This window comes from Ursus americanus, chromosome 5, assembly GCF_024610735.1.
Source record: "Ursus americanus isolate L20-20 chromosome 5, mUrsAme1.1.p, whole genome shotgun sequence".
NCBI lineage: Eukaryota > Metazoa > Chordata > Mammalia > Carnivora > Ursidae > Ursus > Ursus americanus.
Window position 1 is genome coordinate 20,626,626 of NC_142131.1, and position 144,179 is coordinate 20,770,804.

Consider the following 144,179-nt stretch of genomic DNA (forward strand, 5'->3'; position numbering starts at 1 on the left):
GAGAAAGTCTTAAGCAGACTTCACGCTGAGCTGGGCTTGATCTCAAGACCCTGGGAGCACGACCTGAGCCAAAACTAAGAGTCTGAGGTTCAACAGAATGCACCACCCAGGCGCCCCAATAAAAAATATTTTCATTCCCAGTCATGGTATGTGTTCTTTGTGCTATATCATGGTACATGTTGGAAGAACTATGGAAAGACAGAGACTTTGGAATTGGACAGACTGGGATTTATAAATCATAAATGTGCTGCTTGGCAACTTAGTGACTATGGACACATAATTTAACTTCTCACAGGTTCAGTTGTTTCTTCTCTAAAATAAAAAATAGGAACAACCACCCTTCAATGTTGAGAATCAAATTACTTTATGGATATATGTGGTTCTTTGATTTTAGTTCTTTCATCTCTAAAATGGGAATGCCAGTCTCTACAATCTTAAAATGTTATGAAGGCCCACTTACATAATGCATTTGAAAGTATGTTTTTTAAAAGTCTGCTAAGTATTGGGTGCCTGGGTGGCTCAGCCAATTGAGTGACAGACTCAATTTCAGGTCAGTTCATGATCTCAAGGTTGTAAGATTGAGCCTTGCATTGGGCTGCACACTGGTTATGGAGCCTGCTTGAGGAGTCTCTCTCCCTCTCCCGGAACCCACCACCTACTCCCCCCCCCAAAAAAAAAAAATCTTAATCCTGACTCTTAAGCCACTGGACTGACCCAGGACTTTTTATCCCAGGAGTACTTGAATAAACTTTTTTTTAAATCAAAATAAAAAAATAAAATCTGCTAAGTATTATAAAATTTTTAATTTTTATCACTAAAATTTTATTAAAATTATTTAATATATCATTAATATCATTAAAATCCTTAAAATTAAAACAATTTAAACATAATTTCTTTCTTTTAAAAAAATTTTTTTTTTTATATTATGTTAGTCACCATACAGTACATCCCTGGTTTCTGATGTAAAGTTCGATGATTCATTAGTTGCGTATAACACCCAGTGCACCATGCAATACATGCCCTCCTTACTACCCATCACCAGTCTATCCCATTCCCCCACCCCTCTCCCCTCTGAAGCCCTCAGTTTGTTTCTCAGAGTCCATAATCTCTCATGCTTCATTCCGCCTTCTGATTACCCCCCCTTTCTTTATCCCTTTCTTCCCCTACCGATCTTCCTAGTTCCCATGTTCCACAGATGAGAGAAATCATATGACAATTGTCTTTCTCTGCTTGACTTCTTTCACTTAGCATTATCTCCTCCAGTGCCGTCCATGTTGCAGCAAATGTAGAGAACTCGTTCTTTCTGATAGCTGGTAATATTCCATTGTATATATGGACCACAACGTCTTAATCAGGCATCTGTTGAAGGGCATCTCGGTTCCTTCCATGATTTAGCTATTGTGGACAATGCTGCTATGAACATTGGGGTGCATATGGCCCTTCTCTTCACTACGTCTGTACCTTTGGGGTAAACACCCAGTAGTGTAATGGCTGGGTCATAGGGTAGCTCAATTTTTAACTTTTTAAGGGACCTCCACACTGTTTTCCAGAGTGGCTGTACCAACTTGCATTCCCACCAACAATGTAGAAGGGATCCCCTTTCTCCATATCCTCTCCAGCAATTGTTGTTTCTTGCCTTGTCAATTTTTGCCATTCTAACTGGCATAAGGTGGTATCTTAGTGTGGTTTTGATTTGAATTTCCCTGATGGCTAATGATTTTGAACATTTTTTCATGTGTCTGTTAGCCATTTGTATGTCTTCATTGGAAAAGTGTCTGTTCTTATCTTCTGCCCATTTTATGATTTGTTTATTTGTTTCTCATGTATTGAGTTTGAGAAGTTCTTTGTAGACCTTGGATACCAGTCTTTTATCTGTAGCATCATTTGCAATTATATTCTCCCATTCCGTGGGCTGCCTCTTAGTTTTTTTGACTGTTTCCTTGGCTGTGCAGAAGCTTTTTATCTTGATGAAGTCCCACAAGTTCATTTTATCTTTTGTTTCTCTTGCCTTTGGAGATGTGTCATGAAAAAGGTTGATTTGGCTGATGTCGTAGAGGTTGCTGCCTATGTTCTCCTCTAGGATTTTGATGGATTCCTGTCTCACATCGAGGTCTTTCATCCATTTGGAGTTTATCTTTGTGTATGGTGTGAGAGAGTGGTCAAGTTTCATTCTTTTGCATGTAGCTGTCCAATTTTCCCAGCACCATTTATTGAAGAGACTGTCTTTTTTCCACCAGATGTTTTTTCCTGCCTTATCAAAGATTAGTTGCCCAAAGAGCCGAGGGTCCATTTCTGGGTTCTCTATTCTGTTCCATTGGTCTATGTGTCTGTTTTTGTGCCAGTACCATGCTGTCTTTGTGATCACAGCTTTGTAGGACAGCTCGAAATCCGGCATTGTGATGCCCCCAACTTTGTTTTTCCTTTTCAACAGTTCCTTGGCGATTCGGGGCCTTTGCTGGTTCCGTACAAATTTAAGGACTATTTGTTCCAGCTCTTTGAAAAATGTCATCGGTATTTTGATCAGGATAGCATTGAAAGTGTAGATTGCTCTGGGTAGCATGGACATTTTAACTATGTTAATTCTTCCGATCCATGAGCATGGAATATTTTTCCATCTTTTTGTGTCTTCCTCAATGTCTTTCAAGAGTGATTTATAGTTTCTAGAATATAGATCCTTTACGTCTCTGGTTAAGTTAATTCCAAGGTAACGTATGGTTTTTGGTGCTATTGTAAATGGGATGGATTCCCTAATTTCTCTTTCTTCAGTCTCATTATTCGTGTATAGAAATGCAACTGGGGGCGCCTGGGTGGCACAGCGGTTAAGCGTCTGCCTTTGGCTCAGGGCGTGATCCCGGCGTTCCAGGATCGAGCCCCGCATCAGGCTCCTCTGCTATGAGCCTGCTTCTTCGTCTCCCACTCGCCCTGCTTGTGTTCCCTCTCTTGCTGGCTGTCTCTCTCTGTTGAATAAATAAATAAAATCTTAAAAAAAAAAAAAAAGAAATGCAACTGATTTCTGAGCATTGATTTTGTATCCCACCACATTACTGAATTGCTCTGTAACTTCTACTAGTTTGGGAGTGGATTCTTTTGGGTTTTCCATATAGAGTATCACATCATCTGCGAAGAGAGACATTTTGACTACTGTGTTGAATAATAGTGGCAAGAGTGGGCATCCTTGTCGTGTTCCTGATCTTAAGGGAAAGGCCTCCAGCTTTTCCCCATTGAGAGTGATATTTGCTGTAGGATTTTCATAGATGGTTTTTATGAGATTGAGGAATGTACCCTCTGTCCCTACACTCTGAAGGGTTTTAATCAGGAAAGGACGCTGCATTTTGTCAAATGCTTTTTCTGCATCTATTGAGAGAATCATATGATTTCTGAATTTTTCTTTCTGGATAAAGTCTAAGACCCCGATCGATTTGCGGATGTTGAACCACCCTTGCATCCCAGGGATGAATCCCACTTGGTCATGATTGATAATCCTTTTAATGTACTGTTGGAATCTATTAACCAGGATCTTGTTGAGGATTTTGGCGTCCATATTCATTAGGGAAATCAGTCTGTAATTCTCCTTTTTGATGAGGTCTTTGCCTGGTTTGGGGATCAAGGTAATATTGGCCTCATAGAATGAGTTTGGTAGCTTTCCTTCTGTTTCTATTTTTTGAAATAGCTTTAGGGGAATAGGTATTATTTCTTCTTTGAATGTTTGGTAGAATACCCCAGGAAAACCATCCGGGCCTGGAGTTTTGTTATTTGGAAGGTTGTTTATCACTGACTCAATCTCTTCATAATTAATTGTCCTGTTTAAAAAATCAATTTCTTCCTGTTTCAGTCTTGGTAGGTTATAGGTTTCCAGGAAGGCCTCCATCTCTACCAGATTGCTTAATTTATTGGCATAAAGCTGTTGATAAAAGTTTCTAATAATCCTTCCAATTTCATTGGTGTTGGTTGTGACCTCTCCTTTTTCATTCATATTTTTATTAATTTGGGTCCTTTCTCTATTCTTTTGGATAAGTCTTGCCAGCGGTCTGTCAATTTTATTGATTCTCTCAAAGAACCAGCTTCTAGTTCTGTTGATCTGCTCTACTGTATTCCTGGTTTCTAATTCATTGATTTCTGCTCTAATCTTGGTCAACTGCTTCCTCGTGCATGGATTAGGCCTGTCCCTGTTGCTGTTCCAGCTTCTTGAGGTGAGAATATAAAAACTGCATTTTAGATTTTTCTATTCTTTTGAATGAGGCTTGGATGGCTATGTATTTCCTCCTTAGGACTGCCTTTACTGTATCCCATAGGTTTTGGACCATTGTGTTTTCATTCTCGTTGGTCTCCATAAATTCTTTAAATTGATTTTTGATTTCCTGGTTTATCGAATCATTCCTGAGCAGGAAGGTTCTTAGTCTCCAAGTGTTTGAGTTTCTTCTAAATTTTTCCTTGTGGTTGAGTTCCAATTTCAAAACGTTGTGGTCTGAGAATATGCAGGGAATAATTTCAGTCTTTTGGTATTGGTTGAGACCTGTTTTGTGTCCCGGAACATGGTCTATTCTAGAGAATGTTCTATGGACATTAGAATAGAATGAGTATTCTTTGGTTCTGGGGTGTAGTGTTCTATATATATCTATGAGGTCGAACTCATCACGTATGGCATTCAAAGCCCTTGTTTCTTTGTCGATATTTTGCATGGGTGTTCTGTCTATTTCTGATAGTGGAGTGTTGAGGTCCCCTACTATTAACGTATTTTTATGTATATGTCTCTTTTTTCTGGTTAAGAGTTGGCTTGTGTATCTTGCTGCTCCCCTGTTGGGGGCATATATATTTATAATTGTCATATCCACTTGTTGGATACATCCTTTAAGAATAATATAGTGCTCTTCTGTGTCTCTAACTATAATCTTTAGTTTAAAATCCAATCTGTCAGATATGAGAATTGCTACCCCAGCTTTCTTTTGAGGTCCATTGGCGTGAAAGGTGGTATTCCATCCCTTTACTTTCAGTCTGAATGTATCTTTAGGTTCAAAATGAGTCTCTTGTAGACAGCAAATGGATGGGTCATGTCTTTTTATCCAATCTGCAACCCTGTGGTATTTTATGGGAGCATTTAGGCCATTTACATTGAGACTGATTTTAATGATGCCATGTTGCCAGTAAAGTCTTTGTTTCTATAGATTGTGACTTTCTGTTCTGTATCACTCTTGGGGCCTTTTTACTTTTATAGAACCCCCCCCCCTTAATATCTCCTGTAGGGTTGGTTTCGTGGTTACGAAATTGGTCAATGAGTGGCGATTCTGGAAGGTGTTTATTTCTCCATCAATTCTGAATGACAGCCTTGCTGGATAAAGGATCCTTGGCTGCATGTTTTTCTCTGAAAGAGCTTTAAAAATGCGCCCCCCCCCAACCGTTTCTCTCATTCCAGGTCTGTGTAGACAGGTCTGACGTAATTCTGATACCTTTGCCTTGGTACGTGAGAAATTTCTTTGCCCTGGCCGCTTTTAATACTGTATCCTTGGATCTAATATTTGCGAAATGCACTATGACGTGACGTGGTGTAGGTTTGTCCTGGTTGAGCTTGGGAGGGGTCCTCTCTGCCTCTTGGACACGAATGTTTGTTCCCCTTGCTAGATTAGGGAAGTTTTCAGCTACAATTTGTTCAAATATCTCATCTAGACCTCTGTTTTTCTCCACCCCCTCGGGGATGCTGATGATTCTGACATTGGAATGTTTCATTGAGTCAGTAATTTCCTGTAACCTACATTCCTGAGTGTGGATTTTTTTGAGTCCAGATTCTATTTTAGCTTTTTATTCTACGAACCCATCCTCCAATTCGCTGATATGTTCTTCTGCCTCATTCACCCTGGCGGTCAGAGCCTCTAGTTTTGACGCATTTGGCTCATAAATTTTTTAATTTCTGCCAGATTCACTCTCATTTCCGCCCTTAGAGATTCTATATTCTCATTAACATTTTCATTAATACTTTTTTCAAGTCTACACATCATCTTGCCCATTGTTACTCTGAATTCCATTTCTGATAATTTGGTTATATCCATATCCATTAGTTCTGTGGCAGAGGCCACAGACTCATTGTCTTTTCTTTGCTGGGGCGGATTTCTCCTTCTCGTCATTCTGATGAGGAGAAGATGTGGGGTTGTCCAGAGCCCAAATTATTGACCGGGACCCAGGCCGTGCGCCCTTGTTTTATAGGGATCTCAGGGACGTGGGCTTCTTGATTTTTCAGCCTGCCTTCTGGGGAAGGGGCCTGGCGTGCCGATACTCATGCAACTCTGTTTGGGTAGAGTCTCTGTGTCCCCTGCGAGGGGGGATGGGGATGGGCACACTGTGAGCCAGTATTTCCAGGCTTTTGTTCTCTGGCGGCTTTCCCTGGCAGTTTGCTGTGCCTCTTCTGAGAGTCAGAGCAGCAGTGGCCGAATCTCAGCCTCTGTCTCAGAACAGAGGGATCGCGGACCATTCTCCACTGATGTTCTGGCCACTTTAACTCTGTTTCTGTTGGTGCTGCTCAACCCTGCAGCGTCCCAGGATGTGCGCCCCACACCTGGCGTCCCAGCCCTCACTTCCATGGCCGGCGCGTCTCTGTCCTTTGTGTTTCTAACACCGCCAGCGGCCAGCCACCCCCGCGCGCTCTCGGAGCTCCCGGTCTCAGTCTGGTTCCACTGAGTGCACCGGAGTGCCGTTTCAGTCTGGTGGGGCACGTTCCCCGGCTCACAGTCTCAGTCTGCTCCCTCGCGGGTGCCCTCCGCGAGTCCGCCCGCTCCCTCGTGCAGGTGGCTACCGCTTCCCGGCGCCCGAAGGTGGCGGCTCCCTCCCCCTTCCGTTTATCTTCCGATTTCTGTGTGTGGTTTCATGGCTCCCTGCTTCGTACCTCAATGCTCAGCGCTGGAGATGTTCATTTGTAGAGATCCAGATGTATCTTCCTGCGTCTCAGGCTGATTCCGTGGATGTTCAGTCTGGTCTGGTACCTATCCAACTTGATTCAGGGGACTGCCTGAAAAAGGGGTCCCCTACTACTCTGCCATCTTAACTCCCATAATTTATTTCTGATGAATAATAATTTCTACTATAAAGTATTTGCTTAACTTCCAAACTTAATCAAATCATGAAGTTGTGGAATATTATAAATCATGACTCAATATGTAAAACTTATTTGTGAATATTTAAAGTTCTAACAAACCAAACATATCTATCTATAATGATTAATATTACAATTTTATTTTTATTTTAAAAATGTTTTGTTACAAGTTTCCTTTAATCAGCTCTACTCTATGTTAAACCTGTGATTTAATTGGTAAAATTCTATTTTACATTATTTTTTAGGTTCTCACCACTTTTTGAAATCATAATAGTATAAAATGTTTTCCTGTAATTAAATGGACAAATTAGAAATATTGATTTATTCCTGTGGATGAAGCCCCACAGGTAATTTCTGAATTGTAAGGTCCTTGCCTTAATGAAGCCTACGTATGAAGTAAGACAAAAGACAGACAAGACTAACATTGTCATTAAAATATCCATAGAGGAATTAGTATTCGAGTGAGACATTAATGGTACAGAGGATGGGAAAGGGTTGGGTAGTGGGCTGTATAAAGAAGGAGAGCTGGGAATGGCCTGGCATGTTCAGAGACTCAGGCCTTATGAGTTTTAGTCAGGCAATGGTGATGAGGAGAAATATGAAATAAGTCCCTTGTGGGAGTAATTGTTTCCCAGGCTTAGGAGGCAGGGAATAGACATTTAGCGTTTTTAGCAAAAGAGTTACCAACTAAAAGTGAAGTTCTGGGGGATTAACTTGTCAGTGGCTTCTAAAGCTGAATAGAGTGGGGAGAGAGACAGAAAAACTTCTGAGAGGAATATCAATAATTTGGGTATGACTTGAGTATAATGACAGTCAATGGATAAAAGGTTAAGAAGTGACTTACTACAAAAAAAAAAAAATTAAAAACTGTACTTGTTGGTTGGTCCAAATGGAATATAGGTAAGTCAGAAAGGGAAGGAAGTTTGGATTTTCTTTTTGGGGGGGTTGGATGGGGTAGGGGGCATTATAGATGGTATGGTCCACTCAGGTATAGAAATGTTGTGTTTAATCTGATGGGGCATCCAATTAGACTAGTCTTGTAACAGACTAGGGCTGGAGTCTTAAAAGTAGACTAGTTCTGTGAAGGAGAAAATATGGGCTGGTACAGCTAACCCTGGTTTCTGATACAGAGCTCAGGGAAGTAGACTCAGTATGCCATAAATTTTTTCTTCCTATTGTAGTCCCATTGCATTGAAAGCTTTTCTCTATGAGCCCCTTTCGTTCAGATTATCAGGTAAACTTTCTAGTTATGAAAGTCATTTCTAGTTATTTCAACCTTCACATGTCAACCAACACACTTATATTCTGTTAAGCCGAACACCAAGAAAAGTTGTCGGTTTTCACATTTACTGTAATGGAATGTTCTTTGCAGTGCTTTAGCTATGGCCACTTAAATGTCAACATTGTTAACAATACTGTCTCTAAATTAGATATCTGCGGCAAAGCTCTTTTAGTTGGAAGACTTTGCGTGTTGTAATGCTTCCTATATTTGAGTGTATTATTAATAAGAGGTAGCTAGCTTCCAAAGTATATGTGCTTCTGGCCTCAGAAAGATATTTCCATTATTTTCATCATCTGGGTTTAAATTCAGCTTTGTATTTAAAAACCTAATGATTAATCAGGAGACTTAGCGAACACATCCAAAAAGAATTTTAGGATTTTAGCATTTAAAATGTCTTTCCCCACACTGAAATGCAAGCTGGTGTAGCCACTCTGGAATACAGTAGGGAGGTTCCTCCAAAAATTGAAAATAGAGCTACCCTAAGACCATTGCACCACTAGGTATTTACCCCAAAGATACAAATGTAGTGATCCGAAGGGGCACCTGCACCCCAGTGTTTATAGCAGCAATGTCCACAATAGCCAAACTATGGAAAGAGCCCAGATGTCCATCGACAGATGAATGGATAAAGAAGATGTGTTGTATATATATACACAATGGAATATTACTCAGTCATCAAGAAAAAAAGAAATCTTGCCATTTGCAATAACATGGACGGAACTAGAGGGTATTATGCTAAGCGAAATAAGTCAATCAGAGAAAGACAATTATCATATGATCTCACTGGTATGTGGAATTTAAGAAACAAAACAGAGGATCATATGTGGAATTTAAGAAACAAAACAGAGGATCATAAAATTAGACGAAATCAGAGAGGGACACAAACCATAAGAGACTCTTAATCATAGGAAACAAACTGAGGGTTGCTGGAAGGGAGAGGGGTGGGGTGATGGGGTAACTGGGTGATAGACATTAAGGAGGGCACGTGATGTAATGAGCACCGTGTATTACATAAGACTGATAAATCTGAACTCTACCTCTGAAACTAATAATACACTATATGTTAATTAATTGAATTTAAATTTTAAAAAATAAAATGTCTTTCCCCAATCTTGGAATTGATTTTAAAGATTTATTTATTTTAGAGGGAGAGAGAGAGAGAGAGCAGGAGTGGGAGGGGCAGTGGGACAGGAAGAGAATCTCAAGCAGACTCCACGCTGAGTGTGGAGCCCCATATGGGGACTTCATGTGGGGCTCCATCTCATGACCCCAAGATCACGACCTGAGCTGAAACCAAGAGTTGGAGCCTTAACCAACTCTGCCACCCAGTCACCCTGATCTTGGAATTGATTTTAATAAAAAAACAACTTGAGACAATTGTCTATATTAAAAATATTCAGCTATTTCCAGCTGTTTTGTCAATTTAGTAGGGATCAGGATTTTTCCTTCTCCCACAAAAACAGAGCTCTGGGTTTGTGGCTTTCCCTCTCTATGATCCTGTTGTATCTCTTTCTTACGGTATCTACTTTAGAAAGTTATATGTGAAGATTTGGGAGCCATGTGTCTGTGTGATGGAAGATAATTGAGAATATGGGCTCCTGCCTTCAGCTTGACACAAGTCACTCACAGTTGAGCTCCCACGGTCATCTCGTTAGTCTTCTTCATTTCCTCTCAGTGCTTCCTCCAGGTAGATTCTCAGATCACTGCAGAGCATACTTCCTATGGGTTGGAGTGGTCCCCTTTCAGATGTCCAAAACCTACCTGAAAATAGGCAGTTCTTCTGAGCCTAACTTTTGAAATTCTTACAAAACACAACAAAAAACCCTCTACCTTTCTGTGTCATCAAGTTAGAAGAAAGGTCCAAGGGAAATTTATATGCGCCCTCAGAGTCATGTGATTCTTTACAATAATGATTGTTTAAAGTTATATACCTTCTCCAATAGCAGGAAGTTCACATTTATAGTTTCTTTTTTTTTTTTTTAAAGATTTTATTTATTTATTCGACAGAGATAGAGACAGCCAGCGAGAGAGGGAACACAAGCAGGGGGAGTGGGAGAGGAAGAAGCAGGCTCATAGCGGAGGAGCCTGATGTGGGGCTCGATCCCATAACGCCGGATCACACCCTGAGCCGAAGGCAGACGCTTAACCGCTGTGCCACCCAGGCGCCCCACATTTATAGTTTCTGGTATTATTGTTATCTCAATAGCAATGTTATAATAAAAATTTGCACATCTAAAACCTAATACATTTCAATTGCCCACAGGCATTAAGTCAGAATAGGATTTCTTACCAACACTCATACAAACATGTACACCAAGTAGCAACTAATCCAAGTTTCAGGAACTCAGCAAGGATTGATTTCCCAAATAAAACTAATCAGCGGTTGCTGATTTTCTTTCTTTTTACATACTTGGACTGACTTAAGATACATAATTGAAATAGAATCTCTAGTTATTTAAAGTTTACATATAACAAAAAATCCCATGTCTCTATCTCTAGCGCATTGTACTATCTACATATCTATTTCTTCATATCTATACGTATATTTATTTGCAGCTACATCTATATCTGTAATATATCTATATATAACAATACATATAGATATATGTGTGTTGTATCCACACATATTTAATTTATTAGCGCTGACTTTATCCTTCCAGTCTTCCCAATGTTCAGGCAGCAACATATTTTAAGGATTAATTATAGTTTTCTTAATATGAAAACTGAAAATTCAACTGAAATTTAGAATTAGAGTTACATCTAGAGTTGTCATTGATGCCTGTTTTCTAATTATGGTAAAATGTAAATTGCAAGATAATGACTGAATATTTCATTCTGTCATGTTTTACGTTGCCTCAAGAGTATGTGTACCGAGTTGGTATTAGAATGTTGATAAATAAGTGCCAAGAATTAGCCAATAGCTTGTCCAGCTGCTAATCTAAATCATCTGCTCAGTTGCAAAATGCTCCTTCCTGGAGGGGAAGACGCACCGGTAGCCAGGTCAGGAGAAATTTCTGCAGCAGCAGTCACCGCCAGACCCAGGCAGCAGGAGGACACTCTGCAGAGAGGGCTTCACTCTTCCATTAGAATTGCTTTGGAGCTCATCCAAAAATGAATACAATTGATCAATATTTCCCTAAACAATTAGTTTTAACAATAATATTGTATGAAGTTTTCAATCTAAAAATGACATATAGAGTAGGTACCTGCATTCTTATTCTCCTCGAACATTCTCACTTGCTGCTAGCCTCAGCAATGAAGAAACAGGAATTGATCAGTACCTCACTCTATATGGAGGCAGTCAGCTCCCAAAAGAAGTTGCTAAATTCAGTCCCAAATTAAATTTATAGAACGATTTTTCTAAAGTACACGCTTGATCACTTGAGATTGCACCCATGTGAGATCACTATCATGATTTAAGTCCTTTACTTTCACTTTAACTTGAACCTCTGCAGGAATTTTTGCTAGCCCCAAAAGGTTTGTGGCTTTTCAGCACAGTGCTGTAGAATGTCTCCTTCTCCACCTATAATAATTACTGTTATTTCCAAGCCATTGTAAATTGAGCACAGCATCATTTATTCGAGAAAGCTCTCCTGGCTTGTGTCACTTTAGCCCATTGTTCTGTCAGGTAAGACTAATCCTATAGCTTTTTAACTTCAAGCCTAAAAGAGGAAAGCAGCACAGCCCTCCATAGCCAAGACACAAATGAATACAGTTCATCTAACTCAAAGGCTACCCATGTTGCCTTTAGTATAATCCAAGTCACGAACACTACGTCGTGTTCCTGGGCTTCCCTTCTATTTAAAGTAACTTCTAATTTCACACACTAACACTGTGGCAAAATCCAGCCTGTGACGGGACCCTCTGACAGAATAGTGGAAAAGTTGTAATTATTGCTTAGTTAGGTGCCTACTCCATTAGATGGACATGAGTCACTTTGGTCCTTTTCTTCCTTTCATTCTTTCTTTCTTTTTTGTCACAAGGCTCCTGTCCTTTAGATTCCTTTTCTCTGTGTAAAGGGCAAAGTCTCTCTAGACTGTTCCCACAGTGCCCTCAGTCCAATAGGTTGCAAAGGTACTAACACCAAAAAAAAAAAAAAAAAAAAAAAAAGAAAAAAAGAAAAAAAGAAAAGAAAAGAAAAGAAAATGTGGTACCCTTGGGAAAATCCATTTCTTCTGAGGTTGTCCCTGTTCCAATGAATGAAGACTTCTTTGAGGTTACAAATATGTTTAGCAACATCTCCATACAAATGATTACAGGTTGTTTCCTTCAGAGTCCAAGGAGAGAGCCCTCCTATCCTGGATATGCATGAGGTGATGAATACACTCTTTTGGAACAAGGAAGCTTTATTTAAAAGACTCTTTGTATTCTGCTGAGTACCCTAATGAGCTATCCAGGGTGGTGCATCAGTGTGGGAGCAATCAGAGAAGGCCCCTACTCTCTGTTCATTAGCCCTGCTCTCCTTTGTTGTTGACTCACAGTACTCATCATTTCCCTGATTGAATAGGAGGAAAAAAGTGACTTTTGTTTTGTGGTCCAAACCACCAAAACCATTTATAGATGGCAAACATGGGACCTAGGAACCTGATCTCTTGCCTCTATGCCTATGAGAGAATCTCTCCTGGTAGGGATTTTGCTACTTCGAGAAGAGATACAGAAAATAACGATCTGAAAAGCTTGAGGGACATGCGTGTTTGTTAAGTTCGTCATGCTTAATGATCCTCACGCCACTGGTGAAACTCTTTAGACCCAGTTGGTCAGAATGGATCTATACAAATAATGTGAATTCTTAAGACAATGATCTAGATAACTTGGGCCCCAGTGATTATTTCAAGAGTAACCGTTCAGAGTTTGCATTGCTAGATAACGCCTCAGTTCTTCATTTCAGGTAACATTTGTAGATCTGACCTTCATGGGAATGTTTTCTTATCCTAATGGTCATGGCCTGAAATTCACACTGCAGTTTGTTTATTTGAGACATAATTTATAATCATACATCTATACATTTACAATATTTCAGTAACATAGAGCCTGTGGAGAAAAAAAATCCACAATTAAATCAATTTCTAGATAAAGGTATTGAAATTGAAATGTTTCTTGCTTAACATATGTAGCTATTTAATGTAAGGTGTGAGTTTTTCTTCCACATGATTTATGTTGATTATTGCCTGGAGTCTCCATTTGCCTTTTTGTGTGTAAAAATAACCTAAACTATACACTGGGACCATACTCCGAAACAGTGCTACATTCTACAGAGATCCAAGAAGTATGTGTCTTAGGCCACATAAGTACAGGTAGTGTATTTTTGTAGTGTGTCATTTGTCCCAAAATATCATGGAACACCTCATGGTCGATCTGATCACAAGAAAAAGAAGGAAGTGTGTCATACTGTTTCATTCAGCTGGTAGCTGTGGGTGTAGGCAATTCCAGGCAGAGAGTATCCTCAGTCCTTGAACATAATTTTACTCTTGGAACTGAGAAGCTCAGAGACTTTGTATGACACTCGATCATCCCTTCATTTTTTTTGCTCACCCTGCCTATATGATACTTTTTCTTGTAAGTGACAGGCTGGAAAACTTGTGGCAGAGAGTATAAACGAAAAAAAAGTTGTGTATAGGTAAACCCCAAAACTCAGACCACAATTCTCATACTTCTTGAAAAAGAAAACTACAGTTCTTATCTCGAAATTAGTCAGTCAGTGTAAATTGCAGGATGTTTTAGAATACGCACCTACAACCTGTACTTTCTGAGGTCAGAAGACAAAAGCATGTGTCCTCCAGCCCATTAGCAGCCCCTCGAATTTTGGTGCTCCATTCTGTTTACTTTTAATTGAAATCTCAGTTATAATGAACCCATCATGAGTGAGGGTAGAATGCCACTACCTGAACGCAGAGCAATTTGCCTGGAGTTCATACACAGGAGGATATTTTGAGAGATCAAATATTACAGGCAGCTGACACCTTCTGTAGTAGTCCTTAGTAACTGTGTGTCCCCTGTATAAAATTTGAGTTGGAGATTTACATCGCTGTACTTAAAAAGGCAGCTCCCTGAGCAAAGAAAAACAGTGTGCAGTGATGGAAGCAATACCAAAATAGGCCAGGAAAGTCAACTCCTGTTGTGTATTCCTGTGCTTGTGACCAAGGTGCTAATTACACTAAAGACAAGAATTAACAGGGAGAAAAATAGAAGATTCAGAGCTCTGAGTGACACCTAATTGTATTTACACAGATAAAGAGAGACTAGAGGGAAGAAGAAAAGAAACAATGGGGGGAAAGTTCTCCATTTAGTCTTCATAATTAGTTAAGAAACATTTAAATTAATAACACAATCTGAGTAATGCCACTTATGTGGCATATATCACATTTTAAATTAATTCTTGAAATAGTTACTCATGTCCTACTTTATTTCAATTTTGATAAATTAGCTTACAGTCACTTTTTGATGGGTGTCCCATAAAGTAAAAATTAGTATCTCATCTGCTATTAACTACTCTTCTTGTAGCAAAATAATGTTAATATATGTAACAGAGAAGATTTAAAATAGGTATTGAAAGTTGATCCTATTAATTTATAGGTTTAACAATGGCATCCGAGAGGAAGAAAGGGGGAATAAGTTTTATTAGCTTCGTTGCATAGACCTGGAGTAGAAAAACCCCTTGATTGTCCATGTTTGACATAAAAGTGGTTGCTTGGCGTTCATTATTCTTCATTGATATAATTGTCATCTCTGGTATTTTGGAGTTCAGAGAAAAGGTCTGAGATTATAGGACTGCCTTTAAATGGCTAGCTTTTGTACTAGAATTATATAAAAATTTGCAATCTGCTGATTACGCTATTAGGGAGCTGCAGCCTCATTGACCTGATGTCATAGTTACCTTTGGAATCCTTAATGTCTCAAGGCAGACTATTACATGATCAAGGGTTGTACTTCTAAAAATTCTCTAATTTGATTTTGTCTGGATATCTCTGTGCGTGAGTGTGTGCATGTGTGTGCGTGCCTTTAATTTTGAGCAACTAGAAAAAAAAAAAACTTTTGTATGACCCGCCTTTAAAAGCCGTGATCTCTCAGTCTAGTGAATCCAGCTACTTTTTCGTGTTTGTTTTTTATTTTGTACGCTTTCCATCAAAAGTCGCCACTAAACCAAGCATAGATAACAGTCATAGAGGACCAGCTATAAGCTAAATAGTGGTCATATGTAAAGCTTTGACAAATGATCTAGGCGCAATAAAGTGACCTGAAGAAGTAGCTGGAAAAATCATCAGTTTTATTTCTAAGTTTTCTAATTTTTGTCCCTAAGGGAAAGTATTACAACTCGAGTATAAAAGCACATTTTTGTTAAATTGATGAAAAGTAAATCAGAAATATTGCTTTTGATTTACAACTCTGTCATCAATGCATGAGCGTTCATGAGTACATTCTTTTAAAAATATTTCTCTAAGGACTGGTTAATTATCTTTTACTTTAACCTCCCCCTGCCCCCCATTTTTGCATTAATTTATCCATCCTAACAATACCAGTATGTTTTAATCATATATATTTAACCTACTCAGCCTTTTGTGAAGGACATATTTATGTCTCAGAAAACCGAAATGATTCCACTTTGTTCTGACAGAACAACTTCCATTTCATTCCAGTGCCTCTTTTTAGGTGATATTCTTAGCAAGGGATTTTATTTACTAAATGACATTTCTGCTAACCTGGAAAGGAAGATATCCATTCTTCAAATACTGTCATTACCAAGCTTTAAAAAGACTTGATTGTACCATGTTAGGGAAACAGTGTCAGATTTTCCATCAAACTTTCTCCCCCTGTAATAACGGAGCATAAAAATGAACTTCGAGTGATGAAATGACTACAAAGCAAATTAATGCAATCAAGTCTTTAGTAACAACTCTGTCCATATCTGTTAAATATTTTCAAACTATTCTAAAAAAACACACCCAGAAGGCAAACTAACAGTGAATAGAAACAAAATGGTCAGCAGCGTGTGTCGCATGTTATTTGAATGGAAAGTAATTTATCGCGTCTGAAATAAAAGCTGTTTATTCTTGTGTTTCACTGTCTGTAACAATCTTTACCATTTATCTGTGAAAAAGTGAGAAACTGTACCGTTATTAGCATATGAATACTTGACACATCAAATTGGCTGTACAATAACAGAAGGACATTTGCTATTGGTGTATGCACACAGACAAAGCAGCCATTTTGAAAAAAAATGAAATGGTGTGGGTGGTTTAACCCTTTCCTTATCTTAGGTTTCCCACTCCTGATTTTGACCGGAACAGTTAGGCGTTTAGAATCAGAATATTTTTATGACAAAAAAAGTAATCAGGGTCCATTATGCTTACGATAATTATATTGATGCATTCGCTCTACTAGAAAAAAATAGCAGCAGAATGACAATAAAGGAGTTTGAGAAAGAGAGAGAGAGGTGTGTGTGTGTGTATGTGTGTACAAGCACGCGCAGGGTGGGGGAGGGGAGTGGAGTCTGGCAGTGTATAGCGGGTACAGAAATGAAACAATGCCTACGTACAGTTTTATTTCATGGCAACAACATAGTGGTCCTTGGGTCAGATGTGTGAAACTATTTCTCAAAGAAGCTGCATACATAATTGAGGCCCTCCGAAGGGTTCCCAGTTGAAGTTGCCAGGCTACATTCATTTCAAAAGCAGAGCCATTTGTTATCAAATTTAAATTAACTCTCTGCACACTGAACTTGAATTTTAGAGCCCTGCTTACTTACAATTCTTAAAATAGTTGTGAAAGGAGAAAACATGTATCTGGGAAATAGAAATAAGATAGTCCCCACAAGGAACTGCCCTGGTTCTCGTGGAGGCCTGCAGTGTAACAGTCTTTTACAGATTAAATTGAGAAAGATCTATTTGGCGTGACAAGAAACAAACCTGTATTTTCCCATTTAATTTCTGTAGATCCAGATTTATTGCAAAATCTTTTTGTTTGCACATCTGTATTTCAGCTAGGTGTTTACCTTCGTTAGGGTACTAACTCCATTCCCTCCTCCCCCCCCCCAGGTTAATTATTCTTCCCCATGAGACATAGAGTAAGATAATTTATAAAATTGTACAATATTCTGACTCTTTTAATCTAATATGTCAGCTTCCATTCTTCGTTGTAGTGGAATACAGTTTTTTTTTTTTTCCTAATCTGCATGGCTTTATGTGTATTTTCAACAAAGTTTACAAAACTCAGTAGTTAAGTTTTTGGTAACTTTTCAAATTGTTGATACATTCATTCAAACAAAAAACTAAAGAAGCCCAGTGGAATGTGTAAAATGTCCTGCTTTGGGATCTTTCTGCAACTACATAGAGGAGAAACTTTCCCAAAAAAACAATGTGTGCATGGTTTTTCACAAGATGCACACAGACATAGCAGCACATTCTGTGTCTGGTGAAAGTGTTTAAAGTTTAAGCTATCTCGATTATCAGAATTTATTTCCATCACATATAAGCTGGAAAAATTAAAATGGGACAGATTTTTATTCCTGCTAAGTTTAATACACAGAACTAAGCAGTCCATTCCGAACAATCCATGTATTTTTCCTTCTCTTTTGAAATACAAACGTAAAGATTTTAATCGCCATTCCTTCATCCTTATAAGACACTGACTTGCTATAATCAAGCACCCTGTTCTCATTGTTGTAATGAAATTTTAACTTTTAGTCTGAATGCATAGTAAACTTTGCTTCAAGGAAAGAGCAAATGAACAAAAAATAAATCAAAAAAACACAAAAATGAAATGGCATTAAAGGCTCTGATGTTAAATGTAATCTTCCAAACACCTGCTGTAAGACCCCCATAAATGTAAAGAACATTTATTATTCTCCTCCATAAATAATTAGTGCTTGTGAAGTACTATTATAACCACAGAAAACAGAAACTGATCATTCTAATGACAATTTCTATTAATGATATAAGAATAATTGATATGCAACATGAACATCGAGAAAATTATGCAATTTTAAATTCCTCTAAAAATTACTGAATAAACATATACAAAAAGTGGATATTAGTCTAACTTCTTTCCTTCCACTAATATGTGTTATTTTAAAACCACAAACCATTTGCTCAAAGTTCTCTGCAGCCAGCAATGCTACAAGGTTAGTATGTCCTACCAAGTGCTCTTTGAGAATCTTGTTTACTTACTGGTGGTAGTGATGTTCCATACTTGTGTATCCATGACAACACAGCAACATAGCCGAACAGTACTAGATTTTTTCTTTTTTTCTTTCCTTTTTTTTTTTGCAACTGCAAAATGAGATTAAAAGTAAGAGAGAAGCTAAGTCTTAATTAAATAGCAAAAGCTTTTCAAAAATAAAAATATAAACTTTACGGGAACACATAAGGGTTGGTTGTGTTGACACATTTATATTACTTCAAAGCTTTATCTCAGTCTACCCACTGACTGTAATAGTGCCAAATGGTAGAAAAATCAGAATAGATAAAACTTGGCAAATTCTCTTAAAATTTTTCATAATACAGGTAATGTGATTTGCCTGTGTCAAGATTGAATAATTAAAAATATCAGTTTTATATCTGGACTCATATTAGTCTTTTGTCCTTTTTGAATGCTTCAAATTATTTTTCTTATGTAAAATTCTTTTAAGTGAAACTGTTCTCTCTCCAGGAAACTACCAATGTATTTGTTTATTAACATTTAGAAACTATTTACTACCAACAGTTTGCACCATCCATATATTAGGTTTTTGTTAGACTCTTTTAATTAATATGCAGAACAGAAACTTTTGAAAAACAAAGTATACATTTTCTTTTCTTCATCTTGTTTTTGTTTTTGCTTGTTGAAGGGGTAAGTTTTTATTATTTTGCAAAATTATCTTAAAATTTAAAATTATTTCAGTGAATCTGAAGTGCTATGTAAATAACCGCTCTCCTTTGATGGCTAGAATTAGTCATTGGGTCTAATAAGATTATATTGTATATGAGGTTCTATTTTGGACTTTTTCAAAATATGCTAACTTTTTCTAAGCCCAAAATCAAAATTTAAATTCAAGTGGTTATTAATGTTGTTTCATTTGATACTTTTAACATGCATCAAAGAAATAAACTTGGAGATGACTAGATATCAAAATATCTCAAGTCTAAAGGCTCATCTGTTTGGTACCCTCATTATTTTGACACTCTGCTTCTTTGGAAATTACCCAGTAGTAGAAAAACTACTGTGATATGACTGGAAATTTTCTCATTAACATTCACTACAAAAGAAATTAAGTCTTAAAAGCACAATGAAAAATTGTTCTCTTTCCCTTCCCCTTTCTCTTCTTTCTCTCACTTGCTTTCTCCCCGTCTTTTACTTCTTTCTCAATCTGTTTCCTGTTTGTTTCTCTTTTCTGAGTCTCTTAAGCTAAGCCAATCAACTCACATGCACCATGCTCTGGAGAAACTGTGGCACACATATGGCGGTGAGCTGGTTTGGTAAACATATGTCTTCACGGGCATTGGATGTCTTGCCAGGAATGAGATATTCCATTTTGGGGAATGAGGGTGGGAAATGCTTAACCACCTACAGATGTTTTGCAGCAAAAGCTAAAGAATTGCAGTCAAAGAGCTGCAAAATGTGTAATTTGGAATTTTTCCAGGTTTCTTTTTTTAATAAGAAAAAAGTTAACAGCTTTCCTATTCATCTCTTTTGAGAAAATTTACAGTCGTTTCCCAGTTCTGCCCCATTCTGAAGTAAGGACAAAAGACTGAAACTGAAGCTGTCCATCTGCTCCATAACAGTAATGTTATAATGGGTGCTGTCCATTTTTATGCTATTGCTCATGTGTGCCTAGGGGACTGGAACTATTTAATTCACTGATTTCACAGCTCTGTTGTGTGTCACAAAAGGTTAAAAAAAATCCAACACACTTTTTAGCACCCTGTTTACAAGGACTCCCTGTAAATCTAACTGAAGTAACAGATTCCCACCCTGCCCCCCATGCTAGCCCCCCCTATTTTTCCTTCTAATTTAGTGCATTCAGATAACAGGTAATAGATGGAACTCACGCCATTAACTTGCCCTTTACAAAAAGTGGATATTGCAAATCTGCTGTGAATGTTACTTTCAAATGCTCACAAATTCCAGAAGTAGATTTGAAAAGAAAGATGTTTGCCTTTAAGATTTTAGGATTAAACAACTCTGTTTTCCCAGAAGTCCAAGAATTAATGCTCTAGATTAGCAGAGAGTTAATGAAAACCTGCAGAGGAAGACTGACGACTTCTATTCCTCTCCACTGGGCAGGAGGCTGAGCAGTCCCACACACAGCTGGTGTGTGCTGGTGTTTTGCCAAGGCCATAATGAATCCTGTACACTCCGGGGCATTTTCCAGGAGAGACAGAGGTGGCCAGGCAATACCCACTTGGGTCCCTTCTGTGGTCTTCCCAGAGCAGTGGATTTGGGTGTTAAAACTGACACTTAGACTTCTATTACCAAAGAGAGAACATGGACATGAAGTCAAGGATGTCTCTACATATTCCCACCAAAGAGAACCTCAAAGAGAATGCTTCAGAATATCACCTCCTTCCTGCAGCCCATTCATGAGAATACGCTTCTCTAATATTTTTGATTTAAATATTAGCCATAAATAATGTACTATCTAGGTGCAGTTGTCACTTTCATTTTTATACCATTAACCCAACTCACTTTCAACTATAGTAACTATGAAGGTACCTATCTAGATTCTTTTGAAAACTAGTTTGTGAATGAACAAGTATAAAGGGCAATTGGGTTCTCCTCACACGCCATTTGAAAATATGTAGGCAAAAATCAAATTTCTTCATTTCCTTTGTCAGTAACGATAGCAAAGATTCATTTTGTGTTCATAGGTTACATGAAACTATTGGATGCTGCAGGCACCTGAAAATTATAAATTAGAAATGCTCTCTGACCTTAGAGAAATTCTGTAAAATCGTATGCAAATTCAATTTGTTCATTCCTTCATTCATGTATATATTCATCCAAACATATTTTGAGAACCCACTGTGTGTTAAGCGCCGATTTTGAGAGGTGTTAATAGGCATATCTCGATAGATGGATTCTGTTGTTAAATAGGTTTAGGAAATAGTGCCTACTATATTTCCTTTCTTTGAGCTGTAATAGGCATCTTCATGTACCAGGAAGGCCTATTCCACTCCATTGGATCCGAGAAATCCTGTATTTTATTCATATTTTCCCATAATTATTGGAACCTTTGTTCCAGACGAGCCCTCTTTCCAAAACAAAACAAAACAAAACAAAACAAAACAAAACAAAACAAAACAAAACAAAACAAAAGTAATAACACCTGAAGTCCTAGAGAGAGGAAGTTTGGCAATTGTCAGTGTGACATAGACAAAAGAACGGCAGTTAGGACCATTGTTGCATTCAATTCTAACAGTAATTCTAGTAGACTTGTTAACCAGACTAATGTTAATGGGAAAGCGAGGGTATTATGCTTCTGGAACATGGATTCCTTAAAGAATCAAAGTTCTGGATTGCCAAGTTAGAAGCTGAGAATTCTAGAACTACTGGGCACATTGTGGGAGAGAACAGTGTCAATGACTAAACTGATTTTTACATATAAATAATTCACCAACTGATTCAGCAAGGTAGGCGATGTTGGAATTGTCTCTTGAAAAAATTATTAACGATGTTTTGTGCTGAGACACATTCTTTCAACAACATATTAAATCCCTCTTAAAAATGAAGAGATGTGGTAAATTTTTACAACCTGATGTTTGGGTAATGAATAAAAAAATAAATCCTAAATAGGTCTAGTCAATATGGCTAGATGAGGGCTAATAGTACACTTCCAGTCTTTTATTTTTAAATTTGAAAGTTTTGTTTTTACTCTATAACAGCTAATGTTACAATGCAATTCGTCTCCTTTGTGGATGGCTACTTTTTCTGGACCCCACAAATAAGTGCTCAGGATAAGTGACAGTTTGGGCTGTCAGTTCAATTTATGACGCTATGCTGAAAGGAAATTAAAATATGTATTTAATAGAACGTGACAGTAACAATGATATTCTACAGATCTATGCCACTTATGAAGAAAGAGAGATCCAACTAGAGAAGTTTATGAATCTCAAAAAAAAAAAGATCTCATCATAGAACTATTACTATTATCTTTCTGATATTCTACTGAAAGTGAGACACATTCACCAATTTTCCAAAGGCAATTTCTTTTACTTCAAATAAATCTTCCTTATAGGCAATATAAATAGAATTAAACTAGTTTATAATGTTTCCATTTGTTTTCCTGCAGAATAAACTCATTACAGTTAGTCTATTAGAAAATGATATTAAAGGATTTAATTGCCTGTGCATATTAAATATGCTTAAAATTTATGAAAATAAACATTTTGAAACTGAATAAATATTCTGCAATAATATAAATGTGAATGTGGATTTAATACAAATCCATAAGGTGGTATGGATACACAGCACTATAATATACAGTATGTACCTCAAGGAAGCATATGGAAATTCTAGAGTATAGAATCTAAACCAAACAAAGGCAAAAATCCATTCTGGGTAAGACATGTGGCATTGCTACTAGATTATAAATGGCAATTTAGTTTCTTTCTTTATTTATTTGCAATTTAGTTTCCTTAGATAATATCTTTGTATAAAATATCACATTTATGATAATGAGAGGAAATTTACAACAATAGGAATGGTGTTCCTTTGGCCTGTACACTCATCCCCAAGAGAGAATGCATATTTGAACATGTGTCCTCACACTTTAGCATAACATGCCTGACTGACGGCTGTCAATTATTATAAGTTTCTGTGAAATGAAGAATCAAGTTAATAATTTAACACTAGTTAGGAATATAAACAAAACTAATGATTAAGTAAACTTAATCAAGTCCCAAAGTCCTGGAGTTGTTGAGAAATCTATCCTTGCCTTAGTTCTGGCTTCTCAAAAGCTTCTGGGAGGACCCTTTAAGTTTCAGATTTGATGGCCGGGCAAACAGTAAGAAGGAACACCTGAAACCACTTCCGAAGTCAGGTAAGGACTTTTATACAAACCTTGTGTTTATTCTCACACAACGTCCATGCAGGACTGTTTAATACATTTGTGAGAACGGATCAAAATTGCCAGAATGAAATGGGTTCAATTCAGAAAAATAAATCCAGGCTTACTTAACTTTGCAAGGTAATTTTTTTCCAAACAGGTTTCTTCAGTTTGAGTGGGAAAATGAGTGACTAATTGAATTTGAATTTTCTGTGTGCTGTGTACCAGAGGATAAAAAGTTGAAGAAACCTTGAAAAATATATTCTTGGGAAAATTTGGACTACAAATAAAAATAGATAATCTTTTTTCTAGAAAAACATTAAACCACAGAGACATAACTTTGAAGATGTGTTTTTTTTTAAAAGCCAATAAGTTATTTCCCTTTTCGGTTATCCTTTTTTCTTTCTTTTTTTTTTTTTTTAAGATTTTATTTATTATTTATTTGACAGGACAGAGACAGCCAGCGAGAGAGGGAACACAAGCAGGGGGAGTGGGAGAGGAAGAAGCAGGCTCATAGCGGAGGAGCCTGATGTGGGGCTCGATCCCATAACGCCGGGATCACGCCCTGAGCCGAAGGCAGACGCTTAACTGCTGTGCCACCCAGGCGCCCCATCCTTTTTTCTTTTTTTTAAGATTTATTTATTTGAGGTGGCAGAGGGGCAAAGGGAGGAGAGTCTTAAGCAGACTCCGGGCTGGGTGCAAAGCCGAATGTGGGGCTGGATCCCATGACCCTGAGATCACAATCTGAGTTGAAACCAAGAGTCAGCCACTTAACCAACTGGGCCACCCAGGTGCCGCCCCCTTCAGTTATTCTAAAAAACAAAACCAAACGAATTTCATAAAGTAAAATGAGCCAGCTCTTGTCATTCCTGTCTTCTTCTAAACTCCAGTCTAACTTAGAAGGCAGAAATTTCTACATAAGAGGTGCTGGGTCTCGTGTTTCTTTAATTACATATTGCCGGATTCGTTTTGTACCTCTTTATCCTGTTTTTCCTATGTCATTTCCCTGAGTAGAACACCTCAATTCTGCTTGAGGCTACTTCCCTAGAACTGCAGCAAAGATGGTGCCACACGCTCCCCCGCGCTCCTTTCACTGCAGAGGTTTAGTCATAGAACTTCTCGCGCAGGCATGCTCTCTGAAGTAAGAAATAGCTCCTTGCTCCTTTCTGATTTTCTAATAATTCGTATGACACATGGAACATAACAGATGCTCAGTAAATATTTTTTGAATAAATCAATGAGATTTAACAAAGCTCATGGAGTACTTCATTTCAGCCTGGATGTGAGGCTTCAAGGGCCTGTGCTTTAGGGCCCTGTGGTCCACTTGAAATTTCTGTGATGATGAAAAGGCTCTATATCTGCGTGGGGAGTAATATGATAACCACATGTGGCTATTAAATGTTTGAAATGTAACTAGTGTAACTGAGGAATTAAATAATCAATTTCACTAAATTTTTATTAATTCAGTTTTTAATTTAAACAACCACACGGGGCTAGTGGCTAGATAACTTTAAAGGGTCCTCCTTTTATTATCCTTCAGCCACACCTTTCCCCGTGCCAGAGGACATGACCATATATAGCCCACGTTCTCCCTTAGAGACCATGCTTCAGATACTCAGAACGCCGAAGCCCCCATCCAAACAGCCTGTGCTCACTTCCAGTGCTATGTAGCCTAATTCCGTGGTCTTCTTTCCCCAGGGGAAACCTTGCTGCTGGTGTACACACCCTATACTGAAGAAGTTTCCAGAGGATGGCAGTTTGCTGCGAGGGGCAGTTGGGTGGAAGCAGTGTGACTGGGGCTTAAACATGCAGCTGAACTGTGCCAGACGTATGCATGAGGCTCCTTGCTGTGTGGGAGAACAGGACAGGAAGCTGGGGATGGGGCTGAAAAGGTGCAGCTCTCCCTAAGCTGCCATGTTCCAGCATGCATATTTAGCAGTTTAATGATTTTATTTCAAAACGTAAGCAATAAATAAATCAATTCTCAGTTCATCATAGGCAGCACGATCCAATGACCATTCATTTATTAAGACACCAAATATTTATTGAGCACCTTCTGTGTCCCAGGAACTCTTGTTCTGAACACCAGAGATACAACAGTGAAAAAACCAAAGCTTTTGCCTTTGTGAAAATTAATAAAAGGAAACTTCATTTAGAAGGGAGTCAGGAGGCAGGCAGGGGGAACTCTCATCACCTACCACTCTTCCACAATTGCAGACCCAACTGGAAGAGAGGGGACCTTGCCTGTGGATACTACTTCACTATTCCAGCAGGAAGAAGGAAGATTTCTGCCTCCCCTGGCAACCGCCCAGCCAATGAGAGACAGTTACAGCTCAGCCAATGAGAAGCCACTATACTTACCTGCTGACTTCCCCCTTTCTCCTATAAAAGAGAGTTCTGTCCCCATCTTTGTTCTCTTGCCTTGCGTATGGTTTTGTTGTAGTTTACGGTTCTCTGCTAGTCTTGTATAAACCTATCTTTTGCTGGTAAAGTAACTGGCGGTTTTATTTTTAAGTTTAACGGTAGTTGGTGATCAGAGGTGAGATGCAGAGAAGACCCCCAACGGATTCCGGGGCAGGTGCTGGTACCCACGTCGCTGACTGGGCTCACTGCTTTCTTGCTGGCCGTGGGGTTTGAGGGTAAGTTTTCTGGAATTTGAGCTCCACGTTTTGTGTCTGAGCTCTCCAGGCTTTATTCAATATATGTTTTAAGACTTTTATAAATCTCAGAGAGTACTTGTTTGGCCTTCGGTCTGATTCCTTTTCAGAGCTGGACTGCTCCTACTGGAACTATGCTGGCCTTTGGTCTGATTCCTTCTGGAACCAGGCTGTGCCTGCAGAAACTACTGTTTTGGAATTTTTCTCTTTGTTTTAGAGAAAAACCTCCAAGAAGTCAAAATGATTTGAAGGTGCCCCTTCCTACTGGGACTCTGGCCTATTTTATGTTTAAAAAGTATAGCCTCTCCACATGCACATTGATAACTAAGTGGACTGATTTAACCAAAAATAATTGAGAACTTCAGTGGCCATTATGGGGAATTTTCGATCTCTCCAAACTTGTTTTATACAAAATTAAATTAGAAAGCTGTTTCAAAACAAAAAACCTGAATGGCATGCCTGTTTTAAACGGTACTTTGAAGCTTCCAGATGTTTTTAGGATTCTAAATGTGCCTTTTTGCAAAATACTATTTCTAAATTCACTGAGGTAAACAACTGAAAGAAGTCACAATGGCTTCTGAGGCCTCCTATCCCTCTCCCCCATCTTATTTGCCTGCAGAACCCTGGCAGCCACCTTGTGCTCAGGCCCCACCTTTGGTGCCATCTTTTTCTATTTTCTCTGCATTTCCCCATCTCCTCTGTAGCCCTCCCCAGGCCCTCATTTCAATCCTTTTGTCAAGTTTCCCTTTTCCTCTGAAACTCCCTCTGTGCCCTTCTCTCCTGAACCTATTAAAATCTCCTTTAAAGTTAAGTGTTCTGAGGATCTTGATAAAACCCAAGTTTCTTATGTTCCCTGGACTAAAGCCAAATTGCAAGCCATCGTTAAAGAGTTTCCTAAAGTGGCTGAGGACCCCCATTAGTTTGCTAAAGAATTTAACATAGTTATTCAAACTTAACAACCTGCTTTCTGAAATGTGTATCAATTAGTCCACATGCTTATTGGTCAATTAGTCCACATGCTTGTTGGTGAGGACCAGGCCAAACATTGGATGAAATTAGCCCAATGGGAACATTCTGAAAGGGTTTAGAGAAACAGACCCCTAACTTGTTTTTTTAAAAGATTTATTTATCTGAGAGAGAGTGTGACCATGGGTGCATGCGTGGGGGGAGGGGCAGAGGGAGAGAATCTTAAGCAGAATCAGCTGGAGGCAGCACCCTAGGCACGGCTCGACCTCACAGCCCATGAGGTCAGGCCCATGAGGTCAGGATCTAAGTCGGAACCAAGAATCGGATGCTTAACCAACTGAGCCACCCAGGCAGCCACAGACCTGTAACTTTTGGCAAGAGGCTAGAAACCACCTTGGAAATCTCCACCAAGCCTCACAGTAGCTTTTCTTAAGCCTGTTGATTGGAACAAAATTCAGGCTTGCACACAAAAGCCTGATGAGTCTGCTCATGATTATTACAACCAACTTCAAATTGTCTTTAAAAAAAAAATTCTGGTCATTCTTTAATGTTGAATCCACCTGGGTAGCTTTTAATTCCGTGTTTATTAATGGACTGAACCAGGAATTTTTTTTTTTTTTTTTTTTTTTTGTGAAAAAGACGAGGATGGGGAAAAAAATAAAAAGACCAGGATGCTATGTAAAACTGCCCATTGCAGACTTAGTTGATATGGAAAACCAGCTTGCTAGCATCCTAGATGACTCAGCTAAAAGACTGCTAAGGTTCTCAGTTTTCAACTCCAGCAAGTGAAGGCCCCCAAACAAAACCAAAACCCTTCTGGTTTGGGATATTCAGCAAAGAAGGCATTAAAAAAAAGAAAAAAAAATTCTTAAAAATTTAAGTACCTCAGGCACCATCAACCCTCTAGCCAGTTTTTCCGATGTCCTAATTCCCCATGACAGGGCTCTGAGGAACAACAGGGGCTCTTCTCAATTCTCCCTCTTAATCAGCTTGGAGAAACCACTCTCCAGATTGGGAATTAATCTCTCTCTGTACTGACACTGGAGCTATACTCTGGGTGCTTAGCCCCACTCCTATAAAGCAGCCCCAAAGTGTGAAAACACTTCAAATAGTAGGGGTTTCTGATAAACCTCAATAGATTCCTGTCTCTGAACCTGTTTCCTTTTGTCTAGGCCCTTTGAGAGCTACTCACTGCTTTTCTCCTTAATTACTCCACCATTATTCATTTACTGGGCCAGGATTTCTTAGAAAAGTATCATGCCAGAATTTCTTACAAAAGGGGGAAATATATCTAGAATTTGACAACAGTCATCAAAATAGCCAACCAGGGGAATTAAATGACTATTTGACATCTTTTATTCATTCTGTCTCTGATGGCACTATAGTGGAGTCTGGGGACACTGATTATTTGAGCCTATTGATCAGCTACCATCCTCTCCATAGGCAAAATCCTGAACTGATAATGGCAGAATCCTCAGTGCCCCTCCCATCAAGATTCGGATCTGTCAACACTCTTCCCATAATTAATGCCCTATAAGTAAAGAAGCCCTTCGGTTTGTAATAGAAGATTAAAAGGCTCAGGGTCTCATCCTGCACTAGTCTCTGTCACACCCCTATTTTACCTGTGAGGACGCCCAATGGCTGAGGACGAAGGTTTTCAGGACCTCTGGCAATGAATAGCACAGTTATCCTTTGGCACCCTGTTATTCCTAACCCCCATGTGCAACATCCATTCCCACTGAAAGCAAATTTTTGACTATAATTGATCTACGTAGTGTATTTTTAGTGTTCCAGTTAATCAGGATAGCCAGTATCTTTTTGGTTTCACTTGGGAAGAGCAGAAATACTGGATAGTAAGTAATGCCTGGGGGTTTTATGGAGTCCTTACTTTTCACAAACTTTAGAACCTGATTTGGGTGATGGGAAGTTTTCTGTGGGTTCTACCTTGTTACAACATATAGATGATTTGCTTCTCTGCTCTTCTCAAACCTTTTCTCAAGAAGACAGCATCCACCTGTTAAAACTTCTGGCTTTAAAGGAACATAAAGTCTCCAAAGAAAATTTGCAGTTTGCTCAAGCTCATGTTAGATACTTAGGGCATCTAATCTTGAAATAAGGGCTGTATCTGGACCCACATGAAACCCCTCATGACTCCTTAAAACTGACAGATTGCCTTTTGAGTCCCCATGACAGTTTATAGGAAACTCTTCTCACCAATGCACATTTTTCATGGTTTGCTGATGGTTCTTATTTAAAGGATGAATATAGCAAATATGGTGCTGGGTGTGCTGTTGCAACTTCCTTTAAAGTCACTGAGGCAGCACCAGTTTCCAGCACCAGCTCCTTCAGCTCAACAGGCTGAGTTACATGCTCTTACTCAGGCTTGTACTTAAGCCAGGAGAAAAAGCACAAACACATATGCTGATAGTTGGTATGCCTTTTGGGTAGCTCATGACTTTGGAATATTATGGAAACAACAAGGTGTTCTTATCTCCAACGAGAATAATTTTTAAAATGGCTCCAGTGTTCAAAATTTATGGTGCTCTACTTTTGCCAGCCACTTTGGCTATAATTAAGCTTTCTGGGCATTCCAGACTTGACTCCCTGGGGACCAAAGTAAACCACCTTGCTGATACTTCAGCCAAAAATACTTCTCACAAGAAGACCTATAGCCAAACCTCTGTCATGATCCAAAGGGATATTTTCCCAAGTTATAAGTTTTTGTAAAATTGACAAGAGATAGCCAATAATTGGCCCCAGGGAAGGAAAAACAACATGAAAATCTAATAATTCTTGGCTTGATTAAAAGAAAACACTGGTTTGGACCAAATAACAATCTGATCCTACCAGAAATCCTAAAATTCCTGCTACTTACAACTTTACATACATTAAACTGTTGGTCTCCTGACAAAATGCTAGCGTTCATGAACCAATATTGGTGAGAAAAAGTTAATTGGGCCTTAAATATGGTGATAACCACTGTTCCACCTGTCAAAAGTATAATCCAGGGAAACCTGTTTATACAAATGGACTCCATGCAGCTTCCCCATCTCATGGATATAAATATGTTTTAGTCATGATTTCTGTTTTCTCACTACACCAAGGCTTTCTCCTGTAGACAGGCCAACACTTCCGTTAGAAAAGATTACCCCTACCTAGGGAACCCTATGGAACTTCATAGTAATCAGGAAACCCAGTGTACTGGTCAGATGCTTCAACAAGTGTGTGCTGTTTGCCCAGTTTTTATGACACTTTCATTGTGTATACCATTCTCAATTGTCAAGTTTGTTGCACTCATTAATAGCACTATTAAGACTCAATTGGTAAAATGTGTAGAGACCCTCCAAATAGCTTGGCTGAAAGCATAGCCTTTGGTCCTTCTAAATCTCTACCCCCTAGGGAACTGAGACTGTCACCCTTTGAGATAGTCACAGGATGTCCAATGTACTTGGCTCCTCCTTCTTTTGATCCACAGTTAATAAAAGGAGATATACTGCAATATTGTAAAAGCCTAATTGCTCCTATTAAAAAATAACTGATTTGATAGAGCAGTCTTTTCCCATTGCCCTCTGAGGAGATGATGACCTTAAGCTTAAGGAGATTTCATCTATTGGAAAAGACATCTCCAGAAAGATTCTTCATCCTCTCTGGACAGGACTCATGAGGAACTGCTAACCAATCTTTGTGCCACCAAACTCCAGGGAACAGACTCTTGGATTCACTTGAGGCATCTAAAGAAAGTACCAAGCGCTGATTGGACCTTCATGCCATTTGGTGACCTGAAAGTAAAGATTTCCTGGAATCGAAGCAGATGACATGTGATGAGATGGCTTTCCTAAGATGTTCAGACCAGGTCTGTATGTCTTTTTTTCACTGTTGTTTCTTTTTTCTGTGGAAAAACCATGTCTTTGTCTGCATTTCCCAGGCCCTTGTGAAAAGGGGAGACCCCTTCTTTTGATTATGGCCTTTCAGAAACAGCCTCATTATGATCTTGGGACAAGGTAATTTTCACTTGCTTTTTCTGAAGGTTTAGAAGGTGGAGAATTCATAAAAGTCTTTTTTCATCTGAACTATTAACTGACTTTGGATTCTTCTCCACATTCATGGTCTCTGAATTTGCAACCTTATAGGCTATATGTATGATCAATAACATATTTGGTTCCAAACAGTTCTTTGAGATGATACTGTTTTAAAACATCTTGAGGTTTTACTATTCTGCAGAAAGTTCATAAGATATTGCTTCGTCTTTATATCTAAACTGTATCTTCCCAAAAGAACTCAGTTAATTCTTTAAGGGAGCTTTTGGCAGCATTCACTAGTCTGCTGTCATTGTTGCTTTAAGTGGATACTTAAGGAGACATACATGACTCTGAGTTTGCCTTTATAGGGAGAACCTTTCTCCCCTAAGTTGGAGTAAATGCCAATAAATATTTCAGTTGGCTACTTTCATCCCTAGAGCCCTGATTTAGAACCATGATACAACTTGGAATTGTTATGTTCCTTCTGTTTTGTATAATTATTTTAAGTTTTGTATTTTGTTGACTGTCGAGGTTTAAAAAAAAAAAAAAAAAGATGTACCCAGTAAAGTAATGCTGGCTCAGTGCTTTGAGATGATCTCCAACACTTAAGATCTTGGAAGATACAGACTTTAGGTTGGAGTACGTGAAAATTTCTCCCTCCTGACCTTCCTTGTTACTCAAACGTGGCCTTCATTGGTTTCCAACTGCTATGCACTCGCCTTCTGATGTAGGACATGATAACTACCAAAGGTCCTCCTTATTACTGAGGGACAAACCACTAAAATAAAGAAACTGGCTGTTGATTAGTGATGCTTTCAAAGAAAGATCATGATCCAAAGGGGGTTATGTGAAAATTAATAAAAGGAAACCTCACTTAGAATAGAGTCAGGAGGCAGGCAGGAGGTTTCTCATGCCCTTCCGTGCTTCAACAATTGCAGACCCAACAGGAAGAGAGGGGACCTTGCCTGTAGATACTACTTTACTATCCCAGCAGGAGGAAAGAAGATTTCTGCCTCCCCTGGTAACAACCCAGCCAATGAAAGACAGTTACAGCTCAGCCAATGAGAAGCCACTATAGTTAGAACTCCCAGTTCACTCCAATAGACTTTTTGCTTATAACAGCCTTTCCCAACTTCTCCTTTCCCCTATAAAAGAGTATTCTCTTTGGACTTTTCCTGTGGTTTTGCTGTAGTTCGTTTGTCCTGAATTGCAGTTCTCTGCTATTTTTGAATAAACCCATCTTTGCTGGCAAAATAACTGGTAGTTTTGTTTGCAAGGTTAACAGCCTTCATGGGGCTTATATTCTTTGAAGAAAAAAAGCAAATAAGCAAAATAAATGTGTGTGTGTGTGTGTGTGTCTAAGAAAATTAAGGCATCCTGAAAGGATAGAGAGTGACAGAGGTAGTCTTTTAAATAGGTTGTCCAAAGAACATCTTTCTGAAGAAATTACTTTTGAAGAAAGATATAAATGAAAGGAAGAAACAATAAAATATCTGGGGAAAGAGTTTTCCAAGCAAGGGATCAGCAAGTGCAAAGACCCTGAGGTGGGGGACATGCTGTCGTGTGCCAGCAGTAGCAAGGGGGTCAGTCTGCTTGGAGTGCAGTAAAGTCGATTAAAATGAAGTGGGGGGGGCAGCTGAAGTGCACATCACATAAGGTTGTACTGGCTGTACTAAGGACTTAGGATTTATTCTAGGTTTGATGGGAAGGCATTGGAAGATTGCAATCAGGGTTATTATGGTATTTGCATTAAAAAAAAAAACACTCTGGCTGCTTTTTGGAGAATTAGTGGTAGGGGTGCCAGAGTGGAAGCAGGGAGACCATTTTATTGGCTCCCACAGTAAGTCAGGTGGAAAATGCAGGGACTTTGATTTGGACTGTCAACAGTGATATCTCAGTGGCAATGCATAAGTTTAAAAGGACACAATGAACCTCTTTCAATCCTGTCAGTATGGCTTTGCAGCTGCATGTGTGACCTCATTTGGAAATAATGTCAAAAGTCTAAATTTGACATCTTTGTGACTGTGAGTCCAGAGTCGAAAAGACCTTCTACTTACCCCCTTGATGACCCTGGAACTGCCAATATTAGCCTCGTGGAAGTGGTTGTACCTCTGTCTACATACCAGGACAGTTTTGTGGATGTCAGTGGAGCCTGGACTCACTGCATTACAACACTCAGTGAGTCTACTCGCAGCACTTCTGTTTCCAGTGCAAAGGCCCTGTCAATCTTTCTTGGTGGTGACATGAATCTCTTTTCACAGACGTGGGTACAAATTGCCCTCAAGAACTTTTCATGCCTTCCTGAGCCATTGCTTTTTCCTCTGCCCAGGCTTTCAGATCAACTAGGAAGCTGTGGTCACACTTTGTGGAGGAAGGGGAGAATTAAACTACCCCAGCCCCATATTTTCCCCTTACAAAGTCTGTCTTCTCTAAACAGCCAGCTTGAAGTAGCTTAGAGAGAAGCTGAAAGACTTTTCCCTCAGTCTTTTCAGAATCTCCCATAAAAGACAAGTAAAACCTTAGAAAAAAAGAAAGGAAAAGAGCAGTTTTATATATACATTTCTATGCCTTTTCTAAAGGTTTTGTTATATTAATTTTTTGTATTTTTTTTTGAGTCACTTGCTGTGATGTGGAATTTTTTTCCCTTCCTACTTTCCTCCAAGGACATAATATTATTGCAGGCTTTCTACTAAAAGATAAAATTACTGCCACAAGTAGTGTGAAGTCACAGAGAGATCATATTCCAGATGGAATAGTTTCTGAACAAAGAGGATGCTTTTTAAAGATTCTACTAAATGTGACTTTTCAAGGGCCAGTGTAGGCAGTCTAGACGCTAAAATTACCCAGCCCATCTATGGATGGGAGGGGCTGTAGCTCTCTGGGAAGACCTCCAACTACACACAGGGCAGTCTGCTGACAGCTGGGAAGAGCTTACTCTGAGGGTCAAACTGCAGAAACATAGTTTCCTCTCCTGTCCTATCACCTCGATTCTGAGTGACTTTCATATATGAAATACGTGGAAAATAAAAAAGTATTCTATTTATCTTATAGTTTCAGTGTTTCAAAGTACTCTCACATTTATTGCAACAAAACATATGAAGGCATCTTGCAAATTGTAAAGCACTATGCAAATGGAAGTCGTTAGAATTGTTACTGCCTCATTTTTTCATAAAATCCTGGGAAAGACCGGTGTTAATACACCCCTATCATATGAGGAGGAAATTGGGATAAGATCCGAAGACGTTAGCTCCATGTCCTTTGAGTGAATGATTTGGGGATTACAGAGAGCCAGTTAAACATTCTTTGTATCAACTCTATTCTAACCTTAAACTGGATTTGATAATAGGTCTAATTATGAACAGAAGGATAAAGGAAGTGACATGATCCCATTTGCATTTGCACGGACACAGAGAATACATTGTAGAAAAAGCTGGTGGTAGGAGAACCAGTTCGTAGGTGGTTGTGGTAGAGCAAGTGAGAGAAATAAGTGGACCTGGGTGAGGTTGGTCTACACTGGGTTGTGGAGATACGGCGATATTGAAGAGACATTTTGAAGCTAGAACTCATAAGTTCTTGTGATGAATGTGGGGCCGGGCCGGGGGCGGGGGGAAGGCGGAGACTGAAAGGAAAAGTCTCTGGCCATGATTGTGATGTCATGTCCTAAGATGCAAAACAGAGGAAGCATGGGTTTAGGGAAGGAAGATAATAAGTTACATTTTGGACATGTTGGGTTTTAGGTGTCAGAGGGACACATAAGAGGAGTCAGTGAACAGTGGACATGGATACATGAGTCTGGCATACAGGTTAAACATATCTTAGCTAGAAATATAAATTTGGGAAGTGGCATATTGATGTTAAGTGGAGGTCATATTATTAAATTGTGTGAAGCAGGGGAGGATGTCTATCTTGTGAACCTGTTTTAATAATGCATGAAATGTTTTTGTGTGTTTCTATGTTCGTTCTTCTAAAGAGTGAGTGCATAGCTTTTTTTCACATTCATAAAGGCATCAGTAACAAGCAATCCAAAACAGTTGTGAAGAGGACCCGGGATCAAACACTGAAACACACATTTTGAAGAAAGAGTCTTCAAAGGATATTTTGAAGGAGTGGCCAAATAGGTGAGAGAAAAGCTAGAATCCTGTAAGTCAAGGGGTGACAGTGTTTCAAGAATATGGGTGCTGCAAATGATGTCAAATAGTGCAAAAAGTTCAAATAAAAGGAGGGTGGAAAGGGTACCTTCAAGGTACCTTGTCAAGAGCGATTTATAATGAACTGGTGGGAGTAGAAATCTTCGTGTTGGCGGGTAAATGATCTGCAAGCAAAACCTTGTCCTTAAGCCTACATAGAAACCCAAAGCAGCAGAATTTACATTGGGTCCTGAAACATAAACTTACAGATAATGTATTTTCATAACTACAAGTTAGCACTCAGATGACAGTCGAACTGAATTCAGTTCTATTGAGGGAATCATCTGGCTGGACAATGGCACTTTTCATTGCTTCTTACCTCCTTGGGGATCACAGTGGACCCCCCTTGTAACTTTAGAGAGTTTGCAATTTCCTGGCAAGAGTCTAGACTAAGTCATTCTGAAACTAGTTATTATAATTACTGACTAGATGGTTTGAGGAGATCATCCTGATAAACCAAAGACTTTGTTGTTTAAAGTTTTATTTTTCAAATGATTGCTTTGGCATCATAAAGGCAAAACATTGTTAGAGATAGCTTTTTAAAAAATAGAACGATTCAATAAAAGGATGAGGACTATGCTGAAAATGTGGTTTGTTTTCCTTGATAACACAAAGCTTTAAGAAGATGCTTTTCCTATGAATCCTATTATGGCAGAATTGAAAAGTCTTTCCTCTCTCCCCACACGTATTACCATTATAGTTCATGAAATACTTTGGTGTGCTTACTCTTTTATATGTCCACGTCCCTCTACTCTGTTGTAAGCCTCTTGGGAGCAGGGACTGTATCATATTCATCTTTATATCCCCAATCACTAGCAAATAATTAGGACTTAATAAATGCATTGACTGAATGAATGATTTTTTATTATCTACCCAAATATATCTATTAGCCTCATTTTGAATTTCCATTTATACAATAAGAATTGGAATTTTTCTGTTGTCTTATAGAGATGACTATTTTCCCCACAATGCATTTGGAATATTATTAATAAGACAATGGAAAAGAAAATGTCACAATTCATTTGAAATGCAAAGAGCAAATAAACAGCAGTTAAATAACAGACATTAAATGTTGCACATATGTCAAGTAATAACAAGAATGCTTTTTCCAGAATTTGAAACATTGATGAGTGAGATTGCTGTGGCATTAGAATTTTTTTAGGCTAAAAAGGAGCCTGATGCAAATTAATATTCTATGCATTAGAAGAAAGGAGAGTGCAGCGAATTGGTAGAATCAGTTCTACTGACAGAAGACTCCACAACTTCAAAGTTTGCTATTTGACACTTTTATAAGGAGCTTGGAAAGCATATGGCTGGGAGAGAGAACAAGGATAATTTTCTTTGGTTGCAGTGGTTACACTTTTCATTGCTTCTTACCTCCTTGGGGATCACAGTGGACCCTCTCAGGAAGGACTTACTACTATGCTAAAACAACACATAATTTGACAAAGAATAACACACATACATGCCATTGGGTAAATTCATTGAATTGGACATTTATTTGTCTAACTCAGTCTTCAGACATAATGAAAGGGGCAATGAGACTTTTCATAGTGATTTTGATATAATTAACAATGATATGTGGAAGAATGAAACCTCCGTTGCACTTTCTAAAAATTTTTAATATGGCAAGATGTATTTCATTTGATGTGTAACATTAAAACAAAATTTGGATAATACGCATCCCAAAATTCTCATGGAATTAAAAAATGTGGGATGATAGTCTTTAGCATGACTTTGTAGGATACCAAGTTATATATCCCTGCAATATTTAATAAGAGACTTCACTGAAAGTGTCAAGGAATGACAGTGGTTATTCCTTATTGATTATGTCACCATACATCTATTGGGTGCTATGTCCTGATACCACTCCTCTAAAAAAGCAATTTAAAGATATAAAATGTATTTTTTTTAAATAGAAAACCATGCAAATATTTATCTTCTTATTGGAATCCTGGGTGAACTTTTCTTTAATTTTTTTAAAATTATTTATTTATTTATTCGACAGAGATAGAGACAGCCAGCGAGAGAGAGGGAACACAAGCAGGGGGAGTGGGAGAGGAAGAAGCAGGCTCATAGCGGAGGAGCCTGATGTGGGGCTCGATCCCGTAAGGCCGGGATCACGCCCTGAGCTGAAGGTAGACGCTCAACCGCTGTGCCACCCAGGCGCGCCTGGGTGAACTTTTCTATCTATAACATCTGCCAGGAAATCTTACAAGAATAAGTTTGCTTGCGAAATTTCTGACCCTTGTTCTTGGATGATATACTGTGATGTCAATAATATTTGCAGCTACCATGTGAACAGCTTTTCCCACAGAGATTCTTAAGTCAGAATCTGTGAGGAGAAGTTCTTTTTCTTCTGATCATCTAAGTACATCAGAATGAAGCTGCTGTGATGAATTTTCCATCCTTAAAATAAATGTGCTTGGAAAAGAGCTACCTCAAGGGAATGGCTTTCTGCATATACTTTTACTTTTAGAGAAAAATGATTAGACTCCCTTCCCAATTCTCCCCACCCCAAAAACAGAGAAAATGAGATCATATTGAGTGCAATTTTAAAAACTGAAGATTTCACTGTATGGTTTTATTTGATCTCGTTTATCTTTCCATATTTATATATCTAGACCTGACCTCACCTGACCTCTAGACTCAAAAGACCAGCTGCCTGCTTGATATCTCCACTAGAAGTTAATAGGCATCTCAAACTTGGCATGTCCAAAACTTGGTGCTTGATTCCTGCCTCTTCCAACAATTTCCTTTCCCATAGCCATCTCTCTTAGCAAAATGTACCACTATCCCTCCACCCAGCAACCCAGGGAATAAACCTAGCAATCACCCCTCACTTCATAATTCCTTTACGTGCAGTCAGTTCTTCAGAATTGCTTCAAAACCTATTCTGAATAGGTTTCTCATCAGCACCTTCCACAGCTACCAACTCCGTCCAGACCACCATCATCTCTTTAGGAGACAAAGACCTCCTACAATTGATCTCCCTCCTTCCATATTTGCTTCTTTATAGTCTATACTCAGTAAATAATTTTTTGGAAATCTAAATTGGAGTGTACATTCACTGAATTAAATCCTCTCATGGCTTCCCACTGCCGCCTCCTTCCACAGTCTGCAAAGCACTATGTGATTTGGATCTTGCCCACTTCCCCGACCTTGGTTCATTCCGTTTGCTCTCTCATGATGTTCCCACAAGAGGGCCTGCCTGTGAACACAGCAAGCTCACACCTCCTTAAAGCAGTTGAGTCTAGTGTTCCAGATCTTCACATTTGTTTGGGTTTTTTTTTTTTTTTGAGGGGGTGCTCATTTAGAGGTCGACTCCAATGTGCCTCCTCACATGTCTTCCATGACCATGTGATCTAAATCTTAACCAGAAAACTTTCTATCTATTACCCTATTGGGTTTTTTCATAGCTCATCACAATCTGATAATTTCTTTTTTAGTTTATTGTTCAACTCTCCAAAGTAAAAAATATCCTCAACTACAATATCCATAGCAGCTGCAATAGTTTTGGTCCATAGTTAATGCTTGTTCATATTTGTTGAATGAATGAATGAATTAATGAAAGAATAAATGAAGCCCCAGAAGTTAGCAATCAATAACATTACTAATAGAAACAGCAGGCTGAGCTTTTGTGCAGTAATTATTAATGTATCAACTGCAAAGGGCCTAATAATCCAGATGATAGTATTTCAGTGGTCAAAATCATTGTACTAGTTCCGGGAACTAGATCCCTGAAGAATCATAATACATTAAAATCAAATTTTTTGAGGTTGTAGGTTGAGATAAACTCTTAAAAAAAAAAGCAAACCTGGAGATGGGTTAAGAGAGGCTGACAAGGGAGCAAATATATAGAGTGAATGGAGTGAGAGCTGTTCAAAGTTCTGGTAGTGAAGGATACCTTGAAGTGGAAATTCAAGTGAGAAGAGCAGCCCTTAAGAGACTCTTTACCTTGGCTGACCTGAATTGAATTGAGATCACAGTAAAGGTTTAGGGGTAAGCTTAAGAATTAACTTGTACAGTAATATCTTATAAATATAGCAAGCATTAGGAATAATTTTCTTTTTTAAAGGATCTCTCACTTTTTATTTTGATAGGTAACTTAAAGAAGCAAGAAAGAGAACAGTCGGGGAGTATGGGAAACAAAGTCTCCAAAAGCAATATACAAAATGTATAAATTTGCAAAAGAAAAGGTGAGATCCTGACAAGGTCCAAAAAGATATAAAACAGTAGATGGTGACCTGGACTCATAAGGGGTGATACCAAATTTAGAGTTAGAGACACACTCAAGCAATCCTAATTATCCATGGCAACATGGCAGGTGTTAACCCTGGGATGCTTCTCCTCATCACCCAGCAGTCAGAATTCAATGTGTGAATTTGGAATAGAAACTCATTTCGCTATCACACAACATAATTATGAGGTAAATTTTCTGGAAAAACAATGCATGTAATAGATTCCAAAGTCAAGTGGAAGTGATTTTTAAATCATTTGCTATTTTGGGTTATTCAAAATAACCAAACATTGATTTTATAGCTATATCATCACATAGTTGAAATGAATGAAAGAATAAATGAATTTATATACAGTGAAACATTAGATTGGGGGTGGTAATTGGCTGCAAATAGAAAAGTGGGGCAGTTCGATATGTAAGCTCTCATTTCTAGCATAACTTTATGTTTTAAAATTTACAAATGTTACCTATATAACACATATGCGTATATATAAAATCAAATGGATTTCATGCTAGAATGCCCCTGACAGATTATCTAGTCAATTCCTTCATCATTATAGGCAGAAATACTCAGTTTTACCATTAAACATGTACTCAAACATGTGATCAAAATTATTGTGTAAAGCGTGACTAAGGAACTTTAACCCAGAGAGGATGTTGGTTTCACTCAAGGTCACACTATTGGTTTCGGGTGGAACTGGCGTGGCTCTTGACTCCTAGGGTAATAGCCTCCTAAGAAGAGTACATTGCCATCTCCGTCATTGGGTAACTCAAACCAATTTAGTTAGAACAATTTAAATAGATTATTTCTCTATCAGGTGATTATTTTATTATTATTACCTTTTCATGGTCTCCTAAAAGCACCTGTTAGGAAAGAAAGCAAGAAGTTGGTCATTTTTCCTAATGTTCTACTTAAAATAATTTAATAAAAATCCTAATATTTGAAGGGAGTAGGCTTCAATTCCAGGCCTATCTTTATTCTTTGGCCCACATAACTATGGAGAACTTGTATCCCTAACAAAATTATACTGTAAGTTCAGCGTCCTTAAATTAAATACGTTTAAAATGTGCTGTAAGAATTTGTCACTTTTTCATATTTTTTTAACGAAAGTGTATGTCTTTATTTCTTTTAGGAACTCTGGGAATACAGAAGCGACTGTTGACACCTGATTTCTCTTTGGCAGATGACCAGATAGTATCAGCATTAACAACGTGCAGAAAATGCCAAACGCGGGGGAAATGACAACTGTGCCAGATGATTTAATATCGAGTAAAGATAAAGGTTAACAGAACTGATCTTTTCCTCTTAGTTTGCAAAATAAGTTAAAAATGCTTTTTGCCTTTGCAAAATACTTTACAAAGCATGGCTTTAAAATGAAAAGAGAGATTTTTATATATGTTCTGTAAAAGTGCTATTATACACCTGATAGTCACAAAGCAGTTATGCTCAGAATATGTTTAATAGTAAAAGGAGATATTTAAGCCCAACATTTGGGGAAAAAGTAAATAATGAGAATCAGATAACTTCTTCCACTAGCTTGAACAATCATAATCAAACCTGGGAATGTTTTAGATATGGGCTCCTAACCAGTCTTCTTCGCTCTTACTTCTCACCAAAGGGGCCTGGTGGCAGAAGAGGACAGATGAGCTTGAATGCAACATCATGCTTGTCAGCAAAGCAGACTGGCTATGGCTTCTACACTCATTTTATATTTTTATTCTCTTTAACGAGAATATCTTCAGAACTTTCTTTTAATTTCAAACATAAGAAATAGCCAATGTGATAACTTAAAAAAAATGCAGAAAGGCACAAAGGAAAAATGAAAATTTTAAAAATGAAAATCATCACCAATCTGACTACCCAGATATAATCCCTGTTAAGATCTGGGTATATCATGACCATTAAGTTATGCCGTATATTCTGTTTTTACTCTTCTTATCAATTATGTTATAGCCAATTTCTCATTTCTGTATTCTTTGACACCATCCCTTAAATGGCTGCATGCTATTCCGTTATATGAATATACTATAACTTAGTTAACCAGTCTCCAAAAATTAAAGATCTAGACTTTTATTTTTTGCTATTATTGATAATATTAGCACATTAATTTTTATTCTTTGGTATTCTAACTTTTTTCAAATAGGGATGCCATGTAAAGGAAGAATAAGGAAGTATCATCTATCCTATTTTTATGAATAAAAACAGTCATTGGAATAAAGGGTCATAGAAGTTATGAAAAGTATCTTTTGACAGTTTAGCATAGCTTGATATAATATTCAATTAATCATTAAATTTGGTCTGGTTTACTAAAAGGTATATATATTTTTTTAGACTCTGAGTTGTGGTTATACCATATAACCATAATATTAGGAAAATCAGTACATTTTTGCAAAGGTTTTTGTCAGGGATAGCTGTGAAGTTTGTACAGAATCTTCATTAGCAGTCTATTAAATACAGAAACACTGTGGTTGGGCTTTGAAGTAAAGTTAAATTGGCAAAAGTTATAAATCTATATGATCTCCTAATAACAAAAGGAACTAACAGGAACCATATCTTGAAGGCAATTCTTGTATCAAACCATGTATTTTTAAATGTGATATTGCATTGTTTATTAAAAAATGAAGCCTTTGGGAAATTTTGACCAGGGAAAGGAATAAAGACTGCTCACCTACAACACCTGTAAACGATGGCTTAACATAGTGATGTGGTAGAGCTGCATTTGAATGTGTATTTAAGGAATAAGGATAAAATCCAAGTAAATACATTTTCTGAGATATAGTGACACTGGTGAACTGACTTTAACCATGGAATAACTGAATTTGTTAACAAACAAGATTCTTTCTAATGAGTTTATTTTATGTAAAACCATGTCCTGAGCATTTCTTATCCCCCTAAAACGCAAGGCTTCTCACTTTACTATCCAATTTTCATGGACATTAAACTATATGAACTAAACACACACATACACACACACACGCAAAGAATTTCTGCAAATCTGTAACACCTTTCTTTACTACCTTGATGAGTTCCACTGAGGTCAGTTTATAAACTAAACATTATGAGTGGAGATGTTCCCATATTAGAGTTATGAAATAGGTTAATAATTTCATATTAGATGCTATTGCTCTTCCGGGCAGGTATATTTCATAGCCAATAACACAAAATCAAGAAACACATCCATACCAAGAACACATTTTGTTGCTATCTTTTAAGAAAGGAAATATTATTTCTTTTCCCTGGAATTAATTTCTTGACTCACAGCTGTAGTAACTTCCATTTTTCCTTCCCCAAACCTAATACAAATTCCACACATATTATGGATCAGAACGTAAACCTTTTGAAAAATCTATATAAACCAGCTGTTTACAAATTTTCTTTTTTTTTTGTCCTGTTGGATAGCTGCAAGTGTGTTTTTACATAGACCCAGACATGCTGAGAGAATTCTCTATAGCCACATCCAGCACACTGTGTCATACAATATTGTAAAAAGGTACATATTGTTTTCAGATCAGATTATTTAAAGCAGATGCACATTATGATAATCTGATAATACCCAAACAAATCTATACATTGTCACATCTTTGAACACTTTGTGCACATTATACAGATCCTACAAATACATTGTGCATTTTGAGATTAACATGACCAGTGGATAATGATGTCAGCAACACTGCAATATTAAAAATATGAAAAAATATTCCTGTTGCATTTGCTCTCAATACGGAGATACAGTGCTGGCATCAACTTAAAAATTCTGTATTCTTTGCTACCAGAATACATCTCCATAAACAACCACTGTTTAAGACACTAAAACATCAGATCAGCATATATATACATATATAAACATATATACATTAAGATAAAGTTATTAAACTCATTGATTTTGCAAAAAATTTTAAATAATAATAATTTCTTTGATTATACACATGAAAATGTTTTCCCCAGCCTGTTCCCAATCTATATGCTCTAATCACATAAGTGTGTAGAAGAGGAAAAGAGCTGCATGTGATGCACAGTAAAATATTAGCTATAAAATCTGAAACAATTCTTACACCTTGATAGTACTGTTGTTTAACACAAAAGTAAACATTCTTTTTTCTCTGTTCCCTGAAAACTATGAAACTACTAGCCTAGCCCTCTTAGTACATCTGTAGGAAGCAATATTGGTCATTTTTAACAAGTATTCCAAAACTATAATGATGTAATTGGAGGGATTTTTATATGAAAAAAAGTAAAGAACTTAATTTCTACAAAGTAACTTAGATAGATTACATAGATTTGAAAATGAATAAATGTGTAAATGACCATAGCAGTCATGTGGTTTATAACTATCAACATGGAGTCTGATAACCTGAATATGAGTTCTAGGTGGAGAAGAGAGTAAAGGGAATTCATGGATGTTGGCTGTCTATGCTCTGCTGTATCCTAGATGTTTGTATATCTCATGTCTGTTCATCCTCATGTCTCTGTAGGGCAGATATCATGTGTTCCATTTGACAGTTGTGAAGACAGAAGCTCGGTGGTTTCATGCAACTCATTCCTTCTTTTTTTTTTTTTAAGATTTTATTTATTTATTTGACAGAGAGAGAGAGAGACAGCCAGCAAGAGAGGGAACACAAGCAGGGGGAGTGGGAGAGGAAGAAGCAGGCTCCCAGCAGAAGAGCCTGATGTGGGGCTCGATCCCAGAACGCTGGATGTGGGGCTCGATCCCAGAACGCCAGGATCATTCCCTGAGCCGAAGTCAGACGCTTAACAACTGCGCCACCCAGGCGCCCCATGCAACTCATTCCTAATGACATTGCTAGGATGGGAAAGTGAATTTACAGGCAAGATCCATCCTTGGTCCATTACACCACTCATTCTCTGGCTCTAACCCTTGAAATTGAACTTTTTTGCATATTAGTTTCCTCATGTGTGGGAGATGAAAAGAAATACTGCATTACCTATCTCCCAAGGTGTTTTAAGAATCAAATGCAATGTGAAACAACTTTGAAAACTATGCGGAGTGCTCCAAACATAAGACTTAACAGAATAAACAGCTAGGTTTTATTGGCAATAAAAGCTACAACCTGCATTCCACCACAGTTCCTTCTTTTCTTCTCTTCCCATTTGTTCTTCTAGCCCCTCTCCCCTAATTCATTTCTTCCCCTACAAGTGAAAATCCTTTCTGGCAGTTTCAAGTTGCCCAGTAAGAGCGCTGAACTGAGACACTAGAATGTACTCTTTCTCTTCCCCTGTTTAGCCTTCATTTTCTTCTGGCTGTTGAGTTAAGGGCTGTTTTCAACTTCCAGAGGCCACCACAGCCTTTGGCTGTGGTCCCCTTTCTCCATCTTCAAAGCCATCAGCAGCACACTGAGTGCTTCCCATGTCACCTTTCTCTACTGCCACGTTTAGGGACTTGTGTGATAAGATTGGGTCCAGTATAATCTCCCCATCTCAAGCCTTAATCACATCTGCAAAATCTCTTTTGCTGTGTAAGGTAAAATAGTCACAATTTCCAGTTTTTAGAGCATGGGGGGAATCATTATTCGGCCTGTGACACAGCTCCTAATGATATTCTTTTTTTTTTTTTTTTTTTTTAAAGATTTTATTTATTTATTTGACAGAGAGAGAGACAGCCAGCGAGAGAGGAAACACAAGCAGGGGGAGTGGGAGAGGAAGAAGCAGGCTCATAGTGGAGGAGCCTGATGTGGGGCTCGATCCCGTAACGCCGGGATCACGCCCTGAGCCGAAGGCAGACGCTTAACCGCTGTGCCACCCAGGCGCCCCAGCTCCTAATGATATTCAAGCTAAAGAATCAGCTATTCCAAAGGCAAGCTCTGTTCCTGAACTTTTCAGCTATTGAGAGGAAAAATCCCATTTTTCTATCAATGTAGCTTGAGTTAGGTATTTTGTCACTTGCAGCTTAAAAAGCCCTAACTAATACATAATGTGACTGGAACTCAGGCTTTTTTATTGTGTGTATTTGTATCCTGAAAGCATACTCTTTGGGGAATGTTGATTTTTTTTTTCCAACTCCCTGTTTTTATAGAGGAAACCAAGACCCCAAAGAAGAAAACCAGTTTTCTCAAGGTCCCAAACCTGTTCATTTCAGAATCAACAACGAATCTCTAAATTCCAGGCTCTCACTATAATGCTTGTATATATGAGAATTTTTGCTTTTATCATGGATGTCTAGCTTCCCCTGCAATGGCCAGCCACCTCAACACCTCCTTCGGTAAAGATTTGCCCAGTCCCTCTCTGGGCCCCAACAGGCTATGTGGATTTTATTTCCAATTGCAGCTTCTGCTTTTCTGTCTAGCTAGAGAAAGTCAATTGACTACTTGACTGTTGCACTGATTATTTACTCATTCATTTGTTCTTTTTTTAAACAGAATTACTTAGTCGGCGCTAGTAAAATAAGTTGCCATCTCGTATTTGTTAGACATTAATTAAATCTCCACATATTTTTATGTCTTTTCTTTTTAAAGAAATGAGAGAGGGGCACCTGCGTGGTTCGGTCAGTCCTGCGTCCAACTCTTGCTTTCGGCTCAGGTTGTGATCTCAGGGTCATGAGATGGAGCCCCGCAGCAACAGGGAGTCTGCTTGAGCACCTCCTCCCTCTGCCTCTCACCCCACTCACACACTCTGTCTCTCTCAAAATAAATACATCTTAAAAAGAAAGAAATGTTAGAAATCTTTAATAACAATATTGTCATCTTCCCGTGCAAGTGTCTGTTAACTGTTTTAGTTCCTGATGGCCTGGGCCAAGGTGACCTTGTTCAGTTCCTAGTCGGGAAGTGTATCTGTTTTCCTGGCAAGGATATAAGAATGCACAATGGAAAAGAATTTCTAATTTCTGAGACTGAGAACAGCTTATTCTCACAGCCACTCATGACTTGCTCAAGAGGTGTCTGTGATGTTTGATTCTGTTGCCAGATATCAGGAATGGATTTAAAAAATGAAATAATAATACATTAGCATTAAATAAACTTAGGACATTACAGAGTTAAATTCTATATTAAATATTACACCAACAAATTGCAAACAAATTGTTTATTTTTTGAAAGGACAGAAGCAAATATGTGCTACCTGGTGTTTTTCTCTCTTCCTAACTTCTTCTTTGCTCCTCATACTGCCAACCTAAGTGTGTCCTGACACAGGGTTCCCTCCCAGCCTGGCAAACTCAGAATCCCAAAGCTGCCTTATCATGCTCTCCAGTGACCATCGACGGTAAGGTTTGTGGGGACCAGATGGTTCCACGATGAATGGAGAAGGAAGGGTTGCTCCCTTCAGGTCTCTCCAACAAATTGCTGTGCTTTCCATACCCAGGCCAGAACTCACTGTCAGAATATTTATTTTTTTCCTTGTCTAGCCAGTGCTCCTGCCTCATTTCCAAAAAAACAGGTTTTTTTCTTCACATGGAGATGTCATGTACAAGTTATTGCTGATTTCTGAGACTTTGCTTTTCCCACTGCTGCTAAATTTTAAAAAAAGGTATGTGTTGTTTTATTTCCATCCATTTTCAATTTTAGTAGATATAAAATTGTGTCTGTCTATCTATCTATCTATCTATCTATCTATCTATCTATCTATCTACCTACCTACCTATCTACCTACCTACCTACCTACCTCCTCATGGTTAATAAGAGATGAAGTCCACAGTCAAACTGCTTAAGTTTGAATTCTTGCCCCCTTGCTTGCTAACTGTGTGATTCTAAGCAGGTTATTCAGCTTCCGTATTCCTCGGTTATGTCAGCTGTAAAATGAAAATAATAATGCCTTCGAAGCACCTGAGTTGTTGTGAGGCTGACCTAAGATAATACACACAGGGTGCTTGGACCAGCATCTAATTTGCAGTAGTGCTTAAGAGGTGTTGGTTATTTGTTGTTGTTGTTGTTATTTAAGAAGTAAGTTCTGTGTCTACTGTGAACCAAGGAAGCAGATAAACTCTAGGTAGAAGCAAAGAGAATAATAAAAGAGGAAAAAGTAAATATATGTAGGTTACCAGGAAGAAAACAAAAGAAAGAAGCTTAAGACCACTAATTTTTTCCTCTAAACCACAAGAGGCTGTGGCACGTCCTTCCAATAAGCCCCCATCTTTGGGCTTTCCCATACAAGAGGATTAGATTCTGTAGCTGGAGAATGCTAATTTGAGGAATTCTCTGGTTAAGAGGGCTTCTGAGGACTAATTTGGTTGCCTCATTACTATACTTAACATTATTTCTATGGAAAGTACATTCCAGATTACAAACTAACCAAACTATGAAAGGACTTTGAAAATGAGACCCATGAGTAAATTAGGAGAGCCAATAGAGTACATTTTTGTTTGAGGAGGAGAAAGGAGTGTAGGTGCCACTTGGATGGTTATGGTCTTGTCACCATCATGCTAGATGTTTTCTGCTTTTTATACAAAAAAGAAATCAACATGAATTTTTAAATTTTGATTTAATTTCAAACAAGGGTAGAAGTAATGTCTTCACTAAACATTTATAGATGAAATCTTTCATTATATTTGTCTTTTTTATAGAATAATAACTTCAAAAGAGAATTTTTAAAGTATATAATGAATTTGGCATTATAACGAAATTCAGGAAATAGTTCCAATTTTAAAGACACAAGAAAAGGAGGGAAATCAAGATGATGATTATCAATCATTGCAGAATAATCTGAGGAAATAATTATTTCGAAAGTACAGTTGTAGCTGACAAAAAGTGCTCTATGTTGTAAATTGTTGTTCTTTATTTTTTCAGATTTTACTTTTAGAAAAATTATAATTTAACTTTTGGTTAACATATCTTTATATGTACGTGATAGAAAAATAGTATACTTAACAAAGAAAGACTTAATTGATACACCAAAAGTCAATCTGTTTTAATTATTTATAATTCTATACAAATAATAATAAAACACTATGGGATATTGGGGTAGAATATCTTTTTAAGCCAGTAGTTCATGAGGAGTCTCAATCAATCAATCTTTTTAAATACTATTGAAATATGTTTATTAATCATATGCCATTGAGTAGATGCAGATGGCATGGGATAGAGTGTGTTTCTGGAACAGGAACACTGAATCAACAAACAGCAAGGCAATCATAGCAGAATCCCGTTGCAATCTAAAATACAATCCCTGTGTTACTCTAACAAGGGTTCTTCCACTGTAGTAGCCAGCCCCCAAGATGGCCTTCAGTGATCCTCGTCTTCTGGTATCTTCACCCTTCTTTTGATCCCTCCCATACTGAATGGGGTTGACTTGTGTAGCAAACTGGATATTGTGGAAATGACAGAGTATATCTTCTAAGTGTAGGTCATAAATAACATTCAAGCTTCTATCCTCTTTTCCTGTGTCACTTGCTCTGGGAGAAGTTAGCTGTTACGTTGTGAGGTCACTCAAGCCCAATGATGAGACCCTCATGCCAAGGAACTCTTCAGACTTGAAAAACCCTGAGCCATAACCACCATTTAAACCACTTCGAAAATCCTGCTAAGTGTGGGGAGATTTGTTACACAGCAAGAGATAACTAACATACTCTATCTTCAAAACACCTGAATTATGTCATATGTTTGGCCATGGTTTCTTCCAGCTACTTCTCATACTATTAGCAACATCTGCCAGCTTGCAATGATGCTTGCACTTCATAATGTCAGATGTCTTCTACCAATTTCTAATTACCTGTTGGCTTTCAGCCTCTATTTCCTCTATGTCTTTGAAGCTTTACAGTTTAACATCTAGCCTGACAAAGTTTAGGTGAAACCTCCAGAACAACCATTTGCAACATTTGGTCATCAGTATTGGTCAAAGTTAGTTTCCCGAACTAAATTAATGGCAGAACTAAACAAACAGAATACCATTAAGGAAAAACACAGAATGGCACATGAATACTCACTGGCTGAAAGCTTAGGATGATACCCATCATATATATTGGCTTATTTGCTGTGAGGAAAAAACCGTGTATGTTTATATTTACATTATATTTGTATCAATCACAATAGGTTGGATTTTGCTGTAATATAAATAAGCCCCCAGTCTCAGAGATTTTATAAAATAAAGATTTTTTTCTTGCTCATTCTACTTTTCCATGGGTTTAATTGGAATTTTGCTCTGTATCATCCTCACTTCAGTCTAAGATAAAAGCTGTTGGAACATTTCCAGTCACCATGGCAGAGGGAAAAAGCTATAACAATTTGTACTCACTTTTGCTCAAATTCATTGGGCATGGCTAATTTCAAAGAGGAAAAGGAAATATAATTCTCTTGCGTGCACAAGAAGACTATTTGGCCAACAGCACATATGCCACCATGTATATTCAAATTAATATCAAATATTTCTGAGATGAATATACTATAATCAACCAACACTATATAGGCAGTGCTGTATGAGACAGACTTATAATGTGACCTTTTTCTCACAGAGGTGGGAGGGTGTGAGCTGGCAGTAAAACACGTGGTGAGAGTATAGATGGACCAAAAACAGTTACAAAAACAATTAACTACATTTGTTATTTTGTGTATTAAAGACTGTGTAAGAGAGCAGGGAAGAGGAAGGGATGATAGTAACTAAATGTTTGAAGAATCAAAGAGTGAATGGATAAATCAATGAAGCCCTAGGATTTCGAGTATCTCATTAAGAATCCTGGGTGACTCCAAGACCTCAAAGTTGACCTAGTCCCTGTAATAGTCTCTTTGATTAATTGGCTACCATCTCTAGAATGCTTAGTACTAGGAGTGACCTGGGTCAATCTGGAGTCCTTGAAGTCATGGGAAATTGTATTTATTCAAGTCTGGACCACATTGAGTTTGGCATATAGAGAGCTTGGCCGTTTCTCAACTCTTTGAAGGCCCTTCACTAAGTTGTGGCATTTTCTTCCACTGAAGAATTCACAAGACAAACATAACCCCAGCCACATGGGATATTTACCATTAAGTCATGAACACGATTACACGAGCAATGTATTTTCTTTGTATATTCATTATATTGAGATGGATGCTAATTCTTAGTTCATCTTTCCAATTCTTTATACTTTCTAGATTATTTTCTTAACTTTATCTTTTCACCTTTCTGTTGAATTTTTAATTGACTATAAATACATTTTTCATATTCAAAGGTTTTTTATTCCTTTTTAAACAACATTCTGGTCTTGTTTTTTGGATACAGTATTTTCTCATATATCTGAAGGTAGATAACTATAGATAATTTTGAATTTTTTCTCTGTTCTTTGGGTAACTATCTTTCCTTCTGAGTTCAGATTTTTTTGTCTTTATCTTTCATGTTAAAGTCTTTCTTCTGTGTCTTGTAATCCTTAGTTACCAATCACATTTTAAGAATGGGACTGTAGGGGGCACCTGAGTGGCTCAGGTGGTTAACTGTCTGCCTTCAGCTCAGCTCATAATCCCACGGTCCTGGGATCGAGGCCCACATCGGGCTCCCTGCTCAGCGGGGAGCCTGCTTCTCCGTCTCCCTCTATTGCACCCCCTGCTTGTGTTCTCTCACTGTCTCTTTCAAATAAATTTAAAAAATCTTAAAAAAAAAAAAAGAATGGAACTTTAGAAAGCTGAGTGAAAGATCTGCATGTATCATCAGAGCTTACTGATGTAAAGTTCCCTGTAGGGGGATTGACTAGTAAGCCAGCATTTTCCTAGGAGAACTCCAAATTTCAGCTTTTATGGGTCTTTTCTTGGGGACCATTCAGTTTTTTTCAGAGAGGTATCTTGAAGTCTCCTACCTAGAAAGGTATGTTCCTGGCCGTCAGCATTTTGAGAGCAGAGCCAGAAAAGGGGATGGAGGTTTTACAATTTAGTATTAAACTTGCATTTATTTTAGTCCTGTGTCTTAGTCTCAGCCACTGCTCTGCCTGCAATCTTAAAACTAGGGCCAGTATAGTTCATTTTTTTTGGAGAATGACCTCCTTCCTGCTGGGGAGAGGGTGAAGGGTAATGCATGTTGCATGTGTGCATTGGATATATATATTCGTGTGTGTGTGTGTAGATGGGGGTGGGAAAGTTTCATCTTGTCTATAGTCACACTTTCTACCACTCCTCTGATTTTCATCCCTGCACTTCATCCTTGCTTTTATATTCAGCCTCTCAGGACTTTTTTGGCATACCTCCTAGCTGTGTTCCTCTGATCTGCCTATACTTCTCTATCTGCTTGTTTTCTACATAGTTGCTGAAATCCCACATCCACTGTTTTTTTCTTTCTCATTCTCTTTTCTTTTAGGCAAATACCTTTGTTTTTCTTTTGCTATCATTTTGGCAGAGGTTGTTGAAGGAGAAGAGATAAGTGCGTGTAATTAATTCACCATTTTTAACCAAGAGCTCCTTAGGATTTTTCTCTAAAGCATCAAGGCAATCAGAACTTTGCACAAGAGCCCTTGATCCTTACATTCTTTTTCTCCCATCATTTTGCAAAGTAGAAAAACAAACTGACTTCAGTTCAGTTGCTTAATAGTACACCCTATGTTACACCCTCCACAATATTATTCTGTGATTGCATATTTTGAGATTTTTGAAAGAAGTGTAAAATATTATCAAATAGGTTTAAAATGCTATTGGCCACTGAATAAAATGCTATATGGTGTTTAAACTATTTTTTTTTAAACGGGCCACCAAAAGGTAAAAATAGAAAAAAATTTTGTAAGTAACTTGTTTTTTTTTTTCCTCCCAATATTTTCCAATTTTTCTGGGACCATTTAAAACAATTAGCATTTCAAGACCTCAAATTTTAGCATTTCTTCATGTATATGTTTATAAATTTTCATTTAATAATTGTTCTAAGTTATTCTTTTGCCTGTCATCTTGCTTTGTACCGAAGGTCAAAGCATTGCATGTATCTAAATACTGATTGCTCTTTTATTTATTTTATTATAAAAAGGTATTTCCATAAAATATTTAGAAATATTCTTCATGTGTATGTAAATTAGACTATTAACTGATCACAACTGCCAGACTGACACCCTTTCAAAGTAAGTTATTTATCTAAAATTTCAAATTTCCTAAAAGAAGTAGTCTGAGTTTTCAGCAATTTATAGTTATTAATATCATTGGAAAATATTTTTAGAATACATTCTAGAACACAAGTAAGGTTTCATCTTAGGGAAGTTATAATTTAAAATGTGACTAGACAAGTAAACATACAACATTATAAGGAATTGCTGAGATGGGGAAGGAATGTTCTCAGAAGTAGAAAACAGTCAAAAGGCAAAAAATGAGAATGTGAAAAGGGGTTCCCCGAGCTAGTCGCCACTTCCTTTACCAGTGGGACTGCCAACTGAGAAAATGCCAAGGACGGAAAGCTGACTGTCTCCCATTGCAATAGTTGATCATTTCCTCCCACTCTTTGGCCCAAAAAAGCAAATTAAAGGAGAAAGGAAATGAAAAGGTGATGGTTCTAAGCTTTCCTTGGACGGCGAAACTAGGTAAACTGTCACTCATTTTTTTTTTCCATCTCTGAAGTAAGGCTGGTGAATTATATAGGTTAACACTTTGAGCACATCACTACCATATGAATGCTTAGTGTTAAATGAGTCAAGTAAAAGAGAAACTTAGCCAAAACAAAGTGAATCCATTTTGCAATAAAACATGGATTCCCATTTCCAATAAAACTAAGGCACTACAGTAGGACCAGATAACATTATCAGCATACAGCTATATCAAATATTACTCTAGAGTCTAGATTGAGGAAATCCAGACAATCCCCAGGCTCTTAGTTCAGGGTGCTTTTGATTTAATAACAAATAAGAGTTTCAAATTTCAAGATAAAGTGTGTATGATATAATAAATAGCTGGTTATAATATTGGGAAAAGAAAAGATTTGTTTTGATAACTCTTTTTATGCTTTGGATCTAATATTAACAAAAAATGCTTGTATTTTATAATATTGTACCTAAAAGTTTTGTTTCCAAAGTTGTGTTAAAACCTGAAAAGATAGAATCAAATGAGTATGTAAAAGCACACTAAGGAGTGATAAAAAATTAAAATAGTGTGAAAGGCGGTGTCTCATCTATATATTAATAATGCTATGAGTTTAGGACTTCACAAGTAAGTTAACTAGAATTTGATATTCTGCTTCAGAATATATAAACATCGTCACAATGAAGGACAGAACTGGGAATCAGATGCAGAGTTCCCAGTGTTTTCCACTCTGCAGTATTAGGCCACTACCTGATCGGGGATCCCCTCCCCTTCCCCACTCACATGGACACACACAAAGGAACAGTTGGAAACAGAGCAGGGCTGCCAGCATCCCACAAATAGGATGGCAGATTTCCCAAGAATTGCACTTAGGGTTAGAAGAAACCAAGGATGGAGAATGCCTTAAAAAAGAAAATCCACAAAGAGATATCTGACCCTAACCTCAGCTACAGGAGCCGGAGAGAAGAGAAACAAAGACCTAGTTATACAGACGACATTAAAACAAACACGTGTACAACATTGATAAGCATTTTGCTTAAAGGGAGAAAAGAACAGGAAGGGCTGAAAGTCTCCACACAAACCAATCTGTTTGATGAAAACATATTTCCTTTTTTTCTTCTGCTCTCCTCTATAAGACAGTGTACAAAGTGCTCATTTATATTTTCTTTGTTTTCATCCCAAAGCTAGAAGATCAAAGAGTTAATAAAACCTCCTTGCTATAGAAGGTCATTACAAAACTAAATGCAGCAATTCAAAGTGGAAAATAGAATGAATGCCAAGGAGATGTTTAACGAAGTAACATTCTACATGTATTCTTTGAAGAACATTTGCAGACTCGTTTGATTGCTTTAGAGCGCACAGGGCACAATGCGTCCTGCGCAGAGCTAACAGTGACTGATGGTTGCGTTCTGCGGTCCTGCGGCCAAGCCACTTGGAATCACAAGTATATTTGATAGTGAATTACCTAATATGGTGGAAATATTCATGAGTATTTTACATAGCAAAATGGTATTAAAACCTCCACCTTTTTTCCCCCTTTAGGCCTAATTAAATGTCCAAACATAAGACATGAGTCTGTTCATTTGAAAAATAATTTGAAGCACTATTTTCCCAAGAACTGACAAAGTTGGATGGCAAGATAAGGGGTCAGCTTGATGTTTCCCATTAGCCATTGAGATCCTTTTTTTTTCCCTCTTTTTCTTCTTTTTATCATTTTTTAGTGCTGACATCCTTAGAATGGGAGCAAATACAGTATATAGAGAGATGGCCTGGAAAATTGTCAATATTATCGTATTGATTTATTTGAAAGAGACAGGCTGGTACGTCACACTTGCCTTTCAATGTGACATTGGGATTTGCTATTCATTGTAGTCTTTGAGTCCTGGCATTGGGACCCATTAGATTTTTTTTCTAGAAAAGACACAGAACAGTCTAGAAATCAGAAATTACCATTCTGTTGGTGGAGCCATGGTTATGTGGCAACATGGAGGCCAATGACAGCGGTCATGTAGAGTCTCTGAGGTATAATCAAAGTTTTTTTTTGTGTGTGTGTGTTTAAAAACTTGGGAAAAGCAGGTTGTTTTTATTTTCAGGAAGGGGAAGTTGTTATCTAGGATCATTTGGGGGATGGATTGGAAAACTGGCAAACAGGTGTTCAGATAATGATTCCACTCAGAAGAGGAGTATAATTAAAAAACAACACAAGAATATAAAGATATCTGAGATTAAGTTTAAGCAATTAAACTTTTTAATTATTTGGAGCAAATAATTGACCTATTTCACCATGAAATGAAACTTTTGAAGTACCATTGAATGTTATGCTGATGCCAGTAGTCTCTCTCTCTCTTTTTTTTTTTTTTTTCCTTTTTGCATCAGTGGTGCATGTCACCTTCCTGCAAGGCAACCAGTTTGCAGATCTGGCCAGAGGGAAAATTACTGGGCAACAGAATGAAAAGGAGACATAAGTCAGCCCAGCTCTCTGAACCCTAGAAAAGGCAACTTCCCTCCAGCTCATGAAAGAGGACGATTGTGCTCAGTACCACTTATCCCGTGCCAACAATCTGGTAAGCCCTCTATTCAGTGCTCCACCAAGGCTATAGCAAGGTGACCCAGAATTTCGGGCTGAGGTCAGGGAAAGGTCGCTGCCTGAAAAATGGAACTAGTCAAAAGGAAAGAATCCTAGGAATGGGTGAGGTTAGTCACCCACAAAAGTAGCCCAATCCACAAAATGGTATAGAAAAGCATTTTTTATGGACTGTAAAGTTCTAACTCTTTTAAATAATTCTTCTGACCCTTGCAAGCTGGTGCTAGAATTCTCAGAAGTATGCTCACAGGAATCAGCATTCTGTCCCTAAAATTCCTATAGACTTCCTCCATTCCTTCATTTATGCTTTTCCATTTCTTCACTTCCCTCCTCCCTTCTTTTTCCCTTTCTAGCCCCACCACCCCAAGCTTTGAAACTGAAGGCTAGACACTGGTTGTGAAGCCACCATCACCCTGTTATTTGAAACCCTCTCTGAAGCTAGTCAGCTTTCCCTTCCCCAACATTTTCCTGGTGGCTCCCTGTGAAGGCAATGTCAAATACATGCCTACATGATGACATTAGTTGCTCATGGTGTGCCGTGAGCACCCATTTTAAACAAGCCCTTTCAAGGTAAAAGGAACTTTAATGTTTGGAATATTTATTTGTCCTTTCAGATTTTCCTTACCTCATGTGACACCTATGAGTGCTTACAGAGTGCCTGTTGTGAGCCAAGGCTATCAGGATGAAGGAACATGGGTTTAGGATTACTTATTCTCAGGCTAAAAAAAAAAAAAAAAAAGCGCATTTCTTCTCCTGGATGGCAAAATGAGAACATTTTACAAATAAACCCATAAATAAAACTGTATCACTTTAAAGATGTGAAAAGACTAGGTGTACTTTGAAAAGGAGTTTTATGTTAGAGAGGTAGCCAGAAGCTGATATGCGTAACTAAAATGTTTACTATTCATCTGTTTTCTTTTTCTAAGAAATCCCGAAATCATAAAGTTAGGAAGTATTTGATTACTTCTCTTCAGTGTGTAGAAGAATGGAGAGAGAAATTTCAAGTTCCTTTTGTTTTATATTTGTTGTCAAGAATTCATATAAGAAAGTCAATTTTATACAAAATAATTTCACAAAATTACTTTTAAGAGAGTCAATTTCCATAGATCAGTTTCAGTTGGTCATATAATATAAGTCTTTTAATATGAGCTCCTTAGTTTTATTAGTACATTATAAATTATTTATCTTGGAAAAAATACATTAAAAACAGAATTAGAATGTCTTTGGTTTATATAGCTCACAGCATTAAGTTAAAATAGTATAATACATGTTATACAGAGAGAAATGTAATTGTGGCCTAAAAGAACATTTTTGAGTTAGTTTCACATTAAACATTGAATAGAAAAGTTGACTTATCTTAAAATAAAGCAAGACACTATATCACTCCGCTACAAGCAAATGTTTCGTTTGTAAATAAGGATGAACTGACAGTGCTTGAAAGTGTAGTTCATCAAAATCACAACAAGAAACCAAATATTATGAATGTGTAAAATTCCATGTTTATTTAATATCCATTACATAGCCGGTTCATTGAAACCAGACTTTGTAAAGACAAATAACATTTCTGATGAACATAAACAATATCATATAGTTGAAATTCATCCTGTATTTTCACATGAATAAAGATGTCATTATGCAAGAGTTTCAACAGTAAAGACCTTGCTGTGAATTGGCATGGCATCTCTCAATGCTTCAAAGCGGCACAAGCCTCCATCAGCTCAAGAGGAGACGTCTCGTTAGCGGCTCTGCATCAGGGAGCTCAGTGATGGGCAGGTCCACACTCAAGTGTCATGGAACCTTTCCCCAATGTCTGAGCTAGTGTCCAGTGTGGTCAGTGTCATGAGTACCTTCTCAGAGGACACATCCAAACCTCAGGATGGGTATTCCTAAGACAAAAAAAAAAAAAAAAGGCAGAAAACCAGTGGCAATATGCAGATAATGTAAAAAGGCTCACTCTGGTCAAGGAGAAGTATCAGTATTATACTTAATAATATCCATGATTTTATTTATAGTTGCTCATATTTATTGAAGTTCACTATGTGCCAGATGCTATGTTAAGCACTTAACATTCACTATTGTAGAAAATGGTCACAAGAATACTTTAAACACTTTGGTTATCTATGTTTTATAAATGGGGAAGCTAAGCTAGACAGAAGTCAAGAAACTTGGGGCACCTGGGTGGCTCAGTCGGTTAAGTGTATGCCTTCGGCTCAGGTCATGATCCCAGAGACCTAGAATCAAGCTCCATGTCAGGCTCCTTGCTCAGTGGGGGAGTCTGTTTCTCCCTCTCCCTCTGCCCTTCTCTCCACTCATGCTCTCCCTCTCCCTCCTTCTCTCTCTGTCTCTCTCAAATAAATAAATAAAATCTTAAAAAAAATAAAAAAGAGAAACTTGAATGCAGTTTCACAGTAAATAGTAGAACCAGAATGCCCTTTGTGGCACCAAACATGGGTCAGGGAAGAGCAGTAGCTTCCAGTGTTCAACATTTTAGATGAGCTGATAACTTCCTCAAAGCCATTTATAGCCCTTTTCTGCCTTGTTTTTCTCTCTTATGGAGGCTGGAGAACTAAAAATCCTAACATTATAAAAAGACCTCTTTTTGTCTCTCTGATAATATTTTTTCTTCTAATTTTTACATTCCAAACCACAACAGAGTTCTTCTTTCTCCTAGGAGTGACCATGTGATAGATTCTGACTGAGATGTAAGGTGAAGTTGCTAACTGGGTTTCTTAAGAGACAGATTCAGTTGTACAGCAGATCTCTAGCTAAGGGGATAGACTTCGTGGCAAGTGTTCTGGTACTCACACACAAGCACACACACACACACTGAGAAAAACAGACTTCTGATTCCTTCACCCCACTACCCTTCTTCTTTCCTTATCCTAGATTATCCATTCTCAGATTGGTTGATACATAAAAGAAAAAAAATCCTACTGGAGAGCCATGTTAATTTGATACTTGTCGCTGATTATACTGATTACCTAAAACTGCTTTATAAAGTTTTGTGACTTATTGGGGGCTGGGAGCCATAATCACTAATATTTGTTAAATAAAAAGATAAATGATTGAACTATATATCTTAATTGAGGTATGTTCTCTACCGTATTTCTACAATTAAATTAATGCTGGGTGAATTGCCTTTTATTTAACTATGAAACACTAGCACATCTGAAATGGCTATCGGTTCTTTTGTAGATTAAAAAATAAGATAAGCCCTCTGGGCAATATGCACAGAAAAAAATAGCTGATCAGAGGGTTCCAAAGTCTAGAACTCATTGTTGGTCCCAACAGAAAAGGAAAGAAGAAAATCAAGGAGAGAAAAGAAGACATTTTTGGAGAAGGTGAAATACTCAGATTTTTTTAAAAAAAATATCTGTTAAATTGAACAAAACCCACTTTCTAACCCTAGTTCCCCTGTTAATGATTGGAAATCCCATTTCCAACACTTACTGGGTGTGTGATCTTAGATAAGTTTGTTTTCAAATATAAGTCTACATTTTGCAGCCCTTTTCATAGGATTGTTTTTAGGATTAACTAAAACAGTGAACATAAATTGCCTGGTACTGTGCGTGACAGATTTTAATTCTTCTTGCTACCCAGTTCCCCATCACCCATCCCCTTTGACAGAAAGATGACTTCACAGACTTTTGTCTAATTTCTGAAAGCATTTTATCTTACCTCACAGCTCAGTCACCATACAAAGACAACATTTGGTTGAACATAGATACTAGTGAAAGAAATGCCTCCAACTAGATGTAAGCTTCCTGAAGACAGTAACCATGTCTTATCAATGTTTACATTCTTCAAGAGTTTGAATTTCTAAAGAATTTCCAGTTAGGATATCTAAAGAGAAAATAATTTTTGAGCCCCCCATATTACCTTTTAATGATTTATTAATCCAAATGACTCATTTTTTTCAAGGTATAATCTTGTCAGCATTTACTACCCATTAAGCAATTGCATGAGGACCTATAAAGTAATTGTGAACAAAGGTAAACCCATTTTGTCAATAATAATAGGAAGGAATGAAAAACCAAAGAAGTAGCCTATAGTATAATGGTTGTTCACTGCAAACTATTCCCTGTGCTAGGCTCCTTGATACATTATAACTAATTCTCTCCACAACTATGCAAAATGAGTATCATTAGCCCCATATTATGAAAGGAAAACCAAGGGTCAAAGACTTGACTGGCACTAACTAGTAAGTGAATTCAGAGTGACTTAACCACAGTTTGACTTCAGATGTTTCATATTCCAATGTTTGAGCTCTTTGCACTCTATCTACCGCATCCCAGAAAACACGCAGATTATGAATTTCTGGAAAAAGGAAGAAAAGTCAAGGAAATCACATCTATCTTGGTAGAAAACAAGGTTTGGGACCTTAATTATTTAGATCTATAACATCAAAATTACTTATTGCTAATAAAAACTAACAATGTCCCGTATTACTATTGTAACATACAAAGGTCTTATTTAATCTTTACAACAGTTCTGTGAGGTCGATGTTATTACCTCCTCATCTGAATAGATGTTGAAATTCAGAAAAAGCAATGGCTTTTCCAGGAAGCAGATCTTGGACTCACAACTTGATCCCATCACCTAGTCAGAGTTCTTTCCACTACACCACAACATTCTGCCTGACATGCTACTTTGCCTGAATTTCAATGAAAAAAGGACCAAACAAGGTATGGTGACATGGAATAAACACCATCTTTTGCCCTTCTTCCTTCTATCTAAAATGCCTTCTACGGAACAAGGCTTTTTTTTTTTTTTTAAAGATTCTTTTTTTTTTTTTTAAAGATTTTTATTTATTTATTCGACAGAGATAGAGACAGCCAGCGAGAGAGGGAACACAAGCAGGGGGAGTGGGAGAGGAAGAAGCAGGCTCATAGCGGAGGAGCCTGATGTGGGGCTCGATCCCGGAATGCCAGGATCACGCCCTGAGCTGAAGGCAGACGCTTAACCGCTGTGCCACCCAGGCGCCCCCCCTTTTTTTTTAAACAGGGTGTGTTCAGAGAAGGCATTCTGATACAGTATGGATTCAGTAGAGCAAATCTTCCCACTGAGCATGGTTGGGCAAGTATAACAGTGATTTTCTGAAGGTCTTTAGTTCATGCTTGGTTTTCAGTATGTCCTTAACATCTGTTTTCAAATGAGCAGTGAGGAATCACTTAAAGGGTTAGAATAGCTCTGCTATGTTTAACAGATGCTGGAACTCATGTCTAAGACACCAGTTCAGATCCAAAGATATATGGTTCTCTCCTCTTCTAACCTATGACTTTAAGCAGTAAGAACAGACCAATATCTTTAAACTAGTAAATTGTACCATAAAACCATTCTTTCCTATTTTGATTTAAAGGTGCTGGTGAGGAATCCACTAGGATTGTTACCACTGAGAACTAGCAGAGCAGTAACCATCATTCACTCCAGTGATACGTGGTGTGTCTCTTGCGCTCATAGAAGCAGGACAGCTGGATATAAGCAACCAGGTGAGGTGGGAGAGCTGACATTCCTTTAAAAAATCTTTTTGAATCTGGGAAAGGTGGATTTAGGGTGAGCAGCAAAAAGTAGCTGACAGCTAGGAATAGCTGACAAAGAAGAAAGATTATGATCCAAGTTTGGACTAAATCAGAATGGGATCAGAAAGAAATCCCGAATGAGTCAATAGCTAAACACTGGAAGGAAAAAGACTCAAATGCCAAACATATCAACCTTGAAGACCAAAGGACCCTGGATAGTAGTGACCCTTGGAGAGTTCTGTGTGCTCAGGTAGTCTTCATTAACATTATGATGGTCTTTAAGTGTTAAAAACATGTCTTCAGGTATTATTAAGGAAAGATGCCTGGATCAGGAAGATTCAGTTATATTTATAGGTAATATTCTGGTTCCTGGAGTAGACCAAAGATGTAAAGGCGTCCTTCACAAACTAGCACTTCCAAAGTCTTCTTTCTGTTTGTGCCATACATTATGTAGTTCTCATTTTATTCCTTCTTGAACCCCTATTTCCTTTTGTGATATGCCATATTAGCAGAAGTAAACACTTCCATTTCACTCTTCTGTCTAACAAATATTTATTAATTTAATCTTCACAACAAACCTCAGAGATGGGATCTATTATTATCCCCATTTTACCAATGAGGAAACTGCACGGAGAGGTCTGGCAAGTTCCCAAAGTCGTGCAGGTAGTTAGTGAAACCAGGCCATCTTCTTCAAGTTCTTGCTCTTAACTGCTACACAGTAATGCCTTGCTTAAATATTTAATGCAGTTAAAATATTTTACATTCTTCTAAGAATAAAATTTCAGTACAGAGCTATAGGTAGTTTCCAAGTATTTAGTGGGTCCATAACTGACCTGAAAAATAAAATTGTTTTTATTAAGAAACTGATTTAATTCCTAATCTCTTTAGGTGTGCAATTATACTTTTAGAAATAAAATATATTGTTTTACTTATATGATGATAATAATTATTATAGAAATATGAAAATTTCATGAAGAACCTAAAAATTGTAACGTTTTAAATGATCCTGTTTAAAAAGCAAAGCTAAAACTAATGGGGCACCTCTTTGAGGTATTATAGTTTACAAATAACAAAAGACTCCTATATTCCCACCATCATTTCTGGGCACTGTAAACATTGCTTGTATTAATGAAAATGCTAGTTCAGTTGGTGGCATTTCAAACAAGGAAGCAGAGGCTGTACTTTGGAGCCGAACATATACATAATTGGAAAAGGTGATGATGAACCAAACCATATTTACACAAGCATTTGAAGTAATGGCTCAGGAGTCTTGTAGAATATTTTCCCCCTTTTAAAATAATCATACACTGTACCCTTTTGGTTCATTTCTTGGCATCTTATTCATGCTGTAAATCTCCCTGCTGGATAGGAAATCTAGTCCCTATCACCACCATTTTTCAAATTAAGTTTATCTCTCTTGCTGGGTGCACGGATGATGTAAAATCTAAGGATTTTTCAATTTGTTTCATAATTTTTTGAAATCAGAATTTCAACCAGTGGCACTCAGAATGACAAACTCCTAAACGTTGTGTCGTGGTAGGAGAGGATGTACGTGGGAGTGTGTATGCATGTGTGTGTGCACGCACATGCACACACGTGTGTGTGTCTGGTTTATTATTGCAGTGATGACAAAAATTGGGGACTAGAGACTGGTAAATATGCTCTCTCTGGAGAAGAAATGCAAATTTAAAATGAGGTGGACTTTTCCCTCTACTACATATTTATTTACCAAAGTCATAGAAAACCCAACTCATTTCAGGCTTCTTGAAAAGTAAACCAAAAAATGATTAAGCATCTCTGATAAAAGTGTGCATATATGGCTGGAATGCTGAATATCGCAGATGAAAAAAAGGCAACTTCCTTTCAAAAAAAACAAAAAACCAAAAACACCACCACCAGAAAAGCTATTCTGACCAAAAATCATTTCCAGGCAATCTAGTGAGTAAAGTGTGAATATATTAACCTGAAGTTTTTGAAGTTTTCCTGAAAGTTGCACACCAAAAGTTTCCAGCTTTTGACTTACTAGAGGCATGAATTCTCCATCTATATATCCTAGACATACACTTTCCAAGAAGACACCAGCATAAAGCACAATGGAGTAGTGGTTCTCAAAATGTGATACAAAAACCCTTTGAGTCCCATGAAAATCCTACATGTAGCCTTTGGATGGTCTTTGTATTATGTAAGGTTAATTGAATGAATATCAGTGACAACGGCCACCCCCTCTCTGTGCTGGCATGAACTGATAATTTACTTATGATATATAGTAAAATTAAATGTCAGCTCATTTTTGACTCATCAAAAAGAGCACTAGTTCAGAGCACCTGAGCAGCTCAGTCTCATTTCAGCTCAGGTCATGATCTCAGAGTCCTGGGATGGAGGCCTAGGTAGGGCTCCCCGCTCAGCGGGGAATCTGCTTCTCCCTTTGCCTCTGCCCCTCTCCCCACTTGTGCTTGTGCTCTCTCTCTCTCTCTCAAATAAATAAATAAATAAAATCTTTTTAAAGAAAAGTACTAATTCTGATGAATTACTTTGATGGGTATAGCTATAGTAGGAGCAGTAGAGTGTGGATTCTTTTGCTTTATCCAAGTGGTGTAAGGATTAAAGTATTTTTCTAGTACTGTTTTTAGACACCCATTTTTATTGCATCCTGAGATTTCCAGATTACTCAAAACGTGGTGGTTTACTGATCCTGAATCCAATGAGAAAAAAAGTTTACACATTCTAAAGGAGATAGGTTTCAAATGACTATGTGGGGTGCAATTTCCATTGGAATGATTTAATTTTGAGCTTTAACAATTCCCATTGCTGTAGTACCTCCCAAAAGTAAGCATGGTTCATAGTCTACACGCTGCCTTTTAGCACATTAACATATTCTTCTGAATCTCACAGTGGTAGCACTGAAGGGCAGGAATTCTGGCTTTTTTTCCTTTCTTTCCTTTTTGTATCCCCAGCACCCAAGAATGTGCTCCATAGAATCAGTTTGAATGAATGCATGGAGATACCTAAAGTAGATGATTTGCTGTGCAGTTATTTTTGATTACCTAACCGTAAAATTACTATCATAAGGAGAGTAAAAAAAATAATCCTCATGCTTTTAAAAAAATGTACAACCACTTCATGCCATGCCAAAATGTCTCCTGATATAAAGAGTTCTTCTGTGACAACCTTACTACATGTCATAATCTGTGAAAAAACACTGGCCTCCACTTTCATATCATCTCTCCACTTCACATATGTGATTCTATATGAATTTAAAAACTTCTCAATCCCAAGATTTAGACCCACTAGCCTTAGATTTCACAAACTGATTCCATGTGGTTTTGTAACAGCATCGATTCTATAGTGCTCAACATCTTACAACATGCTCTTTCATGAACACCTGTGTTTTGGAGAAAGTGACCAGTCTGTCGACATGCAGGCCTTCTAATGTTGGCTCATGTCTCTGTTGGCACCTTTCTGGGCCACCAGAGATTGTGGAGGAGGGATACTGTGAAAAGACTATTTAAGTCTGCTCATTGAAGCAATTTAAATGATGCATTGGATTAAAGTGATATACTATCTTAACAAATTAGACTTCTTAAAGGACTAGAGGAGAGAAAACCTTTTGGATGAACCTTGACTTCAAATTTTGAGTTTTTGGGTTATTTACCTCCTGAACTTAAAATCTCCAATTTTCATATTTTTGCACTTCTGAATAATTGTTCCCTCTTTGTGGAATGTTCTTCCTGCCCCCTCTAGGACAGCAACTCAGTCTTCTGGGACTATATCCAATGTGATCTCCTCTGTGAAATGTTTCCCAATTTTGTCATTAAAACATGTGCTTGTGATTAATTTTTGTTACATACCTTGTTGGTCAAACTTTAAGGCCTGTGTCTTACTCATCTCCATGTCTGTATAACACTGAAGAGAGTGTTTGAGTAGTACATAGTAAATATTCAGCAAACATTATGTTGAATGTAAATAATCAATGAGTGAAACCACCTCTCAGAGATTTCAACTCCTTCTCCCTAGGGATGGAATGGAGAATTAAGCCATGAAAAAGGAAGTCACCTGAAATTTTTTTCTTATTTTTATTATTGAAAAAATGACTCTTTAAGGAAGGATGAAAGGAAGAAAAATTACTTGTTGGGCCTTATGTGGAGAGGCCACATCTTTGTCCTTGCAAAGTGGGCGAAAATCAAACACATTATTATTCAGGCTACTTTAATTCTCATGGTCCTGGACTATTTTATTATAATTATCTGCTTGTACTACTAATAAAGAAGAGAAAAATATAAAGAAGGTGAAGGCATCTGTCTTGGCAAAACCAAATTCCAACAATTCCAAGGTCTTCACTCCTTCCTTGATGATTATATATCTGAGGTTGTCAACATTAGAACAGATTTTAAGCTCCTGGTCATTTCCTCAAGCAAATAGGATGAAACCAAAGGATCAAATAACGTTTTCAATTTATAATGTCTCACTACAAATTTTTGATTTTTTAGAAATGAATTATTAAAGCTGCAAATGATAGTGGTTTCCTTTGAAGAATTATTTAAAGCTCTCTTTAAGTACTTAAAAGATAATAAAGAATAAGAAAATTCTTCTGTGATTGGTTAAAGGGCAATTGGTATGTATGCTATTGATGAGGGTGGAAAAAAAAATCTGTCAGGTGACTTCAATTCAGCTGAATCATATGACTCATATTTGCTGAGCAGAAGAACCAAGAAGTAGGCCAGCTAAGGAGGATTGCCATGAAAGATTGGAGACCCCTGGGTCAGAAACCCTGCAAGCAAGGATAAGTGATTTTTTTTTTTTTTTTTTTTTTTTACTGAAAAGAATCAATACCTTATACAGCTGACTAAGGTGGCTTCTCCGTCAGCTAGGTCATGTCCTTTCATCTCCCTGAGACTCAGTGCCCTCGTTTGTAAATGGGACCATCCTTCGTAAGTGATAAGGACAGGCAGACCGGGGTTAATAATCCTTCCTGAACTGACCTGCACAGGGGAAAGCTAAGAGAGAGAACAGTGCTGGGAATTGCACTGAAGAAGAAACATTTGAGTGGGAGGCTGAGTATTGGAGTAGATTCCAGTTACGACCCAGCTATGGGGTGACTTGGTGTTGGTAAGTAAATAGCTCTTAGTGTCTGATTCCTCACTGATGAAATGGGGAGATTTTCAGGGTGTATAAAACAATTGAAACTGATAAGTAAGAGCAAAGTCATAAAAATTGTTTGCAGGTCACATAAACTAAACTGACACACACTGACATAGATTGCTAAAGAGATGTCATGGAATCTTCACACATAGTGTTGCTTCTAGTCTACCCTCCTTCCCCTTTTCAGGGGAAATTGCAGGAGAGACATTTATAAAGATTGGGACCTGAGATGAGTCTTGAATGTTGTGGGGTGCTTCTGGCACCGTGTCATGTATGGCAGTCTCATGCGTGAGTCAAGGGGCTGTAATGAGTTCCAGACCTTTGTGAGAATGGTTCACAAACGAGCCACAGTTTCAAATGGATCATTTTTGCTCTGCTCAGATACTCTGCATCAGAAATGAGTCTGCTCATGAATTCTTAGAAGAAAAATCAAAGAGGATGCAGCAGCGTCTTCCTTCCCTGGTGAGTTATGCTCAGCAACCTCCTTTACACGTATACTGTGCTGTGCGTGGAATGGTGGGGGGGTGGAGGTGGGGCATGCACCTTGGAATTCCCCAGAAACTGAAAGTTCTCTGACAGCTCTTCAGCTGGGCTCTCAGAATCAAGAAAGAAAATGTTAGACCCAGAGAATGGGTCTGAAAATGGGAATCCTCGATATGGGAGAGTATTAGTTACTCAGAAAAGGTAGTGAATTTCTTTTTCCCTCATTTACAATCTGAGTGTTATTTAGGCATTAAGAGAATCAGTCTAATTATTTGCCACTTTAGCCCTTGGGCTTTCTATTTCATCAATAGATGTTCGTTATTTCTTTAGACAACCCAATAACACAGATGCCTTTTAGTACCAAAGTTTGAATAAAGGAAACTGAGGCAGAGCAAAGTTAAGGAATTAGTTCTCATTTGGCTAGAATTCTTAAATATATCAAATGCCTTACTCTGTTTCACTGCTTTCCATATACAGCATAGATTTTAACACCCGGTTGACTAACTAGCTTTATCCTGCTACCCACTAACTCTCTTCTTCCACTTCCCCAATGGGAGATAGGCTTCAGTTCAGAGATAATAAATGGACAAGATGGTTAGAGGAAAACTTTCATTTATTTATTTTTAGAAGTCAGTAATTCAGTGATCATTCTGTCATTCTCAGATTTCGTTCCTTGTCCTCCAGAATGTCTGCTCAGCTGGAGTGACCAGTACCTTAAGAGGCCACGAGTCTCTGTCAGTAAAAGGGATTTGCTCTTCTGCCTCCCTCAGACTTCACAGAAATCCTTTGTCAAGAATCTTTGGGTTTCACAGAAACGTCTAGATTCCTTTTCTCAAACTGCAAGTTTAATTATAATATTTTTAAGAGTTGCAAGACACATAATTTCCCTTAATTTAAACCTTTTTCTAGTAGCATTTAAGCTTGTATTTCAATGAAAGCCTGTACATGTTAAAAAAATATATACATCGCTTAGAAAATTAGTCTTGCTAGGTTTCCAAGTACTCAGGACTTGTAAATTTAAAATAAAACGAAACATATTTTGATTTACTTAGGTAAACTAGCCTCAAAAGAGAAAAAAACACTAGTTTAGCTTCTAATTTAAACTTGAAAAGTTTTATACTGGGGAATTTTTTTCCATTTTCCTAACTCATGTCTCACAAATCTACTTTAATTTTCCAAATATTTACATTTCCTCTGAAATAATCTTATCAAGTTACTCCTGTCCTTTATTGTTTTTCAAACTCAAACTTAATGTGTATTATTCATGAAGTGATGGGGGAAAAGGCTATTTTAAAGAAAATAATTCAAATTAGTAATTTTTTGGAAATGATTCAAATAAAGGAGTGGCATCCACTGTCAAATGGCCTGTGGATTGCAGTCCTGACGGATTTCCTGTCCTCTTGAGGCTTTGAGTTTCCCATCTGTTCAGGAAGTCGATCTCCAGCTCCCCAGCAGCTTTGTGATTTTTACTGTATCATTGACTACTGCTTTTATGTAATATTTGCCTTGCTATATTCACTGCACTAATGTTCACTTAATTTTTGTCCTTAATTAACTTAAAATTTTTTTAACTTAACTGAATGTATCTTAGAAGGAAGTTTTGTGTCCCTGCTGTAAATAGATGGACAAAATTAATTTAATGAAAACCATACAGTGTTATTAAATTCTAGCTCCACAGAGTTGTCTGCTGAAGACTGAGCCTGAGGCTTGCTTTCTATTTCTTAAAAAGCAAGAGAACAGTGTTCAGAGTTCTTTGTCAGCACCAGCCTGAGACTTTCTTCCTGATATAATTAGAAGTCTCAAAAAACCTGAAATGATGCAAACTTTCTTATTATGTTATTGGATCTCGATACGCCTCCTGAAATTATCTTATACACAACAATGGTGTGTACACATCCCTCAATCTGGGAAACACGCGGTTGAATATTGTCGAAGACCTCTGCCAGCCATAACTTTATTTTACCGCAAACCAGTCATTTCAGTTTACAGACATGCAAAAGACACAGAGCTGCATTTCTCTTCTGGTGCCTTGAAAAGCTGATACACAAACATCTTGTAGGAAGAGCTCTTCTCTCTACCCAGTAACTCTGGCTAACTTGTTCAGACATGAAAAGGTAATGAGGAAGTGTGAATAAGAGCAGGAATTAGGATTCATCCGGCCAATCTGATTTGATTATTGCAAAAGACCTTTATCTAACAATCAAATGGAAAAATGTCATTAAGGTGGTTGAAACTTTTTTTGTCAGAGCTGAAAGTCAAATTCTTAGATCAGTTTGACAAAGTAGCTGTATTTTGATTAAAAAAATTGATGCAGTTTAGGTAATATTGCCAAACTTAATTATCTTTAACCTAACTGCCCAGTGACCATTTGCATGATGAAAATAAATGTTTTTAAAACTGAAATGAATAGCCATTTCTGTTTATAATTTTGTTTGTGTTTGTTTTTTGCAGCACTGTCTTGTACAATTAGACAGAGTGAAACCTTAGTTCCAGAACTTTATTTTCTCCTTTGTAGAGTGCTGCTAGAGTTACACAAATGACCAAGCTTAGAATCATTTTGTTATCCAGGAGTATGTAAAATGAATAATTAAAGCTGACTCACATAGAAATTGGCAATGGAAAATTAGTGGGAAAATTCATTGTTAGTTTTTGACTTCTACTGCCAACATAAAACACCATAATGGCAATTGAGATATCGTTATTTTTCAGTAATCCATTTTACTTTGCAGGGACTCCACAGAGTTCCATCCTTCTGCCTGGAACCTACAGGTAGTACTTGTTATAAGATTAAAGTGGTGCTAGTCATTTCAGACGTTCACTGCTGAGTGGGAGATAGGTGGCTCATCCTCACCAAGAGTAGCCTCAAAAAATCTCCATGGCACCTGCCACTGTGAGCTACAATTTCCAGTTAGTGCAAACTTCTGCTGCTCCTTTATGTCTTACCTACTTAATTCCTACTTCACTTTGCTTAGAAAGCAACACAGAAAACAAAAGGCCAGGCTCACAGGTTGCAAGGCACATTACCCACAGTATCTGCAAAACAGACTCTGGGTTGGAATCTTGAAATTCAGTGGCTCGGTGTCTTGGAGAGCAGTGGCCTGGGAACTAGGAGACCTGAGTTCTGGGTTAGCTTTACCACTAACTATGTGACATCGAGCAACTCTGTTGTTTTCACTGATTTTCAGTGTCCGCTTCTCTAAAACAAAGGGTGAGAAGAGATCTATACAGCCATTTCTTGCCTTCGCATCCTATGATCATATCTACTTCCTGGAGTGTTACAGTGATATCCAGCATCAAAAATAATGTTCACTTATCTGAGACTTTAAAGTAACAACCCAGCCTGGCGTAAGATTTTAAAAAGAATAGGCAGCATAAACTCTCATCAACAAGTCATGCACTTTATTAAGCAATTAATAATAGACCCACAGTTTGACAGATACTATGTTTCTGATTTGTGGGTTAACTCATTGACTCTGCTATATATTGACCTTCAGAAAGCCAGAGAGTGATAGATAGGGGCCTAACCATTAAGTAGTTGATCTTCAAACATACCTGCATTAATATTTTATCGATTGCATTTCATTTTAATTGTAGTGTGTTAAAATTCCAATGAGATAAATATTTTCCTTTATGTGAGAACCCCAGAGAACAGTAGCTTTGAAACATTTATCATAAAATAAACACAGACTATTACCCAACAATTACGCATAGAAATGTCTGTGAGTGACTAGATTAATATCGGCCTTCATGTAAAACCAATGATCTACATTGAACTTCACAGGAAGAGCATGTTTCCACAGACCACAGAATATTCCCAAGCTTGAGAGTTAGCTGAGAAAATGCACCCCAAATATTACTCACTTAAAAGTCTTTCCTCTTCTACAACGGCTCCAACCTACCACCTAAAGCTAAAAACCAAAGACAACATTTTCCAAATATTTGTCAAAACCGAGGGAATTGTGCTTATTTATTTTAAATTTGAGCTAAAATGTGATAATCCCACAGTTTTTAACTCTAATTTCATCTCTTTTCCATGAGCAGTAGTCTGACCTCAAGAAAAGTAGCAGGTAGTAGTAATTCAGTCAGCCAACATCTACCTGTTAAAATGTGGCTATTCTAAATAAATGAGTGGTAAACTTTGGTAGGAGTCTGGCTCAACGTGTTATTAAAGTTACTCCAAAGAAGGGATCTCCATGTTGGTGGAGTTCCCTTCTTCTGATCCTTCATTCAGCAATCTCTTGTGTTGGGCACATACTGATCTTCTCATGCGCAGTACTTATCACACTGTATTTTTCCAGTGGAATCAAATGTAAAACATCTAGTGACTGAATCTCGGAACCGTATCCCAGAGGCCATGTGTCAACCCATTCCTACAAAGAGAAAAGGAAAGGAAGTCTGAAGCTAGAAAGCTTGAGACAGTATTCAATGCTCTGCTCTCACTTGCCTGAATTAGGTACTTTTCCACACCTGATTCTCTTCAGGGAGAGGAGGCAGCGTAGCAAAGAGAAAGAACATTGCCTCTGTGGCCAAATTTTGCTTTTGAATCCTCGCTTCTCCACTTAGTAGATGTGGAACTCGGCAAGTTTTTAAAACCTCTTTAAGCCTAAGTTTCTTCTCTAAGTTGGAAATAATAATATCCTACTTGAAGTTGCTGCAGGGATAAAATGAGATAATGTGAGTAAAGCTCTTAGTACCAAGTCTGCAAATGATAAGCACTCTGGAATGTGTAGCTTCCATTTAATCTTGTCATTAGCAGAGCATTGAGATGACAGATGAACTAAGACTTATTAAGTCCCTAGAACTCCTTGGGCAAAGAGAGGCTCTAGAAATTACCCTCCCCACGTTTTCTCCCCACCCCCACCTCACCCAAGGAGGTTCTTCTTTATAAATTTGAGAGCTAATCTCTGGCTTGTGTACCATCTTTCCGTTTATCTCTTCTTTCTAATTCCTCATGATTAATTTTAGAAATATCACTGCATATCAGCAAAACCATCAGCAGAGAAAAAGAAAAACAGTAAAAATTCAAATCATTACCTGAAAGTTATTTATTAGTAGATATTTTCAAGTGGTAGAAATAATGATGATTTTTTATCTTCTTGACTTGTGCTTTAATATTTTCCAAACTTCTGCATGGACATAGATTACTTTTATACAGACAACAAAAAAATGTGTTTAAAAGTGCATGTGTGCATGAGTGTGTGTCTGTGTGTGTGTGTGCAGCTGGGGGAAGTTACTTATTAAGCTCAGTGAAGATGTGGTTGTAGGGGATTGTCTGAAATAATTGGAGCATGCATGAGTACTAAAAAAAATTATTTTAGCAAAAAGTTTAGGACACAGAAGACATTGGTTTAAATCTTAGTATAATGATCTCGTAGCTGTATCACCTTGGTTACTTAGCCTTTCTAAGCCTCATCTCTCTCATCCATTAAATGGGGTGGTAATATCATTCTGCAGCAATTTCTTGAAGGTTGAGCTTGCATGTGGAAAAGGTAGGATATATGGTACAGAGTTAGAGCTTAGATGTGTTAGTTGACTAATAACCTGAAGAGTATCCAAATGCTTTAAAAAAAATAATTACAAAACTTAGATAAAAACTCTTACATGAATTAAAATTATTTAAAATTATTCCATGCATTTGGATATTTCATCCACACCTGAAGTATAACATAGTAAAAACTAAACTTAATATTTTCCCTCACAGTCCCTTCCCAAAGTAGCTCCTTTTCTTAGATTTATTAGTACCGTTGATGAAAAGACCTACTGTATAGTTCCCCGAGCTAATAACATCAGTTCATTCCAACTTCTGATTTTGCAATATTCAGTCTCTCCCTTATTCCAATTGAGGTTTCCCCTGAAATACTGGTTTGATTCTATTCTTTCTCTCCTTCAGGGCTTCCCCGCCTCAGCACTACTGACATTTTGTACTGGGTTGTTCTGTTAGGAGGGTCTGTTTTGTGCACCATGGGATGTTTAGCAGCATCCCTGACCTCTATTTTATGACAACCAAAAATGTCCCCCGACATTACCAAATATCCCCTTGGAGGCAAAATCTCTCCCACGTGAGAACCACTGCTCTCTTTGCACGTGTCCCATACCAAGAGCAATCTTTTTTTTTTTTTTTAAATATTTTATTTATTTATTTGACAGAGATAGAGACAGCCAGCGAGAGAGGGAACACAAGCAGGGGGAGTGGGAGAGGAAGAAGCAGGCTCGTAGCAGAAGAGCCTGATGTGGGGCTCGATCCCAGATCGCCAGGATCACGCCCTGAGCCAAAGGCAGACGCTTAACCGCTATGCCACCCAGGCGCCCCCCATACCAAGAGCAATCTTAAGTCACAGCCCTGGTCCGAGTAACACTAATAATAGTAATAGCAACTTTTACAAACTTTTACCCCAAATTTAGCATTGGAAGCTGAGATTGAAATGAATTTCCATGTAACTTCCAGAGAGTTCTATAGGAGAATGCAGAATAGGTGACATTCATATCTCTGATATTCTCTGAATAAGACAGGGCTTTGCATTTGCCTTGTTTGGAGGTGTTATGCATTGTCAAGTGTAACGGTCTCCCTTATCACTGACTCTCACTGTGAAAGTAACCATTTAAAACAAAAATGCCTTCATTTGTTTATTTTGTTGTTACTTGCATTCGATAGTTTTTTTTTGGTTTTTTTTTTTTTTTTTTTTTTTTGCGTATCTTCTTGCTTATTTACATTGGAACACATTCATTGCCGTGTAGAAGGAAAGTGCAATCTGTATCTGATACTGCCTGTAACCCACACCCACATACTTACTAGTGTGGTCATTATATGTTAAATAATCAAGTATTATGTATTTTTATAATGCATAAATCCTTTGTAGATTATTATATAGATGTTTGAGAGTGTTTTAATGATGTTTAGGGGAATTAGTTGGGGCTTTTGCTTGTACGAAGAATGCGTTATTATTTTTTTTCCCATCTAAAAAAATAAAGTATTTGCTTTTGAGACAAAAAAATTTGCTTTCCCACACATTTTCGGAGGTAGATAGACTCAGATATTTAGGAATGCCTGCAGTCATATTACTTGAGCATTTACTATGTACAAGGCAAATGTACAGCATTGTCTTATTCAGAGAGTATCAGAGATATGAATGCAACATATTCTGAATTCTCCTGTATAACTCTCTGAAAGCTACATGGAAATTCATTTCAATCTGAGCTTCAAACTAAGCATTACTAGATGGGAAAGAAAGGTAGAAGACTTCATTTTAAATTTTTTAGAAAAATTTAAGCAATTCTGGTTCTTAATCCTGAGATTTAAAGAAAGAAAAAGAAAAGAAAAGAAAGAAGAAAGAAAGAAAAGAAAAGAAAAGAAAAGAGGTGGCTGTTCTCGTTGTAAGGATAGGGCATTCCATCCCCTCACTTTCTATTTACTCCTCCAAGCTTCTGCTCCATCGTTTCATTAAAACTCTACTAGCCATATTCATCAACAGCCTTTTGTAAACCCAGTGGGTGTCAGTCCTTACCCTATGTGACTTCTTGACTTTTTTTTTAAACACCGTTGACCATTTAGTTTTTTAAAATACTGTATTCTCAAATGTACATCCCAAAGCTAGATTTCTTGCTTGATCTGCAGACCCTATATTTAACGGTACACTGGGCATCACAACTTAGAAGTCTTACAGACACACCTATGATTCAATTATGCAAAACTGAATTCATCACATCTCCTTCAACCAAAATCTGCTTTTCCTCCTGTGTCTCCAATTTTAATAAATGGCATCATGATTACCTCCATTTCTTGAGCCAGAATTAAGGCATGATCCATGGCTTTTCCCTCTCCTTTCTCTCTATGAACCAATCTGTCATCAAATCCTGTTGATTCTGTTCCTTCAGTAGCTGTTAAGCCCCTCATATTTCCTCCCTATTGCTATCATCTTAGTTCTGAATCTTACAATCTTTTTACTATTTTATGCAGTTATTTCCTAATTGGCTGCCCAAGTGGTCAACTAAGTATTAATAAACTCTTGGGGGCGCTTGGGTGGCTCAGTCAGTTCAGCGTCTGCTTTTGGCTCAGGGCATGATCTTAGGATCCTGGGATTGAGGCCTGCTGGCAGGCTCCCTGCTTAGCGGGGAGCCTGCTTCTCCCTCTCCCTTTGCCCTTCCTCCCAGCTTGTGGGCTCTCTCTCTCTTTCTCTCTCTCTCAAATAAATGAAATCTAAAAAAAAAATTTTTAAATAAACATTTTTCTCAGTTGACCAAATACATATGCTAACACAGATAAAAGAAAACACCTGACATAGTTGTCAGACCATGCATAATAATGGGACTGGTACAGAAAGACTGTGCGAAGAAGGCAGTGAGAGTACCAGTAAAGAGTTTCAGGCGGGTTCATGTCGAGTTCTTCAATTTGTTTATCAGGAGTCATACAGGAAATGCCAAAGATTGAGGTAAAAACAAGAACCAGGGATCAGTGACTTTTTAAACCAATCAAGGTAACTGTAACTGACAGAACTAGGAAGTAGCGGTGGAGAGATTTGTAGGGTTCTGTAGAATATCCCATTTCTTATCCAGGTTATTTTTAATGGACCAGGTGCATACTTGCTGGTTCTTGTACAACACAATGACATATTAAAAGATGTCATGTAGCACCTTTCTTGAGGTACATGGTCTCAAGCCCTTTCCGTATACACAGGAGTTATGCAGCCAGCGCCTTCCACTGTGTGTAGAAGTAGGAGATTATTGGATTGAGCTATATATCAATTGTCGGTAGAGTTATGGAACAGATTATATGAAATGCTGTATAGTTAAGATTAATTAATAATGATTATAGTAGACATTAATTAATAAACCCATTCTAATTATAATTACTTATAATAGTGAATTAGAAAATGATTTTATGTTAATGGATCAATGAGAGAAAAAGTAGGGTCTTTAAGTTTGCAGGAGAGTGGGTATGTGGTAATAGAGGATAGGATTTGTTAGCGATATCATCTAAATCGCTTGTCCATAGACAAGATTTTTTTCTGATGAGATTTCCTATATCCAAATGGTTCAGTGCTGACAAACTCTTTCAATATTTCCTCCAGATGATATGGGAAAACATCACAAGGGGCAATTTGTTAGCCCTACCTAATGATCTGATTTTCTGTGAACTAAAAAAAGTGTGTATGCACAAACAAGGTGTTTGTGTCAGGACCTAAAAAATGAAGATCCCCAACTGATCAATATGTACCAGGCTGATAATGCATAACATATCAATTTCTAGTGTTCTATTGTTTGTAAATAATACTCGAATTTTTATCATACTTTTATAGTTTGCAAAGTGATTTCACATACATTATCACATTGAGCCCTCAAGAAAATCCAATGAAATGAGTTAGGTGGGTTTTTGCCAATGTATAAAGATAAAAAACATAAATATCTGGAATGTGGCCATAAAGTATCATGGCCACCTTAAATCTTCCTTCAGGTAAGGAATTCAGGAAGAATGGAAGTTGACTGAGACTTCTAGAGGAAAGAAAGCAGCTTTTTCAGTTATCTCTATACCGGAAGACTCTTTGGATTATTCTAGCAAGAGTCCTCAGTTCCAGGAACCTAAATACAGGGTTTCCCCTCTATGTATCAGCTTCTAGACAGCTTGGTTTGGACCCTTCCCAAAAAGTCTTAAGGGGAAGAAGGTGTACTCATTTCACTAGACTATATGGAACATATGATCAGGTAGGGCCTCTTAAAGACCCTTTGTTTTTAAATTATTTTTTAAGAACCTTTTGAATTCCTTTCTTACTGAATTGGTTCTGGTTAAACCTAAAATCCAATACTAAAAGGTAACAAAAGAAAACAATCTCACAGACACTGTATCTGAAGAGCTCTTTTAATGTCTCAGCACAGTCAGGAAATAGTGTGGGGACTTGCCTAAAGCAATTGCATTTTCAAGGTTAAGACAAAATCTTGGTCACTGACCCACATTAACAATAGCAGAAAAAAATCGGTGGCTAAATAATGAAGTGGCAGAAAAAGAAGGAAGAACAGAGGAAAAAAGACATGAAAAAGAAAACCAGGAGACATGAACAAAGTTGAACTTCTCTTATTTTTTTCCATTTTGAAAAAATATCCAGAAAAATATTTAACTGTAGCTATTGTACACAGGTTCAAAATTCAGGAATTAGCTCCATACTAACATAAGTTACAAGTTTAAATCCAAGATTAATGGCACGTTTTTCATTTTGTAAATCTTAATTTAGAAATCCAATTATGAGACATGAGGACTGACCCTGGCAAAAAGATGGACATTTTTAAAAACTAAAATGTATGGAGGTCCCTAAAGAGAAATGTTTTCTTTAACATATTTTAAATACTATATCTCTATAATCAGAATAATACATCATAATGGGACAAGATGGAAAAACGTTTCCATTTCAGATAATGTAAAACACATGTATTTCTGCTCAGAAATCCATTCTAGTTGCTGAAGAGATTTCGGTTTCAATTTCATTGACATATGTTTGATAAACCCAAAGTTTTAAGCATGTTCTTTTAGTAAAATGTCAATTTGCACATATATTCAATTTGCTTCCAGTTCTTCCATATGTTTTTTGACTTTCAGTTTAGTCCCTGAGGATCTTAAAAATTACATAAGGCTGTTTTTCCTCTGTCCCTGAGATGGGCACTGATCAAACTCAAGTTATGCATCTAAAAATTTAGTTGTAAGTAAATAAGCACAACATTCACTATAATAAGAATAGAACAATAAAAATAATAACCTGCAGTTATCTCAGTCCTTTTTTCTATATGAGGCACTTTTATAGGTAACTCAGTCGTCCTCCATTCCAGAATAGAGTTGCAGTCTGGTGATTTTGCACCTTATTGTGGATTTTAATAAGTTTTTGCTGAATTGAATTGAAATTGATCAGCTCACATAGGATATCTAGCTGAGACAAATATCTTCTGGTAATTTCTGTTGTTGCGCTAACAGTATCCCCCAATTTAGCTCCCTCCTCCATTTTTATCACACACATGGCAGTAAAGAAAGGGAAGAGGAAATCTTTGGAGATGCTGTGGCAAAACACACAATTGTAAAATTGAAATGCTTTCTAGATGGATCCTATTTGCTCTAGAAGAAAGTGTATTTCAGTTTACCTCTACCTCAAATGCTCGTCTGGTAGTATTCCGACATGAGTTTGATAGCTCCTAAGTCGTGCAGTTTGTATCACTGCTGGAGGTAGAAACTAAAATTTGTGATGCTCACCTCAGTCAGAATTGTGTTGATTTTTAACAGGAGACTGTGGAAAATGGTTTTGAACTAAACCAGGGATCATAAACATCAGGGAGGGGATGAAGAGGGCCATCTCAATCTCCAGATTCTTCATGGTCATCTAGACATGGTCCCAATCACCTGGATAATTCTGAAACCTATTGTCTGAATTTTTTGTTAATGGCAAGCATTCATTCTGATTGGTTGCTATATCCATTCTAATCAACCCATTTATTTTTAACAACTTTATTGAGGTAAAATTGACATATAACAAACTGCACGTATCTAATTGTATAATTTTTAAAGTTTTTCCATTTGTACACGTCTGTGAAACCATCACCACAATCAAGACAGTGGGCATATATCTACCACCCCCTAAAGTTTCCTCACACCTCTTTCTAATTCCTGTCTCCTGATCATTCCCTCAGATAACTACAGGTCTGCTTTCTGTCCCTATACATTAATTTGAATTTCCTAAGCTATTAGTCCATCATAATGTAATTCATATAAAAAAACATTTCTTTGACAGAACATCAGCATCTCAGGATTGGTAAACCAATACACTTTTTTTCCTTTAATTTAGGCTAGGTCTGTATACCAGAACAATTGGTCATCTCAGTCAGTCAACCCTGAGTAATCAATTTAGGAAAAATAGCTGATCTGAGAGCCTGGAGATTACATATGGCTTTCTACTGAGTTTCACTGACTCTTTACTTGCTCTTTTGTTTCTGTTTGTTTGAGGAAATTATCTAGAACTTAAGCATTGTTCACTCTTTTAAAAGTGAAAATTAATTATACCTTATATCTATAACTAAGTCAAGAATAAAAGGTATATTTAATTATGAGGGAAAACTTCTATTTTTATTTTATAATTTTAAGAGGTATTTTTAAAACTAAGGATAAAATTTCCTTTTTAAATTTGAAAAATCTGTTGATGTTAATCTCTTAATTGGTTGAAGGACAGAGGACCAAGATGGGGCAGATTTCTAATTTCACTGATTGGCACTATAGGAAAATGCTCATATTTCACAGGTATACCATTATTAACGCCCAATCCTGTAGTCCTTTTTCGTGCAGAACTCCCACAGGGAGTACCACATGAGAAAGAAATGTAGGATGAGACCCGATTATTATAATTCACAAGACTAATTATGACTTTGAGTTTTCCTGGATAAGCTCATTCTTTCTGCACCCTGGGATCAGTAAGCACGAAAGTAGTCTCACAAGGATTTCACTGCATTTAACATTACATATATTTATAAATAAATCCAAAGTCCTTAAATAGCCCCTCAGTTCTCTGCTATTTTCTTTGTGTTGTGTTTTTTAAACGATTAAAAAAAAAATTAAGACAATGCCACAGGTGTAGTTTCACTAAAAAATAAAAATTAAAAAAATAAGCTACAGATCAATCATGGATTTTTTGGCATTGACTCGCTTGTTTTAAATAGACTGTTTATTTTTATTGGCATCACTGGTGAATGAGACTAAACAGGGACATGGGAAAGCAAGGATTAAAGAGAACGTGAAAGAAAGGAGAACCTCAGACAAGAGTTGGAAGGAAAAGAGAGAAAGAGAAGTGCTGTTGTAAGATAAAAGAAGACTGGCAGGAGGGGCTCTGCTTAATTTTCATTTGTATTTGTGGAGAGCTTTGTGAGTGACATAAAATGATTCGATATTTTTGCATGATTTGAAATCTGTTCTTGATTTTTTGGTGTGACAAATCTCACAAACGCTGATTCCAGAGTTTTCTATGATGCCACTATCAACAAATCCCTCCAACAGCCTTTTTCATTCAGTCACCCATTGTACATTTATCTGAGAGGGAGTTTCTTTGTGTACTGAGTAATTTCCATGTTGCGAGGTTTCTTGTCTTCAGTTACCTCCAGTTTCATGCTTTAGTCAGAAAACTCACATAGCATTCAAAAAGGAAAACTCAAAGCAATATAGACTTTTGTGCCTTTTACAAAGAATTAGAGCTGTGTGCCCCTACCAAGATAGCAATATATTATATAAGGTCAATACTCCTTTTCACATGCCTCTAATACAGACGCATTTTATGAGGTAGAACAGCAAACACTGAATCACTCTAGTAGAGATACACAAAACAAGTAATTATCGCTAGTTGCAGAAAAATAATTATGCAGTTGTGTGGTGAAAACCAGTTTTTAACTGGGAGGAGAAATTCTACCAAAAAAGCATGTGGAAAAGCTAAATGTTGTGTTCTGGAAAACAAGCCATTCTGTAAAACTTCCTAAAGCAGCTGTATCATCCAGACGAGGTACCATACTTATTTTTTTTTATAATAGCACACTGCATACTGGATGTAATGCAGGATGCTTGTGTACAAGGCACACATAATTACTGCTATTTTCTGTTGGCTTTTCCGTCAAAGTGACCATTTTCTCTATTATCAATTCATCTAATATTTTAGTAAGAATACCCTTTATTGTCACTTAACGCTTACCAGGTAGTCCTTGATTATGATTCAATAGACACCTAGGATCACTAGCAGTTCTTATTTGGAGTCAGCTATTTACTATCATAAATTTTACTGCATGTTCTCTGTGTCCAAGATATATAAAATAGAATTTAGTATCCAAAAAACCCCCCAAAAAACAAGAAACCTAATGGGGCTTTATTTGTAATGCAGCATATTTTTCTTTACATTATACAGGACACCAGTGAAATGTGTCCATTTCTACAGAAGTATTTATCTCAAATATCTACAGTGAGTTCCCTCTGCTCTGACATAGACCTAGCCCCCACTGAAGCCAGGAGGATTTTGTTTCCTTACTGTTAAGCATGGCTGTTCTGGGCCCTTTAACTAAATCCACTACCATGAATGAACTTAGAGCAGAAACAGCAAGTACAGCTACATTTAGGCTTATATCAGCATTTCCGTTTAACACATTTTAAAACTACATTTAAGTAATGTGGAGGTTATGACATGAAGTGACAAAACCCAAGCGTGTGAGCTGGATGAAACTATCTTTAGCCAGGCTTCCTGGGCCAATGTAGTGAAGTATATGGGCTAAAGAAAGAGGCTCGGCTTTGCCTCTGAATTTTCAGGAGTGTGAAGGCTCTTTTTAGAGTCTTAATATTAAACATATCTTATCTATACACCATAATGGCATCTGTGGCCAGCAAACAAGTCCGTGAAGCTTGAGGAAGTTTCCATCCTAATCCTTTTGATTGCTTCTTGCTGCTTCCTCCCCCTTTCCCCCACCCTCAGTTGCATGTTGGACTCCATACCACTACAAAATGAAAAGAACAAGCAAACAAGACTTCTTTAGGGGCAATTTCTATGGTTGGTTTTAAGTGAAATACAACTTTTCTGAACAAAGCTTTGAAATTGGTTTCTTAATTTGGGGCTGGAAAAGAAGTGGTCAAGATAGAACCTTTAAAAATCCATTCTATAATATGACCACTGCAAACAAATGTCAAATATATCTGCATTTTGCTTATCTGTATTCATATATCTATATATTCTTATAAAATATAGAAACCTTGATGCAGATACCTAGGACTCTATACTCGTGTCAGCTTAGTTATTATTGCTAGTATCTTTGGGACACTTACCAATTATAAATCTCTCTTTGTCTCCTCATTTCCAAATTCGTTCCACAGCTTGACAGTAAATACGTATGTTGGTGTGATAGATTGCATTGCCTTTAATAATAAATTATTACATACCATATTCTAAATGTTTCAGTAGACTAGTATTTTCCCTCAACAATTTTAATGATGTTGTAAAATCAAGTATAAATTCTCAAATTGTATATATTGGGGTTTTTAACAGATTCTAAATATCACTAAATATTTTTCTGTTTTACAAGTTCTTTTAAAACAGGTAAAGTTTTCTTTTAAAACTTGGCAAAGTAAGTATTTGTTGCTAATCTCATCACTTGTTTTGCCTTAAAGCATATTAATGATTATTCTGGTTATTTAATATTAACAAGTGCTCTTTTGAAAAAGTAGATCTGCTCGTTTGGGGTATGGGTTTTACATAGAATGTGAAGATTAGTGTGATTAAGTGAATTCTTAAATAATCATTTTAACCACTTCTAACAAATTTAAGTTGAATGCTTTTAAAAGTTCTTCTAAAACCATCGTAGGTTTTATTTTGTAAAATCTGCTTCAAAAATTAGTCTACCACTGTGAATGAATTGCTTTTAATAGAGAGATTGGGGGGAAAAAAGGGAAAGGGAGATTTAGGAGGAGAAAAATGTCAAGTGAATCAATATGATTAATTAAATTAAATGTGGATTTATAAAACTCATATTCATAGATTTACACAATATATTCACAGTGACATTTAAAACATGTTTGAAAATCCCTAAATAAAGTCCCATGTACATGAAGATATTTTCCATCTTTAAGAAAGAAAAAAAAAAAAAAGCTTAACAACATAATAGAATCGTATAACTTTACTGCCATCTACTATACATTTCAATAGTTTTTTGACAGAAAAACTGGGACAATTTTAATATGTAGAAGTTTTAAAGGAAATTATATCCATTTTTGCTACTTTCTGAGTTGTGTATGCTTAACCCAATAGATAGTCTTGACTACAAATGTAACACAAGTAGTTTTTCTTGTTTTTTAAATTCACATCCAGGTCATTTTGATGTTAACCCATTAAGTTTACCTACTTGATGTTAACCCACTAAGCTGGCTATGCTTCTCTTCCACTGGATGACTAAATTATTAAACTTAACAGGTCAAATATTCCTAAAAGCAAAAGTTAATTTTTACAAGTTTTTAAATATAGGGGCGCCCGGGTGGCTCAGTTGGTTAAGTGGCTGCCTTGGGCTCAGGTCATGATCCTAGAGTCCCCGGATTGAATCCCACATCAGGTTCCCTGCTCAGTGGGGAGTCTGTTTCTCCCTCTGACCCTCCCCCCTCTCGCGCTTTCTCACTCTCATTCTCTCTCTCTCAAATAAATAAGTAAAATCTTTAAAAAAATAAAATAAAAGTTGTGAAATACAATGTGGAGGAAATTGTTTTTTAAAAATTCAGGTAATACAGAGATAAAAGTGGTACCTTAAACTTGTAGAATTCACATCTATGAATGCTAAAAATGGCAACAGGGTCATTAGCTTGGCACAACACCTAACATAAGAGATTTGGAGAGAATATTCAGGTTCAGACAGTACTTAATGGTGTGATTCGTACGTAAATCAATTTAACTTAAGAAAACTAAGAGCAGTCTTTAGGTAGTAATTCTGAATTATGATTACTTCCTTTCCTCCCAAAAGTCTGTTAGTGTTGGTGGGTTTCTCCCCCAACTCTGTATTTCATATGAGTACCAAATTTTTTATACCAGCTTTCATGAACAGTTTATTATGTTTCTTTCATGACAATTCAGTCATAGCCCAAGCTATTTTAACAAATGACATTTTTTTCCCTGTAAAAAAGATTCCAAGATAGGAGCGCCTGGGTGGCTAAGTCGTTAAGCGTCTGCCTTCGGCTCAGGGCGTGATCCCAGCGTTCTGGAATCGAGCCCCGCATCAGGCTCTTCCGCTGGGAGCCTGCTTCTTCCTCTCCCACTCCCCCTGCTTGTGTTACCTCTCTCACTGGCTGTCTCGATCTCTGTCAAATAAATAAATAAAATCTTTAAAAAAAAAAGATTCCAAGATAAAGATTTTGCATCCCAGAAAAGAATGGAGGAAAATTGAGAGAATACTTTATTTCCTTTGGTAGCTTGCTATTGATGATGAAAAAGAAGGAAACAAATGTAATTGGTAAAACAAACCCCAAAGGAAGTTTCACGTATCTCAAATACGGGAATACTTTCAGTTTAAATAGCTCAATTTTACTTCTAGAACCTAAAATATGTGTCCCTACCCCCTCCAACCCAATCTGGCCTCCAATTTCAATACTTCAGCCTATCAAAGTAAACAAGCTATTGTTAGAATAGAAAACCCAGCTAGGTTTGCTGTGGGCTGCTGCCACTTCCCTCTCTTCCTAGCACAATCCCGTGCCAATAGCTTTTGGAAAAGGGAAGAAAGGAAGGTCTGCTACTGTGCTGTGTGGAAGCAAAGGGGCATAGGGGCATCACTTCAATCTCTTGGCTCTGGTCCTTTCTCAATCTCTCTCTCTCTCTCCCTCCGTCTTCCTCTCTCTCATCTCCAGAGAAAAGAGATGCTCTTCATTCACAAAACAAAACAAGAAAATCTCTATAATTATTTTTGGCTCAGCTCCATTGAAATGCATTCTCCTGGAAGCATCTCTGTTTTAGATTAAAGCAACGCTTAGAATATTCATTCTCTCCTCTTTCTTTCTCAGTCACTACCCCGGCATGCCACCCCTAAACCACCACCCCTCTTCCCCATCCCACCCCATTTTTCTCCTGCTTTCTTATTTCCCAGGCTTGGTTTCTTTTGCTCTCTGTCACTGCCTTTGGTTGTATTTTTTCTCAGCCATACCAAACTTAAGGCCTCAACGGTTGTTAGCATTGATGCCTACAAATGCAACTCAAGGTCTCCATGCTCAGTGTCAGTTGTTCAAGACTCATAACCTCTTCCAACGAGGAAATTTCCCCCAATCCTGTGTCACTAATCATGCCATATGATTGTTGATTTGTGATCTGATGTTTCAAAGATGAAAAATAGATGACTTCTAGCCTTATCCTATTCAGTAAAATTGGGAATAAAGTTTACTTTCTCCTTCTTCCAGCCCTCTTCAATACCCAATCCTCAAAAGATGGATACAATCTTCATTGTCCTTAGTAGGTGGTAGTTACTGAGTTCTAGGGGTAAGGCATGGCAAATTATTATTTTTAAAAATCAATTTCCATCATTTAGTCACTGACAAAATTTAGCTCATGAAATCAGAATATATCTATTAAAAATTTTTTTTCTATCAACAGCTTTATCTTTGATTTTGTTTTCCTTAAGGGTAAGAACTTTTACCATTTCTCTTTTTGTTAAGGGAAAAAAATTACAGCAAATGGAATATAGAACTCCTGCTAGTGTGTACATATTAGCAAAAGTTATCTGTGCTATGGGGTTCTCTTACCTAAACAGTGGGTTCATTTGCACTCCTACTAGAAAGCAAGATTTTTATTTATAATGACCTATTTTTTTATAATTCCAATTTCTTATACCTTTCAATTCTTGGTGATTATAGACAGAAGTTGCTGATAAACCTTTCATTGACGGAGGTAGATCTGGTATTACTTTCATTAGCATTAATGTGTTTTTCTATTTCTCATTTTCTAATTGGAATAATTTGTGCTCATTTCAAATTCTTGGTTGTTAGCAAAGGCATCCAATCTTAGTACCTATCACCCATGGAATGTATATCCTGTTTAGGGGTTCATTCTTGTTCCTTTGAACAATGAATGTTTTGTGTGGATACTGTAATCACATATAAGTAAGAACTAGCCTTCCTGTACTATCTTGACAAACAAAATCCTGACAGTTGCCCAGATGTGAAATGTCTCTGGGATTTCCTATCTGCCCAATAACACTACAGTAATCTTGTAAGCATGTATTTAAAAGAGTTTGGAATCTATTTCTAAGCCCTCACAAGAACCCTGATTCCTGAGCTCTATTTGGTTTACCAAATAAAGAGAGAGAAAGAAAAGGGGGGGGGGGGAGGAAAACCGCACACAGTGCTATTAATTATACTGTAAACATTTAATAAATATTCTTTCTTTCTATCCTTGCCCTTTTCAAAAGGAAAGGTAGTAATTTACATGTGCTATGCCTTTTTCTTCTCATTGTTTTATTTCTTTTCTTCCTGGCTTTCTTTAACTTCTGTAGGAAAGAGGTGGACATGTTTGAGAAGATAGAAATGTTTACCCAGTACTTTTTTTTTTTTTTTTTTTCAGATAAAAAAACAGCCTAGACACCTTCTACTTTGTCTTTGAAGCTTTGTTAAACCACTAGTTCTGGAAGCTGCATTTTAATTACAAAATACTGTAAAGGGAATACAGTAGGAATACACAACCCTTGATTCTCAGCCAAATGAGAGGAAGTTTAATAGCAATGTATGGTTGCAGGAATGGTTATGTTTGGGATCCATATGCATGTTCAACTCACACATTCAGGCAGTGCAATAAAGCAGGGAAAAAACAGCTGATACACAAAAGGGACCGTCTAGACAGTACCCCATCAGTCTGGCTAAATTTGGTGCTGGCATTCCCAGTGGGATTGTAATATAATTGTTCTGGTGTCTGCGTTCATTCCCCCTGTCAAACACCATTCCAAATATATATCCTTCTTCCCCCAACCCTTTTCCTTCCATAAATGTGAAGCCCAAACTGTGCCATGCGAGATGGCCCAACACCAAGAAAATGTTATAATTTAGCAAAATCACATTGTTCAATTCCTTTAAAAAAAAAATTCCTGTTACTTCCTAACTCCAAATAAAATTAATTCCAGTCAAATTTTGATAATTTAAATTAGAACATGGAAAAATTTACATGCAAATACGAATAACCTTGAAATATTGAGCACTTTAGGTGAAAGTAAATAGGCCTTTTTACCCTTTTATATTTATTAACCTTTGTTAGAAAATTTAACGGAAATCAGAGATGTGAAAGTGTAATGATGGACATGGATCATAAATTCTAATGAAGAAAAGGCTAATGAAAAAAATGTTAGGCAAAAGCACTGAAAAAAATGCAAATTGTGTATTTTTTCTCTTAGGTTTAGAAGTCATAATATTTTTTTCTCTCTATCTTTTGAAAGTTAAATTTCTCTTAATTTATATATGAGTGATTTCTTTCTTTTTTCTTTCTTTTTTGGGGGGGGGCTTTTTAAAGAGAAACCAGAAATATTGATTCACTGACTTGTGGTAACTATCAATATTTTCTAAATATTCTGGTGTGAGACATCATGAAAATGAAAATCACTACTTACAGAATAAAACAAAAGGCCTATCATTAAAATGAATAATGCATATATTATTGACAAAAATGCTTATGATCTAACAACTTCCACACCATTGAAATTTAAGCAGATTTTTTAAAAAGAAAAATGCAGATTCTTGGATTGCCATGTAAAATAATAACCAGATACACTTACTTTATTTTCTGTTCCCTAGGGTCACCTTTGGGCATTATTTAGATATTAAAATTGACCAAGAAATGTATTTTTAAATTTTTTTAACTCCAAGAAAAATTATCTTGAGAAAGAAGCTGAGCTGTTTTGTTTTATTGATTATGGGTCTATATTTGTACTTCCTATTTTTTGGAGGTTAGTAATCCTTTCTCGGATCCTGTAAACAGAATTTGTCTCCCATCTCGGCAGTTTTGAGATGCTTGGTAGACTAGGATCCCAAGTGTATGAAGAAAGTCCACACACTCATCAGGGACCACTCTAACTAGAGCAAATTCAAAGAAAATACTTCAGGCACTAGATCCTGGCTTTATCCAACTTTAGAAGGCTGAGAGATAAGTACACCAACCAAGACAGGGCTAACGAGAAATGGCTGTTCCAGGAAGAAGCAAGACACAGGGTCTCAACTCGCACAAAGACAGAGCACAATTCCACAGAAAATCACCACCAAAGCAATCAGGAAATATTCAGACACATTTACAGATGTCTTAAAATTCTCGCATAAAAGTGAAAGATTAAAGATTATAGATGTCTTAAAATTCTCATGTGGAAAAATAAGATTAAGAGATTGTATCCTTCCATTTTTAAAAATAGTGATTTCATATTTTTCCCTCCTTTGTATGAAATTTTTCTTCCGACTTTGCACATGTGTATGAGAAACATTTAAAAAAGACAAAATAATAATATTTGAAGAGTGGCTGCCTGAAGATGGGTGGGTTGTTTGTGATTGTTTTTTATTCACTTTATTTTATTATTATTATTTTTACCTTATGTACTGGCGGGAAGTGAAAGAAAGGCACGGGCTGTAGGCCTCTCTGAGATGAAACAGTGTAGCAAAATCTGAGTTTTATACTTGATTTTCAAACTATTGAATAATATCCTATGAGACCTCTTAGGTCTTAACTGGATTAAAATGAATATATTTTTGCTCTGGCTCTTTTCTGCTAACTAATGTGCATGTGAATTGATAGTGTGCGAGGTAGCGGGTGAGAGCAAGTGTATGTGACACCGGGAGAAGATGCGGGCTCCAGGCTGAGGGTGACTGTGTGAAGGAGCGTGCAGGACGGTGTGGGCTGCCTCCAAAGAGTGAGAGAAATGAAAATTAGCAGGCCTTGGGGTCTGGCGCATTTTGTCGGGAGCCAGAAGAGAAGCTTAGTTGGGAGATGAAGAGGGAGGGGAAGCGTGGTGGTGAAGGGAGGGAGGAGAAGGGGGTGTGGCGTGTGCGTGTGTGCGCGCGCGCGCACGCGTGTGTGTTGGCTCTGAGATGTCAGTTATGGCTGAGCCTCGGGTTTTTGTTTTGTCGGTTCCTGGCGTAAATAGGCTGGAATTTCAGGTTCAGGTTGGAGTGCGTGCAAAGGCACCATCATTCGAGTTTCTTTTTCTGGCCCTTCACTATGGTTGCTGTTGCGAACATTGCTGCTGCTACAGAGGAGGAGTGGGGGGAGCAGCAAGGGATGGGGGTCTGTCTGCAGCTGCCCCTCTCACACTTGAATAAAAGAACTTTTTTTCAGGGGTAGGGAAGCTGTGAATACCTTTCCCAATAAGAGATGAGGCATATTGAAAACTATATTAAATTACCCTGATTAACAATTTAGCCACGAACAGGGGAGCTTTGGGAGATCTCTATAGGCAGGACTGGGGGCTATTCATGCCAGCAGCTAAGAGGTCGAAAGGTTTCTGAAGTTCACAGGCTCAGAGCCTTTGTTATGCTAACAGACAATCTCAAATCAGCTGCCTAGTGGAGTGTGAAATATAAATGATTCCTTGAGAACTTCCAATAAGTTGTCACTCTTGCTCTCCAAATACCGGGACAGGCTGCTAATTTCTAGCAGGCCCTTTTGCAACATCGCTAGCCCTAAATGAATGCCTTTGTAGTTCAAATAATCTTTTCAAGGGAGCTGTCCTATCATCATAGCCCAAATGCATCTTGGTTTTGACTATTAAATGAAAATCAGGGCTCAGCCGTGCTTGACTTTTCCAAGCGGTCCGATGTTTGGGAAGAGGGGTGGCAGCTCTCATGCACAACAAGTTAGCACCCACTGCAGGAGGGCCGGGGCATTAGTAACAGCTCAAGGCCCCAGGAGCTACCCCAACTCTCACCCCCCACTCCCTACCAGGAACAATGCTCTGGGAGAGATTTACGTGGCTTCCCTCAGGCTAGACTACCTTCCTCTTTCAACCACACCAACATGTCTCTGATTTATAGACCCTCTGTCCAAGAGGACAGCCAGCTGACCTGCTGGCATCTGACTGGTCACTTCGAAGCATCAACTTTGGAGATGGATGTATTCATTCTTCAGGGCAGGCGAGGCCAAGGGGAAGAGGGCAAGGTGTGTGTCCAGGCCATGCCCCTAGCATCAGATACTTGTGGATATTATTTTATCATTTTCCCATAAGCAGGATGCAAACATGTCTTATGATCTTGGGTATGACCCTTGAGCATGTCCAGATGGACAGAAAGAGGTTCTGGCTGAGTCCGAATTACAAAGCTTTTTAAATAAGGAAAACCACTCCCCATTCCAAAACCAAGTCAAGTTGGGGGGAGTGAGAATAAGAATCTATCTGGGAAAGTGTGTGCCCAAATTAAACATTCTACTAAGAAAGGACAAAGCTAATTTATACAAATAAAGAAAACACGCAAAGGAGAGGACAGAAACCAAAGAAATTAGAAACCCATTTCCATCGGTCTTTACAAAGGAAGGGGGTAAAACCTTAACAGTCATAACTTGGGTCCTAAAAATATTGATATTTCTGACTCTGTATCCTCTGCGTCTTTGCTGAAATGCAAAAAGGTCTATGATATCACAGAAGTTTCTGTTTTTTTCCAGGCAGAGCAGGTTTGATTTTTGGCAAGGAATGAGGAAAAAAAAAAATCAAATGGACTGTATTTCTTAATATATTCCTAAGGTAAGTTTATAAACGTATAAACATACAAAGGCAATATCTTTTAATACACCCTTAGGTAACTTTATAAATCTTGGCAACACAGCTCTACAGAAAACCAAGGGCCTTGATTCCCCTTCATCTTCTTCCTCCTTTATGTTTCAAAATATTATATCAAAAATGTCTGGGGGAGTTCATTTTGATTGATCTAGAAACTGGTTTAAGTGAACATTTTTTTCTGCTTTGGGTATACTAAGACTTACCACTATATTAATAGATTAATTAAATATATAAAAAAAAGTGGTAGTGTGACACCAGTTTTGAAGTCATCTAGCTTACATGTTTAAATCTTACTTTTAAAAAAGCCAGGATACAAAGTACAATGGGAAAGGACTCTGGGATTCAACTCAGAGAATTTGGCCGTCAGAACAGGAGAGAGTGTTTAGGAATCAGGCCATTATTTGTCTTTCAAATCCTTATTTGTTTCACTCAGTAAAACAATCTGCAAATAATATTGGCTAGAAAGATTACTGACATTACTTCAGATTACTGACATTAAAGGAGTAAAAAAAAAAGTTTGTGGTTTCTTCTGCCAAATTCCAGAATTAGATAATAATTTGTTCTTGATCCCCTCACCCCCTTTTCAGAGGGACTCAGGGTCCTGGTCATCCTTATTTCAGAGATAGCAGAATGAGGGGCTTTGGATGCACTTCTAATTACACACAAAACGGCAACGCTGGTAGCTCAAAGTTCAGCGCATGTGCCACAACTTGCTTCAATTTAACTTGTCATCCCCTCTCCTTTTAAAAAATGTTAATTAATATGAAACTGTAAGCCTCTACATGTTATTGACACCACATGCTGGATATTCAAAGGAGAAACACCTTCTCTGTGCTTCCAAATACTTACTTTACCACTTCCAAGTGTCCTCTCTCTTTCCCGTCTTTAACACATCAAAACAGGGAAGAAAGCGCTTTTGTGTTATAACTACAGAGAAAACATTTGAGAATGTGTCAATGCTGTGAATACCAGCACCAGTTTGGGGGTTGGTTTGTTTTTTCCCCTGCCGTGGTATTTCTTTTCCCTTTGCTTTCGCAGTCTTTAAACTCTGGCCACTTTGAGAGAAGCAATGGTTGAAATGAAAAGTTAGGACAAATTGTATTAAACCTGTGTGTTGCCAGAATATGAGCATGATGAATGCAGTATTAGGGCATTACAGAGCCTGGGCAGCTCTCCACACACAGAAAATTAAAATAAAAAAAATAAAAGCTGGTCTTTTTAATTTTCTTAAATACTTAAGACCTAAGAGAAAGGGGAATTCCTATTTTAAAAAAAGCAAGTTTCCAGGGTTGCCATTTTTGCAGATTGGGGGTGTCTGAATGCGTGTGTTTGTGTGTGTGCATGTGAGTGTGTGTTTGGGGAGAAAAGAAAGAATGGGGGAGGAGGAAGGGCAGATAACTTTACTGACATATTAATTCTTTAGATAGCAGTAAATGAATGGTCCAAATAGACATTTGTTTCCCTTAATAGGTTTTGTACAGGTCTCTTACAAGCTGTGGCATATGCTTCATTTATATGTATATTTATTTAGAAGCATTGAGAAGAATAGGTGTAGTTTGTCTATAGTTGCAGTTATTATTTAAAGTCCAAAGAGGTTACAACTTTTTTCTACCCCAAACACGAATACAAAGGTCTCTTGTATGTGCTTCCTGCATTACGTTCAAGGCCAATTAAAAATAAAGATAATATTCTAACTCTCTAGAGCCTTGGGAGGAGAAAAGAGGCTAAAAGGCAAAAGGACTCCAAGATGGCTGCCTCTTCCTTCTTCCCCTCCTTACTGCCTGTTTTCCACATAGAAATTAATGTAATATTTTGTTTAGAAATCACATTGTAGGTCATTTGCAAATGAGGCAGCCTCGGAGGCACCAATATCTGCCTAGAATACTCTCATGATGCCATCGAGGTATGGAGAGATTAAAATGCAAACATTCAAATGTATTTAGATTTGTACACAGTGACTGGACTCACATGCATACACACTTGAATGTGTGAACAACACACACAGCTGCAAATGGAATAAAGGGCCGAAATCCTTCTTAATTCTTAGGACAGAAGGGCAAAGGAGGGCTCCAGGCCACCTCCTTCCTCCCCAAAGGTTTAAAAATGCCCTGTTCATGGTCTGGGTTCGATTTTTTAAAAAAGATATATCTTACTGATGACTCTCTCATTAGGCAGACTTCTAAAGTCTGGGGAGACAAGATTTCCATAAATTATCTCTCTAACTCATCTCATGCTGGTGTAAAATGCAAAGCTAATTTTTTTTTTATTTTTTGCATTTTTTTTTTTAAAAGAGAGAATACCAAGCTAACCAGCTTCCTGACTAACATGTTAAAGGATTAAGATCACTAATAATTACTGCTATTAATTATAATAAATATATATTCTCAATGATAAAATCCCACCCAGAAAGCTAAACTAAAATAATGTTGAGAATAAATAAAAGTATATTTGGGGCTTTATAGCAGATTTATAACAGGTTACTCTCTAGACTGGAGTGCACTAGGCATAGAACAAAGCAAATGGTTTAGTTCCTATAGGAAATATATTAAAAAGGAAAAAAAAAAAGAAAGAAAAAAGCCCACAACCCTTTATCTAAAAGCCATCAGGGACAAGCACTCAATACAAGTTAACAAGCAGGAACTGATAAGATAACATTTATATGAGGTCAGAAGTCAAATGCCAGTCAAAGGCTTTTAACCTCTTGGGTCATAAACAGGAATAGTTAAAAGTGAGAGGTAGTTATTTATCGGATTTTAAGGGTACCTGATCATTGCCAGAGAATCACCAATGATGAAACTAATTAGGATTTATAGAAAAAGAACTTTGTAGCTATTCAAAGAAAATTAACCTACACACCCATAATTCTGCAATTGGTAGAGAGCAAAACAAACAAAAAAACCCACCCTTCTTTTGAGGGGGAAAAGAAATCTAGCAAATTAAACAGATTTAGTAACAAAATGTCTCTCAGAAACAATAATTTATGGTAAATGTATATATCGATTAATATCTGGTAAATGATAGACCTTATAAATTCTGTATTAACCATCTAACAACAAAAATAAGCATTACATAATTTATTTTCAATTTTTGTTCTTTTTCTTTTACTCCCCTTCAGACCTCCTAAATTAGACAGGATATAACTCCGATATCACAATACTTCTTGCCCTCAGAATGCCGTCATTTATAAATTTAAAAATATATATGTATTCTAATGGCAATTATTTAAAAACATCAGAATATCAAAACTGCTTAATTAAAATGTTATCTCAATCTATCCAGAGAAACAGATGTCTCTTCCTTTATTTGCTGTCAGAATATTGTCCTTTGTTTTGATTTTTGTCCTTTTTGTCTTTTTTTTAGGTTCACATTCCAAACACTTCCTGGTCTCTGAGTCCATGCTGGCTTATATTTTCAAAGCATACCACCCCCCTTTTTTCTCTTTTGCAATAAAAGAAAGGAGATCTAGATATTTCTTTCTAGAGAGAGATAGAGGGATTGTTGTTAGGTCTGCTAAGGCCCACTGTTTCTTTAAACAGAGTCCACAATACACTAGGCGAACATTGTGGATTTAAAATGCTTTTAAATATTTATCAGAAGTATTTTATCATCATATTCAAATGACACCTGGAGTGCACTCACCTTTATTGACAATCTCTGTTCTGAAAGTCCATTTGCTTCCTTAAAGCCCCCCAAGCAGAACAAGGACTACCCGTTTTCATTCAGTTAATGTTTAGTAAAAAACCAAGCAACCTTAATCAGCATGCTGATTGCATCGTCAACTAACAAATAATTTACTACTCTGAGCATTGCATTCCATTAAAAGCTCATTAAATTTTCTGTTCTCCAATGGGAGGTTTAGCTTTTGAACTGCATGCTTTTGCTTCGAATGATCATTTATTCAATTTTTGCAAAATGTTATGTTTTTTTTTTTTCCTAAAGTATAGGTGAGCATTTCAATACCTATGGACTGCAGACATATGGAAACACACTACAGGGTTTGAGAACGTTCCATTTGATTTATAGACTCTGTTTAATAAAAATTCAACGTAATCTCTTGCACTTTTAGAAAATCCTGAAATCATTGAGTGTATCTGTGGTTATGTGTGACCCAAACATAGCCTCAGAAATATTAATACATGATAGAAAATATCAAATCCCTTTTTTAAAGCTTTGATTTTCCTTTTCCACGTATTATAGCTATTGTTATTTTTAGTATTTTTATCCTTGTTTATAGCTATTTTCTCCTGATTCAAAAAGGAGTGTGACACCACAAAGATCTTACCATATTTGATGCCAAACTTAATATCTCCGATGTATGTGTCTGTGTGTGTGGGGGGGGGGTGGCTAGTTACCCAAAGAAATCCACGTTTTCTGGGGTTTACGCATTTTTTTTTTTTTTTACAAACTCACAATCCCCAGAATTATTTTGATGCCCAGACTTGACTAGGAAAGAGTGTATTTATTATTTTTAATTTAGGGACATGTAGGAAAATATCAGCCCCCAAATTAACATGCATCTTTGGATTGCTAATTGTGCTCATTGCAAATTTGGGTCATTTTGCATGAGTGACTTTAATGTAGGGCTGAGATTGCCATGCAGCGCAGTGGATTCCTGATTCCCCGCGCTAATCCTGAACTCGGTGATTGTGTCAGGTGCAGTTCTGTGTGCCCTAGCAGCTGGCTCATCCTCATCAATGCAAATAAGGCAACTCCTACAATCAGAGCCTCGTGAGTGTGAGGCCTGATTGCTGAGGGCAGGCTAAAGCACTACACAGACTCTCACTTTCAAATCACGCTAAGTGACAAGACAACTGCATTGTCCCTCCAGTTCAAAATCAACCTTTTGAAAACAAAACAAGAAGAGGATGGCTACAAAGAAGAGGAAAACCTCAGTGTTTGGGAAATGGACTTGTTTAGATGGGCTTTATTTAGATACAGAGGTAATCTTTAAAGTGCATTTCAACAAATAATTCTTTAGCTCCTATTCTGTGCAAGATACTTTGTTTTAAGGGTTGTGGAGGTGCAGAGGTGAGGGAGACACAGTCCCTGCCTTCGAGAAACCCTACCATTTGATGGCAGAAAATCATAAAAAGGAATATAATAACATAATTGTTATTAAGGTATAGTCACCGAGATCTTAAATGAAAGCCATAAAACATATTTTTACAGGAACTATATAGAGACGGCATTATGGCGCGGATGTCAAGAGCAAGACTTTCGGAAGCTTCGGGTTCAGATCCCAGCTTTGCCACTTACTTGCTCACGTTCTTTCACCTTTCCACCATCTTAATGTCCTCCTCTGCAAAGTGATGGCAACAAAAGTATCTACCTCCCAAGTATTTTAGAAGAAGGAACCGGGATTCCGTATAGAACACACTTGTCACAGTGCTTGGCACATAGTAAGCGCTTGGTAATGTAAGCTCCAATTCTTACTGTTTCCTCCCTAACACATGAAGAAGAGGGGAAGAGGGATCCAGAAATAATAATATGCTACAATCGGAAAGGCATTTATTCGATCTGTCTCTAAATTCCCATTTTACGTGTAGCAAGCACTAGCCCTGTGGAAGTGAAAATACTGTAAATGTAAAAACGCCCTGCATCTCTCAGCGGCATCTGGACAACCCTGGCAACTCGGTACATGAAGGAGAGAACAGGAAATCCCTGTGCTTTTCCTTTTCTTCCTTTCCAAACACGTGTGCAGACTTCCCCTGCATTTCAGCCCCACCCTCTTTATTTTACTGCCTAATCTATAAAGGAGGATTAGCAGCACGCTGCTTTGGCATAGAGCAGATTCTGGGTGAGGACCTGTAGGTAGAGTCTAATGAATACAATTTTCTAGGACTGTGAGTGCATATTTTTAGCTACATGCTGGGCTCCAGCGTTGGCTCTTGAGACAGAGGAACAGATCCTTTGATCAGACTTGGGTGTTGCTCCCAGAAGAACCTTTTTCAGGAAGTAGTTGGGGGAAAATGTCTTCTGTTTCCCTTATTTCTCATTTGTACTCTATCAATTCAGATTCCAGAGAACTGGCCCCAGTAAGTTGCACTACAACACCGAGAGACACCAGTGTGGGAAGCACAGGTACCCCAGGGCAGGAACAGCTCCACTTTCTGGCAAAAGAGGATGGCTGGTGCTCAAGCGTGTGGTTGCTCTCCTTCCCCCTTGGAGAGTAAGCTAGAGGGAGTTAACCTTCCCGGGGGAGGCTTGGCCTAGACAACATCATAGACACCATATCCCCCCTGGAGTTACCCAACAATAAAACTGCTTCCTTTGCCAAACACAAAGAATGGTCTGGAGTTGGATATTAGCAAACAGCAAACCACATAAAGAAGAAAAGGAGGGAGGGAGGGAGGAAGATGAAAGAAAAGGAGAATAGAAGGGAGGATAGAGGAAAAGAAGGAAAATTACATGAAAAGAGAACATAATGTCAGGTTTTTTCTGCTTTAGTTTGCCAGCGACAAGGCAGCCATCCAGTCTGGTCTTGATTTTAGCCAGTGCCATGGCAAGGGTGGGAGGGGGGTGGAGAAGGGGTCTCGATGCGGTGCCAGGCGGGCAGGGATGAGGCGCCAGGTCTTGTGGAAATGCTGACTTTAAGACCTTGGCGGTGGGAGAGAGTGAGCAAGATGGTAAGTGATTTGATCTCTTACATTCCTACTCAGGACCCTCTCCTTCTCTTTCTAATAGGATTAACAGATATTTTCCTAAGCAGAAATCAAAATGTGTCAAATCATCTGAGACAGTCAATTTGTTCACAATGCCCACATTCTTGCAGTACGGATGCAGCACTATTCAAAAACAGCTTCATTTCAAGAGATACAATGCAGCAGAGAGGTAAACATTTATCTTCATAATCTTAGACTCCTTTCAGACTGCTTAATTTTTCCCAGTGATTTTCCCCTCCTCTTTCACTCCACCCCCAAGCTCTGCTTCAAAACATTTAGTACAAAAAAGACATGACTTCCCCGGAGGATTCGGGTCTCAGTGATCCTGATGATGCAACGTGTGCTCTCCATTATTCCTGGGAGCTCCCTGGATGTGTTCCTGCATCCTGCCTCACTGCTTCTGTTGTCCCTAGGTTTGCATCACTCACAAATCCTCTTCAAACACCTGTGCAGGTGACCTCCACCTCTTCCTCCTGCCTCATCCCAAGTTAGCAGGACTCCTTCTGCCCTACGCCCCACCTGCGCTCTTTTTTCTCTTATTGCTGTTTTTGCTATTGTCATTGTCCCCACCAGCACAGCCCTCCGCAGCTTCTCCTTATTAAGGAGGCATTAAATTGCCTTTCTTTGTGCTACCTTAAAACTGCTTGTCCTCCTCTAGCTCCCTTTGAACACAAGGACCAGTGTCACCTTTGGAACAATGAATGAAAGTAGAGTGGGATTCCAACTTCACATTGTTGGCATTCCTGAAAATCTCCTGTGTTTTCATTTCCCCCACCTCCTTCCTTCCCCTGGAGACCCCATAAGGTAGCAGCAATTAGAAGCTCTGAAATGAATAGAAACAATAGCTCCTGGTATGTTTTATTCTTAAGGTTTGAATAGTAGACATTTAGCAAGGAGAATGAAGTCTCATTTTTTCCTTTTTCTTACCGTTGGTATATTCAGTACACATGTATAGATAGTTTTTTTTTAAAGTGGATTGCTGACAGCATTTTCTGTAATAACATATTTTCCATTGATGTATTTTAGGTGTCTATTTAACCATAGTGCTCTGTGTGATCATGGTGTCAAAATATAATGAATTGGTCCATTCTACCTAGAAAGCCCTCACCACCGTTTTCCCTTCCCACCTGTTAAAATCCTATTCATCCTATAGGATCCAGCTCACACCGTTATCTCCTCCAGGAAATTGTCCCAGATCCTCCCCAGAGAATTCTCCCTCCCTCGCTGCTCCCATTTCAGGTGTTTATGCCTCTGCTCTGATTGGAGTCCACTTTGTATTCCAGCTATTGGTAATGTCTGTCTGTACAATTAGACCATGAGGCCTGGAGGACAAAGAACTTATGTCCTCCTCTCTGGACTCTCAGGCACTCCTAGAAGTGGGCCTTGGGTGGCAGAAGGGAGCTATCACCTGAGGACAAAGTGTGGATGGCCGCCTGGCCTTCCCAGCCTGAGAAAAGCCCACCAGTTCGTGTTGGCGGTCCTTTTGGAGGAGGGGAATATCAAACCATCCTGGCCCACTTCTCCCACCCCATAGTTGACAATGATTTCAAGACTTCCCTACATTAGAATTTTTAATATTTTTTCATCTAAATGCTCATCTTTAGTAAATACATAACTAGATGGATTGTGAAGTGAGGGAATTAAAAAGTGCTATCTTATATCTGAACAAATAAATCATTTATATTAGCTCTTCTGTTTCAAGGCTGGTTTGGAATTGGCAACAAATACTAAGGCATCAGTACTCTTTGACATGGTGCATTCATTTATTTATTATTTTTTTAAGTGCTCTGACAAGTTGTTTACTATGAGCCAAATGTCAATTAGTATTAGCCTGAAAAGTCGTTGCTGTGCTCCATGTATGTAGTCTTGGCGTCATCCTGATTATTTTGGTTTTTATTTGCACAAGGTATTTATCTTCAAAGACTCACCACCACCACCACGAAAAAAATCCTACTTAGTATTTTAACATTTGCTTAAAACCATACCTTGCTGGCAACCCTATCATTTCAGTATTGAATTTTTTCTCCTGATAAGGCAAATGACACTTTAGCCTTAGTTAATGTAAAACAGGAAGGTGTTAATCTCATTTTCAACATGTCAGCTTTTCCAGGTAGAGTATTAATACGCAAGATCTCCTGCTGGCAGACTCAACAGAATCTTTCTGGCTGTGAAGCGAAGTCCAAACCTGGTAATTTTTGCTTTCCTTTATTGTATGTGTGCAGGTCTGCTTCATTCACTGAAAAAGATATATCAGTAGCTAAATGCATATAAAGAAACAAAGAGATGTTTGCAAACTATTGACTTAACTCTGTACTCAGACAGTCTGATAGGTTTGCTTTAAAATATTCACACATTACAAACATTTCGGTATGTTTGATAATAAATAGCAACTAGGTAAGGTACATTTTAAAAAGACCCTCCAAGATCTGTAATTTTGCATTAGAGGACTCCAGTCCAATGTCACCATTTGCTTTGTTTAATTTGCTTTCTTGAAAACAATAATTGTAAAGATTTAAACAAGGAAAAGTATGGACTATGTTGCTGGAGGTGTTACAGAATTCCATATCCAATAGGAAAATTTAAATTCTTGAAGTAATGTGGGAATCGAACTTTTTATTTTTTCTTTGGGGTGTAGAGATGAAAAGAAACAAGGTTTCATGGTTTTCAGTTAGTGTGGACAGTGTCAAGAAAATGCGTTTCCTACAGAAATTTTTAGGAGTTTTGGTATTTGTCCTACTTGCTTTATTTCTTGGAACAGTATGGGGAGTTTTCTAAAGGGCAATATCAGAAGAGGTCAGAGGAAAAAAAAAAAGAAATTGTTAACTACAGGGAATATAAAAGAATATTAAAAGTTAGCTTTCTTATTGATAAATATGATTATTAGGTTTTAAAGAAAATATCACATGGTTCCAATTTAAGGAAGAATTAGGATTGGCCTTTTAATCTCATATATAGGATTAGGATTTTATGTGTTTTAAACATCATAGATAAACGGATTATAGGTATTGAGATATTAGTTCATTTCAACTAAAAATATGGAAGAAGCAGAAAGAATAAAATGGGATCCCAGCATAGGCAAAACAAAACAAAACAAAACAAAACAAAACCAAAAAACAAAGCCCAACATCTATGGGCTAGGTAAGTCAAGAGCTGTGGCTGTGGAAGTGGAAAAAGCATGGTCCTCAGAAGTGCCCAGCCACTGACACTTCTCCCAAATAAGGAGAGATTTGAGAGGAGAAATAGTGACAGTGATTCCTGGGAGGTTAATTTTTGCTCCTGTCCTTCCACTCCTTAGTCACACGTACCTGTTTCATGGCTGGGACAAGTATTATTATCCCCACTTTACAGATGGAGAAACACAGTGCAGAGAAACTGAGACTCCTCCCAGTCAAGCAGAGTTATGTGCAAGCCCCAGGCCCGGTGTTCTTCCTTTTTCTTTTTGTTTCTTCCTTTTTTTTTTTTGAGTTTAAATCAGGGCTTGAAAACTGTGAAAGGAAGAGAAGAAAGATGAACCAAAAGATGTAAAACAAAGAAGGAAAAGTCACTGAGGAATTCTGAGCTGTCAAATCTATCCAGAAAAATAAGGCAGAGAAAAAGTGAGATGATAAGATCCTTTTCTTTTATTCCTGTCCAAGTTAATAACATGCACAGTGCCTCTTTTTATTCATCTCCTGTCTGTACATATTTTCCCACACACCATTCTATAGTAATATAATTCATTTCCTTGCCCACTGGGTCAATACTTTATCACTTTACCACTTTCTTTTTGTAATGGCTTTTTGTACTCCTTGCCAGTGAAAGTGTACCCCCAGAAGAAGAGGACGACAAAAGGCGGGAGAAGGTGGACAGGAAAAGCCTGGTAAGCAGGATCACTGTTAGAGCTACATCTCCATTGTTCCATTTCCCCAGTGGGCATTATTATGCATTTCCCCTTAAGCATGAGGGCATGTTATATTCTGTGTTTAGCTTTTACTAGTTACATGGATGAACTCACTTAAACAGTAGGATTAAATTCTAGTGTTGTTCATTGCAGCTACATAACTGGTATTTTATATATTGCATCTTAAATCTTCTTCTGGAAATGTAACACCCTTATACCTGTATAATTGGTGTCATTGTTGACACTTTTATTTTCTCTGGAAACAGTTTCATAAAGTTGCCTCCCCATATCAGCAGTTTGGCTTTCTGTGGTTTCAGTTACCTGTGGTGAACCTTAAGGGGTCTGGAAGCAGGTGATCCTCCTTCTGACGAATCGGCGAAAGGTCAATAATAGCCTAAGTCTACGGTCGCAACGCCTACGTCATTCACCTCACATCATCTCATCATTTGGTATTTTATCATCTGACATCATCACAAGAAGAAGGGTGAGTACAGTGCAATAAGTTATTTTGAGAGAGAGAAATAGACCACGTTCACATCACTTTTATTACAGTATGTTTTTAAAAATGTTCAATTTTATGATGAGTTATTGCTGTTAACCTCTTACTGTGTCTAATTTATAAATTAAATTTTGTCATCGGTATGAATGTGCAGGAAAAAGCAGTATATGTAGGGTTCAGTACCATTCACAGTTTCAGGCATCTGCTGGGGGTCTTGGATCAAACCCCTGCTAACAAGGAGGACTACTTTTGCAACTTGAATTAAAGATTTTAAGCCTCACAGGTTAGCAGGTTTCAGCTAAGATACGGAAATACCGGGAGAAAATAACCCATGAAAGCAGTTAAGTGACTTGCATGGGATCACACACAACAGGCTGAGTCTGAATTAGAAACTTGGACTTTTATTCCAGACTCTGCCTCTTATACGTTGTCTCCCGAATTCAGTTCTGTCAGTGCTAAGTGCTGTAGAGGATTGCGTTGGAATTTCCTGCTCATGGGCTTATTCTTATCCCAAGCCTTACCAACAAACAACCCTACCACGTATTTGTTACTATATAATAATATAGATGAGGCGCAAGCAATTTTTTAGCTACAAGTCGTGAAGAAAGAAACAAAATCAAAATCACTGGTCTTCTTTTTCTGCCTGTCAAAATAAGTAGGGATGTAGGCAGTTGAAGAAAAACATGGGCACCAAGATGTTTTCCCTACTCAAAGCTACCATCTCCAAATATTCTCCCAGTCAACAAATATTTGGTACTCATTTCCTGTCAGGCACTATGGTTGTTAGAGTCCTGAGAGTGAACAAAACAGACACAATACCCACCCTATTGAATGAACTAATTTGGATAGCTATTCTACTTCTACTGCTTCTTCTTTCAAAACATAAGCAACTTATCAGCCATTCACATTTTGGTATGAATTACTTCAGATGAATAATTAGTTTTTCTTGATTCTTTTCTCTAGGTAGATATTAATTATAATAGCTCAGTTTTAGTGTTTATGGTGAGGATGAATCCTCACGCGTGCACTCTGTGCTCTCTCTCTCAAATAAATAAAATCTTGAAAAAATAAAATATTGTGGTTGCTTTCCTTGAAAATGTAAGAAATCGTTATATACTATTGCATGAGAGGTTCATGTTTGTTTTACAAGAAAACAGTGCTTGAATTGACTTGCTATTAGTAAAATTGACTTTCTGGGAAGGAATGTCCTGATCGTTGTGTGGTTCTCAGTCTGCAAGCACATGCTTGCACACACATGGGTATGTCTAGAGGGTTTCACTGAGGAGGACACTAAATAAAAGATTTCAGTTGTCTGAGCAGTCACAATGTCATGATTTGGTTGAATTGGGCACACTTCAGATTTGTTTGTAAGGATGATTACCCGTTTCAGGATTCCCATCAGTTTCTGAGATCCCAAATTTGTAAGGATTTTTCTATGATCTGTATGTAATTGGCAGTGATACAGGCTCAGATGGTCAGGACAGGTGAAAAATATGGGGCTCAGCCTTGCCAGTCAGAAAAACCAGCATGATGCACTGGGCAGGTGTAGAAATGGACTAGTTCTCTTATGGGCTGTTGATAAGAGTTTTGCCATCCAAAATTTCTTCCTCCGCTGCCAGACAAAGCAGGCTGGGTGGGAAACTATAAGGACACATCTAAAAACTTTTCAGTTCTTTGTGAATGCTTCATAGTTTGAGGTTCAGTGTTAAGTAAAGATTAGCTCCCCCTATAGTTTATAGTTTTGTTTTTTAAAAAGATTTTGTATTTATTTATTTCAGAGGGGGGAGAGAGAGAGAGAGCAAGAGAGCGAGCATGAGCTGGGTGCGGGGCAGGGGGAGGAGCAGAGGGAGAGGGAGAAGCAGACTTTCCATTGAGGGGAGCCCCAATGTGGAGCTCCATCCCAGGACCTTGAAATCGTGACCTGAGCTGAAGGCAGATGCCTAACCAGCTGAGCCACCCAAGCATCCCTATAGTTTATAGTTTTTAATGTCCCCCTTTGTATCTGGGCTAGAGCACAGGCATTTGACTTGGGTTCCACTAATTAGATACACCCATACCAGAATATGAGTCAGATGCTGGTGATGCAAAAAAGGATAATTCAGGTAATTTCTTTTCCTCCCTCCTGTAATGGTAGCTGGGGCTACAAGGTAATACATGGCATACAAGAACCAACTTGCCCTTAGCAGCTGGAGTTATTCCTTTATCAAATCAGTTCTGCAGCATAATTTTGGATGCTAGTCTGGAAGCTTAACTCAAGCCTAACTCTCCAGCCCTTTCAACAATTCAGTAAGTCGCAAAATATCCTTTCATTAAACTCCTTTTCTGCTTAACCAACTGAAGTCACCTTTGATCGCTTGCAACTGAAGGCGCTGATGAAAATAGACAGTAATTAGAAGAGATCAACTGTAGATATAGTGGTCAGGGAGGCCTCTCTGAGAAGGCGATATTTGAGCTGGGGCAGGAGGAATGTGAAGGAGTAAGTAATGTGAACAGCTGGGGGGAAAGCTAGAGCTGAAGATGAAGGAGAGATGCTTCTGTACAGAGCTGCGAGTCCAGCAGAGAACAAAACAAACAAGGTCCCTGCGCTGGTGGACTTTACCTCTGGTGGCGGTATTTAGACAGTTAAGGGTAAGCAGATTATAAACAGTGTAATTTCAGAATGTGATCAGTGTAATAAAGGAAATGAAAGAGAGAATTATAGGCTGGGGACTATAGACAGGGGACTACTTTGGACAGGGTGGGCAGGAAAGTCTTCTCTGAGGAGGTCACATTCCTCAGAGACATAGATTTATGACCTAGAGAAAAATCCCTTGCGTACACTGTTGGGACACCTTCCTCAGGGAAGTGAGTTTCATAAGAGTTCTTAAAATGAAAACAAATAGTGCAGGGCCATTTCTGCCAAGGTTCAGAATGTTGGGAGACTCCAACAGATGTTAAAATGCCCCTAGAGACAAAAGATTTGTAAATGCCAAATGTGATCATCTTTTTGATGGCGTTCTCAACCTTAACCTTGCCAAATACACATTGACCACATTTTTAGGGAGCTAGTTCTTTAACTTCCAAATATTCTTTTACAACCACGAATTGGCTTAAATGTTGTTTTTGGTAGTTGCTATGTGAACAAGCACTAAAAACAAAATAAAGAAGACAAAGGTGATGCTGGTTCTTCATCACTTTGTCAGAAGCTCTTCTGGTTTGATGGACTGGGCTGTCAGCAATGGAATAAAGCCAGTGCTTAACAGAAAGAAACCTCAGCTTCAAGCAGCAGTATTCCAAAATAATCTCTCAGTGAGTGGAAGTTGCTGGTTTTATGTGAGCATGAAAAATTAATTATCAATGAAAAGGCATTTACTTTTTTCAGAGTCCATATATTTATTGACAAATAAATGTTCTTTATCTCTCCAGAGGAAAGAACCATTCTCTAAAACTGTTTAATCAATTTACTGACCTGACTCAAAGCTTTGGGAGGGAATAAGAATGTACTTTCTCAGACAGATCCCAGAAAAGACAAAGCAGGAGGGTCTTTGCTATATTTGTTTTTCCATAGAGCAATTATCTGGAATATCTTCTCCCCACAAAACCGTAAAGTTCTTCCTGCAAAACATAAACAGACTTACTGGTAAATATGGCAAATTGGATATATACATCAACTCTTACTTTCTTCCCAAGCCCTAGAAATGGAAGTAAGAAACATATTTAGGAAGCACAAACCATCTAGGACAGAGAGAACAGAGGAGCAGAACACCAACAACAAGAAACAAACAAGCAAGCAAGTAAACAATGTGGAGGCTAGAAAGCTAGTGAATGAGTGGTAAAGAGAACTTAACGGACGTGAGAATATAGATCCCAAAGCTAGCAAAGAGGAAAGCCATAGACTAACTCAATTTTACAGCAGAGATTGGCAGCCCTAGATGTCTCTGGAAATGGGGATTGAAGGAGGGTGAGTAAAATACGGGAATATGCTGAAAGTCTAAAAAGCAGTCAGATCCATCAATGACGTCCCCAACTCCCAGCATCCAAGCAATCGTTGCTCACTCCTCCTCCCCCCAACAAACCCCCCAACCCTGGCAGAGGACTGGAGATCTAGTCCCTGGGGAAGGTGAGACACAGATTCTTGTCTGGGTAGGGGTTGAAGGTGAGGATAGGATACTGAAAGTGGGGAAAATAAGTAGAAATATGCATGCTAAATGCTGAAAACCCTAACTTTCTTTACCTACCCACCTTCCAGCAGAGTAGTTGACAGACTTTGACCCTTAGCCAGGAGATTGGAAGATCCTTCCCCATGCAGTCTGACAAGCTCAAAAGAAAAGGTTTAAAGATAGTGACATTCTAGGCTCCTCAATTAAATAGCCAAACCAGATCACCCTAAAGTAAAACTGTTGGACAAGTCACTTTCCCACTTCCACTCCAGCACCCCCCCCCCACATACAGATACCTATTAACACCCAAAAGAAATCTTTGATTTGAAAGGTAAAGAGACCAAAATAAAGTAACAGATAAAAGCAACTTGAAGGAAACACATGCCCTACAGGAAGAATAAAACTCCAAAAACAAGATAAAACGTAAATCACATCATTAATATCCTCAGAAATGTTAAAAAAAGATATTGCACAATAATAGGATAATATAACAAATGAAAACAAGGAACAAAACAAGCTATATATGATTATATATATAATGAAATATATATATGATTATATATATAATGAAATATATATAATGAATATATATAAATGAAATATATATAATGAAAGCAGCAGAAATGAAAAAACAGATCAGAAGAATTGGGTCCATTGAGTCAGGAGTCCAAGTACCCTTAACTGGGTCCTCTGCTCAGGGTCTCACAAGGCTGTGATAAATGATGGCTAGGGCTGGGGTCTCTTCAGAGGCTCAGTGTCTTTTTCTAAGCTCATGTGTTTTGGGGCAGCTTTCCTTTCTTTATAGCATTAGAACTCCTGGCAGCTTGCTTTTTCCAGGCCAGAAAGAAAGAGACTTTTACCTCTAGACTCTCCTTTAAAAGGACCACCTGCCAAGTCAGGTCCACCCAGGATAATCTCTCTTTTGATTGACTTAAAGTCAGATGATTAGGGATCTAGATTACATTTGCAAAATCCCTTAATTTTGCCATATAACATTGTATAATCATGGGGGGCATGCACTTTCATCCTCTTTGCCATATTCTGCTGGTTAGAAGTAAGTTAAAAGTTCTATCTATACTCAAGGGGCTATACAGGCATGTATACTGTGGAGTGGGAATCGCGGGGGCCAATTTAGAGTTCTGCCTGCCACAGGAGGGGAGGGAATAACTAGAGATCCAGTATAAGACAGTTATTCAGACATAAAACACATAATTTTCCAGATTGCAAAAACTCAATGAATGCTAGCAAATTGAAAATAGATCCACACCAGACTGTCAGAAAACCGTGGACCGCAGAGAGATCTGATAAGCTTGCAAAGGGGGCGTTTCACAAACCAAGGATCAGAGAGGAAGATGGCATTGCATTTCTAAATAGCACTACTTCAGTCTTGAAGGCAACGGAGCAATGTCTTCAAGATTCTGAAGCAGAATGATGCCTACACTTTAATTCTACACTTAGAAAATGATCAATTTACATTCAGGACAGAATAAAGATATTTTCAGACATGTAAGATCTGAATTATTTCCCACATACCTTTTCTCAGAAGAATGTCTGAGGATTTGCTCCATCATAAAGGGGAGAAAATTGAGAGAACACAGAAGAATTAGCAGAATAAGGCAAAGAGAATCCCAAGATCCTGGTAGAGGAAGATCCCAAACAACCAGAATGCAGTTTTGAGGAAGAAGCACATCCAGAATGGGAAAAATCAGAAGGCTTCAAGAAAGATTTCTTCTAGGAGATAAAATTGAGAATGGCGTATAAAATTGATAGAATATTTCCAACACCTTAATGTACTTGAGAGAAATCTAGACTATTGACGTAGCGGTTGGGCTTGAATTAGTATTAAATAAATCAGAGAAAACTAGAAAAACAACACAAAATGATTACTTCAAAAAGTTGTACAGGAAAGGGAAAGGAATCCTGATTAACTACATGGCATAGCTATGTATGATGTTTCTATAGCTACGAATAATGTTTCTATAGTAATAATAATGTCAGAACAAAATTGAGGTAGAAATATGTGTGGAGAATGAGGAATGTGAAGGTTTTGCGTGTGTTATGGGGGCATGAGAAGGGAAGTGAGCTAGATCTTCTCCTTCTGTTGCAATCGATCTATAGCTAATACCCCAAACTGTGAACCCAGGAAGAGGCTACACAGCAGGCTATCTGGAGACATGGAGGTAAATATCAGAAGATCAGCCAAAAATGTTGGAAGTACTTCTGAGAAAGAGGAAATAGAACAGGGAGAGAGAAGACAGGAAACTGCCATTTCTCTATAATAAGGCTAATAAATCTATTTTACATTTTAAATGGTACATATATGACTCTAATGAAAAATACAAAATAAATAAGCAAAAATAGCCATGATTAGATAAAGCAATTATCTGTATAACTGCTTTACTTTTCATACCAGATATGTTGACTATTTACTTCCTTGTATAAGTTCGCTATAAAGTAATGTTCGTTTTGTTGTTGTTTTAAAATCAAGTTTATCAGAACTTAAACGTCAAATGAATGTTTCCTTTCAGAGCTTTTCTCCTTAAGAAGTTAGACACTTAGTCCAAAGTTGTTGCAACTGTTTGAAATATTTTTGGAACTGTTTTTAGAATTTCAAAGCCTGTGGCAGACTTCTTTAAATAACTTCAAAGGTGTCAATTCATGGATTTAATATTTTGAAAGAACCAGGAATCATTTGAAATCACATTAGACCTGACTGGTCAAGCTAGCTAAAGCCATTTTGAGTAAAAATTAAGGTCTGAAAATAAACTAATACAACGTACTTTTTGAGATGGTTTATAAATTAGCTGTAAAGGGGACTTTAAAAGGGAAAAGGATTCTAAAAGTATTTTGTCTTTGAAGCATAATTGTTAAAATATGTATATGAGGCTACATTTTTAGGAAGGTGTACCCACAAAGAAGTTATGGATATTCTTCACAAAGCACACAAAAATTTATGTTAGAAACCCACAGAAGTGATTTTTAGGAGAAAAAAAAAAGGCCAAATGATATAATAATGCTTAGGTGCCCCTCCTGTCTTTGAAATCCAAGTAGGATTGAGCCACCCACTGAAATTATCAGAGCACCTTATGTAACTGTAATTGATTTTCTTCTCAATGGAAGAGATCTGACTAGAGGTAAGCCTATGCCTTTGAATGGCTTCTATCTAGTTATATAAGGTCAGTGGAACAATTACCACTTCATCAGCTTTGGTATTGCTCTGCTGATGAATCCAATATATTCCTTCCTTTCTTCAATGATGAATGAGGTGGCAAATGTGGTATCAAAGTCTCCAGTCTTTGTCAAAAATGTTGAACTGGATCTCACCAGTAGAGGACCTCTACAACCCTGTTAATTTTGATCACATTCTCAACTATAGGGACCTCGAGACCATCCAGCTATGGTCTCTACCGAATAAACGTTTCCAAGCTTAAGAGAATATCACCTGGGTGTAGAGGAGACTGCTCGATGTCCACTATTCTTCTTTCCTCTTGGGCAAAAAGAAAGACTCCATTTTCAGTCCCATCATGCATTGTAGGTTAGCACATGGAACTTGAATGGAAGAAACACAGACCACTCCCTGGTCAGGTCCATGATTTACCAGGCACCTTTCCCTTTTGCCATCTGGACGTAGACGAGGAGGAGGCATAGGGGAGAGTGGATCCAGAAGGTAGAAGTAGCCTAGGGTCCTGCATAAATGCATGTAGTAGAGCTATTCCTGCCATTCTGAGCAGCTGCCCTGGACTGTTATATAAAAAAGAGATACTGTCTTTCAGCAGATTTGAGTATATTCTTTAAGAAAATTTGAATCCTTTTGCTGTAGCCCAGTCTACACCGATGAAGAAACTGGCTTTTTCCCTAGAATAAGGGATCTAATTTCTGATCCTTGAGAGTATATATATTGAAGAACCCACTCCTAAGGCAGTGCTTCCTACTTGAAATAAGCAAAATGGAAATACGTTTTAGTTTTAGTTAATACAGCTCTTCTAATTGGAAAACTATTTCAAAACGAAAGATATACTACTTAGAAGTAGATTTTTATAAATGAATAAACAGAAAACGAATGATTCAGTGCATTGCTATCCAAGAAATAAAAGTAGGCTATAATCTCAAGACGTGACAGAAATATAATTAATATAAAATAAATGTGTAAATTATTGTGTTGGAGGGAATCAGAAGAAAGAGTGCATTTACATAGTGGGTTGGTTGGAGTAGGCTTTGTAGGCAGGGAGAAAAGGTAAAGAAGCCTATGGGGCAATAGAGTTGCCTTGGCCAGTGTAGTGTCTTTTAAAAGGAAAATGAAATCCTGAGGTCAGAGATTAGCAGGCAACAAAGATGCAACAGTATAATTAAATGGCTTTGCCCTGGAAATGAACAGGAATTTGTGGATGGAGACACAGCAGAGAATAAAGTATGGGAGAAAAAGAAGATGGCCAGTCAGAAGGACAGAGTAGAATGTGAAAATTTGGTATGAGGATATCTGCACTGTTCACTCTTCAGGCTCCCCAGACCTTTAGTGCAAGGCGATGTGAGGAAGATCTGATTATTGCTGTTTTGTTTTTTTTTTTTTCTTCCAGAATCCGTGCTCTTGTTAAATATATAAACTTTTTATTTTGAAACAGTTTTATATTTACAAAAAGAGTTGTGAAAATAGAATGGAGAATCCCCATATACCCCATACCCAATTTTATTAGTTGCTAACATTTTACCTTTGTGAGGTACATTTCATGTAATTAATGAACAAATACTGATACCACATTATTAACCAAAGTCTATACTTTATTAAGATTTCTTGGGGCGCTTGGCTGGCTCAGCTGGTAGAGTGTGCAACTCTTGATCTTGGGGTTGTAAGTTCAAGCCACATGTTCGGTGTAGAGATTACTTAAAAAAAAAAAGTAAAAATCTTTTAAAAAACCTTTTTAAAAGATTTCCTTAGTTTTTATCTAAAGTCCTTTTTCTGTTCCAGAATACCACATTGCATTTAGTTGTCATGTCTCCTCAAGTTCTTGTTGGCTGTGACAATTTTTTAGACTTTCCTTGGTTTCAATGACAGTGACAATTTTATGGAGTATTGGTCAGGTATTTTGTAGAATGTCCGTCAACTGGAATTTGTCTGATATTTTTCTCCTGTTTAGACTGGGATTATGGGTTTGGGGGAAGAAGACCAAAGAAGTGAAGTGTCATTCTCATCCTATCCTATCAAGGGTAGGTGCTATCAATACAACTCATCTCTGTTGATGCTTCCCCTGATCATCTGGCTAAGGGGAGGTTTGTCAAAGTTACTGTCTTTCCCCCTCTCCATATTGAACTCTTGGTAAGGAGGTTATACCTAGTCCACACTTAAAGTCCACCTCCTTAAAGGATGAGCATCTACATAAATTATTTGGAATTCTGCACAGGAGACTTAGTTATTTCCTCCTTCTTCTTATTTATTTATTTGTTTTTAAAATATTATATATATAATTATATGTCTATATCTATATGGACTCATGGCTATTTATGTTATACTTTGACAATTCAATACTATTGTATTTATTTAGTTGCTTACATTTTTTCCAGTTTGGCCATTGGGAGTTCTTTCATTTGGCTTTTGTGTTACTTGACATATGCTTATTTTGGTTTTCTGGTTCTACTTTTGTTTTTTCAGCACTTCCTTGCTTTTTGGCACTATAAGATGCTCCACATTCATTCTGTATTTCTTGCGCCAGGTCTGTAATTGATCATTTTTGCAAGGAGCTTTGCTTCTTTTTATTAGAATGGTATTAGAAGCCAAGATCTGATTTCTACATGTGCTCATTTCTGCTTCAGTATCCTTGCTTCTAGGTTCTCTTAGCTAACAGAGCAAGGAAATATATGTGTGTATACCAACCTGTGTACATGTACGTATCTATAAATATCTCTATATGTATCCATCTATATCTATATTCAACTAAACATGAGTTCATATTGAAGTTTCCAACTCTAATCCATTACCATATGGATCATTCTAGCCTTTTCTTCTTGCTGATCTGGAACTTCTCACCCAGTCCAACGATAAGAAACCTGGTTCCCACCAACCATCATCCATTTACTTAATTTTTCAATCCAGTATACGTGTATACTGGTTTCATAATTTTAACCCATACCTCCATAGAAAACAACTTGATCAACTAGAATACAGCAGTTATACACAGTTGTTTTTGCCTTTGGTTTTACAAACTCTACTCCAAAGTTCCTGAGATCTGCAACTTATTCCCCAACTGCCTTTAATGAGAGTATTTTATACATTTGTAGTACAATTAGATTAGTATGTCATGGTCTGCATTCCATGGTGCGATCCCTTCACCTCCTGAATGGTATTTTAAAATTTGCACACGTTAAGGTTCACTCTTTGTTCTGTAAGGTTTTGTGGGTTTCAACAAATGCATTGTGTCCCATAGCTACCATTACAGTAGTATACAGAAGAGTTTCACTACCTTAAAATTCCCCTGTGCTTCTTTTAATCAATGCTCCCTCCTCCAAAACTGCTGGCAACCACTGAACTTTTCAATGTTTGAATAGTTTAGCCTTTCCCAGAATGTTATATAAATGGCGTCATACCTGTAGCCTTTTCAGAATGAATTCTTTCACTTTGCATTTAAGATTCATCTTTGTCTTTGCATGGCTTAACAGCTCATTTCTTTTGACTGTTGAATAGTATTCCATTTTATGGATGTACAACAGTTTCTTTATCTATTTACCTATTGAAGGACATCTTGGGGGCTTCAACTTGTGATTATGAATAAACAGTCATGTGTGGATATTTGTGTGAACATAAATTTTCATGTCAGTTGAGTAAGAAGCCTGATTTACTGAATTATACAGCAAGACTATGTCTAGCTTTGTTAAGCTACCAGACTGTTTTCTGAAGTGACTGTGCCACTTTGCATTGTGAATTCCTGTTCCACATCCTCACCAGCAATTGATATTGTCAGTTTTTTGGATTATAGCCATCCTGATAGGTGTGTGGTGGTAACTCACTGCTGTTTAATTTGCATTTCCATAGTGACAAGTGATGTTGAGCATCTTTGTATTTGTCTGCCATCTCAATATATTCTTTAGTCCACTCCTCTTTGTAACCTAGTTTTTCCTTATAAGGAGCAAAACATGAGTGATAGATTTCATGTTTTTTAGTTACAGTCGTGTTCGAATTTATTCTGATCAGTTTTTTTCAGAATGCTCCAAATCTCAGTCTCACTTTAAGACATAGTATGTTGGATTACTTACAATGGCCTGATCTCCTTCTACAATTGTAAATTTGTATTAGTTTAAATCTCAGAGGGTAATCTTATTTCCAAATTCCTAAAGTGAGAAAGAGACACCTTCATTGTTCCCTCATAAAAGTCTTACACTTTCCTCTTTCTTTAAATGTATTATTTTATTTAGCTATAGCCATACTTCAAATATTTTAGAACTGGTTGACCTCCATCATAGCCTTTCTTTTATTATCCTAATGCTTTCTTTAAAGATTATTTTAGTGTAATGGTTCTCAAAATTTGGTGTGTATCAGAATCTCAGGCAGCCAAAAAAGAACACAGTAATGTGTGCTCAGTAAATTAAGATAGGGCTTAAGACTTTGTATTTTTATCAAGATCACCAGGTGTTCTTGATATAGTTTTGACACTACTGACCAAAGTTTGAGAACCATTGGTTTGGTGTTTGGACTGGGGACCAATCTAACCCTAAACAGAAAACACACAACCTGACAGAGTTTCAAAAGCCAATGCTGCTCTCTTGCTATGTCCCCAACCTAATACTTCCATAGGTTTGCATGCACAATTTTTGTCTAGGATTGAAATTAAATATCAGTAGAATATTTTTACAGTGCAAGATAGTATGAAAACGTAGTTTATTCTGCAGAGTTCATCAAAGGAACATTTTTAAAACCATCTGGACACATCATATCACTAAATTAAAACTGTTAAAAGGTGTGCCCCAGAATTTGCATTTTAAGAAGAACACTATAGCATACAAGGTAGATAATCCATACATCTTTGCATATTACTGGTTCACTACTCTTCTATACAATAAAAATTAAACGGCAGTTATTTTTTTTTTTTTTACAATAAAGCGTTAACCTAAATTAAGAAGACCAAATTCAACAATGTAGCATTTTATAACTAGAAAGCAACTATTTCTCCGCTATTTTTTCTTTAAAAACTCAAGTCTTCATGTGCTTTATGTCCTTCCTAAGCTACGGCTAATATTGGGTATAACTTAAGAGGCACAGTTCCATTCCAAAGAAAAACTTCTTCACATCAAAACATTATTTGCATATTCATAAGATTCCACCTTCAGGCACAGACATGAGCTCTTTTTCTTGCAAACTATTATATCAATAGAAATATACAAATAAGCATCAAGAAAAATGCGAATGAGGATATTAAATGAAAAAATGTTCTCTCACCAGTGCACAGTTTATCAGGTGGAGAGTGTGTTTGCTTGATTACAAAGTAAATTTTAAAGGGAAATAATTGTGCTCATTGTTCATATAAATATATTTAATCGCCATTATTACTAATAATTGCTAATACTGATGAGTGTACTTCTGAGCAATTGTTTGAATTTGCTAGAAAACATATAACATGACTTTTTTGGAAAATGTATTTAAATTTTACCTGAGGGACTATTTTTTTAATCAAAATAACACACCAAGGCATGGTTGAAAGCACTTTGCTTTTTCAAAGGTCTCTCCAAACTCAATTGTAATCCAGAAATGAGTAGTTTCCCATGAAAATATCAACTGCTTGAGCCTCCTTTGCCAGCAACTAGGTTATGCTATTCATTTTACCAGTAACTAATGGTTACTCTTATGAGATGTTACATTTCCTGAAATTTTTGCTGTGGGGATAATTTTATAATCACTACCAAGCAAATAGAAAATTTTTCATCCTTTTAAGAAATTTAAATCCTTCCTCTTAATCTTATTTTCAGCATATTTGGATGTATCTAAAAACTTTGTCCTTAGTCAATCCATATCGGATCATTTCAGTCTTTCCTCCAAGTTAAAAGGGATCGTATTCCTTCCATTTAATACTAATCCTGGAAAGGAAGAAATAAACAAAAACAACCAAAATCTTTAATGGCTTTGATTTGATAATCACTGAAAATTTTCAAATATTTCTACTTGACCCCCACTGAAGCACCAACTGTTACAGTGCGACCTAAGCAAAGCATTTGAACATCTGTAGGACACAAATCCTATTAGTGACGGAGAACCTCTCTAAATCACTTTTTGTGTATAACACTTATAATTATTAATTTACCAGTTAGGAACAAAAGAGATCCCCCATAGTTTAACAAAGAGTTGACCTTAAATGTCACCATGCGATTCCATTTCAACAGTTCTAAAAAGTCAGTTAGCAGTGAGGCTATTACAATTTACATAAACTAAGGATGCCTGGAGTTGAAGCTGGTTTACGAAACCAAAGACAGCCTGCAGCAGTTTGCCGAAATGCTAACTTGTGAGGCCCACATCATTATTTATTGGTGTCTAGACTTAGAGCTTCTTTAACCTTCCACTCCAACGTCAGGGGCCACCCAAAGAAACCAGTTTCAGGGTCAGCCAAGTCCTTTGGTTGTATTTTCATCAGAATTGAGGATCAGTGGGTGGGAACGCCACGCCCCAGCCTTGGAATACAGTAGAGAACTGGAGCACTTGCACAGCTTTTGAAGGCAGTTGCCACCACGTTGTTAACTTGCTCCCTAGCCTCAGAGCACACAGGACTGACTTTATTCTTTACACAGTTCCTTGCGAAGCCCTGGAGTGATTTTAAAATTCCATTTCTGACCCATAAGACCTTCGGTGATCCTGTTCGTGCACCCCGCATAAGCCGCTTTCCCCGTTCCTGCGCGGCAGTCAGAGTCTCTCGTTCACGTCTATTAACTAGATACGTTGAAAAGGACTTCAGATTTTCTTCAGTACGTATCTAGAACAGTTCTCTCAATTTGAAGTTCTCATATTCATGCTAAGACTTTGAAATCTGCAGGCCCCAAGTGAGAAAATAGACTACATTTAACTTAATTAAATTTTTGTTGTCATTCTCAAATACCAATTTTAAAGGATTTGAATGTACCTGAACTGTAAATATTTTTTTTTTAAATAAAATAACCAACTCAAATGATAGATGAAGAGGAAAATACCTATTCCTCTCCTAGGTATTTCAAAAGAAATAAAGCCCTCTAATGAGAGTTATTGTTGAAACTGTGTTAGTGTTTAGTTGTTAAACCAAGTCATAACACACTGCAGGTTTTTCCTGTACATCCTACGTTTCTCAGCAAGAATCCGCTTTTGGTTCAACAACTTTATTCTTAATTCAGAATAGAAAATGGCTTCACCATTGATAAGTAAATTAAAAGTTAGCTTTAGAGGAACAGTAGCTATTTCACAAATGAAATAGAGTAATTTTCATACTTGGGTGTCATGAGATAAGTCCCAAGTTTGCCATTTGCTTGCCTAAAATGCATGAAGTTACTTTATGAATATTCATGCATGAGATTTTGTTACAACTCTAAAAATTGGGTTTTTACCACCCCAAATTTGGAAAACTTGTTTGGTCCTATGTACATATAAAAGGGTTTGAGTATTTTGGTGCCAGAAAAGGAATGATTAGTTAAAGAGAAAAGATGATTTCTGAAACAAGTGTATGTGTTTGTGCCTATATAAAAATGTACATATATAGATATTTGTTACATTAAAAGAAAATATTATTGACATTGATTACTATCCTCACATGCAGGTGTGGCTGAAAAGGGTATTGCATAATCATTAACATATTTAGAAGTGTGGATAAGTAGAGTTTGGTTTGTGACTACAGCTTCTTTGTAAATCCTATCGCTTTTTTGGGTCTTTGCCTCTTGGACCCTGTCTGAACCTCAGGGCGGAGTGTGCTGCCCACCAACACCAGCATCTGTGCACCAGCTCCAGCGTGGCCAGATTGGCAGGGAGACCCAAGCATAGCCTTCATTTTGATTAAGCTGTTGTTCTCAAAACATTCTCTGACTTTGTAGAGGAAAATATGAAAAAGCTATTCATAATTGTAACTTCAAGGACTAAGATAACTAGGTAAGTAGTTTTGCCAAGAAAAAAAAAAAAGAATTTCAGGGAATTAGTCACTGTTACAGACTAAATGTTTATGTCCCACCAACATTTATATGTTGAAACCCTAACCCCAAATGTGACTATATTTGCAGATAGGGCCGTTATGGAAGTAATTAAGGTTAAATGAGGTCAGAGAGTGGGGGCCCTGATCTGATGGGACTGGTGTCCTTATTAGAGGAGGACACCAGAGAGCTCTCGCTCTCCTCCACATGAGGACACGTCAAAAAGGTGGCTGTGTGCAGGGCAGAAATAAAGCCCTCACCAGAAACCAAGCATGCTGGCACCTTGTTCTTGGACTTCTCAGCCTCCAGAACTGTGGGAAAATATATTATTGTTGTTTAAACCACCCAGTCTATAGTCTTTTGTTACAGTCACTGAAAATCTGTTTCGAGGCATCCTGGGAGACAAGGTAGCAGGGAGGAAAGCAGGAGATTTGATGTCACTAACCTAACTTTATTTGCCATTACCTGTCCCATTCAAACTTCAGCAAATAGGCAGACCAAAGAAAGGTCCTTAAGTCATTTGAAAAGTTTTTGGAAACAGGTCTCCTATTTAGGCCTTTCTATTGAGCTTAATTTCTTTTCTTCTTCTTTTTTTTTAAGATTTTATGTATGTATTTGTCAGAGAGAGAGAGAGAGTACAAGCAGGGGGAGCAGCAGGCAGAGGGAGAAGCAGGTTTCCTGCAGAGCAAGGAGCCTGATGTGGGACCCAATCCCAGGACCCTAGGATCATGACCTGAGCCGAAGGCAGATGCTTAACTGACTGAGCCACCCAGCTGTCCCTATTGAGCTTATTTCCTGAAATTGTTTTATTCCAGGAGGGAAACAAAAAATATTAATATGTTTTGTACAAATTTACCCTGTAGTTTTTCAAAACTTTATTGTTTAATTCATGTTTTGTTTTTTCAATAATGTAATAAGCATCTACAAAGACCTGCTCAACACAGAAGTTAAGACCAAGATGAAAACCTGTAATTAACCTTGTAGTTCTCTACCAACACATCTCCAGATTGGGATGGCTGTCCTTCTACCTCCTATTTCATAGTTCCTTTGCTTTCCTATGTATGTTTTAATGCATTTGTAAATACTAGTTAAAACAATGTTTTTATTTTCTTTTTAACTTTACAAAAAGGAATATCACACTCTATGTGCCCACCTCTACTTTTCATACCAAATTATTTAGGCAATGAGCTCTCCTCTTTCATGCCTTTTGTGAGGTTAATTGGGGTAAAGAGTGTTCAAAATATCCTTGCATCTTGGGCCTTCGGTCATTCTCCTAATGTTTCTTCAGGCAGAGTGATCCTTCCCAGCGCAGTTAACAACCATGTGTAAGGGCAACTACTCCCAGGCAGAAATGAAAATGATTAAGGGAAGAAATGTGGTGCGTGAGTTGCAGTTTACCAAGTTTACCACCAGTTTGCAGCATCTTGATTGTAGCAGTCAGGTAAACACTCACTTGATCTGGATATCCATCCATAACAGTGCTTGATGGGAACACTAAAGAAAAACAACACAACTCTGTGGTTAGCTTAAATACAATTATCACATCATTATAATTCTTCATGTTGCAAGCAATGAAAATCCAAAGGAAACTAGCTTCAATAATAAAGATGATTTACTGGCTCACCCAATTGTAAAGTACCATAGACAGAGTGGGCTGCAGGACTGGTTTGATTCAGTGACTCAAGGTTACCAGAATAGAGGTTGTTCATTTTATTTTGTTGCTCTCTCTTCTCTGTCTTCTACATTGTCATGTTCATCCTAAAGTTAGTTTCTCTTGTGGTGGCAAAATGACTGTAGAAGGTGAAGGCTAGCTTGGAAGCTACCACAGAAAAGTGAAGAACCTTCTTTTTTAGAAGCCCCCAGAAAAGCCAATCTTATTCTCTTTCCTTTGAATTAGCCAACTCTTTATAATTCTTTACTTCCTCCAATATTCTTTTCAAAGGGCCCATTATTAATTACTTATTAGCCCCAAATAGCTTTTCTTTTGATTTACATGGCTTGAACTTATTGTCTCTAAAGACTGTACTCAGTAATCTATCTATATAGGTTTAACAGTCGTGACAGGTGTACCATACCATTGCGAGGTGTCAATGTTAGGGGAAACAGTACAGGGAGGGGAGGAGTATACTTTTTCATGATTTTCTATAAACATAAAACTGCTCTAAAAATGAAGTCTGTTTTTGAAAAAAAGTGTGCTCAGAATCCTTTGACCACTTGCCTTTGTGTTCCACATACAGTGGATGTTATGGAATTCTATTTTCCACTCTCCGCTTTGGGAAGAATTTCTAAGTTTATTCCTAACTGAGCCCTCCCTCCCTTTCCTGCCTTGTACAGCAACATGGATATCGTGATGCTTCCTGTATAGCAGCACTAAATATCCTCCCAAGTTATGCCAATACGGGGCTAAAATGTGTTACTCTTTCATTTCTAACATCAGTATTATCAATGAAACTGACAAACACACAATCTGATAGGGATGTATTTGAGTTATCTATCTTCTGATATTTTCTGAATACAATGATTGGTCAAAAATAAAGACCTGTGGAAAGAATGAAGTAAGAATATATCCAAAATGTTTGTAAATAATTCTTTGATTATGCTACTTTTGTTTTTGCCTTGCATACTCAAAAGAATGTGGTATTTACATTTATTTTTAGTTGGAATATATTTCGATTAAGTAGAAGAATATCAATATCCTGGGGTATAAGTAGCTCTAGCTGAGAGCAAACAAAGACTTCTGGGTGCTATGTAGTGCAGAGCCAATACAGTTATCATAAATTTCACTTCTAACAGAAGACATCAGGGTTAACAAAATTGTTTAATTTGCTTAGGCAGGATGAACCTTGTGCCTCTGCAAATTATTTCATGAGCTTTATGTTGAATAATGCTCTAGAGAGATACTTTTTTCTCCATTTATACCCGAGTAGGAGTTAGCTTCTAGTTTATTTCAAGTACATAATATATGTGAAAAAGTGCTTGCAAATTAGAGGAATTATTGTAACACAAGTCTGCCTTAAGACATACAGGCTCTCAAGTTAAACAGGAATTACGTTCTTTAGCTAACAGATTTATGGAATGTAATGAAATTTTGCTACTGGGTAGTAAGAATAGACTGTGTAGTCTATTTCAATAGAGAATCAGAAAAAGTAAGTAGGAGATAATGTTGAAAAAGAACAATGAAGTAGGAATCAGAAGCCCTATATGACCTTGAGCACTTGACTTCTCTAAACCTTAGTTTTTTTTATCTGTAAAGTAGTAATTCTAGGCCATAATTAAGATCAAATTATATAATAGATGTGAATGTGTTTTTTGCCTTTTAAAAAACAGTGTTAATTTAAAATCTTATTGTATAAGAGGTAGGGGTCTATTCCACTAAGGCATGTGAAATAAGGTAAAAGGTTTTCTGTGGTATATAGGGTTAGCCGTGTTAATGAAAAAAGTCCTTACAAAGAGTCTCTATAAACCCAGGTCAGTTTCTGGAAACCGTCTTAAGCAAAGTGCATAGAGCAAAGCTTCTCAACCACAGTATACATGAGAATCACCTGATTCTAGTAAAAATGCCAATGCCAGGATCCCATCCACCATGTGTATTTAAAACAACAAATAAAGTTCACAAATAATTTTGAGGAAAACCTTCATTTAGTCTAGAGCAGAGGTCAGCAAACTTTTCTGTAACAGCCAGATAGTAAATATTTTAGCCTTCACAGCCATATAAGGAATCTATTTTATCTTCTTTGATTGATTGATGATTGATTGATTGATTGATTTAGAAATCTTTAAAAATGTAAAGAACATTCTTAACTCCCCAGCCATACAAAGACAAGCCAGGGGATGAATGAGATTTCAGGAAATAAAAGAGCTCACATCATATAAATTAGTATGTGATACATATATAATATATTGTAACTACATGGATGCTTATCCTTTTCATTACCATAAAATATTTGAGTATAGAGCCTTGTCTTATTCATTTTGGTATTCTTGGAACACAGCACATTTCCTAGCACATCACAGTCACTCAGTAATTGCTGGATAGATGAATGGAAGAGATTAATATTAATCTTAATAAAGATTAATAAAAAGATTAATATTATAGACTATATAGCATATGCAAAAGCTATCCGATGATAAGAGAAGTGATAGTTTCCCAATTAATTTCATCAGTACAAACAGTAAAAAAACCAAAACAAAACAAAAAATCCCATACCCCAAGAAACTCTACTGGCTTAATATTAATGTTTGTCGACAATGACTATGTTAGCAGATTTTGGCAAATAATTCATTTTATTTGTTGTCTGGAAGGAAAGTGGCCTTGATTTTGTGGAACTTCTAGGAAGATGGAGTTTCATTTCTTGGGTATGGTGTTTAGGGAAATTGCTCCCCCACCCATGTCTGGGGATGGGAATGGGAATACACCTTTGAGTCATGGACCTCTAGCATGAGTCCTGCACTTAAAGCTCTGGATTAGTACTGGATGTAAATTTAGCCAAGTCTTAAAATGTGAAGCAATGAATGTATTGCTTAATGCAAAGCTATCGATACTGAGAATGTGAACATGGTGGTGAAGTATACCATATTACAATGGGTTCATAATCATCTAATTAGCTTAAAATAGGTCTTTAGCATTTTTTAAAATTTATTTTTCGGCTTTATTGAGGTATAACTGACAAAAATTATGTGTATTTATAGTGTACAACATGATGTTTTAGTATATGTATATTTTGTGAAATGATTAGAACAATCAAGCTAATTAACATATCCATCAATTCAGATTGTTGTTTTTATGTGTGTGGTGAGAACATTTAAGATCTCAGCAAATTTCAAGAGACAATATAGTAATTACTAACTCTAGTCATTATGGTGTATATTAGATCTCCAGAACTTATTCATCCTGTATAACTGAAACTTAGTACCCTTTGGCTAACGTCTGCCCATTTCCCCTACCCCTCCCTCACAATCACCATTCTGTCTGTTTCCATAGCTTCAACTTTTTTAGATTGTACATATAGTATTTGTCTTTTTGTGTTTGGATTATTTCATTTATCACAATATCCTCCAGGTTCATTCATGTTGTAACAAATGATCAGAGTTCATCTTTTTTAAGGCTGAATAATATTCCATAGTATGTTTAGACCACATTTTCTTTATCCATTCATCTGTGGATGGACATTTGGTTTATTCCTGTATCATGGCTACTGTGAATAATGCTACAATGAACATGACAGTGCAGATAATATCTCTTCTGGCTACATTTCATTTTCTTTGGATATATGCCTAGGAGGAGGATTGCTTGATAATATGGTAGTTCTATTTTTAATTTTTTGAGGAACCTCCATACTGTTTCCCATAATGTCAGTACTGATTTTCATTCCTACCAACAGTGAACAGGATTCCTTTTTCTTCACATTTTTGCCAACATTCATTCGTCTTTTTGATAGTACCTATTCTAATGGATATGAGGTGATACCTCATTGTGGTTTTGATTTACATTTCCCTGATGATTAGGAATGTTGAACAATCTTCCATATACCAGTTGACCATTTGTGTGTCTTCTTTTGAGAAATGTCTATTCACTTTTTTGGCCCACTTTTTAAATGGGTTATTAGTTTTTTTGCTCTTGAATTGTATGAGTTCCTTATATATTTTGGATTTTAACGCTTATCGGATGTATGGTTTACAAGTATTTTTCCCCATTCAGTAGTTTGCCTTTTCACTCTGTTGACTGTTTCCTTTGCTGTACAGAGAGGCTTTTAACCATTTGTCTATTTTTTATTTTGTTGCCTGTGCTTTAGGAATCACATCCAAAAAAATCATTGCCCAGAAAGTAGGTCTGTTTTATGGAGTTCTGCCTCTTGGCTTTCTGTATATGCGGATCTGATACCTTATCTCAGATCCAACCGAGTGTCCACCCTCTTGATCTGATTACTCTTTTGATTGCTTTCTCAACTGAGGTACACATCTTCCTTAGTAAATCTCTGGTAGTTTTATAGCTCACGCTTCCTAGATTTCCCTTTACAACAGCTTTACTCCATCTCACAGACCAACATTTATCTGGGTACTTGACTACCACTCCTTAATTCAAGTGAGAGTTTCTTTCTGAATTGCTGCCGTAGACTTCAGTCTCCTGCTTCCAAGGCCAACTGCACCAATTCCTCCTGTTCCTTGAATATACCATGTTTATCCTGCCTCACAGCTGTTCCTACATCTCAAATGCCTGCTTGATTTGCTTAATAGTATCAGTGTAGATATTGATAATATCAAATTTACCTGAGCCCTATGCTACTAGAAAAAGCTATGATTAATAAATCCCCCAATTCCAGTTCTTATGTGCTCAAGGAAAAGGCTTACTGCAAAGAGCCGGCTTCTTATTAATAAGGACTTACTGGTGCCCTCCTTGTTTACTTATGACAAGGCCAAACAGAGACCCTCCCATTCCCATTCTTTGCCTCTTAAATGATTGGATGAATTGTTTGTCCCTGCTGGCCAATCTGGACAAAATGCTTCACTTGATAAACTTTAGTCAGGCTTCTCTTCTAGGTTCCTGAACTTTGCCCCACACTTGGGCTTTGGGGCGGAAGAGCCCTCCTTAACAGCCTCTCCAGATGATCAGCAGACTGCAAGAAAAGAATTTCCCTGATAATTATCTGATGATACCCATTCATCCCACTCCCCCATACTTGAGTCCCTCTAGCTTTTCTCTCCCTTCCTATAAAAAGAAAGAAAATTTGTTTTGTATGACCTTTCAGATCTTCGAGTCTGTGTATTCTCCCTGTTGCAACAGTCACCTTCTCGTGATGGCAAAAACCCTTTTGAATTACTTCTTTACTCTAAAAAGCTTTCCTATCACTAAGATTAGGTTGGTACTCCCCAGAGGGATTCCCTAGCATTATGCCATTATCCTAATCAGAACACTAATTACAGTAGGGAAAAGGGTTTTTATTCTTGCCTCCATTCTTCACTAGAATGTGAGCTTCTTGAGGGTTGTCACTGTGCCCTGTTTATCTTGTAGCCCTGGTTCCTCGTAGAGTTCTAGAATGTTCTAGAGGTGTAATTAAGACTTAAATTCTTAATTATTTAGTTAAATTAACAAACTTCTTTTTTCCCTGTGAAGATGAACAACTGGTCTGAGAACTCGTTTCTGACCAGTCATTTCTATGGATGAATGAATTGGAGTGAAAAGAGAGGGGTCACATTGGAGATTATTTCTCTACTGCTGGATAGGAATAACATTCACACCCAGAAGGGGTGATTTAGATTAGACAAAGGTTTGCCACCCTGCACTGTGTACCTTATAAAACTATGTGGGAAAGCAATTTTGATTATTGTTGTAGAGGCCATCAGTTCTAGAAAAATATCCCAGAAGAAAATGGGTTTTTTTATTCCTTCTGGCTCAAAATAGTGACTTATACACTTTCTAGAGATGGAAGGAATACCAGCTTCAATTTATCAAACACATAAAATGTTAACTGTGCCATTTTATTGAAAGTTTATGACATACATCACTAAGATATGATTTATATTACACCAGAAATGCTGCTTCCTCATTCTCCACTCCAGTCTAGAGATCTAACCTACCCTCAAGGACTCCAGCTGAAAGCTTCAAGGTAGATAATAAAGGCAGCTGGTTCTTATGTTCAGAAATAGTCCCTGACCAGAGTCAAAATGTCTTTAGAATGTCAAATTTTGTTTTGTTTGCTTGTTTTTCTCAAAGGTGTTCTATTCCTGTTGTTTGATTCCTTGCCTAAATTCTTGATCCATTATTAATCTTAATTAGATCCCTGACTTTCTAGTACTCAAACCATTTGCCTGAGAACCTGACTGACCCATCTCAGTGCTTTGTGGCAACTTAGTCTATCTCAATTTTTACTTCCTGAGCTCTGAGACAACACCCATCAATTTCTAATCTGTCCATGTACCTCCAATCCAGTTAATCCTGAACCTGATGATGGTTTTGTTCCAGGTCAAATTGACATACTGCATGCTGCTCTGCTTCTCATTGTGTAAAGGCCCTGCCATGCTCCCTATGGCTCTCTGTTGACTACTTGTCTTGTACTTTCTCGTGCTGCTGCCAGTTCTAGGAATGTACCACATAGTTCAGAAAGAAAACATCTGGAAACTATCTACGTATTTTAATTAATTTTAAATGTAATCAAAGTAATAAATGTACGTAGTTTAGAAAGTCATTGTCCTGACCTCCCTCCTATTAACCTCTGTTTTCCTGCTCTACTCTAGATCCATACCTCAGTTACCATTCTAGGACTTCTCTTTTGATAAATTTCATGTGTTTTGGATGAAATATCTCCTTTCTTGGTTTACTTTATCATATAGTCATATAGATGCAGCACATTCTCTAGTATCTTTTTTTCTCCCTTCCATTTTTTCTTTCCTTCAGATTCTATTTTAATGAACATTATGTATGCATCTTGTCAAAAAGAAAAACAGCTTTAAAGTATGTTAAGAAAAACCACAGTCTCCTTGCTTGGGATCCCTAGATAATAAGGTTGAAGGGAAAAACTTATGTTCTGTGTGTGTGTGTGTGTGTGTGTGTGTGATCCCAGGAATCTAATAGTAAGAGAAAAATAAAGGAAGGAAACATGGGAACAAATAACAGGGTGTTCATTACCTAGCTGGTCTTGGTTCTGTGTTAAGTTCAGCAGTTGACTCCACTGAATATCAACTCCTCAGCGCCATCTAGTCTGTCCAGGCAGCTGCTGGAGAAGCCAGAACCTAGGCATGCAGTGGTAACATTCAAGGTTTAAGCCACAGTGCACACAGTCACCCAGTGAGTGGTTCTATGCTAACGGCATTTGCCTAACAGCAAACTGTACTTTGCAAGCCCTACCAAGCTGTAAGCTTCTGAGGGCAGGTGGGTACTGAGTAGATCCAGTGGATTTTTGCACTTCATTGGCAATAGAGATGAGTCCAGCGGAAGGAGGTAAGACGCTCCTTCCCCCAAGGCATGAGGCAAGGAACATTGGGGTTGCTTCTGTGTGCAACACAAGGAACCAAAACAGAGCACTGGCCCAATTCTTAGAAGTGAAGTAGGCAGAATGGCACAATGACATGATTCTTGCCATGAAGCTCAACAGGAGCTTCTCCATCATCATCAAAATCTTCTCTCTGTGGCCTATAAGAATGCGGTTGGTGTCGATCTAACTGAAGCGTCATCACTAGCATTAAGCAGACTGCTGGTGATCTTTTTCACACCCGCATACCAGCTTCTCTGTTGCCTCTCACAAAATGCCACCACTTTTACCTTTTTTAAGCTGATTAATTAATGTATGTATGTATATATGTATGTATTTATTTATTAAAAGTTCTTGGTTTATTAATCCTCTCATGAAAAAAACTGCACAATCACCACAGATAAAGTCACTGTAGAATCTTTACTCCTTCTCGCGTCCAATCTCCAGTTCACTTCAGCATCAGCATCGGCTTTTGCAGTCCCTCTGGCTTTCTTCATTCTGTTCTTGGGGTCCATTTTGCTATTTTCTTGAGATCTTTTTCTTCTCATATAGGCCATGTCTTGCAAGTCTATGTTTGTTTGTTTGTTTTCATTATCCAAGGAATCATAAATCATGCCAAAGCCAGTTGTCTTGCCACCACCAAAATAGGTTCTGAATCCAAATACAAAGATGACATCTGGTGTGGTCTTGTACATTTTAGCAGGTTTTTCCTGAATTTCTGTCTTAGGTATTGTAACCTTTCTGGTGTGATGAACATCAGTGATGTTCTACTACTTCTGCTGAAGTCGGTTGGTCATGAACTTCCTCACCTGGATAGTTAGGTGACAGTCATGACAATGGCTGAGCTTCAAGCAGCCAGGGAGAAAAAGACTTAAGCTGATCAATTTAGCAATTACTTGCATTGTCTCTAAATGATGTTATTGAAATGCCAGCTTCTGATTTTTTAGTTTGGGGCATTTTCTCTTAACTTCACACTGAAGAAGATAAAGATTGAGCTTCTCTCTACCCCTGTTTGTATCACATGAAAACACCCTTCAAACATTTATCCCCCTCCCCCCACCCTGCCAATACAATATAATTTTGGTTAAAACAACAGTAAGTGTTTACCTTATCATTTAAATACATTTGGGGAGTGGAACTTCCAGAATGGTGGAGTTAAGGACCTCTGAAAATTCACTCCTCCTTAAAAGCAATGAGAGCACAGGCAAAAACTGTCAAAATCAACTTTTTCAGAACTTTGAGAATTGATTTGAAAGAATCCAAAGAGTATTTCAAGAAACACTGCTGAAACTTGATAAGAACAATGAGCATTTTAACTTGCCCAATTCTGATCCTTCTCTTACCAGCTCCACAGTAGCCTTGAAAACCAGCAGCCTAGCAGACACAGAAAGGGGCTGACCATGTTTGAAGCTCCTTAAAATGTTCCATCCCCAAAGAATTGTCACTATTTGACATGTCTGGAATTTTCTAGAAAATCCTTATTCATGGGACTTGTCATTTTTTGACTAGACTTACAACTTATTTAGTGGGAAAAGCCCTATTCTAAGCATGTTTATCAAAAACAATCACAGGGGAAAAAAAACAATCACAGGAAACTGTTTGACTTCGAAGCCACTTGAGGCAGGAATAGCAGCCAGTGCAAACAAAATGATGGCCAAAAGACTTTAAAAGAGTATCTGGGACATGAGATGTTAACAGGGGAATTTGAAAAGCTCCAGCATATCTCTGGGAATCTAGAGGGCCATGCCTATGCAGGACTATGTGCATGTCCAGAAAACAAACAAACAAACAAAAACCTGAGAACACCCTTATTTCTCATCTCTATCTAACCAAGAAGCTCTGTGCAATCAGGAAGTGAAAGCTAAGGCAGAATGATAAACTGTCAGAGCCCCGATATATACCTAGAGACCTTAGGCAAAAGGTGGAAGACATGTAAGAAAATCTGTGTCCAAACATTAGCTGACTACAAAGATAACCAAGGAAAGAATAAAGTAGCAAAACATAACAGGGCATATAGACTTCACGGAATTTGTCCAGAAAAGTCACTAAAATCAACAAAAAAGAACAACAAAACAAAAAAAAAACTCAGCAATCATAGTAAGCCATGGAGGGGCGAGGTACCTGACTTCCAGAATTGCGACATTGTATCTTTTTAGATGTCCACATTTCAATTAAAATTATGAGGAATGCAAAAAATCCTCCCCAAAACTCAGAAAACCAAACAAAAACAAAAACTGGAAAGTATGGCTATATACACAGGGTGGGTGGGAGTAGGGATGGGGGTGGGAATGGGGGGGGTGCGGAAACAATTAATAGAAACAGTCCTTGAAAAAACCCAGATGTTGGACACCTGGGTGGCTCAGTCAGTTAAGCATTCTGCCTTTGGCTTAGGTAATGATCCCAGAGTCCTGGGATCAAGTCCTGCATTGGGCTCCCTACTCAGCGGTGAGTCTACTTTTCCCTCTGCTTCTCCCTCAACTCATGCTTGTGCACTCTCTCTCTCTCTCTCGCAAAAATAAATATAAATAAAATCTTAAAAAAAAAAAAAGAAAAGAAAAAACCCTGATGTTGAACTACTAGACAAAGACTTTAAATCATCTAATATGAGTATGTTTAAAGAACCAAAAGAAATCATACCTAAAGAATTAAAAGAAAGTCTGAGAATGATGTCTTGTCAAATAAAGACTATCAACAAAAGGATAGAAATTACAAAAAGATCCAAATAGAAATTTTGGAGTTGAGAAGTATAATAGATAGAATGAAAAATTCACTAGAGGGGCTCACCAGCAGATTTGAGTTTGCAGAAGAAAGAATCAATGAACTTGTAGATAAATCAGTTGAGATTACTTAGTCTAAGGAGTAAGAAAAAAGAAGGAAGAAAAATTAATAGAGCCTAAGACATCTATGGGACACCATCAAGCATCTAACATATGTATAATGGGAGTTTCAGAAGAAGAGGAGGAAGATAAAGAGGCAGAGGGAATATTTGAAGAAGAAATGACCAAAAACAACTTCATTAAAAAAAAAAAGATTTTATTTATTTATTTGAGAGAAAGGCAGAGAGAGCAGGAGCAGGGAAGTTCGGGTGGTACAGAAGGAGAAGGACAAGCAGACTCCCTGCTGAGTGGGGAGCTAGATGTGGAGCTCAATCCCAGGACCCTGAGATCATGACCCAAGCTGAAGTCAGCTACTTGACCAACTGAGCCATCCAGGCGCCCTGAAACATCTTCAATTTGATGAAAAGCATTAATCTTTACATCTAAGAAGCTCAACAAACTCCAAGTAGGATAAACTCAAATTGATGCACACTTAGATCTAACATAGTCAAATTGTCAAAAGACAAAGACAAAAAGAGAATCTTGAATTCAGCAAGAAAAACATAACTCATCATTTCAAGGGATCTTCAATAGGATATCTGATTTCTCACAGGAAACTCTGGAAGCCATAAGGGATTACATATTTAAAGTGCTGAAAGAAAAAGACTGTCATTTAAGAATTTTGTATACAGCAATACTATCCTTCAAAAATGAAGGTGAAACTAAGACAGTGCCAGATAAACAAAAACTAGAAGTATCTGTGAATAGAAAGCCTAAACTACAAGAAATAATAAAAAGAGTATTTCAGGCTGAAATGAAAGGACACTAGACAGTAATTCAAGTTCACACACAAAAATAAAGACTTATAAAAGTAACTACATTAATAAATATGAAGGAATAAATATATTTTTGTGTAAAACCCTTTTCTTCTGACTTAAAAGACAACTACATAAAGCAATAATTAGAAAACTGTTATGAGATTAAAGGAACAGAGCTATATTGAAGCAAATTATTTGTGTACTATTGAAATTAAGTCAGTATTCAAGATGATACAAAGAAATGGAGACATTCCATGCTCATGGTTTAGAGGAAAAAATATTGTTAAAATGTCTATACTACCCAAAGCAGTCTACAGATTTAATGCACTCCCTATCAAAGTGCCAACACTATTTTTCATAGAACTAGAACAAATAATCCTAAAATTTTTATGGAACCACAGAAGTCCCCGAATAGTCAAAGCAGTCTTGAAAAAGAAAAACAATATCAGATGTTTTACAGTTCTGGACTTCAAGTTATCTTACAAAGCTGTAGTAATCAAAACAGTATGGTACTGGCATGAAAATAGATACATAGATCAATGGAACAGAATAGAAAACCCAGAAATAAACCCACAGTTATATGGTCAATTAATGGATCATGGTGAAATGACAGTGTCTTCAAGAAATGCTATGGGGAAAACTGGATAGCTACATGCAAAAGAATGAAAGTGGACCACTTTCTTTCACCTTATACAAAAATAGATTCAAAAAGGATTAAAGACCTAAGTGTGAGAGCTGAAGCCATAAAAATTGTAGAAGAGAGCACAGGCAGTAATATGTCTGACATCAGCCATAGCAGCATTTTTCTAGGTATGTCTCCTGGAGCAAGGGAAATAAAAGCAAAAATAAACCTTTGGGACTTCATCAAAATAAAAAGCTTCTGCACAGCAAAGGAAACAATCAACAGAACTGAAAGACAGCTTACTGAATGGGAGAAGATATTTGCAAATGACATACCTAATAAAGGGATAGTATCCAAAATTTATAAAGAATTTATACAACTCAATACCCAAAATACAAATAATCCAATTTAAAAATGAGCGGAAGGGGCGCCTTGGTAGCGCAGTCGTTAAGCATCTGCCTTCAGCTCAGGGCGTGATCCTGGCGTTCCGAGATCGAGTCCCACATCAGGCTCCTCCGCTATGAGCCTGCTTCTTCCTCTCCCACTCCCCCCTGCTGTGTTCCCTCTCTCGCTGGCTGTCTCTCTGTCACATAAATAAATAAAATCTTTTAAAAAATAAATAAATAAATAAAAATGAGCGGAAGACATTAACAGATGTTTCTCCAAAGAAGACATCCAGATGCCAACAGACAATGAAAAGATGCTCAACATTAATCATTATCAGGAAAATGCAAATCAAAACTACAATGAGCTATCACTTCACACCTGTCAGAATGGCTAACATCAAAACCACAAGAAAAAACAAGTGTTGGCAAGGATATGGAGAAATAGGAACCCTGGTACACTGTCGGAGGAATGCAAACTGGTGCAGCCACTCTGGAAAACAGTATGGAGTTAAAAATAGAACTACCCTACGATCCAGTAATTGCACTACTGGGTATTTCTCCAAAGAATACAAAAACACTAATTTGAAAGGATATATGTACCCCTATGTTCATTGCAGCACTATTTACAATAGCCAAACTATGGAAGCAGCCCAAGTATCTATTGAATGATGAATAGATAAAAAGATAAAGAAAACTTTAAAGATAAAGTTGAATATTATTCAACCATAAAGAAGAATGTAATCTTGCCATTTGCAACAACATGGATGGATCTAGAGGGTATAATACTAAGCGAAATAAGTCAGAGAAAGACATATATATTTCACTCATATGTGAAACTTAAGAAACAAACAAGCAAAAGAAAAAAAAGGGAGAAACAAATCAAGAAACAGATTTTTGAGTATAGAGAACAAACTTGATAGTTACCAGTGGGAAGGTGGGTAGGGAGATGTGTGAAATAGGTAATGGGGATTAAAAGTACACTTATGATGAACACTGAATAATGAATACAATTGTTGAATCAACATATTGTATATTTAAAATCAATATAACACTGCATGTTAACTGTACTGGAGTTAAAATTAAAAACTTAATAATAAAAAAAGAGCATGGAGAAACTTAAAAAAAGTTAAATTGTTATTAATCCAAACTAGATTGAGTTGTTTATTGGAATCTTGAGGGCAACCACTGATAAAATAACTCAAAAATAATAATAAAATAACTGACAAGTGAATAAAATGATATACTAAAAAAATAAATTTTAGATACAAAATAAAGGTAGTAATGGAATAATAAAGGAACAAAGAAGACATAAAAAACAAATATCAAAGTGATAGACATAAATACTACCTTATTAGTAATTACATTAGGTATAAATGTATTAAATATTCTGATCAAAAGACAAAGATTGGCAGAATGGTTCAAAAAAATCTAAACGTGCTATCTGAAGAGAGACCCTCACAAAGATACAAATATGTTGAAAGTAAAATAATAGAAGCAATAATTAATAGAGAGCTGGAGTGGCTATACAAATATGATTTAAACAGTAGTCCCAGCTGAGCCAGGAAGGGAAATCATGATTATTCTTCCTTTGCTGCTTAACTCTATTTGTTTAGAACTAATAATTCTTTTCTTATTTGCTTAACTTTCCATGTACTTATCAACGATTCCATCCAAACTTTTCACAATTTATCTAAATCTCTTAAAATGCTCAAATGTATGAGATATTGCATCATTTTCATCTTCCTAATGGGGTTTCTCACAGAGCCTCTGCCATGCTCAACTATGGGTCAGTTATCCTCTATGCCTGCATTTTTTGTCCCGAGATCTCTCTTCATGAGCATCATGGTTATTCACTTCATCTCTCCATTGGGTTGGAAATACTGTTTTTGGTTTATCAGTTCTTTCTTGGTTTGTTCCTTCACTTTAAAGAATTCAGCTTTCAGTAGCTTCTTGAACAGAGGGAACACGGAAAATATATTTCTTAGAACTTGCCTGGCTAAAGTTTATTTATCCTACCCTAAATCTTAATTAAACTTTTTCTTGGTATAGAATTTTAGGTTGGAAGTAATTTTTCTTCAGAATTTTGAAGGTGAACCCCAATTAGCTTTGAACTTCCTCTCTTCCAATAAGAAGTATGCAATAATTTTGGTTTTTGATTCTTGTTATGTAACCTGTTATTTTCTTTCTAGAACACCATTTCCATTGTACCAAAATTTTACAATGGTATGTCTTGGTATGAGGCTATTTTATCTATTTTACAGGGCACCCTGGGGGCTCTTTTCTTTCTCACTTTCCTAAGAATATAAGGTAAAGATTTAGCTTACGCATAGTATTTAGTGATCAGTGAAAAGTAAACAGGAATAAAATACAATTAGCAATTAGCAAAAACTGAGCAATTCTTAATCACTGATCTACAGGCAGCATAACGTTGGTAATTCTTGGTTATTTCATGATAGAGAAGGGAGAGGTGTTTTGAAGCAAATGGACTTTTTTTTTTTTTTAACAACCCCAATTTAGTGACTATGGCAATGAAACAGAGAGACTAGCATAGTGAAGTTTTTATGTGTAATGTTGGTAATTCTGGGTAATTGTAAGGAAAGGTTACCTCTGATCAAGATATAACAGACATTTGAGCTTTAATCAAATGTTCTAATGTGAGAGATAGTCTTTCAGACTCGGAATGCCTTTTATTTTTCCTACATTTCAAACTTTGCCACTTTCACTTCAAACATATATAAACATATTTTTGTGAGGTATAAATCCTTTGTAAAATTGTGTTAAATCTAAATAAGATTGGAATAAAATTTAAGGAAATGTGTTCTATTATCAAAATTCTATTGCTTGATTTTTTCTTCTTTTTGTTTTTTTCCTGAAGCTGAAATCAAAGCATTCGTCCTAAGGTATACTATTGTGAATACATAACACATAGTGACTTTTAGAGGCTACACTGTAAAAGTAAAAGAAGATGATGGAGGAAGGGAAAGGGATATGTTTAACTTGAGAATGTGGCAAACATTCTGTTTGAATGTTATTTTATTTGCAGTATTTTCTCTCTTTAAATCCTACAACAGAAAGATAAATAAATAATGTGGGCAGTAAAATAATGTCAGCTTTCCCAAAGTATACTTTTCTCTTTTTCCAATCTGTGAAGATTGATAAAGGGCATTTAATAAAGAAGCTTTTTTAAATTAATTTTTAAAAAATTATTATGGAGATATAATTGACATAACAAACAAGTTTTATTTTTTCTTATCTTGGGAGATGAACCTGGTAGACACACTTATATTTAACTGTCCTATTCTCAAGTCACTTTTAAAGCTTTTATTTGTTTAGAGAGAGAGAGAGGGAGAGAGACAACATGAACAGGGATAGGAGCAAAGGGAGAGGGAGAGAGAGAATCTTTAGCAGGCTCCACACTCAGTGCAAAGCCCAACGTGGGGCTTGATCTCACAACCCTGAGATCATGACCAGAGCCAAAATCAAGAGTTGGAAATCTAACCCAGATGCCCCTCAAGTTACTCTAATTGTTAGGATAAAAAATGTTAATTCCTAGGAACAGTAATACTTCAACAGCTTATTGAACTTCACCAGAGGGAAAACACTTCTAAGGATATGGTTCATTAGATCTATGCTCACAACCATTGAATTTAGACATTTATCTAGAAATTAGATAAATGACACAGAGCAGAAAACTTTAAAGTGAGAAATTTAACATGTCTATGATTAACTTTCATTATCTTGATGTTATTAGTGAAAGCCCAATGAATTCTGAATGAGCCTTGTCAACTGGATTTTTAAAATCATATACTCTTTGAAAAATAATTTTTGGTTACAAGATTTAAGATGGTCGTATTTCTGGATTCTCAAAAGATATTCTTGAACTCTCTCTTATTACTACTTAAAAATGTTATTTTGTTAATTGCATAATGAGTCGTTTGGTTCAAATAGGAAGGAAAAGCAAGACAAGGTGAAAAAAGGAAATAAAGTGGTAACTGCTACAGAAATTTGAGAAAAAGGCAGAAATTACCAAATATTTGGGAACTGTATTTTAACACTGACCAACTCAAGGAACAGATGTGAGACCTGAAATCCAACTTAAAACTATTTAGCTGAATCACTAGTGGTAACAGTATGCTGTTTTGAATCGAGACAGTACTCATCTCTTAAAATTCTGATGTAGTTTTATTAGTTATTCTCACGTCTAAAAATAAAAAAGTCAAGTTGTTCTGATCTTTTGAATATAGCATTTAAATCCTGTATTCTCACCAAAGGGTACATGTTCTTCCAAAGGATTCCAAAAGTTTTAAAATTTTAATTCTATCAAAAAGCAGAGTTCTGGTATTTTTCTTCCCACTTAATCCCGTTCCTCTGTTACAGGGTACTCTGCAATGACATGCTGAGTGACAAATAATATACGGCCTAAAATAATGCATGGGCCTTTTATTTTTATTTTGTATTATTTTTGTTTTTTATTTTTTAAATTTAGATTCAATTAACATATAGTGTGTTATTAGTTTCAGAGGCAGAGGTCAGTGATTCATCAGTCTTATATGAAACCCAGTGCTCATTACATCAGGTGCCCTCCTTAATGTCCATTACCCAGTTTCTCCATCTCCCCATTCCCTCCCCTCCAGTACTCCTCAATTTGTTTCCTATGGTTAAGAGTCTCTTATGGTTAGTCTCCCTCTCTGATTTCATCTTGCTTTATTTTTCCCTCCCTTCCCATATGATCCTGTTTTGTTTCTTAAATTCCACATATGAGTAAAATCATATGATAATCATCTTTCCCTGATTGATTTATTTCGCTTAACATAATACCCTCTAGTTCTATCCACGTCATTACAAATGGCAAGATTTCATTTTTTATGGCTGAGTAGTATTCCATCATATATATATATATATATATATATATATATATATATATATATATACCACATCTGCTTTATCCATTGATCTGTCAATGAACATCTGGGCTCTTTCCATGTTTGGCTGTTGTGGACATTGCTGCTGTAAACATTGGGGTGCAGGTGCCTCTTTGGGTGACTACATTTGTATCTTTTGGGTAAATACCCAGTAGTGCATTGCTGGGTTATGGGTAGCTCTATTTTCAACTTTTTGAGGAACCTCCACACTGTTTTGCATCGTGGCTGCACCAGTTTGCATTCCCACCAACAGTGTAAGACGGTCCCCCTTTCTCCGCATCCTCACCAACATCTGTCATTTCCTGACTTGTTAATTTTAGCCATTCTGACTCGTGTGAAGTGGTATCTCATTATGGTTTTGATTTGTATTTCCCCGACGCCGAGTGATATTGAGCATTTCTTCATGTGTCTGTTGGCCATTTGTATGTCTTCTTTGGAGAAATGTCTGTTCATATGTTCTGCCCCATTCTTGATTAGATTATTTGTTTTTTGGGTGTTGAGTTTGGTAAGTTCTTTGTAGATTTTGAATACTAGCCCTTTATCTGTTAAGACATTTGCAAATATTTTCTCCCATTTTGTCAGTTGTGTTTTGGTTTTGTCGACTGTTTCCTTTGCTGTTCAAAAGCTTTTTATTTTAATGAAGTCCCAACAGTTAATTCTTGCTTTTGTTTCCCTTGCCTTTGGAGACGTGTCTAGCAAGAAGTTGCTGTGGCCGAGGTCACAGAGGTTGCTGCCTGTGTTCTTCTCTAGGATTTTGATGGATTCCTGTCTCACAGTTAGGTCTTTCATCCATTTAAAGTCTATTTTTGTGTATGGTACAAGAAAATGGTCCAGTTTCATTCTCCTGCACGTGGCTGTCCAATTTTCCCAACACCATTTGTTGAAGAGACTGTCTTTTTCCTATTGGATATTCTTTCCTGCTTTGTCAAAGATTAGTTGACCATAGAGTTGAGGGTCCATTTCTGGGTTCTCTATTGTGTTCCATTGATCTATGTATCTGTTTTTGTGCCAGTACCATACTGTCTTGATGATTACAGTTTTGTAATAGAGCCCGAAGTCCGGCATTGTGATGCCACCAGCTTTGGTTTTCTTTTTCAACATTCATCTGGCTATTGGGGGTCTTTTATGGTTCCATACAAATTTTAGGATTATTTGTTCCAGCTCTGTGAAAAAAGTTGATGGTATTTTGATAGAGATTGCATTGAATATATAGATTGCTCTAGGTAGCCTAGACATCTTAGCAATATTTGTTTTTCCATTCCATGAGCATGGAATGTTTTTCCATTTCTTTGTGTCTTCCTCAATTTCTTTCTTGAGTGTTCTATAGTTTCCTGAGTACAGATCCTTTGCCTCTTTGGTTAAATTTATTCCTAGCTATCTTATGGTTGTTGGTGCAACTGTAAATGGGATTGACTCCTTAATTTCTCTTTCTTTTGTCTCATTGTTAGTGTATAGAAATGCAACTGATTTCTGTGCATTGATTTTATATCCTGCCACTTTGCCGAATTCCTGTATGAGTTCTAGCTATTTTGAGGTGGAGTCCTTTGGGTTTTCACATAGAGTATCATGTGCATTAGCCTTTTTAATGTTGACTTCTAACTCACAAAAGCATACTCTCATACAAGAGGATTATACTCCCAGACTTCAAATAAGCACCCGAATAACTCTATTGTGGTAACGCTATTAAAGTATATAAGTGGTTTGAATAACTACATGCTTGTGAAGGTAGTATACCTTCTGAGCATAAATTAAAAAAAAAACCCCAAACCTCCAAGGTGCTAACAGGTGGGATCTTCCAAACTATTTCAAAATACATAATTTCGGGGGTGCCTGGGTGGCTCAGTCGTTAAGCGTCTGCCTTCAGCTCAGGGCGTGATCCCGGCGTTCTGGGATTGAGCTCCACATCAGGCTCCTCCACTAGGAGCCTGCTTCTTCCTCTCCTACTCCCCCTGCTTGTGTTCCCTCTGTCACTGGCTGTTTCTGTCAAATAAATAAATAAAATCTTTAAAAAAAATACATAATTCCTTTCAGGTAGTATTCACCATGAAAGTAGTTCTCATCATGGCAAATGCCCAAGTCCTCCACAAAAGTCTTCCCTTTACACATTCAAAACAAAGAGAGTGGAATGAGAGAGTACTCAGACTTATGTTGTTCTCACATTGTATGTAGTTTTACAAAACTTTACTATGAAAATCTTCAAACCTATAGAAAAATTTAAAGAGCATGTTTATTTTTAAATGTTTTATAATTATATTTTTTATATCCTTTTAATCCAATAATTACAATATGTTATATATTCAAGTATTTGAGTGTTTGTTTAATCTTCTGTTATTAATTTTACATTTCTTTGCTTTATAATAAAAGAATAAGATCTATATAATTTTCACTTTTTAAAATTATCAGTGTTTTCTCTGTGGTCTAATTTATGATCAATTTGTACAGAGTTCTCTAGATTCTCTCTCTCTCTTTTTTTTTTTTACTGTGGTGGTTTTAATTTATTTATTTTGTGTGTGTATGAGTGTGACACATCTTTATTATAAGAATTTCTAAATCACCACAGTAAGTCTAGTTAACATCTATCACCATACAAAGTTACAAAATTTTTTTCTCACGATGAGAACTTTTAAGATTTATTCCTTCAGCACCTATCAAATATGCAACACAGTATTATTGACTGTAGTAATCATGCTGCACATTTTAGACCCATGACTTATTTATTCTATAACTGGAAACTTGTACCTCTTGACCTCATTCACCCATTTCTCCCAGCCCCCAAACTTCCTCCTGTCTTGCAACCACCAATCTGTTCTCTGTATCTGTTTTGTTTATTCATTTGTTTTGTTTTTTAGATTCCATCTGTAGGTGAAATCATACAGTATTTGTCTTTTTCTGTCTGACTTGTTTTACTTAGCATAATACCATCAAGGTCCATCCATGTTGTTGCAAATGGCAATATTTCGTGGTTTTTCTTTTTTTTTTTTTTTTTACGGCTGAGTGAGTATTCCATCATATATAAAGAAGTATTCCACTTCTTTATTCATTTATCCATCGATGGAAACTTAGGATATTTCCAAAACTCGGCTATTGTAAATAATGTTGCTGTGAACGTAAGGGTGCATATGTGACTTCAAATGTGTGTTTCTTTCTTCTTTGGATAAATATCCAGAAGAGGAATTTTTGTATCATATGGTAGTCCTATTCTTAATATTTTAAAGAAACCTCCATACTGTTTTCCCTAATGGCTGCACCAATTTACATTCCCACCAGCAGTGCACGAGAGTCTTTTTTCTCTACATTTATGCTGACACTAATTTCTTGTCTTTTTGATATTAGCCATTCTGACAGTTGTGAGGTGATATCTCATTGAGGTTTTGATTTCCACTGCTTGATGATTAGTAATAATGAACATATTTTCATGTGCCTATTGGCCATCTGTATATCATCTTTGGAAAAATGTCTGTACAGATCCTCTGCCCATTTTTTAATTGGATTGTTTGTTTTATTGTTACTGAGTTGTATGAACTCTTTGCATATTTTGGATATTAACCCCTTATCATATATGTGATTTTCAAATATCTTCTTGCATTTGGTAGGTGGCCCTTTCATATTGCTTGCAGTTTTCTTTCTTTTTTTTTTTTTTTTAATTTTAAGAGTTTATTTGCGCAAAAATCGATTCAAAGGGGGTAGCACCAAACCGGAAGTGGTTATGAGGGCTCCGCCAACAGGAACTTGGGGAGAGACTTATAGAGAAGAGATGAAAGCAAAGCAAAGCAATTATTGATTGACTATAGCTAAAAGCCTAGTTGGCTATTTGTGATTGATTGTCCTTAGGTTTCAATTTTATAACCTTGAGGTATTTACAGGCTTAGATTTTGGGTTTGCTTATGTAGGTTGCCGGTGCTTTCGAGCCATCCCAGTCTAATGGCCTCCTTGTTTAATTAATTCAACAGTTGACCGAGGCTGTCCCTGAGTGCGACACTGCATGGAGCCTGGGCCACATGGAGCCCCAGGATCTATCTGTATTTTTTTTTTTTATAATGATTTTTTATTATATTATGTTAGTCACCATACAGTACATCCCCGGTTTCCGATGTAAGGCTCGATGATTCATTAGTTGTGTATAACACCCAGTGCACCATGCAATACGTGCCCTCCTTACTACCCATCACCGGTCTATCCCATTCCCCCATCCCCCTCCCCTCTGTAGCCCTCAGTCTCTTTTTTTAAAGATTTTCTTTATTTATTTGAGAGAGAAAGAGAGCACAAGCAGGGGGAGGGGCAAGCAGAGGGAGAAGCAGGATTCCCGCTGAGCAAGGAGCCGGATGCGGGACTCGATGACAGACCCTGGGATCATGACGTTAGTTGGCAAACTTAAGGCAGATGCTTAACCGACTGAGACACCCAGGTGTCCCCACAGTGCTCTAGATTCCTGAAAGTTAATTTATCCTCTATTCATGGGGTACCAAGTTAAAGATATTTATATATAACAGACCTTAAAAATTATGCTGTTGAGAACCACATAAACTTAATAATGTTTTACCAACCAAACATATCGAGTACTAACAGAATTATTAATGTACTTTTATAGTTTTGTTTTATACATTTTGATATGTTATATACATAATCACTTATCTCTGTTAGAAAGTTACCTTTGTAAAAATAAAATAATCATCATGTTTGTCCTGTTTAGTGCTCTTTCCTTGCCTTGGGTTCTACTCTGATCATCATCAATAGTATACATATGCTTTCCTCCTTTTGTCCTTTTGTTTTGTTTTGTTTTACTTTATTTGAAATCATTTAACTATCTTACTTTAAAATATTCTTATTTTGTTCGACAATGTGTCTCTTTGTAAAGAACATGTAATTGACTTCATATTTTGACCTAGTCTGAGAATGTATGTATTTTAATTGAAAATTTTAACCCATTGATAGTTATTGTCATAGCTGACATCTTCTGCATTTTAACATGTGTCATTTTTGTTTTTATGCTTCTTTGATAATTCTATTGATTTCTAGTTTTGCTGTAAGAAAACTGATATTTAACTACTTATTCTAGTGCAGTTGGTAGTATCTGTTTTTATCATTCTACTAAAGATTGCCATCATATTACATAAATAAATCCATGTTTCTTTAATGTACCACATAAAATAAAACAAAATATATAATACAAAATAATTAATACCTCCTGCACCCAATATCCAGATTATTGTTAAATATTTTTATACTGTGTCTTTTTAAAGTGATCTTTGCCTCATTTTGAAATCATTCAAAAATTCATTTTATTAATTTAATTCTACATTTCATTGTCTAAATTGTTTATAACTAATTTATAATGCCATCATTGAGTTTTCTATTTGCTTTGTTTCTCATTTAGTTGAAATAGATCTTCACAGTTTATCTAAGGATAGAGGAATGGCATATGTTCTAAGGGCTTCCATACCTGAGACTTATTTCTGCTGCTTTCAAACATAAATGACAAATTTGGTTTTGGTTGAAATTCTTGAGTCTCAGTCTTGTTTTCCCTCAGAACTATAGATGTTGCTCTATTTTCTTCTATTTATTGTGAGATGCTATTTCGTTTGTTGTAAGTTGTCTAAGACAAGCTCAATTCTTATTCTAGGATAGGCACTCTGTTTGTCTTTTTTTTCTTTTTTTCCTAATGCCTCTAGGATCTTTTCTTTTGCTTATAGTTCCCTACAGTACAGGGGGTATATTTAAATAGTAGTGATGTCTTTTCATTAATTTTGATCCCTACAGATGAGCCTGTTCCATCTATATAGACCCGTCTTTCCTCAGACTAGAAACTTTCTTCTGTTCAGTCTAAAGTTTCACTTTGCTTTCATTTGTCTATTCTCTGTTCTCTGAATCCTCTTTCTGTGATCTTCTCTTTCAAAATTTTATTTTTCTTCTTTTTTTATTATAATAGAATTATCCAAGTGTATCATCCTAATTGCCAAATATTTTTCTATATCTGTAATTTATTACTTATGACAGTGTTTTCACATCTGCAGATGACTTTTCTTTTTATTTCTTCCTGATCTTTCTTTCTATAATTCACTTCATCTGGTTTTTAGCCATCTCCCTTTCATCCAAGTCTATTATCTCATCTTTTAGTTCTTGATTCATAAGAATCTAAATATTTCTGGATTTTGAGGAATACAGAGACAAGCTCTCTAAATTTCCCATGGTAAATGTTCTTTGAAACTGTGGTATCTATTCATATCATAAAAGTGAAATACTTGAATTTGACACTGCAGAATATTTTCCTAGGCTTCATATTAGTTTTTTTTCTCTATACATTTATGCATTAGGAAAAAATCTGTCTCGTTCAGTCTTCCCCTATTGCCTACTTGGTTGTCCTTGGATCCATTGCCTTAGATATTAGGTTGGAGGGATGGTTGATATGTATTATTGCATATAATTTTCTGAATATTTAAAACTGGAAACAACCCAGATATTCTTCAGCAGTTTTATGGTAGAACAAACCAATACACCCATACCATGGAATACTACTCAGCAATAAAAAGGAGAAAACTCTTGATGCACACAACATCCTGGAATAATATCACCAGAGAATTACACCGAGTAAAAAAAAGCCAATGATAAAAGTTTACATATTATATGATTTCATTTACATAACATTCTTGAAATGACAAAATTATAAAATGAAAAACAGATTAGTGGTTAACTAGGGCTCTAGGAAGGGGTGGGAGTGAGTGGAGAATGAAGGCAGTTATAAAAGGGCAAAAGACGGGTCCTTATAGTGATGGAAATGTTCTGTATCTTGACTGTATCAACGTCAATATTCTGGTTGTAATACTGTACTATCCTGTACTATATTGTACTAGTACCATGTTGCCACTGGAGGAAATGATGGGTAAAGTGTACCCTAGATCTCTATAATATTTCTTACAACTGCATGCTAATATGCAATTATGTCAAAGCAAAAGGTTAAATTTTATTTTTATTTAATTTTAATTTTGAAGATTTTATTTATTTATTTTAGAGATAGAGATAGGGAGAAAAAGCATGAGTACCGGAAGGAGCAAAGGGAAATAGATAAGCAGACCCTGTGCTGACAGCAGAGCTGTCAGTGGGACTCGATCTTAGGACCCTGAGATCATGACCTAAGCCGAAACCGAGAGTCAGATGCTTAACCGACTGAGCCACCCAAGTGCCCCCGGAAAGGTTTAATTTTAAAAGGATTTTTTTTTTTACAAAAAGGATATTTGGACATTTACCAAGAAACCACTAAAGGGACAAAGTGAAAAGATTATTTGACAAGCATGGGGAAAGAGCAACAAAAGATAGAAACGAAAGTGAACCTTCCAAAAATAAATACCCATGGGCAATATTCATCTTACACTATATATACATAAAGTACAGTTGAGTACTTGCTCAGGTGAAATGAGCTCATTCAGGTCCTCTGGCTGTGACCCACTAAAAGATTTTGTCCTGAGAGAGGGAAGGAGAGAAAGTGAATCTCAAATTGATAAGCACTCTTTCTCCAAGGCATGGATTACCTCAATATGAGAGCTTTGGAATAAAACCCCATCTGAACCTTCTAGGATTTAACTTGACTGCAATGCTATCTGATTGGCTCAGAGGTCATTTATTTTGCAGTTCTAAACATATAAACTGAAATTTGCTATGATTTGGGAATCTTGCCTCTTTCACCTCTTGGTTGGTGCTAAACAATTGTAACAAAGCAGAATTTTCAGCAGTTATTCATATAGCTTAATGGACAAATCGATGGCTTTTTCTCCTCTGGCCTCTGCTGCTGTCTCTCTACATTTCATGTTATTTAATGCCCGCTCTGTCACTAAATTGCTACAGTCCTAATATGATAGTTCTAATATGATAATAATGGCTAATCCTCACTGAGTACTTACTATATGCCAGACACATGCCAGGCACTATTTAAACACTTTACATTTAAACTCACTTAATCTTACTAACTGTCCTGTGGTTGGCTTTTGTTATTATCACCATTTTACAGATGAGACACAGGGAGGTGATTTAATTTATCCTAGGTGACACCTGTGCTTCAAACACTGAAGCCAAGAAACAAATCCAAGTAATTTTAACTCTAGAGCTCATACTCTGAACCACTGTGCTTTACTGCCTTCCATGAAACTGTACTATGTAGTAAAGAATAAGAAAGTCCTCTAAAAATTGTGTGATACGAACGTCAAGTGTGACAGATTCTGACCAGTTAGACCTTACATTTTGGTGCAGCTGGATGACTGAATTTTGGCTATTGATACGTGAGCAGTAGTGATACATCACTTCCAGAGCTGACCCAAAAAACCTCCCTTCCATGATTTTCCATTTGCTTTTTCCATCCTTTCACTGAACACTATAGCCTTTAGGGACTTGAAGGAATCTGAATTCTTGCACTGCTGCTGACAGAAGAGCTGCCTAAGCAGGAATCCATGTTAGCCTCTTGCCTGAGTGAGAGAAAAACTTTTCTTGTTCGAAACCACTTAAATTTGGCATTGTTTATTGTTAGCCAATCTTGAGTAAATACAAGGTGTCTGTAATAGTATTTCTATCCATATTCTCTTCTTTCACTATTTTTCTTGTCTCACCCCGAACCAAGCCCTTAACACCCCAAGTTTTTGTTCTCAGCCCTCTTATCTTTTTTCTTTTTACTCACCCAGCTGCTCAGCAATTTTGTGCTTCACAGATTAGTTCTCTATGAATAAGTCCCAAGTTGTTTTCTTTCCCCATTCCTCTCTTTTCTAGAGTGACAACACTTCCCTGTCTTTTGGTCACCTCTGTGTAGATGCTCTCCTTCTAGTCCTTCACACTCATCATGGCCAAAACCTGCCTTGCCTTCTTCGCTAATCTAGATACTGCCACCCTTGCTTCTGTGCACCCGGACTGGAAACAAAATCTTGGCTTTATCTTTGACTTTCTCTCTCCTTGTTCTCTCTCCTCACACTTCAAGCAATTGTCCCACTATTCTCCCTGTTTCCTAGTCTTTCTTTTCCATGTCTACTGTCACAGTTCTTTTCTAGATTGCCTCTTCTGATCTTTGTAATGTCCTCCTAATTGGAATTTGGGCTCAGATCTTCTTCATTCTAGTCTCTCTCTTTCCCCTGTAATCAGAGATTTAATTAAATCATGCTCAAGTCAACAATGGCTATTAGCTGCAGTAATAATTTTAATCATCACAATTTAATATTCAGTCATCAAAACAATAATAATACAAATAATTTTTAGTTTTGTCACATTTTCCTACTTTATGTTCTAAGTAGTACAGTTTTGAATCTAAACAGTCCCAGGCTTTTCAAGTACATGTTAGGATCTTCCTGTTTCTACCCTCACTTCTTGGTTTATCAAAATGGTGCCCTTTTTCAAGGTCTATCTTAAATGCCACTTCATTCATGAAGCCTTTTTTATTTAAGAGACACTTTTTATTATGAAAAATTAAATGGGCAAAATAATGTAATGAACCTTCATGCACCCACTATACAGCTTCAGTAGTTATCAACTTATGCCCAGTCTAGTTTTATCTGTACCCCTACCTCCTACCCTCC

General features: G+C 37.2%; 1 long non-coding RNA gene across 4 annotated transcripts; it reads left to right on the forward strand.

Annotated features, from left to right (window-relative positions):
• Positions 1–23,247: 23,247 nt before the first annotated feature.
• On the forward strand, positions 23,248–102,650 carry LOC123791496 (uncharacterized). Of its 4 annotated transcripts, none has more exons than XR_015724436.1 (16): positions 23,248–23,373; positions 25,078–26,018; positions 30,704–30,855; positions 34,992–35,139; positions 39,312–39,407; positions 40,582–46,925; positions 55,217–55,404; positions 59,914–60,109; positions 60,784–60,913; positions 66,464–66,544; positions 89,692–89,770; positions 94,976–95,221; positions 96,491–96,637; positions 98,570–98,656; positions 100,264–100,327; positions 100,666–102,650. It is a non-coding gene; the product is annotated as an uncharacterized LOC123791496 (long non-coding RNA). The 4 variants fall into 4 exon arrangements; XR_015724435.1 differs by having other exon boundaries at positions 25,895–26,018; XR_006779412.2 differs by having other exon boundaries at positions 25,895–26,018; positions 40,582–40,730.
• Positions 102,651–144,179: the final 41,529 nt, after the last annotated feature.